Below are 144179 nucleotides of genomic sequence, written 5' to 3' on the forward strand. Positions count from 1 at the left end.
CCAACCATTTCGCCAAAGTATGCATGAAGAGGGGTCAGCACGCACGCCAGTTGAATGCTGTGGATGACCCGTCAACAGGGGAACAGGAGGACAGTGATGAAAGAGATGTGTACACAGCAGAGAGCTTGGGAGCTGTGAACACGCAAGGGAAAAAGTGGTTTGTCAATCTGCCACTGGGGTCCAGAGGTGCCAGCTCGACTCGGGAGCCACCTGCAATGTGATTAGCATGAAGGACAAGATGAGACTGGCGCCCAGAACGCCTCTTCAGAAGAGTCTCACCAGATTGAAGCTTGTGACAGACTTCCTGCCGTCCATGTGTGGGTTGTCGTGACGATGGACACAGGACACATCGTAGCAGGTCTGATTTGTGTTTATTATTTCAACAATCACTTTGTCCTCTTGCTTTTTTGTCGCGGCACTTTGCAGTGTGCGGGCGTTCCCTGCTTCTGGCCGCGGGGCACCTTGCGGTGTCCAGGGTTTGCGTCTGTGGCGGGGGCTCATCGTCTCTCGGGTCCTGGTTGTCGTGCTCGTGGTCGGTGTCGTCAGCTGGTTCTTTCTCCTCCTTCTCCCCCTCGTCGTGCCCCCTTTGCCTCTCTTATAATCTAGCCGCAGATGGAGAGATTGTGAGCCGGTCGGTGTGTGTTGTACGCACCTGATTGAAATTGCCGCTCTCGTGCTGCTCAGCGTGCGTCACGCCTCTCCTCGCCTCCCTCTTGGCCAAGGCTGTCCCTCTCAGCCCGCTGTCAGCCCGTCGGCTGCGTGTCTCCACAAGGCTGTACAACAGTGAATGGATGAACTCGCTGGGGTTGTACAGCACCCAGTGTGTCATTAGGGGCAGAACACACAAGCTGGACTTTGAGGTTGTGCATACAGGCCAAAGGCCCTTGCTTTCGGGGGAGACATGTGAGAGACTAGGCCTGATACGATTCACCATTCCTGAGGAGCTAAATAAAGTGGAACACTGCAGGATGGGAGACCTGACCAAAGAGCGTCTCATCAACACGTACCACGACGTGTTCACCAGCCCAGTCGAGTCCCTGCCTGGTGATGTTCACTTTGAGCTGGACAGCAGTGTGGCGCCTGTGCAGTGTGCCCCCAGGAATGTTCCAGTGGCCCTCAAGGCAGCTGTTAAAGCACAGCTCGATCAATACGAAAAGGATGGACATTTAACCACAGTCACACGGCACACAGACTGGATCAGCAATCTGGTCATAGTGAAAAAAACGGAAAAATTGAGACTATGCATTGACCCAAAGCCACTCAACCGAGCCCTGAAACGGTCCCACTACCTCATGCCCACTTTAGATGATGTGTTGTACAAGCTGCCAAAGGCGCGTATATTCACGCTGGTGGATGCGCGTGATGCATTCCTGCAGTGCCGACTGGATGAGGAGAGCAGCCTGATGACAACATTCTGGACACCATGGGGCAGAAAACGGTGGCTGAAGCTCCCCTTTGGTGTGTCAGTTGCTCCGGAACTGTACCAGAGAAAGCAAAATGAGCTCCTAGCTGGATTAACTGGGATTGAGCCCATAGCCGATGACATCCTCATAGTTGGCTGCGGGGATACGGACGAGGAGGCCAACCGCGACCATGACACAAACCTCATTTCCCTAATGGACAGATGCAGAGAAGTTAAGCTCAGGCTGAGCCTGAAAAAGTTGCAGTTCCGAGTGAAGGAGGTCCGCTTCCACGGCCACATACTGTCTGCCGAGGGCCTCAAGGCTGACCCTGAGAAGATCAGGGCGGTTCTGGACATGCCAAACCCCACAGACGCTAAAGGGGTCCAGCGGTGTGTTGGCTTTGTGAACTATCTTTCCAGATTCATGCCCCGCCTGTCAGAGGTATGTGAACCATTGAGGAGGCTGCTAGACAAAGACGTGGCGTGGCACTGGCTGCCAAAACATGATGCTGCCATGAAGGAAATGAAGACACTGGTCACAGCAGTACCGGTCTTGCGCTATTATGACGCCATCAAGCCAGTCACCATACAGAGCGACTCCAGTCAGACAGGCCTGGGCTGCTGTCTGCTACAGGAAGGGCAGCCTGTCACTTTTGCTTCCCGCGCCCTGACCCAGACGGAACAAAACTATGCACAGATAGAAAAGGAGTGCCTGAGCATCGTGTTCGCCTGTCAACGCTTCCACTACTACCTATATGGACGGGGTGATGTGACAGCAGAGACCGACCACCGGCCTTTAGTGTCCATCTTCAGTAAGCCCCTCCTCAGCGCGCCCAAGCGCCTACAGTGAAGTGAAGTGAATTATATTTATATAGCGCTTTTCTCTAGTGACTCAAAGCGCTTTACAGAGTGAAACCCAATATCTAAGTTACATTTAAACCAGTGTGGGTGGCACTGGGAGCAGGTGGGTAAAGTGTCTTGCCCAAGGACACAACGACAGTGACTAGGATGGCGGAAGCGGGAATCGAACCTGCAACCCTCAAGTTGCTGGCACGGCCACTCTACCAACCGAGCTATGCTCCTGACACTTCAGAATTACTGCCTTACGGTGGTGTACAAGCCAGGCCCTGAAATGTACATAAGTGACACGCTTAGTAGAGCCACCACCCCGCCACGGAAGACAGACACACTGTACCGACGAGAAATGGTCTGCAGCATGCAACAGGAGCAGTGTGACGCAGCGGCCATTCAGCAGGCAGACTACCTCAATGTCAGCAACCAACGCCTGGCACAGATCCGAGCACACACAGAGGAGGATGTGTGTCTCCAAACGCTCAAGGCAGTCGTACTGCGGGGATGGCCAGAACACAAAGAGGAAGCCCCCGTACTCATCAGGGACTACTGGGCCATCAGAGATGAAATAAGCGCACAGGATGGCGTGCTTTTCAGGAGCCAGCGCGTCATCATTCCGAAAGCCATATGTCCAGAAATGCTGAGGAGGATCCACTACAATCATGTGGGTGGTGAAGCATGTTACAGACATGCTCGCGATACATTGTACTGGCCCGGCATGCAAGGGGAAGTCAAAGACTATGTACAGCAGTGCTCTGTATGTAACGAGTATGCGCACGAACAACAAAAAGAGACCATGATGTCACACCCGCTCCCCACACGTCCATGGCAGCTGGTAAGCATGGATTTGTACAGCTACGCAGCACAGAACTTTTTGCTCGTGGTGGACCACTATTCCGACTTCTGGGAGATAGACCTGCTCCCTGACTTGTCGGCCGACACCACAATCCGGACGAATCAAGGCACAGTTTGCACGTTACGGCGTCCCGGACAGAGCCATTACGGATGGGGGAAGCTAGTTTGCCTGCAGTGAATTGCGGGCATTGGCAAGGGAGTGGAGCTTCGAACATGTCATGTTCTCACCGCGGCACTCAAAGGCTAATGGCAAAGCAGAGTCTGCAGTAAAGATTGTGAAAGGCTTGTGCAAAAAGGCGGACCGTGCCAAAGAGGACCCCTGGAAGGCCATTCTGCATTGGCGAAACACGCCCACTGAGGGCATACATTGCAGCCCAGCACAGCGTCTCATGTCACGAAGGTTGAGAACACTTCTTCCGGTGGCCGACCAGCTCCTTGCACCTCAGGTCATCACAGGGGTTTCCGAAAACCTGAGGGGGAAGCATCAGGCAGCGAAGTTAGTGTATGACAAATCGGCGAGGGATCTGCCGGAGCTGAACGTCGGCCAGCCTGTCAGAATGAAGCCACTCCCGGGAGACAGGACGGGCAGATGGAGGAGAGGGGTGTTCTATCTGGTCGACGTAGAGGGGACCACATATCGACGCAACAGAATTGATCTTAGACCGGCCGAGGCAATGCCTGAGCAACCGCTGGCTGGACCAGAATTGGCCCCAGAGCAGCCTGCGAGTGGCAGTGGCAACAGAGACAGTGCTGGCGGTGCTGGGGAGTCTCCAAGGTCTTCACCGGCCCCAAGGTCATCACCGTCTTCTACCCAGCCAAGATACACACCGCGCCGTGTGCTTCAGGGCCGGACTTTCTCCCGGAGTGGGAGGCTGATTAGGCCTTCTGACAGACTTGGACTGTGACACACACACACTCACACTCGAACACACATGCATACACACACCCACACACACACACTCTGACATGCACTCGAATAAACATACATGGACTGTTTGCACCTTAAAAATAAAAAATAAAAAATAAAAAGTGATGTTCTGATGGAGTGTGATTTGATGACAGGTGTGCTCTTATCCTGCTACTATGTAATGTTATGTTCTCTTTTGCTATATCTGATATTGGATGTTAAACCAGGTATCGCTATCTGAGGTTGAATATGGGGTTACTAGTATGTTGATGGTCTACAGTTGATTTACAGGCAGCATTGTTCCAGTGTGGATACTTTACTAAAGGAAGGGAGATGTTACAGGGTGATTGTATGGACATACGGCGCCACCCTGTGGCAGCCACGGTCCCGCACCTATAACATATCACTGCGTCACGTGTGTTTACCTGAGTTGTACTTCCTACATGCAGCCTGAATACACGGTACTGAGCCACAGCAGGACTCTTGTCGTCTTTATAATGCACCACACATTATAACAGACATTTGATGAAAATCATGTCTCAAATGTAGTATTTCACGAGTAAGCCGTGTAAGAAACGGGATAACGTCGAGTGAGTTGTATGTTGTGGAAAATGCTTACCTGTGTGTGGATTTCGGGGTGATTCGACTGTAAATGTCGCTTCAAGTTTGTTGTGTTTTCCCCTGTAATCCTTGCGCTGAATTTCTTACACTGCGTCTTGTTATCTTTGAAGTCAAATATAACATTTCCCCATATGTCCTCTCTCCTCTTCCTCCCCGGCGTTGACATGTTGTCTTCTGCAGCGCATTCCCGGGTCAGTCTCAAACGCAAACTACGTTTACGTAACTTCCTTACCATGTCGCTCTGATTGGTTCTCTTCCCAACTCCTCCCGCCTCTTCCTAACGAAATGAGTTCCGATTGGATCTTGTCTCTGGCAGACATTTTCGTCTCGTTTTATTCGTTGACGAATATGTCAATACCCCTCGTCATCGTCTTAGTCCACGTAAATTATTTTTTATTTAGTTGTTGTATTGTTTTAGTCGGAAAAAAAGGTCGTTGACGATAACTATGACGGAAATTTTTCTTCAACAAAATTAACACTGGTTGGGAATCCTTTTTTTTTTTTCTTTCTTTTTGTTTTTTCATGAAAAAGGGAGGTTTTTTGTGGTTGGTGCACTAATTGTAAGTGTATATTGTGTTTTTTATGTTGATTTAATAAAAATAAAAAAAAGAATAAAAACATTTCTGTGGCCTGGTACCAATCGGGCAACAGCCCGGTGGTTGGGGACCACTGCTTTACATGTTTAGTGTATAAGTAATAATTAAACAACTGTTTAATATATGAATATTAAAACGTTGTTTATTGTATGAATATTAAATACATGTTTAGCGTATAAATTATATATATATAGAGAAAGAGAGAGAGAGAGAGAGAGAGAGAGAACCAGACTTAATAAGAGGGAACGTGCGCCCTCCTGTGGACTTTTGCCGCAACTGCACACACAAAGAACTTCATTACTTCCAAGTGTGCCTTATTTAGTGTCCCAGACTTCCAATTCCTCCTTTACATGTTTAGTGTATAAGTATTAATTAAACAACTGTTTAATATAGGGTTCTCAAACTCAATTTACCTGGGGGCCACTGGATGCAGAAACTGGGTGAGGCTGGGCCGAAAGAAAAGATTTCTTAAAAAATCTAACATGCACTTTCCCGCCGTATTATTGGCAGCCGTGACTGCACTGCCTTTAACGTCCTCCACTACAGTGGTTCTCAACGTTTTTTCAGTGATGTACCCCCTGTGAACATGTTTTTAATTTAAGTACCCCCTAATCAGAGCAAAGCAGTTTTTGGTTGGAAAAAAAGAGATAAAAAAGTAGAATACAGCACTATGTCATCGGTTTCCGATTTATTAAAGGTCTACTGAAAGCCACTACTAGCCACCACGCAGTCTGATAGTTTATATATCAATGATGAAATATTAGCATTGCAACACATGCCAATATGGCCGGGTTAGTTTACTAAATTGCAATTTTAAATTTCCCGCGGAGTTTATTGTTGTAAAAGTCGCGTAATGATGACACGTATGATGACGCGTGTTTGTGACGTCTCGGGTTGTAGCGGACATATTAGCCCAGCACCACACACGGCTAAAAGTAGTCTCTTTTCATCGCATAATTACACAGTATTTTGGACATCTGTGTTGCTGAATCTTTTGCAATTTGTTCAATTAATAATGGAGACTATAAATAAGAATGCTGTTGGTGGAAAGCGGTGGATTGCAGCTGCCTTTAGCACCGAGACACAGCCGGTGTTTCTTTGTTTGTTGTGAAGCTTTAACACAGAGCGGTCAAGCGAACATGTTTCTCTACGTCAACCAGCAAGTTTTTGGATGGGAAAATTGTGATATTAAGTCGACTCTTACCGGATGCTTCAGTGGATTACGGGACCTCCTCCTGCAGCTCAAAAAGGCAGCTGTGATCTTGGCTCCTCCATCGGCTTCTCTGAGAGACACTGGCGTTCACCGCAGCCACCCAACTTTCACGTATGTCTTTACAAGCTCACTAAAACACTATTCAAACAATAAGCAGATAAGGGATCTTCCAGAATTTTCCTAGTAAATGTGTCTAATTACATCTGAAACGCCGCCTGGCGCCGTCGCCTTTTTTTTTTTTTTTTCTAGAATCTTTCATCCTCGCTCAAATTAATGGGGAAATCGTCGCTTTTTTGGTCCAAATAGCTCTATCCTGTACCCTGTTATTAAGGGGACTCCCGTGAAAATTGGCAACGTTGGGAAGTATGACGCTGTCAAGTTCCGTTCATATTAAACTCGCGGGCCGCATATACATTACATTTTCACATCCAAGTGCGGGCCGCAAAATAACGTCTCGCGGGCCGCAATTGGCCCGCGGGCCGCATGACATATATATATATATATATATATATATTGTAGCAGGTTTCGTATCATTGACTTCCGCACACTTCACTCAGTGGTTTTTACAACTTTTAATATTTACACAAATCAATTAGGCTTTGCAGCCCCTCTTGCAAGTCTCTTTTCGAGACCTTCTGTGTTCTGGCTTTTCAGCACACTCCCCTTTGTGTCGTCTGTCCTCCCGATCACGGTCTCCCGCGCTGCTAATAAAGGAACAGGTGATTAGATAACTCGTTCCAGCTGAGATTATCCACTTCGTCCAGCTCTTCCCGGGGGATCCCGAGGCGTTCCCAGGCCAGCCGGGAGACATAGTCTTCCCAACGTGTCCTGTGTCTTCCCCGTGGCCTCCTACCGGTTGGACGTGCCCTAAACACCTCCCTAGGAAGGCGTTCGGGTGGCATCCTGACCAGATGCCCAAACCACCTCATCTGGCTCCTCTCCATGTGGAGGTGCAGCGGCTTTACTTTGAGTTCCTCCCGGATGGCAGAGCTTCTCACCCTATCTCTAAGGGAGAGACCAGCCACACGGCAGAGGAAACTCATTTGGGCCGCTTGTACCCGTGATCTTATCCTTTTGGTCATGACCCAAAGCTCATGACCATAGGTGAGGATGGGAACGTAGATCGACCGGTAAATGAATATATGTATGTATATATATATATATATATATATATATATATATATATATATATTTTTTTTTTTTTTTTTTTTTAATATATATATATATATATAGAGAGAGAGAGAGAGAGACCAGACTTATCAAGAGGGAACGTGCGCCCTCCTGTGGACTTCTGCTGCAACTGCACACACAAAGAACTTCATTACTTCCAAGTGTGCCTTATTTAGTGTCCCAGACTTCCAATTCCTCCTTTACATGTTTAGTGTATAAGTATTAATTAAACAAATGTTTAATATATGAATATTAAAAACTTGTTTAGTGTACAAATATTAAATATATGTGTAGCGTATAAATTAAATATTCGAATTGAATTGAAATATTTATTTCAAACCAGCACAGTACAACTAAACACAGTTTTTTTGGAGTTTTTTTTTTACATTTTGGCAGAGATATTTATGCAAGGCTTGAAAAGGGGTTGGATGAAGCAGATGCTTATAATAGTCCAACCCCTCTCACTCATTCCACATTTAACATAAACAATATAATACAAGAACAATACTATATAAACAAAAACAAGATAAATTCCTGTACACTAACAATACTATGAGACACACACACACACACACACACACACACCTCTCTCCCATGGCTCTGTGCTGAGGGCATCACTTTCTTTCCTCCTCGTACTTCTTCAGTACTTCTTTTTGAAACAGTGTTTTAAATTGAATCATGCTAGAACACATTTTTAAGTTGTCCCCTAAGTTGTTCCACAGAGTGACTCCACACACTGAAATGCACATTGATTTGAAAGTGGTTCTACATTTAGGCAAATATAATTAGTTGTTTCCTCTTAAACTGTTACTATGGTGATCATCTCCATCATGGAATAGGTTCTGTATATTGGATGGTAGAGAGTTTTGGGATGCCCTAAACATCATTTGAGCAGTTTTAATGTTGATCACATGGTTCAGTTTAAGTCCATAAATAGTGGATTTGATTGATGTCTGTAGTGAACATTGGACACAATCCTGATGGCCTTTTTCTGCAGTGTGACTAAAGGTTGTAGATGTGATTTATAACAATTTCCCCAGACTCCAACACAATAGTTTAAATATGACATAATAAATGAATGAAACAATAACAGCAGAGCATTGGTGTTCAATAAATGACATGATCTCCTCATCATTCCAACACATTTAGCAACTTTTGCTTATATGAGGCTTCCATGAGATATTTTCATCTATTATTACTCCTAAGAAAGAATTTTGTTGAACATATTCTATTGGTGTATCATCAATAACAATCCTGATTGGTATATTACTTTTGCAATTGCTAAAGAGCATTATTTTGGTCTTCTTTAAATTCAGAGACAATTTGTTTGTATTAAAGCAAGTTTTTAGCTTCATCATCTCCTCAGTTACAGAAGTCAGAAGTTGCTTCACGTGGTCACCTGCACATGTAATTGTTGTATCGTCAGCAAAGAGGATGAACTCCAGCAGTGTTGATACTTGACATATTTTGTTGATATATATAATGAATAGTGTGGGTCCCAGTATGGACCCCTGGGGGACTCCACAGTTATGTTCATGAGTGTAGATTGATGTTGGTCCATCTGAACAATCTGCTGTCTCTCATTTAAGTAGCTCTCCAGCCATTTCCCTGCCAATCCCCTTATGTCGTAGTTTTCCAGTTTATTTACCAAAATCTGGTGGTCAATGGTATCGAAAGCCTTTTGCAGGTCAATAAAAATTCCTATAACAAATTTGTTCTTCTCCATGCCATTAGTAATGTACTCTATTAAGTCAATTAGAGCTAATGAAGTTGACCTATTTTGTCGCAACCCATATTGACAATCGGATAATAATTTGTGCTTTTCAATGAAGCCACAAAGTCTATTATCGAATAATTTTTCCAATATTCTTGATAACTGTGGCAGAAGGGAGACGTGCCGGTAATTTGTGAAGTGGTGTTTGTCTCCAGATTTGAAGATGGGGATGACTTTTCAGAGTTTCATTTGTGAAGGAAATGAAAAGATAAATTGCAGATGTGTGTGAATGGTTTGATGATTTCTTCTGCTACGTTCCAGACCGTCCTCATGTCGAGGTCATAGATGTCACGTACACGTGATGTTTTGTTCTTGTTTTTCTGAATAACCTCCAAGACTTCCTTTTCGACAGTCGGAGTAAGGAACATCGAATATGGATTTTTTTCAATAAATTCCATGGGCTGTTCATCATTAATTAGGATTTTTTTTGCCAGCTTAGGTCCAATATTAACAAAAAACATATTGAAGCCGTCAGCAATCATCTTCTTGTCACTTATGATTTGGTCGTTCTCAACAAAAAACTCGGGATAACAAGGACTGTTTGAACCATGCCCAATAATTGTATTTAATACCTTCCAAATTCCCTTTATATCATTTTTCTTTTGGATTAATAGTTTGCTGGTGTATTCTTTCCTGCTTCCTCTTAATATGCTAGTTAATTTATTTGTATGTGTTTTGTACTTGTGTTCAGTTTCTATGGTTTGATGCCTAAAAAAGTCCTACATAAATAATTTTTCTTTTTGCAAGCGTTCGCGATCCCTTTGGTTATCCATGGATTTTTTTTGGAGTTAGTTATAGTGCATTTTTTGATGGGGCAGTGTGTATCATAAAGTCAGAAAAAAATGTCATGAAATAAATTACAAGCTGCATTTATATCTGACGTTTGGAAAACAGAATCCAAGTTTTGTTTCGCTAAATCATTTTTAAGTGCTGGTAATGATCGTTCAGTTGTGGCTCTTTGATAATATTCACTATTTAAAGGTTTGGATGTTTTGCAGTTATTATTGTACACCATGAACACTGGTAAATGATGACTGAGGTCACTCACTAACAAGCCTCCAGTTACAGTCTGATCCACAATGTTACAGAATATGTTGTCAATAAGTGTGGTGCTGTGTGTTGGGATTCCTGTGGCTGGTGTAATCAGTGGGAATAAGCCCATGCAGAACATGCTGTCAATAAATTCTGCGCTGTGTTTGTGTTTATTAGGATTCAAAAGGTTGATATTTAAGTCACCGCATACTATATATTTTTTGTTCCTTTTAAATAATTTTTCCATCCATTCATTAAATATTTTCAAGTCGGATTCTGGTGTTCTATAAACGCAGCTTACAATAATGTGTTTCCTATTTGAAAATGATAATTCCACAGTGACGCATTCAAAGAGTTCCTCAACAGCTAAACACATATCATTTACAATACTACAGTTGATATTTTTGTCCACATACAGAGCCACACCTCCTCCTCTCTTACTTTTACGGTTGGTGCAAAACATTTCATACCCATTTAATTCAAACTCATTACATGTCTTCTCATTCATCCACGTCTCTGAAATACCTATAATATTAAATGGAGATTTGAATTGACTCAAGTAGTCCTGGATATCATCAAAATGAGAGTATAGACTCCTGCTATTAAAATGTACCAGAGATATGTTATCATCTTGCATAAATGTTTTATCAAATGTGACATCAGTATAATATAAACAATCATTGATGGTCTTTTGATGAGCATTGTCCATTTCGCTCATAAATCTTTGTGATTTGTATTTGAGAAATGGATTGATTCCAAATTTTGGTAGTTTATCAAATCTTCATTCTCCTCTATTTCAGAGGGGAATTCACTATCAGAACTATACATATCGAGTTATTTCAGGAACATGAAAAAAGGAAGAGGGTGTGTGATCAAGGTCAGATAAATGATTCCTTTGTTCATGAAACATGAACAAGAGAAGAGGGCATGTGGTCAAGGACTGTGGGCCACAGACACACAACACAAACATGCACACAACAACTGGACCATTCAAACAAACACATAAACAAAAACTCATCTACACACACAGAAACATACAATCACACATTGCAGGCAATAAAATAAACATGGAAAAACAAAAAAGCTCCCCCCAAGAGCTTCTAAATATCCGATCGCAAAAGTAAAAAAAACTAAAGAAGTAATATTAACAAATAAATTATATATATATATATATATATATATATATATATATATATATATATATATATATAACATATGTATGAGGCATAGTAAGTATCACATATTAAATATAGAACAACTTCAAAATGCAAAAATAGTTTCCTAACTAATTCCCCATTCATCACACCATTTTTGTCGTTAGGTTCGGATAACAAACAAACAAACAAAAAAACTCATATATCTTCCATGCCTGTTTCCAGCACAGAAGCACAACGACAAAAAAGTCTCACTGAAGAAAAATCTAACAAAAATGGTCTTGTTGGGAGCCTTTAGAGAGTTTGATAGTTGCTGGATAGATGAGAAAGGCTTCAAAGACAGCCTTTCAAGCGCTGTAAATCGTGGAGAGCAGGGTCGTCTCAGCTTGGCTGTCGCGTCACTGTAGTCACTGTAGTCACTTTAGTCACTGTAGTCACTGTAGTCACTGTAATCACTGTAGTCACTGTAATCACTGTAGTCACTGTAGTCACTGTAGTCACTGTAGTCACTGTAATCACTGTGGTCACTGTAGTCACTGTAATCACTGTGGTCACTGTAGTCACTGTAATCACTGTGGTCACTGTAGTCACTGTAATCACTGTAGTCACTGTAATCACTGTAGTCACTTTAGTCACTGTAGTCACTGTGGTCACTGTAGTCACTGTAATCACTGTGGTCACTGTAGTCACTGTAATCACTGTGGTCACTGTAGTCACTGTAATCACTGTGGTCACTGTAGTCACTGTAATCACTGTAGTCACTGTAATCACTGTAGTCACTGTAGTCACTGTAGTCACTGTAGTCACTTTAGTCACTGTAGTCACTGTAGTCACTGTAATCACTGTAGTCACTGTAATCACTGTAGTCACTGTAGTCACTGTAGTCACTGTAGTCACTTTAGTCACTGTAGTCACTGTGGTCACTGTAGTCACTGTAATCACTGTGGTCACTGTAGTCACTGTAATCACTGTGGTCACTGTAGTCACTGTAATCACTGTGGTCACTGTAGTCACTGTAATCACTGTAGTCACTGTAGTCACTGTAGTCACTGTAGTCACTATGGTCACTGTAGTCACTGTAGTCACTGTAATCACTGTAGTCACTGTAGTCACTGTAGTCACTATGGTCACTGTAGTCACTGTAGTCACTGTAGTCACTGTGGTCACTGTAGTCACTGTAGTCACTGTAGTCACTGTAGTCACTGTAGTCACTGTAATCACTGTAGTCACTGTAGTCACTGTAGTCACTGTAGTCACTGTAGTCACTGTAATCACTGTAGTCACTGTAGTCACTGTAGTCACTGTAGTCACTGTAGTCACTGTAATCACTGTGGTCACTGTAGTCACTGTAATCACTGTAGTCACTGTAGTCACTGTGGTCACTGTAGTCACTGTAGTCACTGTAGTCACTGTAGTCACTGTAGTCACTGTAATCACTGTAGTCACTGTAGTCACTGTAGTCACTGTAGTCACTGTAGTCACTGTAATCACTGTAGTCACTGTAGTCACTGTAGTCACTGTAGTCACTGTAGTCACTGTAATCACTGTGGTCACTGTAGTCACTGTAGTCACTGTGGTCACTGTAGTCACTGTAATCACTGTGGTCACTGTAGTCACTGTAATCACTGTGGTCACTGTAGTCACTGTAATCACTGTGGTCACTGTAGTCACTGTAATCACTGTAGTCACTGTAGTCACTGTAGTCACTGTAGTCACTGTAATCACTGTGGTCACTGTAGTCACTGTAATCACTGTAGTCACTGTAGTCACTGTAGTCACTATGGTCACTGTAGTCACTGTAGTCACTGTAGTCACTGTGGTCACTGTAGTCACTGTAGTCACTGTAGTCACTGTAGTCACTGTAGTCACTGTAATCACTGTAGTCACTGTAGTCACTGTAGTCACTGTAGTCACTGTAGTCACTGTAATCACTGTAGTCACTGTAGTCACTGTAGTCACTGTAGTCACTGTAGTCACTGTAATCACTGTGGTCACTGTAGTCACTGTAATCACTGTAGTCACTGTAGTCACTGTAGTCACTGTAGTCACTGTAGTCACTGTAGTCACTGTGGTCACTGTAGTCACTGTAATCACTGTAGTCACTGTAGTCACTGTAGTCACTGTAATCACTGTAATCACTGTAGTCACTGTAGTCGTTGTAGTCACTGTAATCACTGTAATCACTGTGGTCACTGTAGTCACTGTAGTCACTGTAGTCACTGTGGTCACTGTAGTCACTGTGGTCACTGTAATCACTGTAGTCACTGTAGTCACTGTAGTCACTGTAGTCACTGTAGTCACTGTAGTCGTTGTAGTCACTGTAATCACTGTAATCACTGTGGTCACTGTAGTCACTGTAGTCACTGTAGTCACTGTGGTCACTGTAGTCACTGTAGTCACTGTAATCACTGTAGTCACTGTAGTCACTGTAGTCACTGTAATCACTGTAGTCACTGTAGTCACTGTAATCACTGTAATCACTGTAGTCACTGTAGTCGTTGTAGTCACTGTAATCACTGTAATCACTGTGGTCACTGTAGTCACTGTAGTCACTGTAGTCACTGTGGTCACTGTAGTCACTGTAGTCACTGTAATCACTGTAGTCACTGTAGTCACTGTAGTCACTGTAATCACTGTAGTCACTGTAGTCACTGTAGTCACTGTAGTCACTGTAGTCACTGTAGTCACTGTGGTCACTGTGGTCACTGTAGTCACTGTAGTCACTGTAGTCACTGTAGTCACTGTGGTCACTGTAGTCACTGTAGTCACTGTAATCACTGTAGTCACTGTAGTCACTGTAGTCACTGTAGTCACTGTAATCACTGTAGTCACTGTAGTCACTGTAATCACTGTAATCACTGTAGTCACTGTAGTCGTTGTAGTCACTGTAATCACTGTAATCACTGTGGTCACTGTAGTCACTGTAGTCACTGTAGTCACTGTGGTCACTGTAGTCACTGTAGTCACTGTAGTCACTGTAGTCACTGTAGTCGCTGTAATCACTGTAGTCACTGTAGTCACTGTAGTCGCTGTAATCACTGTAGTCACTGTAGTCACTGTAGTCACTGTAGTCACTGTAGTCACTGTAGTCACTGTGGTCACTGTGGTCACTGTAGTCACTGTAGTCACTGTAGTCACTGTAGTCACTGTAGTCCGGGGCAAAGCCAACGGAGTTCCCTAGAGAGCTGAAGAGGATGTTTTTCTAGCCTGGTTGAGGATGCGGTCCTTATCCATGTACCGTAGACACCTGACAATCATGGTCCTGGGACGGGCAGATTGGAGCGGGGGGCCCTCATGAGCTCCGGAGGACGAGCAGCCAAGGCAGGGAACCACTTGGGGATGTTGGCGGGCAGGTAAGACAGCGTGTTATTTCCTTCTTCGCCTTCCTTCATGTCAATTATTCTAATGCTTCTGTCCTCCAGATCTGTCATTTTTTTCTCAATGTGTGTGAGCCTTCTGGTGAACTTGAGCATAGTGTCCTCATTGCTATGGACTGGTGTTTCAATAGAAGACACTTCATTGCGGACAGTTTCTATGTCGGCAGCGTGCTTGGATGAAGTATCTTGAATTGACCCAAGTTGATCCTCCAATCGCTGGAATCGCTTTTGGGATCTAACCTCAGCCTCATTGAAACATTTCCTGAGTAGAGTCTCAAGGTAGGCCTCAGTGACGACGGATGTTTGAGACGAGGACGATCCTGATTCCATTGTTGCCTTTTTCATTGAAATTTGTAGCATGTGTGCGAAAAATGAGGAAAGTGTTGTTCATAAAAGATAAAAAAAAAGTTATGGCAGAAATCCAAGTAGCTTAGAGTTTTTTTAGAGCATGCACAGGGGAGCTTCAGTTTTCAACTTGCTCTACTCCGCCATCTATTAAATATTCCAAATATCATTTTCTTCTTATTATTTCAAATATCAAATGAGTAAACATTTGAAAGCAATAAGTCAACAAACCTGTTTTGTGTAACACAACTTGATGTTTCGTGAAAACAGCGTCCAGTAGTTGATTGTTCTCCTCTTTTGTTCTAGAAAGTTCCGCCTGGTATTCTGCTATCGTTCTTTCTAACACTACAAATATTTCTTCAACGGCAGCAGTTAGTCGCTGATCCACCAACGCTCTCAACATTTGTAATGTAGACATTTTCACACAATCACAACACTTTACTCTCACACTTGATCTCTACTTAGCGATGTGTTGATAACTTCTGTGTCTTCTGTTAGCAGCTAACAAGCTAAGCTAACTAGCCAGCTAAGCTAACTAACAAGCAAAGACAGCACAAGACGCGGCACAGTGCTTCTAGCGCATCCAGACGACTTTATCCTCTACTAAAGAATCAAATATGTATTTTATAGGCCATAAATATTTCAAACGGGAGAACAAATAATAAGACTGACTTATTAGCGTCCTGCTCACGTCTTTCTGCGTCGATGTGCTTTCACGACAGTTAGCACACTTGACGTTACAAGGCAGGACTGCTCTGCTTCTTCTTCTTTTCTGCTTTAATAGCGCCACCTTCTGATATGGAGTGTGGACCGAGATGGAACCCTACTCTATATTATTTTATTGAAATACTTGTACCTCTTCTATATTTTCTCCATAGAGTTTTATTTGGAGCTTGTTTTGTACTTAACCTCTTCGTAAAATGTATGACTTTTGTCTTTCCAACAGAGAATCTTAAACCCCAAGCCGTCCCCCAGTCTTGAACATTATTTACCGCTTTTTGAATCTTCTTTTCTACATGATGTGTATTTCTACCTCTCTTCCACATCACTCCATCATCACAAACAATGCCACCTCCACTAACCCTTCCACTTCACTAAAAACTTCATTTATCATGATGGAAAATAGTAGTGGACTTATTATACTCCCTTGTGGGGTCCCATTTTCCACTTTGTATTCTCTGCTATATTCATTCTCTATTTTTACTAATAATGTTCTACTTGTTAAAAAGTCTTTTATCCATCTGTACATTCTTCCTCTAATCCCAATCTTATTTAGTTTCATCAGCAACCCCTGTTTCCACAACATATCATACGCTTTCTCTATGTCCAAAAATACCGCAATTATACTTTCTTTATTTATTTGTCCCTTTCTAATTTCCTCTTCCAGCTGCACTGCTGGGTCGTTCTGTTTCTTGCTTTCCCAAATACACTTTGGTAGTTTGTTATTATTTCTTTTGACTCTAAATAATATACAAGCATTAATCATTTTTTCCATTACTTTGCCCAAATTTGAGGTCAATGCTATCGGCCTATAATTTCCTGCCTCTTCCGGATCTTTCCCTGGCTTGCATATTGGAATTATTACAGCTGTTTTCCACTCAGCTGCTCATTTTCCTTCTTCATATTTCCTGTTATATCATTTCAAGACCACTTATTTGCCGATACTACCTAAGTTTTTGACCACCTGGCCTTTTCCTGGTGTCGTTTGTGTGTGTGTGTGTGTGTGTGTGTGTGTGTGTGTTGTATTTTCAAACTTTCTCAATATTGGAACCATTTAATTCAAAGAAAATGTCATATCCATATTGTATCCTTATATTCCATCATTTCCCCAATATTTAAACTAATTGTTTCTCTTCTTGTTTTTCTACATTTCTCAAATGATCATGACTGTGCACTTTAACAAAGGTTTTTGCTAAAAGTTCTGCTTTTTCTTTATTTTCTACCACAAACTGTGTTCCATCTTTCATCACATGATGTTTATGTTCTTTTCTGAGCCCTGACATTCTCTTGATCATTCCCCACACTTGGCTTAAAGGAGTAGTTCTATTTAGTGTTTCACAAAAAGTTCTCTAATAGTGTTTTTTTAATAACATACCTTACTCTAGCTCGGTGCCTTTTATACTGGATCATATCTTGGAAATGATGTGTTCTTCTTAATATTCTACAGTAAATGCTCTATTCCGTTCTTGTATTGCATCTGTGCACTCTTGTGTCCACCATCGTCCTTCTTCTCCCTATACTATTCCTTGGTATGCTCTGTTTGGCTGCTTCTATTATGCACTTTGTAATATCTGTATTAAGTTGCTCAATATCTTGATTTATATTCTCTTTATTTAATGTCATGTTTGAAATTTCCCTAAATTGTTCCCAGTCACCATTATATTGATCTTCTCAGTCTAATTTCTTGCCTGTTCTGTACAGTTTATTACATACGCTCCTCTCATTTGCTGTACTTCAGTTTCCTAATGACACAGCCCACATAAGCTGCTGTGTGATTCCCCCACAGTTACAACACTTCATCTGTTCATGACTTCCACATTGTCCATATTCCTGCTCCCCTCCACACCGTCCACATCTCATCTTGGCATGACACACACTACTATGTCCCCAGAGTGTTGGCACTTGAAACAACGTACTGGGGGTGGCACGTAAGTTCTAACCTAAAAGCTTAAAAACCCTATCATGATTCTTTCCGGGAGGACTTCCTGGACAAACTGCACTAGCACAGATTCACTCTCCGTCTTTGCCCTATTTCCAGATGCCATCAATGTCTTCATTATTGTGACAGTTCCCCCTTTTTATTTTCACATCTTCTAAATGTTCTCCTCTTGGGATTCCTGTCACCACTCCTCTGGCCCCCTTTCGTTCTCCCACTTCCATTATTTCCTTTAGTATCTTATTGCACAGCTTTTGCAATCGCATTGCTTTTGTTCTTTTACTCTCCATTTTTACATTTAATCAAACTACTTCCGTCCTTTAGCACTTTGGCCATCTCCACCTCTCCAATGTCCTTCTTTCATCTCTTAACCTGTGTCATCAAACTAATATCCTTCATGTCTTCATCTGACTTCAATGTATATATAATCTTGCAATTATCCACCATCATCTTTTTCCTCCTTTCTACTCTTTTAGTGCTTTACTTTCCTTCATGACCTCCTCTCCCCTTCTTTCCTCTCTCCCCTCTAGTCCTATCCATGTCCATACCTTCCTCATACATCAGCTCACTATCTCCTTCCATCTCTTTTTTACCAGCTACCAGAAATCCATAGCTGGATAATGGAGAGGTTTTGTGAAATTAAGAAAAAAAACTAAAATGAACTAAATCTCCTCTGTTCTGTACATCATTGTCCAAGTGACATTATATTGTCATCTTCCTCTTTATGCCATTTCCTCAAGGTGACAGAAAAACATGATACAACCTGCCTATCATGTGATTCTACCATGTTGGCAAAATACAAACACACAATATATTGACATATATAACACATAAAACATGGAATTAGAAGTGAACAGTACCCATCCCTACCAGCAAGTGTTGTTGTACTGGAAACTAATTTACAAACACAACTTCATCACACACAATACTCCACTATGGAATTGTTCTTATATTAAAATGAGAAACAAATCCATCTTTGAACAGCAATGGTTTGAAAAAGGCATTTGGTCACGGATGCACTTATTGACTGATAAAAATATGTTAACATTTGAAGATTTCATTAAGTACGACCTGCAAATAAAAAAATATTGCAACATTTAAAAAGGCTTTCATTCAAAATATTCTACTTACTGCATCTTTTTTAATTCTTTACTATTTCTTCTTATTATTATTATTTTCTCTGGAACAAAAACATACTCATAACTTAAAGTTTCCATTCTTTCCAAGACGGAATTGACCACTTAAAATATTTTGGATGTTGTTTTGCAATTAGATACAACATTTGTTGGTTCTGTGACTGGGAATCACAATAAACAGTTTATTTTAAGAATGTATGCAAAGTAAATCTCTGTGGGATGATGTACAATATTGGCTTTTGTCTGACACTCCAAACTTTGACTGATATTGATGTTGTTTTGAGGATGTTGAAAAAGAAAAAAAAACATTGAAAAAAACGTTGAAAACACAATACTGGATTTATTTGATATATCCACATATGTAAGTTTGTGAAAACAAAACCGTCCTTTCACAAAATAAAAATCAGCTATTTTCTCTCACTTGTATATTGCATAAAGGTCTGGGGACATACATATAAAACAATCACAACACAATCATCATAATACAGAGTAATAACGATAATGAATAAAATAGATTATAGAGACCCAACAAATGATTCAAAAAGACACACATTTTAAAATTGTATAAAAGACAACTGTTTAAATGATGTATGAAGTAAATAATAATATGCTTCCTGAAGTGGTCCAGAAGATGTTTCAGATGTGAACCAGTACATATGTATATCATATAAAGGTGACAATCTATGGGATTATTAACAATTACAAATACAAATATGTAATACTTCAATATTTCATATAAATAGGTCTAAAATTGTATGATGAATATACAGTATGTATATATATATATATATATATATGTGTGTGTGTGTGTGTGTATACATACACACATGTTTATTGCATGTAAAATATGTATTTTACTGTTTACTCTCACTTTTTTACTCAAATGGTTCTGTCCATTTTTTAATAAAAGTACACAAAGTTGGATATTAATGCATGTGCTTGACTGAAAAAAGCATTAATATCAATCAATCAATCAATGTTTACTTATATAGCCCTAAATCACTAGTGTCTCAAAGGGCTGCACAAACCACCACGACATCCTCGGTAGGCCCACATAAGGGCAAGGAAAACTCACACCCAGTGGGACATCGGTGACAATAATGACCCAGTGGGACGTCGGTGACAATGATGACTATGAGAACATGATACTGTGATACTGATGATACTGATGACTATGAGAACATATGAAAACATGATACTGTGAAAGATGGATCCAACACAGTCGCGAGAGTCCAGTCCAAAGCGGATCCAACACATATAATATAAATATAAAATATAAATATATAAATATAAAATATCAAATCTATAAATGTAGAAGCATATTAAACAGATTGTTAGACAAACAACAATGTCACACATGTTATATGTGCTGATGTTGTTAGAAAGTCAAAATGAAAGTCTGGACAGTTTATTTCAAATCCTGCAGTTTCATTTGCTGCTGCTGTTCTCACCAGCACACTTGTGTTTCTTACACTGGTACTTAGAAGACAATCTTTCACCACACACACTGCAACTCAACACTTTCTCTCCTGGGTGTCTTCTCATGTGTGCTACAAGGGTTGATCGTCACAAAAGCTTCTGTTGCAGATTGAACAGGAATGTGATTATTCACCAGTGTGTGTTCTCTTGTGTCTTATAAGGGTTGATCGTAAACAAAAGCTTCTGTTGCTGATTCAACAGGAATGTGATTTTTCACCAGTGTGTGTTCTCATGTGTACTCTCACATCTGTACTTTGTGTAAAACCTTTACCACAGGTTGAACAGGAAAAAGGTTTTTCTCCAGTGTGTGTTCTCTTGTGTCTTACAAGGTTTGATCGTTGAAAAAAGCTTCTGTTGCAGATTAAACAGGAATGTGACTTTTCACCAGTGTGTGTTCTCTTGTGTCTTACAAGCATTGACCGGTCACAAAAGCTTCTGTTGCAGATTGAACAGGAATGTGATTTTTCACCAGTGTGTGTTTTAATGTGTCTTTTCAAATGTTGACCTTGTGTAAAGCATTTACCACAGATTGAACAGGAGAAAGGTTTTTCACCAGTGTGTGTTTTCATGTGTTCTTTCAAACATTGACTGCTAGTAAAACCTTTACTACAGGTTGAACAGGAAAAAGGTTTTTCACCATTGTGTGTTCTCATGTGTATTTTCAAACCCTGACTTTTAACAAAACCTTTACCACAGATTGAACAGGTAAACAGGTTTTCTCCAGTGTGTGTTCTCATGTGTACTTTCAAACTCTGACCTACTGTAAAACCTTTACCACAGGTTGAACAGGAAAAAGGTTTTTCACCAGTGTGTGTTCTCATGTGTCTTTTCAAATTCTGACTTTGTGTAAAACCTTTACCACATAGTGAACAAGAAAAAGTTTTTTCTCCAGTGTGTGTTCTCATGTGTACTTTCACATTATGATTTTGTGTAAAACCTTTACCACAGGTTGAACAAATAAAAGTTTTTTCTCCAGTGTGTGTTCTCATGTGTCTTTTCAGACTACAATGGTATTTAAAGGTTTTGTGACAGTGAGAACATGCGAAGTGTGTGTTGTCAGTGTGACATGTCTTATCATCTTTAGAGTCTTCATCATCAGTGTCAGGAGAGTGTGACGTTGTGTCCTCACTATCTGATAGTGGAGCTAAGAGCTTGTCTGCTTGTGATCCTCCACAGTGGTCTCCATCAGCTTCTGTTGTCATGTGTTGTGTTGAGCTGCTGCTTGGAGGCTCCCCCCCTCCCCTCTCCTCACTTTCACCTTTCACCTCATCATCTTCACTCTTCACAGGGACACCAGTCACTGGGAACTCCTCCAACCATTTAGGCTGACTGATGCCCTCTTCCTCCTCTTCCTCTTTAATGTACGGCGGCTCTTGGTCCTCCTCTTCCTTTTTAAAGTAGGCGGTCTGTGGGTCATCCTCTTCCTTTTTAATGTGAGGGGTCAGCAGGTTCTCTTGCTCCTTAAAGTGAGGGGTCAGTAGGTCTTCCTCTTCATTTTTGATGTGTAAGATCAGTGGGTCCTCCGCTTGCCCTTTAATGTGAAGGGTCAGTTTAACATTATGGGTCTGTGGCGTCTCGTCTTCTTCTTTAATGTGGGGGGGCTGTGGTTCCTCTCCTCCCTCTTTGATGTGTTGGGACTGTGGTACCTCTTCTTCCTCGTGTATGTGGGGGGACTGTGGTTCCTCCTCCTGCTCACGAGGACGATGTGCTTCATTGAAGTCTGCGGGACAGGAGAAAACAAACATTTTTTAGAAAAGTCTAGCTTTGCTCAGTCACATGAGACATTGTCCTGCACCAACATATAATCTCACAATCTCATCAGTTTCCCCTCACAGCAGTCAGGGTACTTCCAGCTGACACATGAAGAAGACATTCAGGGGAAAGCCTTCCCAGGCCAACGTCCAATCCACCTTATTCATATAAAAACATCCTAAAAGTCATTCCTGCAATCCTTAATGGTAGACACCATACATAAAAGTGTGCTGTTGTCCCTCTGAATAAGTCATACACACACAGGAAATAATGTACCACATGGCAGCCTCCACGCAGTAGTACTAGTGATGAGCTCCCCCTGCTGGTGGACTATAATTACTCTCATTTTCACATTCATATTTAGAGACATGTCTGTTATAAAAGAAGCATGAACACAGTCAACATGTTGGCCAATAAAGATGACATCTGTTTTACTTTCATTTAGATAGTGTCACCACAGTTAAACTGGGAAGAAGTAATCAGATTACTGACTACACCTTCAAAAGATAACTTGTTTACGCCGGGTCAAACTCGTTTCGCTAAATATTATTTTTATTAGCGCATGTCTAGAATTTCCGCCGGGTCAAACTCGTCACGTCACGAGCGACACTTCACCTGTCATCATTTTCGAAATGGAGGATGCTGATTTCAATAATTTGAAATCGCATAAAGGGAAGAAGATTAAGAGCTATTCAGTAGGATTTAAGGTCCAAGCTATTGAATATGCTAAAAAGAACAGTAAGCAGCTATGTTTTATTAATATACCGTAGCTGCGCGTGTCAAATATGAGTCATTAAATGACTCCCGCCTCCTGGTGGTAGAGGGCGCTAGTGATCCTTCTTGCGACTACTCGGCTGCAGAAGAAGTGACAACAAGCAGCAAGAGTTTATTTTTTCCTCTCGCTTGCACTTTTAACATGGAGGATTACATATCTAAAATAAAACAGTTTTCTAAACTGGACTTTCAATAAAAGCAGGAGGTGATAAAGGAAGATCTCCATCGAGACAGAGAGACTTTGAACCTGAAGAAAGATAAGGAAGACTTCTATAAACAAGTTATCGATGCTTTTGATCAGAAGGAGCTGCGCATAGACTTTATTTATAAGTAAAGGTAAGACCATAGAAAAGTTTTTTTATTAAATGTGCTTTTCATGATGGTATATATGGTTTAATAATAATGATAATTAATAATAATAATAAGTAGATGAGGCAATTGTTCAAGGAATTGCGTGTGAATGCTCCAATGTTGGAATTGAACTGAAATGCTGAATGTAAGAATAGTTTGAATGTTGGAATGGTTTAAATGTTGAAGGGTTTGAATTTCAAGGAAAACCGGAATTTGGTTTGGAACTTGGGAAAGTGTGAGTTTGAATGTCCAGGATGAGTGGAATGTGTTGATGTTGGAATGGTTTGAATAGGTTGAAAAATGTGGGGATGGTGCCACTTGGACAAATGTCACTCCGGTGGGTGTACGCATGTGTGGAAGGTACGTAGACACAGAAAACTCCCCCACAAGCATGTTTGTGTGATGGATAGAAATATTTCAAGTCAATGTCCAGAGGTATTAAAACATTAGTCAATCAATCACACAAACTGTCAATGAACTTTGCAGTCATGGATACACTGTTGTGTTTATTTTCTCCGGCTGCGGCTCTCAAACTGCATACAAAAGGCCTTCTTTTGTTCGTTTGGTCCCAAAGCGTAAAAAAGCGCTGCCTCAATTCAGCTAAAATAAAGCCGGTCTGGGGGCCCAAACGTCTCCACTCCAACACGCATGAGCAGCTAACTTGGCTAACATTAGCAGGTCTGGTGATGCACCGCACGTGACCTACGGTGGCCTAGGATGGACAAACCAGACAATTCTCACAAGACCACAACTCTTCTTCTCTCAACTTCCCAAAGTAATAATCTAGTCAATAATCACTGAACTCAAAAAAGATAAGGCATATTATTTTAACAATGACTTTGTTCCAAGATGGCGCCACCCGTGGCTGACGTCTTTGCGTCGTCCTCCCGACAAAATATACATTTTTTATTTAATATACAAACCCCGTTTCCATATGAGTTGGGAAATTGTGTGAGATGTAAATATAAACGGAATACAATGATTTGCAAATCCTTTTCAACCCATATTCAGTTGAATATGCTACAAAGACAACATATTTGATGTTCAAACTGATAAACTTTTTTTTTTTGCAAATAATAATTAACTTAGAATTTCATGGCTGCAACACGTGCCAAAGTAGTTGGGAAAGGGCATGTTCACCACTGTGTTACATCACTTTTTCTTTTAACAACACTCAATAAACGTTTGGGAACTGAGGAAACTCATTGTTGAAGCTTTGAAAGTGGAATTCTTTCCCATTCTTGTTTTATGTAGAGCTTCAGTCGTTCAACAGTCCGGTGTCTTGTTGTCGTATTTTACGCTTCATAATGGTCACACATTTTCCATGGGAGACAGGTCTGGACTGCAGGCGGGCCAGGGAAGTACCCACACTCTTTTACTACGAAGCCACGCTGTTGTAACACGTGGTTTGGCATTGTTTTGCTGATATAAGCAGGGGCGTCAATGGTAATGTTTCTTGGAGGACAACATATGTTGCTACAAAACCTGTATGGACCTTTCAGCATTAATGGTGCCCTCACAGATGTGTAAGTTACCCATGCCTTGGGCACTAATACATCCCCATACCATCACACATGTGTAAGTTACCCATGCCTTGGGCACTAATACACCCCCATACCATCACACATGTGTAAGTTACCCATGCCTTGGGCACTAATACACCCCCATACCATCACAGATGTGTAAGTTACCCATGCCTTGGACACTAATACACCCCCATACCATCACAGATGTGTAAGTTACCCATGCCTTGGGCACTAATACACCCCCATACCATCACACATGTGTAAGTTACCCATGCCTTGGACACTAATACACCCCCATACCTTCACAGATGTGTAAGTTACCCATGCCTTGGGCACTAATACACCCCCATACCATCACACATGTGTAAGTTACCCATGCCTTGGACACTAATACACCCCCATACCAACACAGATGCTGGCTTTTCAACTTTGCGCCAATAACAATTCGGATGGTTATTTTCCTCTTTTTTCCGGAGGACACCACATCCACAGTTTCCAAATATAATTTGAAATGTGGACTCGTCAGACCACAGAACACTTTTCCACTTTGCATCAGTCCACCTTAAATGAGCTCGGGCCCAGCGACGCCGGCGGCATTCCTTGTTGTTATTGATAAATGGGTTTTGCTTTGCAAAGTAGAGTCAGTGGCCTAGTGGTTAGAGTGTCTGCCCTGAGATCGTTAGGTTGTGAGTTCAAACCCCGGCCGAGTCGTACCAAAGACTATAAAAAAAATGGGACCCATTGCCTCCCTGCTTGGCACTCAGCATCAAGGGTCGGAATTGGGGATTAATCACCATAAATGATTCCCGGGCGCAGCACCGCTGCTGCCCACTGCTCCCCACACTTCCTAGGGGGTGATCAAGGGGGTGGGTCAAATGCAGAGGACAAATTTCACCACATCTAGTGTGTGTGTGACAATCATTGGTACTTTAACTTTTTAACTTAACTTTAACTTGCACTTACAGATGTAGCAACTGACTGTAGTTACTGACAGTGGTTTTATGAAGTGTTCCTGAGCCCATGTGGTGATATCCTTTACACACTGATGTCGGTTTTTGATGCAGTACCGCCTGAGGGCTCAAAGGTCCATAATATCATCGCTTACGTGCAGTGATTTCTCCAGATTCTCTGAACCTTTTGATGATTTTACGGACCGTAGATGGTAAAACCCTAAATTTCTTGCAATAGCTCGTTGAGAAATGTTGTTCTAAAACTGTTCGACAATTTGCTTACAAATTGGTGACCCTCGCCCCATCCTTGTTTGTGAATTACTTAGCATGTCATGGAAGCTGCTTTTATACTCAATCATGGCACCCACCTGTTCCCAATTAGCCTGCACACCTGTGGGATGTTCCAAATAAGTGTTTGAAGAGCATTCCTCCACTTAATCAGTATTTATTTCCACCATTCCCAACTTCTTTGTCACGTGTTGCTGGCATCAAATTCTAAAGTTAATGATTATTTGCAAAAAAAAAAAAAGTTTATCAGTTTGAACATCTAATATGTTGTCTTTGTAGCATATTCAACTGAATATGGCTTGAAAAGGATTTGCAGATCATTGTATTCCGTTTATATTTACATCTAACACAATTTCCCAACTCATATGGAAACGGGGTTTGTAATTTGCATCCTAAATGTAAAGTTTTTGCATGCAACAGTGAGATATAACAGAGATGCACTTCTGGACATCGGAAAAGCTCACCACGAGCTCACTTCTAGTCTGACGGACTTCAACTTTCTGCAACGACGAGAGCCAGCTAACCACAAAACAACCACAACAAGACAGCGGGGCTACATGCTAGGCTAAAGGCTAGAGCTACACAACCACCACTACCTAGCCTGCTGCTAGCTAACGTGCGCTCACTCGACAACAAGCTGGATGAGCTGAGAACCAGGACTACATCCCAAAGTGAACTGAGAGAATGCTGTGCTCTTATTTACGCGGAAACCTGGCTTTCGGACAGCATCCCAGACTCTGCTATCCAGCTAACAACACACTCAGTTTACCGTGGAGACCGGACAAAGGCTTCAAGAAAGGCGGAGGCGGCGTCTGTGTTTACGTGAGTAACAGCTGGTGCTCGGACGTACAGGTGGTTGAAAGACACTGCTCGGACAACATTGAGTTGTTGATGGGGAAATGCAGACCTTTTTACCTGCCAAGGGAGTTCAGTGCAGTGTTTATACTGTCTGTTTACATCCCGCCACGGGCGGACTCCACTACAGCGCTAATGCTGATGCATGACGTCATCAGTAAACAAGAGACCCCACACCCTGATGCTGCGTTCATGAAAGCTGGGGATTTTAACCACCGCAACCTAAAGAGTGTCCTGTCCTCCCTAAATACCATTAATATGAGGACTCTCATACGAGGGAAAAAAACTCTCTGGACCAAGTATACTGCAATGGGAGTGGAGTCTACAAATGGTAAATTGGTAAATGGGTTGAACTTGTATAGCGCTTTTCTACCCCTTTTTAAGGAGCCCAAAGCGCTTTGACAGTATTTCCACATTCGCCCAATCACACACACATTCACACACTGATGGTGGGAGATGCCATGCAAGGCGCTCACCAGGACCCATCAGGAGCAAGGGTGAAGTGTCTTGCCCAAGGACACAACGGTGATGACTAGGATGATAGATGGTGGGGATTGAACCAGTAACCCTCAAATTACTGGAACCCTCAAATTACTGGCACAGCCACTCTACCAACTTCGCCACGCCGTACCCAGACCACACTTTGGACTATCTGATCACATCTCAGCTTTTCTATGTCCAGCGTACAGACAGCGCCTCAAGCAAGCCCCCCCAGTGAGTAAAACTGTTCAAGTTTGGAATGAAGACACTGAACTAGTGCTTCAGGACTGCTTTGGGAGTACAGACTGGGACATGTTCAAAACTGCTGCTCAGAGGGATGACGGTACTGTGGACATAGAGGCATATGCTTCCAGTGTAACTGGCTACATCAGCACATGTGTGCAAAACATTGTTCCCACAAAACAATACAAGATATACCCAAACCAAAAACCCTGGATTAATGTTCGGTCCAAGCTACATACCCGCTCCACTGCATTTGTCTCAGGCAACGCTGAGGACTAGAATGAGGCCAGATATGACCTGTGTAAATCCATCAGCGAGGCCAAGGGACAATACAGACAAAAGCTGGAGGAATTCCACTTCAACACAGATTCCCGCCGCATGTGGCGAGGCCTGCAACACATCACAGACGACAAGCAGGGGAGCAGGGGGGTCACAAACAGCCAACGCTCACTGCCAGATGAGCTGAATGAGTTCTATGCACGCTTCGAGGTCCTCAACACCAAATAACAGAGAGGGGTTCTGACCACGGAGCCCACGCAGGACCCACCGCTCACTGTGACAACAGCAGAGGTACGTACAGTTCTGAAGAAAACAAACCCACGGAAGACAGACGGCCCAGATAACACCTCTGGCCAGGCCCTCAGGGTGTGTTCATCAGAGCTGGCTGACGTACTTGCTGACATATACAACTTGTCACTAACACAAGCTGTTGTGCCCACCTGCTTCAAGACCACCACCATCGTGCCCCTGCCAAAGAAAAACACTGTGACCTGTCTGTTGCACTCACCCCAATAGTGATGAAGTGCTTCGAGAGGATAGTCATGTCACACATCAAGAAGACCATCCCAGACACACTGGACCCTCTACAGCAGGGGTCACCAACCTTTTTGAAACCAAGAGCTACTTCTTGGGTACTGATTAATGCGAAGGGCTACCAGTTTGATACACACTTAAACAAATTGCCACATATATATATATATATATAAAAATGGGTATTTCTGTCAGTCATTCCGTCGTAACTTTTTTTTCCTTTTACGGAAGGTTTTTTTGTAGAGAATAAATGATGAAAAACACTTAATTGAACGGTTTAAAAGAGGAGAAAACCCGAAAAAAATGAAAAATAAATTTTGAAACATATTTTATCTTCAATTTCGACTCTTTAAAATTAAAAAATGAAGAGAAAAACTAGCTAATTTGAATCTTTTGGAAAAAAGTGAAAAACTTATTTATGTAACATCATTAGTAATTTTTCCTGATTAATATTAATTTTAGAGTTTTGATGACATGTTTTGAATAGGTTAAAATTCAATCTGCATTTTGTTAGAATATATACCAAATTGGACCAAGCTATATTTCTAACAAAGACAAATCGTTATTTCTTCTAGATTATCCAGAACAAACATTTTAAAAGAAATTCAAAATAATTAGAAATAAGATTTAAAATTGATTCTACAGATTTTCTAGATTTGCCAGAATTTTTTTTTTGAACTTTAATCATAATAAGTTTGAAGAAATATTTCACAAATATTCTTCGTCGAAAAAACAGAGGCTAAAATGAAGAATTAAATTAAAATGTATTTATTATTCCTATTTTCTTTCTTTCTTTCTTTAGTTTATTTCGAACATGAATATTTACAACACAATACAATACAGACAATAAAAATTATTTACAATTTAAAAAAAAATACTTGAACATTTATTTAAATTGTCAGGAAAGAAGAGGAAGGAATTTAAAAGGTAAAAAGGTGAATGTGTTTAAAAATCCTAAAATCAATTTTAAAGTTGTATATTTTCTCTAAAATTGTCTTTCTGAAAGTTATAAGAAGCAAAAAAAAAAATGAATGTATTTAAACAAGTGAAGACCAAGTCTTTAAAATATTTTCTTGGATTTTTTCAATTCTATTTGAGTTTTGTCTCTCTTAGAATTAAAAAGGTCAAGCAAAGCGAGACCAGCTTGCTAGTAAATAAATACAATTTAAAAAATAGAGGCGGCTCACTGGTAAGTGCTGCTATTTGAGCTATTTTTAGAACAGGCCAGCGGGCGACTCATCTGGTCCTAACAGGCGACCTGGTGCCCGCGGTCACCGAGTTGGTGACCCCTGCTCTACAGTTTGCCTACCGGCAGAACCAGTCCACTGAGGATGCAGTCAACCCCGTCATCCACACCACCCTCACCCACGTAGAGGGCAAGGACACCTATGCCAGGCTATTATTCATCGACTACAGCTCTGCTTTTAACACGGTCATCCCACAAAAACTCACTGCTAAACTCCTCACTGTTGGTCTGACGCCAACTCTCTGTGACTGGGTCCTGAACTTTCTCACAAACCAGCCCCAGTCAATCAGAATCGGCAACCAGACATCAGGCACAAAGGTTCTAAGCATTGGGACCCCCCAAGGCTGCGTGCTGAGCCCCCTATTGTACACCCTCTTTAAATTCCTCGGGACGCACATCAGCGAGGACCTCACCTGGGATCACAACACCCAACAAATAATAAAGAAAGCCCAGCAGCGACTGTACTTCCTAAGAAAGCTGAGAAAATTTGGCATGCCACCCAAAATTCTCAGCGACTTCTATAAAAGTACGGTTGAGAGTGTCCTTACCAGCTCAATCACGGTCTGGTATGGAAACTGCACTGCTAAGGACAGGAAGGCACTCCAGTGAGTGATTAAAACTGCTCAGTACATATCAGGAGCAGCCTTCCCCTCACTACAGGACATGTAGTCTACCAGGGCCACCAGGAGAGCACACAACATCATCAAGGACAGTACACAGTCTCTTCAGCCTCCTACCATCAGGCAGACCATACAGGAGCCTGAAATCCAGGACTACCAGACTGACAAACAGTTTCTTCCCACAGGCCATCAGGCTTGTGAATGCTAACTTGTGAATGCTAGCTCCCTCCAACTCCCCGTTATTACTTTTGTCTTTTTGAACAAAAGACAGCTACCTTGACCACAACTGTGAACCATCACTGTAGACACGTTTCACCTTTGATCACTAAAGACACTTTAACTGCTGCTGTGACCCAAGGTCACCTCCATATTTATACTGTTGACTGTCAATCAGAATGTGCAATAATGTTATGTTACTTACTGTGCCTTGTATATACATTTTTATTTTTAGCTAAGTACCGTGTGACTTGTTGAAGGGTGGACTAGCAAAGTAAGATTTTCATTGTACGGCAAACTGTGTGTTTAACTGTGCATATGACAATAAACAATCTTGAATCAAAAAGTGATTTGACGTAATATTTTGATATTTACACATTGCATATTTACACACACGCATTTTACTAGAATACCCTTATGAGCATTACATATATCAATATCACGTACCTACTGTACTGTTTACTTGTTGAAATACCATTTTTAGAGCAAATATCTGCCCAAATGGCCACTTTGTTGCTGCCAAAAATGTATTTTAAGTAATATTTTGATATTGACACATCTCATCTCTGCATATTTTACTAGAATACTCTTATGGACATTACATATATATATATAAATCAAGTACCTACTGTACTGTATACTTGTAGAAATACCCTTTACAAAGCTAAAATATACCAAAACAACCACTCTGCTGCTGCCAAAATTTGATTTCAATTAATATTTTGATACTGACAAATCTCATCTCTGCTTAGTTTACTAAAATACCCTTATGAGCATTACATATATCAAAATCAAGTACCTACTGTAATGTTTACTTGTTGAAATACCATTTTTAGAGCAAATATCTACCCAAATGACCACTTTGTTGCTGCCAAAAATGTATTTTAAGTAATAGTTTGATATTGATACATCTCATCTCTGCATATTTTACTAAATACTCTTATGGGCATGACATATATATAAATCAAGTACCTACTGTACTGTATACTTGTAGGAATACCCTTTACAAAGCTAAAATATACCAAAACAACCACTTTACTGCTGCCAAAAATTGATTTCAAGTAATATTTTGATAATTACACATCTCATCTCGGCATATTGTACTGGAATACCCTTATGGGCATTACACATGTATAAACCTAGTACCTACTGTACTGTTTACTTGTTGAAATACCCTTTTTAGAGCTAAAAACTACCCATTTTTCTACTTTACTGCAACCAATAATTGATTCCAGATAGTATTAACAATAATAACAAAATTGTCAGAATAATTATATATAAGTTATAAAACAACTTTTTGTTGCATTGAATTCAGGTCCCCTGCGACGAGACCAAAGCTGTCTTTCATCTTATCAAACAAAAGGCTTGTAAAACTCCACTGTCTGCGATGGGATGCAACATGGAGGTGTCGGTTTCTTTGATCTTTTGACAGCCACAGGAAGACCTTTTCTTGACCCGAGATCTACAAAGCGGAGAGGGAGCAGACCTGACGCAGCATCAGGCACCTTTTCTTTTAGCTGTTTATGATCGAGTGCGACAGCCGTTTACGACCCCCCTCCCTTTAGAAACATCTGCAGCTATTTAATCAGAAAAGGCCCAAATGAAAGAGGACGTGTGGAACTGCCTCGTCAGAGCGTGGTGGGAAACTGTACGAAGTTGCAGCCCAGACGTTTCTCCTCATGAGCTAAATTGAATCCTGTCTGTGTTTGATTACTTTGCTCCTTGTCTTGTTTAATAGATGTCATCGGCAAAAATGTCAAAGCATATCTCTGAAACACAATATTATACATTCTGAAAACGATAGCAAGAATATACCTACAAATTTCAGAAAATGTCACGAGCAAACACTTTGTTTAAACGGTTTTTACTGCCTTTTGAGCCCTTTGAGACAATTGTGATTTAGGGCTAGATAAACATTGATTGATTGATTGATACAGTACAAAAATTCTAAATAACTGAAGAAACATCACTGATAAACATTGGAAAACTGTCACTGAACGTCTTAGTGTGATGTCATTCTGTGACAGACAAATGGTACACAGTTTCCACATGGTGAGGACATTGATGGTCAGACTCACTGTCTTACGGATTACCTCAACTTCTGACCTGCCCTGCTAAGACTGTCCGGTGCCACCCTAATGACAAACCCTGGGTAACACAGGAGGTTCAAGCTGTGCTCAACAAGAAGAAAGCTGCCTTCAGGAGTGGAGACAGGGAGGCAATGAGAGCAGCACAGCGGGAGGTGAGAGGACACGTGAGGAAGACTAAGGACAGCTACAGGAAGAAGCTGGAGCAGAACAACATGAGGGAGGTCTGGGAAGGTGTGAAAACCATCACAGGCTACAAGACAAAGACCAGAGCAGTAGGGGGGACAATAGAGAGGGCCAATGAGATTGAGAACTTCTTCAACCGGTTCAACCAGAACCGGTTGAAGTGGGGGGTGTCCTCCCCACCCCCCACCACAGCCACCCCCTCTTCTTCTCCCCCCCAGCCATGGTTGCAACCCCCTATTCCTCCTCCTCCTCCACCAGACATTAGTCATCTTTGTGGACCAGGTCAGAGGTCAACTGAGGAAGCTGCATCCTAGAAACTATGGTGCGCACCGGAATCTATCTGGTGTGCACTATGTAATATTTAAGTACAGTCTTTTATTTTCTAATCAATTCATTTTTTACCATGAATTGATTAACGTGGACCCCGACTTAAACAAGTTGAAAAACGTATTGGGGTGTTACCATTTAGTGATCAATTGTACGGAATATGTTCTTAACTGTGCAATCTACTAATAAAAGCATCAATCAATCAACCAATCAATTCCTACATGCAAACACAGTGTTACTGTTCAAACTGTGTGTAATGCAACAGTATTTAAAATGATTAAATATACTTGTTAAATAATGTGTCTTCCTTGTTTTTTTATGAATAATTAAGGCCTACTATGCTACTGTATTTTAATGCTGTTCATGATGGTGGTACTTGGAAATTCAAGTATTTTCTGAGGTGGTACTTGGTGAAAAAAGTTTGACAACTACTGACGTAGTGACATTGTAAACTACATTGGCAGACACCATTTTGTTATACCCAAACGACGTCTGCTCATACATCGCGCTTCCAACAAAATCCCGTCACCCCCCGAGTAAAAAGGTTCCACAACTGTTCACGTTATACCATCTCATCTTATTGTCCATCATGTGAATGTTTGAAGTGGAACTAAATGTGATCTCTGAAAGGGGTACACATTATTACCAAAGCAGGGCCCCCATCCACATATACAATACTAGTACATATCTGATGAAAAAAAACATTATTTTTGTTTTTTTAATTATAAGTGTGCCAAATCACCTCTATTTGAACATTATCTAATGCAGGGGTGTCCAAAGTGCGGCCCGCAGCTAATCGTTTACCGACCCGCCAGATATTCTGCAAAAATTGCAAAATTGATAGAATTGCAAAAATTAAAAAAAAAACATCTAAAAAAAGTGGAATGAGGTGAAATCTAATGAGAAAAAGTGGCAATGTTGACACAAAGCTGCCATGCAGGCAGTTTTTTCCCCCTTTTGTCTTTATTTTCTTTTTTTTCCATTGCTCAAAAAAAAAGGACAAAAAAAATCTATGTTATAATGAATTATTACTTAAAAATTATCCTTTTAAAATGTTTTATGTGGAAAAAATATTGCATATGTTTTGTGGTTGCCATATAAAAACATCAAAGTTTTGACAAAAGAGCATAAAATAAACAAAATAATAGTTCAAACTTAAAATCAATAGATATATCGGAAGTTGATCTTGAAATTTAAGTGTTTAAAGTAAAAAAAATTATAATAAAAATGCATCATTTTATTAATGGGGTTCGAATCTCAATTATATTTAGTAGGATTTTATTTAACTTTTCACTGTGATTACTCAAAAATATTAAATAATTAAAATCAAAGGTGTCCTGCATTATTGATCTTTGAGAGGTTTAATTGCTAAATAAAGGAACTCTCCTGAAGGAATCAATAAAGTACTATACATCTATCGAAATACTGCATAGTTCAGTTTTACTATAAAAAACTAAGTTGTCTTTGACAGAAAAGACATAAAACCTTATTTGTTTTACTTTATATCAACCTCAAGTTGATATAGAGATTTACTGTAAGCATCAAATAAAAAAGAATAATAATTTTACTTATTTGTAACATTTTACTGACTGAAGCCCTCTATGCTCCCCAGGAGCCCTAAGGATAAAAAAAAAAATCCATATATTTTGTTATGATTTGAAAATGAAAAATATCAAAATGGTCCCCGCATGTTAACATTTTTCAGTGTTCGGCCCTCTGCGGAAAAAGTTTGGACACCCCTGATCTAATGGAAATGACTGCTGCAAACACGTCATGTTCATGATGAAATATAAAGTTAGTAAAGATGTGAGAGTAAGAAGTAAACAAACCTGTTCTGTGTAAAACAACTTGAGCTTTCTTGAAAACAGCCTCCAATAGTTGACGTAGTCTCGTGTTCTCTTCTTTAGTCCGAGAAAGTTCCTCTTTGTACTCTGCTATCGTTCTTTCACACATTTTCACACAACAAAGTTCCTCCTCATACTTTTCTATCGTTCTTTCGCACATTTTCACACAATCACAACACTTTACACTCACACTTGATCTTAACTAAGCGATGTGTTGATCAAATCGGCGTCTCTTTGTTAGCGGCTAACGAGCTAAGCTAACTAGCATGCTAAGCTAATTGGCGCGCTCAAACAACAAACAAACTAAGCGGGCCTAATAATCTCCAAAGTAGAGTGAGACGAGTGGAGTTGATGCTGACACGGAGGATGAATAAAGTGTAGTTAGTAGATGTGCCGAGGCTTAGAAGCGTGTGTGGAGTAAAGGAGGACTTTGCTGCAACCCGCATGTCCTCCACGCAACGCATGCGTCCTTAGGGGCGGGGCCAAAGAGTAATAGTTGTGATGCTTTGAGCTAGTAGGTTATAAGGACCACACTACCCAGCATGCAACAGTAGTGAGGAGCATGCGCGGTAGCCCCGTGAAGTGGTGTTGTATGTCGCCATGCAGACAGCTAGAATGTGGTTATGAGCACGCTGTGTGAGTCAACGTTGAACACACCACGTCTGCATTTATTACAATTAGACAGACAGCACAATAAGTGCATTAAAAACAGTACTAGTTAAAGGCCTACTAAAATGACATTTTCTTATTTAAACAGGGATAGCAGTTCCATCCTATGTGTCATACTTGATCATTTCGCGATATTGCCATATTTTTGCTGAAAGGATTTAGTATAGAACATCGACGATAAAGTTCACAACTTTTGGTCACTAATAAAAAAGCATTGCCTTTACCAGAAGTAGCAGACGATGTGCGCGTGATGTCACGGGTTGTAGGGCTCCTCACATCTGAACATTGTTTATAATCATAGCCTCCAGCAGCAAGAGCTATTCAGACCAAGAAAGCGACAATTTTCCCATTAATTTGAGCGAGGATGAAAGATTCGTGGATAAGGAATGTTAGAGTGAAGCACCAAAAAAACAAAAAAAAGTGACAGCTCCGGGCGACGGCAGTGGCAGCGTTTCAGATGTAATTAGACACATTTACTAGGATAATTCTGGAAAATCCCTTATCTGCCTAAAGTGTTAATAGTATTTTAGTGAGATTCTAAAGTCATACCTGAAAGTTGGATGGCTGTGGTGAACGCCAGTGTCTCTGAGAGAAGCCGAGGAGCCAAGATCCCAGCTGCCTTTTTGACAGCTACAGGAGGCGGTCCCATAATCCACTGAAGTATCCGGTAAGAGCTGACTTAATATCACAATTTTCCCATCCAAAAACTTGCTGGTTGACGTAAAGAAACATGTTCGCTTGACAGCTCTGTGTTAAAGCTTCACAACAAACAAAGAAACACCGGCTGTGTTTTGGTGCTAAAGGCAGCTGCAATCCACCGCTTTCCACCAACAGCATTCTTATTTATAGTCTCCATTATTACTTGTATAATTGCAAAAGATTCAGCAACACAGACGTCCAAAATACTGTGTAATTATGCGATGAAAAGAGATGACTTTTAGCCGTGTGTGGTGCTGGGCTAATATGTTCGCTACAACCCAAGGCATCACAAACACGCGTCATCATTCACGTCATCATTCCGCGACTTTTACAACAAGAAACTCCGCGGAAGATTTAAAATTGTAATTTAGTAAACTAAACCGTCTGTATTGGCATGTGTTGCAATGTTAATATTTCATCATTGATATGTAAACTATCAGACTGCGTGGTCGGTAGTAGTGGCTTTCAGTAGGCCTTTAATTATTTTCAAACATACATGATTTAAAGTAAAATACGGTTTATATATTTAAAATATCATTTGTTGCCATGTTTTGTGTGGGCACCATGAAAACATACATTTTGAATGGTTTGTTCACGACTTGCCCATCACTATGACTCGTTGGCCCCGCCCCTAAGTGACGCATGCGTGGAGGATATGTTCTTCGCAGCAAAGTCCTCCTTTACTCCACACACGCTTCTAAGCCTCGGCACATCTACTAACTACACTTTATTCATCCTCCATGTCAGCATCAACTCCACTCGTCTCACTCAACTTTGGACATTATTAGAAACATCAAGTTGTGTTACACAGAACATGTTTGTTCACTTCTTACTCTCACATCTTTACTAACTTTATATTTTATCATTAACATGAAAATGATGTGTTAAAATAATTTGATCAGTATGTGTACTCAGACACATGATTGTTATTGTGTTATTAATGTGATAATCAGACAGCAGTCATTTCCTCCATTCATCACTCGTCTTCCGTGGGGTCGCGGGGACAGCAGCCTAAGCAGAGAAGCCCAGACTTCCCTCTCCCCAGCCATTTCGTCCAGCTCTTCCCATTCATCACATTTGCTATGAGGAACTTTATTATTAATATATTCTTTTCTTGTTACTTGGGGCGGTATAGCTCAGTTGGTAGAGTGACCGTGCCAGCAACTTGAGGGTAACAGGTTCGATCCCAGCTTCTGCCAACCTAGTCACTGCCATTTTGTCCTTGGGCAAGACACTTTACCCACCTGCTCCCAGTGCCACCCACATTGTTTTAAATGTAACTTAGATATTGGGTTTCACTATGTAAAGCGCTTTGAGTCAGTAGAGAAAAGCGCTATATAAATATAATTCCCTTCACTTCACATGATATCTTGTTATTCTATTTTCTAATTTCAAGGGGAACTGCACTTTTTGGAATCATTCACAGTCCCTATGTAAGTTAAAGTTAAGTTCCCAACGGTAGTCACACACTAGGTGTGGTGAAATGATCCTCATCCCCAAGTTCACCCCCTGGGAGGTGAGGGCAGCGGAGGCCGCACTCGGGAATCATTTGGTGATTTAACCCCCAACCCTTGATGCTGAGTGCCAAGCAAGGAGGCAATGGGTCCTGTTTTTATAGTCTTTGGTATGACTCGGCCAGGATTTGAACTCACGACTCTCCAGTCTGAGGGCAGACACTCTAACCCAAGGGAATAGGTTTGATTTTGAGATTGGTGGGGACACAAAAGTGCTCCAAGGCAGCACTCTGAAAGTTTACTTTTTTTTTTTACATTAGCAATCATAATTTCACATCATGCAGATGTTAAAGGGTAAAGCAACTAAAATGAAAGCAAGGGAGACAACTTGGAAGAGTTCTCATCTTTCCTCTTTAGTGTAGGGCTGTAGTGCAAGTGTGCATCATACTGTCAATCAACATAGCCTACTGTCCATCAACAAGTGTGCATCATACTGTCAATCAACATAGCCTACTGTCCATCAACAACATCAGAAATACATTCATGCAATACAACATTGTAAATGAACATAAATTACTGTAATAATCTTTTCCCCAACTTGTGTTTAAATCACTCACAATTTTTCCCTTCAACTACTTCTTTCTATTGCTGCTTTTGTACTATAAATATGTTTGTCACTAATACTCCAATACAAGCAGATTAGTGTCCACTGGTTGTTCCTATTGGAAAGAGCCAAACACATGCCTCCGCCGCTCTGTAACAGAAATGAACTGCTGGCCAAAAATATGTTGATGCATGACAGATACATTAAGGACTATGACCATAGAGCTTGATGGTACAGTTACTGCCTGAGCAAAAAGGCTTTTACTAAATATGAATATTAGTTCATATTAATGAATTATAGACCAGACGCCTTGTGTAAGCCTTCAGACCTTAGCATTAATAAGGTGGTTTGATTAGCTCGTCCAGGTTTTATTAAGATGTTTAAACCCGGCATGGCTCGGTTGGTGGGGTGGCCGTGCCAGCGGCTTGGGAGTTGCGGGTTCGGTTCCTGCTTGTGCCACCCTGGTTGCTGCCGTTGTGTCCTTGGACGGGACACTTTGCCCACCTGCTCCGAGTGCCACCCACACTGGTTTGAATGTGGCTTGGATGTTGGGTGCCGCTATGTCAGAGCGCTTTGAGTCACTTGAGAAAAGCGCTATATAAATATAATAATTCACTACATTTTAGCATTGTAAAATCACATGATCATCTAGTGAGGTTTTATTGTATTTCCACCACTTTGGTATTTTCAAACCGTTGCTCACTTCTACACAAATACATGAAACTAAAAAATAATTTCCAAAATAAAACGGAAAGGTGAAATCCGGCGATCTGATTGGCTGTTAACCGTGGTTTAAATATTCTAAAGCCTTATCACGGTAGGCTATCACTACGCCTCAGGCACGCATGACTGCTATGAATGGAAGTTGTTGTCATGTATCCATGACAACGGACTGTTGCAGTCCATAGTAAAAGACAGCTGATGTTTTTACGATGTTAAAAAACGGACTAAAGTAGTTGAATTCACACGTTTAAGGTTAACTTTTACCTACGGGGAGGGTCAACAATGGTAGAGGGGACTGAGCATTGACTTTCACCTGAAAAAAGCGGAGGAAAAGACGAGATGCAGAGCTAATTTGGAGCTAACGTCTGGATAGGAGGGACTATTTTATTCCAGTCAGGCTATTTTATTGGATAATCTGTATTTCTGGTTGAATAAAACTACATTAAATTGATTGAGTATTCCTATTTTATAATGCCTTTATTGGTAACCGTTTTATAAAAGCAATATATCACTCCAGTCCATGGTATATGCTCATTATAGCACTCTGAGGGGCGTGACTGGAGTGATATATTGTTTAATTATTCAATATTGTTGAGCCTCTATACACCCTTGAAGTAACTTACAGTTTGACTCCTAAAGAAGTCTCTTATATCCAGTTTTCTTTTCATTGACATCCCTTGAAACCTACAGCACGCACGCACGCAAACAGACACAAACACAATGTAAATCACACCACTGATATTAAAATCCATCTAGCTAACGTGTGCAGGAACAACAAATGCTGAACATGTTGACAACTTACACTTACTTACAACTTACACTTACTTACAACTTACACTTACTTACAAGTTAGAACTTACAACTTACACCGAGTTGCACTTGTCACGCCAAATTTTTCCCCCCTACAAAAACCTTCCCCCCCCATTTACTTCCGGGGTCATGATTATACAGACGTTTTGTTAACGCTATATTATAAAAATATAACGCTATATTATAAAAATACAGACGTTTTGTTAACATTATATTATAAAAAATACAAATAAAAAAAAATAAAAAAATTTACAAACACAAACTTTGGGATGACGGATTTAATTCCGGGTTTACATTTCCTCATGTTTCCTCTTACGTCATCCCATAGCTTGTGTTTGTAAATTGTTTTTTTTAATTTGTTCAATTTTTTTATTATACAGCGTTAAAAAAAGTCTGTGTTTTTATAATACAGCGTTATATTTTTATAATATAGCATTAACAAAACGTCTGTATTAATCATGACCACGGAAGTAAAGGGAGGGGGGAAGGTTGTTGGCGTGACACACTGCCTCTCGTCCGCTCGCTAGCAACTAGCATGTAGGCTAGCTTTTACAAGCAGGAGTGACAGCAGGGACAGCCAATCACACGTAAGTTAGCCTGAAAGTGGCAACCAATCAGGGAGCGATATTTAGGTTAAGGCGGGACTTCTAGCAGAGACCGACATTTAACCCTTTCTGTGCCATAATCATTGACTAAACATTACTGGCAGCGCTTGTATTGATAGTGACTACACAGTAGCGGCTGGATATTTGTAGGGACGTGTCCCTAGCATCCCTCCCCAATTCTACGCCCTTGGACCTGAGTAGATTCATTCTATATTTGATTGCTTCAGATCAAGTATTATCAGTGTATTTTCTGGAGGGATGTAGTTGATGAGAGAAGTGGCAGCCAAGTATTGCTTTTGAATGGAGAATGGCTTCTGAATGGAATGGTGTGGAGGCCAAAGATTGACAGGCCGAGTAGCCAGTGAGAAGGTATATTTTGGAGCTGACAAATTGTAAACAGAGGTCACAACACTGGAAGTATATTAGCCCAGGGGGCGTGGCTAAAGGATAGTTCTAGAATGTGATAGAATGTGCAGTGTGTGTGAGGAAAGGTTCTCTTCTAAGAAGCAGCTGGACAAACAAAGTGTGCTGCTGAGAACCTGCAGGACTGGAAATCAACTCTTTCACTTCAATCTTTATTCAGCCTTGAATAAAAATGATCCTCTTGGATCACATTTTTCAGGGCCTTACTCGGCACCAAAACTCTCCAAATCTTGCAAGCAAAAAATGATTTAGTTTAGGAGCCCCGAAGCCAAACATCAAATATTAACTCTTGAAAATGTGAATGATTGTGCCCCTCGCCCCAGATTCACGTATCGCCGGGAAAATCACCAGCGGCGTCTATCGTGACAGGAGGAACGTAAAAGTCTCAAGAAGCCATATTTGAGAGCCAAAAGAAAGTCAGCTATTTTGGTTTCCATCAGCCATGTTGAAGTCAAAAAGGGGTGGTACTTGAACAAACTCCTCCTCGGGACTTTGACCAAACTTTGACCTGATGGCTCGCCACACAACTTTACACATTTATAACTCGGCTCCACAAACTGAGATTGCATTCAGAGTTGGTACAAATGATGATGATGACACCCTGTTGTGCAGAATGGGTCAGTACCTGTTGGTACCCATTGGTGGTGGGCGGAGCCTGGCAGTCAAAACTGCCCCTCGCCATCAACCATCAAGTTGTCTTTACTTCTCTTTAGATGATGGGATCTCCTTGCAAACTGATATGAGGCCTTTAGGTCGGGGTCTGATCATGACTAGTCATTGATATCGACACCAACATCGCCCCCTTGTGGTGCAACATTTTAACAGTCATAACTTCCTTCCACATTCTCCAATCTTCCTGATTTGTTTTATGGTGGGTGAAGATCATTGTTATTCTACATCCTGTACGCAAATACAAAATTACCTTTTTCATACTCGGCACATTTTTTAACAGAGTCTTGTTAATATGCTCAATAAGGTTCTATTCAAATGTAATACAAGTAATACGTAAGACTTTATTTGAACACTTACGGAGATAAGTTTCCAGGTGAAAAAGATGCCACCTCACTAAAAACATTAATTGTTTATCAATTTATTTTCAATGAATTAATTTAGATCCAGAACACACATTGTTATATAGCCTATTATATTATAATCATGACTATAATTGAATGTAAGTTTGTGTAAAATAGTTCCACACAACAAAGTGTGAATACATGTTGTAATGTGTGGGGTTGAGTTATAATTGATATAATACAATTAGGTATGGCAAATGCATTTTGTTTACTTGCCAACTATTCAAATTATATTTAATATACATATTGATATGTCATGTAATAAGACTTCAACATTACTTATGTTATTATAAGAGTTTATTTGCTAACGAGTTCTACTTGTATTTATTTTTTTTTTTTTATTGAACAATTAAACATACATAAACAATTTTAAGGTACTTTAGATGCAATATGACAAAAAAATGTTTCAATATTTTACTCAGCAATATAATAAACATTACTTTAAATCCAATCCTTCTACTAACAAAACCTGTTAAAGAAAGTAAAAGTAAATATGAGAGACTATAACAATAACATTGAATAAAAAAATACACAAATAAATAAACTTGTACATGAACGTACTCATTTAAAACCACTTAAATTATTTCAGTAAATAGAGAGACTTTTGTTTATGACAGCAAATGTTTCACACTTTACAAAAATTGAAATTAATTCATGACACGATTCACGCATGCGCGAATCTACGTCACTTCCTGGACTTGAAATTTGTTTTATGACGGACCTCGTGACATCACATTCTGTGATATTTGAATGTTTTTTTTAATGTTTTGTACAAAATAGATTAAGAGTAAAACAGAACAACAATAAAAACACGTGGAAGGGTAAATTTAAATAAATCAGGCAGTAATATCGCTACAATTTCTAGCACTTTCACTCTTGTCGTTGCAATGAATGTCGCACGGGGGCGCAACTGAACCCCAACATTAAAGCTTTGTTTGATATACTTTCAATTTATTTTTGAAAAACAAGACACTCGTTTGTATCATATTGTTATTCAAATAAATATTACAGGTTATAAAAGCATGGTAACAGTGACAGCAGGCAATATCTTATATAGAGCTACCTCTTCGTCCGCTCGGCTGTGACGTCATTCCCAGCTTCCGGGGTAAACGGAAAGCAGCAGAACAGGAGGAAGGAGTGTGCAGGACGCTAATAAGTCAGCCTTATTTGTTATCCAGTTTATAATATTTACGGCGTATAAAATACATATGTGATTCTTTATTTAAGGATAAAGTGGTCTCGATGCGCTAGAAGCACTGTGCCGCTTCTCGTGCTATCTTTGCTTGTTAGTTAGCTTAGCTGGCTAGTTAGCTTAGCTTGTTAGCTGCTAACAAAGAGACGAGGACGTTATCAACACATCGCTAAGTAGAGATCAAGTGTGAGAGTAAAGTGTTGTGATTGTGTGAAAATGTGCCAAAGAATGATAGCAAAGTATGAGGAGGAACTTTGTCCAACAAAAGAGGAGAAGGAGCGACAACATCAACTACTGGACGCTGTTTTCAAGAAACATCAAGTTGTGTTACACAGAACAGGTTTGTTGACTTCTTACTCTCACATCTTTACTAACTTTATATTTCATTATTAACACTTTTCTGCAATATATTGTGTATAAGAAGTTGTGTTGTCTTGTGAGGATGATGCATTCCGTCTGCTACTTGCAACGTGGTCTTGCAACCACGTGGTTGTCTGTGTTCTGTGGAATGTAACTACTAAAGATGAGTTACATATCCCAGTCCATTTGTACAATAAACTGTCAGTGGTGGAACAAGTCAGAGCCGGGCCGGGCCCCATGACATGGCCCCTAAACCCAAATAATAAAGCTAATTCTACCATCATTTGACAACATACACATGCCTTTCTGGCATGTGTATCTTTAACCAGGTTTTAAAACGTTTGCCAGCCATTTTTGCTGAAATTGTAATTTTCCCGACATGCATTTATTTTCTCACTTTCACCACAGCATCAACCCGTTCACAGGATGTAGAAAACATATCAAAGGGGATCAGATTTTTTCTTTTAACTGTGCATATCGTTTACAAACCTTATGAGTGACAACAACATGTTTTGTTTTTTATTTTTTATGCATTCTAAGTTTTAAAGAAATGTCAGCAAAATCTTAACTATCCTAGATTTATCAATTGAGTCAATGGGAGCGCCTCGATTCCGCTCACTAAGCCCCCTAAATAAGAATTAGTTGATCAATTTTATATACCCAGAAGTCATTTTTTAATCGCTATCTCTTTAAAACATGCTGTAAAAATGCATATCCTGTGGAAATATGCCTTATAATAGCCACAAACTGGAGGATACATTTTAATTAGGATACCATTTAAATAAATAATGTAAAGGTTGTATGGAAATTTCCAGTGTGTACCCCACCTTCTGCCCACCTGTGAGTCCAAAAGGGAAAACAAAAGGGAAAAGGGGAAGAAAAATGGATGGATGGATGGGAAAAAAGCACATCATCGACAGGCCTCAAATTTTTCTTTTTTAAAGGGGAACATTATCAGCAGACCTATGTAAGCGTCAATATATACTTTGATGTTGCAGAAAAAAGACCATATATTTTTTTAACCGATTTCCGAACTCGAAAGGGGTGAATTTTGGCAAATTAAACGCCTTTCAGTTTATCGCTTTAGGAGCGATGACGTCATAATGGGACGTCACCTAGGTAACAAAGCCGCCATTTTCATTTTCTCAAACACATTACAAACACAGCGTCTCCGCTCTGTTATTTTCCGTTTTTCGACTATTTTCTGGAACCTTGGAGACATCATGCCTTGTCGGTGTGTTGTCGGAGGGTGTAACAACACTAACAGGGAGGGATTCAAGATGCGAAAGTGGCAAGAAATCTGCCGCCAGACCCCCATTGAATGTGCCGGAGTGTCTGCACATTTTACCAGCGGTGCTAAGACAGACATGGCACAGAGATGTATGGATAACCTGCAGATGCATTTGCAACGATAAAGTCAACAAAATCACAATGGTGAGTTTTGTTGATGTTGTTGACTTATGTGCTAATCAGACATATTTGGTCGCATTGTGACTGCCAGCTAATTGATGCTACCATGCTATTTAGGCTAGCTGTATGTACATTTGAAACTATATTTACATCTAGCGTTTCCCTCCACCCACATTTAATGCCAAACAAACACTTACCAATCAACAGATTTAAGTTGATCCATTGTCACAAGATGCGAAACTTCCGATCGTTGGTCTGCACATTTTACCGGCTGTGCTAAGGCAAACATGGCCGAATAGCGTCAATAGTTATTCGCTCAATAGCTTCGGTTTCTTATTCAATTTCGTTTTCGCTATCTGCCTCCATACTCCAACCATCCGTTTCAATACATGCGTAATCTGTGGAATCGCTTAAACCGCTGAAATCCGAGTCTGAATCTGAGCTAATGTCGCTATATCTTGCTGTGGTTTTCGGCATTGTTTGTTTACATTGGCAGCACTGGATGACGTCGCAGGAAAATGGACAGTGGCTTCGAAGATAGCGAAAATAAGGCACTTTAAAGCTTTTTTTAGGGATATTCCGGGACGGGTAACATTTTGAAAAAAACTTCAAAAAATAAAAAAAGCCACTGGGAACTGATTTTTATTGGTTTTAACCCTTTTGAAATTGTGATAATGTTCCCCTTTAATTGTTCTGTTGTGTTTATGTTGTGTTACGATGCGGATGTTCTCCCGAAATGTGTTTGTCATTCTTGGTTTGTGTGGGTTCACAATCTGGCACATATTTGTAACAGTCTTAAAGTTTTTCTTACGGCCACCCTTGGTGTGACGTGTGTAGCTGTTGATCAAATATATCTTGCAATAACACACGTACATATTTCATGGCCAGATGCAACATACAACTAGGCTTGCACGCTGTCAGTTCATGATGTAGGGGGCGCTAAAGGCAGCACCCTTATGGCACTCCCTGAATATTTTTGATCCGGTACAAAACTACAGGTGCTTTGAGAGAACTGGTGCCCTGAAATTCAGGGGTCTCCGGGAAAATTGGGGACGTTGGCAAGTATGACGCTGTCAAGCGCCGTTCATATTAAACTTGCGGGCCGCATAATAACGTCTCGCGGGCCGCAATTGGCCCGCGGGCCGCATGTTTGAGACCATTCATTTAAACCATTCCAACATTCAAACTATTCTTACATTCACACTACATTCTGTCAGCATTTCAGTTCAATTTTAGCATTGGAGCATTCACACACAATTCCTTGAACAATTGTGTCATCTACTTATTATTATTATTGTTATTATTATTATTATTATTATTATTAAATGTAGCTTACCATATTGCTGAAAATGTTAACTTCCCCTTGGGGGTTAATAAAGTACCGTATTTCCTTGAATTGCCGCCGGGGTGATAATTAATGTAAAACCTCTTCTCACTCCGGCATTTACCAAAGGCATGCGGTAAAGGCAAGCATGCGCTAATTATTTTAAAACCTCTTCTCACTCCGGCACTTACCAAAGGCATGCGGTAAATTTAGTCCTGCGCTTAAAAATTTGAGTGTGATGTAAGGATACCATCATGAAAAGCACATTTAATAAAAAAAATGTATTATGGTCTTACCTTTACTTATAAAGGAAGTCCATGCACAGCTCCTTCTGATCAAAAGCATCGATAACTTGTTTAAAGAAGTCTTCCTTATCTTTTTTCAGTTTTAAAAGTCTCTCTGTCTCGATGGAGATCTTCCTTTATTACCTCCTTCTTCGATTGAGAGTCCGGTTTAGAAAATTGTTTTATTTTAGATATATGTAATCCTCCATGTTAAAAGTGCAAGCGAGAGGAAAAAATAAACACACATTGCTCACTCATGCTGCTTGTTGTCACTTCTTCTGCAGCTCAGTAGTCGCAAGAAGGATCACAAGCGCCCTCTAACACAATGACTCATATTTGACACACACACCTATGGTATATTAATAAAACATAGCTGCTTACTATTTTTTTTAGCATATTCAATAGCTTGGACCTTAAATCCTACTGAATAGCTCTTAATCTTCTTCCCTTTATGCAATTTCAAATTATTGAAATCAGTCTCTTCCATTTTGAAAATGATGACAGGTGAAGTGTCACTCGTGACGTGACGAGTTTGACCCGGCAGAAATTCTAGGCATATGCTAATTACTTGGCGAAACAACTTTGACCCGGCGTTAATCCTGAGCCGGCGGTAATTCTAAGAACGCGCTAATTAGTTTGCAAAACGAGTTTGACCCGGCAGTAATTCTAGGCAGGTGCATACTATATACCCGGCGGCAATTCGAGGAAATACGGTCTGTCTGATTCTGATTTTGATAATGTGTGGACTGCATGAATGATGCCTTCTCAGTTCTCACTGTAACGCTATTTGAGTGTCTAGAAACGCTCTAAATTAATATAATCCAATATTACTATTATTAATAAGGTAAATAAGTTATCTTTTGAAGGTGTAGTCAGTAATCTGATTACTTCTTCCCAGTTTAACTGTGGTGACACTATCTAAATGAAAGTAAAACAGATGTCATCTTTCTTGGCCAACATGTTGACTGTGCTCATGCTTCTTTTATAACAGACATGTCTCTAAAGATGAATGTGAAAATCATTGTAGTTATTGTCCACCAGCAGGGGGAGCTCATCACTAGTACTACTGCGTGGAGGCTGGCATGTGGTACATTATTTCCTGTGTGTGTATGACTTATTCAGAGGGAGAACAGCACACTTTCACATATGGCGTCTACCATTAAGATTTGCAGGAATGACTTTTAGGATGTTTTTATATGAATAAGGTGGATTGAACGTTGGCCTGGAAAGGCATTCCGCTGAAGGTATTTTTATGTGTCAGCTGGAAGTACCCTGACTGTTGTGAGGGGAAACTGATGAGATTGTGAGATCATATGTTGGTGCAAGACAATGTCTCATGTGACTGAGCAAAGCTGGACTTTTATCAAGAATGTTTTGTTTTCTCTTGTCCCGCAGACATCGATGAAGAACATCTTCCTTATGAGCAGGAGGAGGATCCACAGTACCCCCACATACACGAGGAAGAAGAGGTACCACATTCCCAACACATCAAAGAGGCAGGAGAGGAGCCAAAGCCCCCCTACATTAAAGAGGAAGACGAGACGCCACAGACCCATAATGTTAAACTGACCCTTCACATTGAAGGGCAAGCGGAGGACCCACTGATCTTACACATCAAAAAGGAAGAGGAGGACCTACTGATCTTACACATCAAAAAAGAAGAGGAGGACCCACTGACACCTCACTTTAAGGAGCAAAAGAACCCACTGACCCCTCACATTAAAAAGAAAGAGGAGGACCCACTGACCCCCTGCTTTAAAGAGGAAGAGGAGGAAGAGGGCATCAGTCAGCCTAAATGGTTGGAGGAGTTCCCAGTGACTGGTGTCCCTGTGAAGAGTGAAGATGATGAGGTGAAAGGTGAAAGTGAGGAGAGGGGAGGGGGGGAGCCTCCAAGCAGCAGCTCAACACAACACATGACAACAGAAGCTGATGGAGACCACTGTGGAGGATCACAAGCAGACAAGCTCTTAGCTCCACTATCAGATAGTGAGGACACAACGTCACACTCTCCTGACACTGATGATGAAGACTCTAAAGATGATAAGACATGTCACACTGACAACACTCACTTCACATCTTCTCACTCTCACAAAACTTTTAAATACCAAAGTCGTCTGAAAAGACACATGAGAACACACACTGGAGAAAAACCTTTTTCTTGTTCACTCTGTGGTAAAGGTTTTGCACAAAGTCACCATTTGAAAAGACACATGAAAACACACACTGGTGAAAAAACTTTTTCCTGTTCAATATGTGGTAAAGGTTTTACACAAAGTCAGGATGTGAAAAGACACAAGAGAACACACACTGGTGAAAAACCTTTTTCCTGTTCAACCTGTGGTAAAGGTTTTACACAAAGTCAGAGTTTGAAAGTACACAAGAGAACACACACCGGTGAAAAACCTTTTCCCTGTTCTACCTGTGGTAAAGGTTTTACACAAAGTCAACATTTGAAAGTACACATGAGAAGACACGCTAGTGAAAAACCTTTTTCTTGTTCAATCTGTGGTAAAGGTTTTACACAAAGTCAGGATTTGAAAGTACACATGAGAACACACACTGGTGAAAAATCTTTTTCTTGTTCAATCTGTGGTAAAGGTTTTACACAAAGTCAACATTTGAAAAGACACACTAGAACACACACTGGTGAAAAATCACATTCCTGTTGAATCAGCAACAGAAGCTTTTGTTGACGATCAACCCTTGTAGCACACATGAGAAGACACCCTGGAGAGAAAGTGTTGAGTTGCAGTGTGTGTGGTGAAAGATTGTCTTCTAAGTACCAGTGTAAGAAACACAAGTGTGCTAGTGAGAACAGCAGCAGCAAATGAAACTGCAGGATTTGAAATAAACTGTCCAGACTTTCATTTTGACTTTCTAACAACATCAGCACATATAACATGTGTGACATTGTTGTTTGTCTAACAATCTGGTTAATATGCTTCTGCATTTATAGATTAAGATAGTTTGAAATATGAAAGTATTACATATTTGTATTTGTAATTGTTAATAATCCCATAGATCTGGCCTGGCCAACCCGCGGCTCGCGAGCCTCATGCGGCTCTTTAACTAGTTTCATGCGGCTCTTCAGGAGCTGTCACATGACATGCGTCAAAAATGCTTGGCTGGCGCTGTCATTCACTCCCCCTACAGCTAGATGGCACACTGACCATTAAGCCTGTTTGAGTGACGTCAAACGAGAAAAGAGACAGATATACAACACTGGTTGCAAACATGCACAAAAGGTTTGTGACCCGGTTCTGTGATCTACAACTGAAAAGACCACAGATTACGATCCTCGTCGACCCATTTAATTCGGAGACAGACTGTTTGAAAGCCCTGCTCGTCACAGATGAGGCTGCGGCTGAGTTGGAGATGATCGACCTTTGTGAGGAGGATCAACTGAAAGCTGTTTTAAGGGAAGGGACCATTGAGTTCTGGAAAAGTGTGCCAATTGAAAAATACCCCAACATCAAACGAGCTGCGCTTAAGATACTGTCCATGTTTGGGTCAGCGTACGTCTGCGAGTCTGTGTTTTCTACCCTGAAACATGTGAAATCAAAGCATTGATCTGTTCTGACTTACACTCATTTGAAAGAATTGCTTAGAGTGGCAACAACAGAATACAAGCCAGATTTGAAGAGGATTGTTCAAGATAAGGAATGCCAGAAGTCTCACTAAGCAGCATAGTAAGAGAAAGATGTTATTGAAAATTATTCTATTATTGTTTATGGACTTGCTTGAACTGAGAGTTTGTGTGTGTGAGACAGTGCAAACAATGTTAACTGTTGAAAATTACTGATATCATGTTGGTGTGGTTATTTTCATTAGATCTGGCTGAGCAGAGGTCTGTGTATGCTTGCATACATTATTAAAAGATGATTTTCATGTGTACCCATGTGTATGATGTGGCTCTTAGCAGTAACACAGAAAAAAAAGTGGCTCTTAGTCTCTGACTAGTTGGCCACCCCTGCCATAGATTATCACCTTTATATGATATACATATGTACTGGTTCACATCTGAAACATCTTCTGGACCACTTCAGGAAGCATATTATTATTTACTTTATACATCATTTCAACAGTTGTCTTTTATACAATTTTAAAATGTCTGACCTTATGAATCATTTGTTGGGTCTCTTTAATTATCGTTATTACTCTGTATTATGATGATTGTGTTGTGATTATTTTATATGTATGTCCCCAGATCTTTACGTAATCTAAACGTGAGAGAAAAAGGCAGATTATTTTTGTGAAGGGATGGTTTTGTTTTTACAAACTTACATTTGTCGATATATTAAATAAATCCAGTATTGTGTTTGAAACATTTTTTTTATGTTTTTTTTTTTCTTTTTTAACATGCCCACAACAACATCAATATCAGTCAAAGTTTGGAGTGTCAGACAAAAGCCAATATTGTACATCATCCCACAGAGATTTACTTTGCATACATTCTTAAAATAAACTGTTTATTGTGTTTCCCAATCACAGATCGAACACGTGTTGTCTTCAATTGCAAAACAACATCCAAAATATGACTTTAAGTGGTCAATTCCGACTTTTTTTCTTTCATTAACTCTTTTGCCTTAGAAAGAATGGAAACTTTTAAGTTATGAGTATTTTTCTTGTTCCAGGTTGTACTTCATGAAATAATCAAATAATAAAAATGTTATCAGTCAATAAGTGCATCAGTGACCAAATGCCTTTTTCAAACCATTGCTGTTCAGAGATGGATTTGTTTCTCATTTTAATATAAGAACAATTCCATAGTGGAGTATTGTGTGTGATGAAGTTGTGTTTGTAAATTAGTTTCCAGTACAACAACACTTGCTGGTAGGGATGGGTACTGTTCACATTTCAACTGATTCGGAACAAATTCCACTACCTCCAAATCAATACCAGTCCTCAACAGTACGACTTTTTGGTACTTTTGTGTCTGTTAATAATATTGATTGTTTGTGATAAATTTGTATTGCAAAATTAAAAAATAAGATTATTATTGATAACTGCAGTCCTTTCGTTACCCTTTGTTTTTTTTTAGTTGTCATATCATCATTTACATGTAGCTTTATTTACAGTTGCAAGTCCAGTACGCTAGATGGCTGTAGTGTAAATTCATAATGTTTTTTGTTGCGCCCAAAAAAGTGTTAATACTGAATATATTGGATTTATTATGCACCAGCGGTCTGATTCTAACATTCATCTTAGTTATAGTTTTTATTACCTCATTTGGTGGGTGTTAACGTCATGAGAAATTGCTAATGCTAATCAGTAGCATGTCAATAGCAAAGCCAATGTATATTAGCATCAATGTACCATGACTTCTATAGCGTTTTTTGAGTCCATTTCTGTGTTGGCATTGACAATTGCAACATTTATCTCAAGGTAGTTTGACTCAGACTGCTCTCAGTGCTGCTGGAGTGATGGCCAAATGCCAAACAGAGGTCAAATGAGTTCCAAGTTAGATATTCAACAGACATTCAACATCCAGCCAGGCTGACTGTTTGAAAACTCATGCCACGTCTGTCAGTCCCTGCTGACAAGTGCTTTACTTTAAGGGACCGTCAATAAAGTACTTGTCATTGGCTCACTAAGAACATTTCAATTGTCAGTAGCTTCAGTCATGTGACCGAGAACCTCAAACCTACTTTCATATTGTTTGTTCATCACTGCTGTAGTCGGCTCATGCCTTGAATTGTCCAGTTTTAAGGGATACGCAGTAGAAAATGGATGGATGGAAGCATGTTTAGTGACAGAGTGGAAACTGTCAAACCTCAAGCCCGCCAAGTGCTTGAACCCAAGGCAGTTTTGGGAGAAAAGTTTACTGGTCAGATGAGACTTTGCCTCACCTCCAATCAGGAGTGAAAAGGCTGATCTTTGTACACAAGCAGCTTTTCCAACAAGACAACAATATTAAACACACATAAAAACTGTTTTCAAAGGGTTTCAGGCAGGTTTCTGGAATGTCCGTTCCAGAGACTGGACCTTAACCCTGCTAAACATTTGAGAACATTGCTTTGAACTGGCTCTGTGTCAAGAAAGCAACACATGTCAATCAAATCTACCAGTATTTCCAAGAACGGGGTCAAATATGTAAGCAAAATGTTGCCAGAAGCATCTTGCTTCATTTTTATTTATTGTTACGTGTTGTGAAGAAACCCTGAAGTGCTCTGTTATAAGAACATCAGACTTTCATTCTGACTTCCAGGATTCAAGTCCATAACTTTTATGGACAGAATTTCGAGGCGCAGTCAAGGCGTTAAGGGGATCGGGTTTGGTGACTGCAGGATTAGGTTCCTGCTTTTTGCAGATGATGTGGTCCTGATGGCTTCATCTGGCCAGGATCTTCAGTTCTCACTGGATCGGTTCGCAGCCGAATGTGAAGCGACTGGGATGAGACTCAGCACCTCCAAGTGTGAGTCCATGGTTCTTGCCCGGAAAAGGGTGGAGTGCCATCTGCGGGTTGGGGAGGAGACCCTGCCTCAAGTGGAGGAGTTCAAGTACCTCGGAGTCTTGTTCACGAGTGAGGGAAGAGTGGATGGTGAGATCGACAGGCGGATCGTAATGCGGACGCTGTATCGATGAAGAAGGAGCTGAGCCGAAAGGTAAACCTCTCAATTTACCGGTCGATCTACATTCCCATCCTCACCTATGGTCATGAGCTTTGGGTCATGACCGAAAGGACAAGATCACGGGTACAAGCGGCACAAATGAGTTTCCTCCGCCTGGGTGGTGGGTCTCTCCCTTAGAGATAGGGTGAGAAGCTCTGTCATCCGGGGGGACCTCAAAGTAAAGCCGCTGCTCGTCCACATGGAGAGGAGCCAGATGAGGTGGTTCGGGCATCTGGTCAGGATTTAGGGCACGTCCAACCGGTAGGAGGCCACGGGGAAGACCCAGGACACGTTGGGAAGACTATGTCTCCCGGCTGGCCTGGGAACGCCTTGGGTTCCCCCGGGAAGAGCTGGACAAAGTGACTGGGGAGAGGGAAGTCTGGGTTTCCCTGCTTAGGCTGCTGCCCCCACGACCTGACCTCGGTTAAGTGGAAGAAGATGGGTGGATGGATTGATGGATGGATTAAGTAATGAACTTAAAAATTGTACTGATATGATCCAGTTTAAGATGTTGTTCAGATTAATAGTGCTTATAAAGTACAAAGAAGAGGAATTATGAGAAAAACTTCAACCTTATTGAAAATAAGATATTCTTCATCTCAGTATGCTAATAATGACTGAATTAATGAATTACATATTACAAAACCGTTGTATTACTCATTCACGGATGTCATTTCACTATTTGACTACAAAAAAGGTCAGTAAATGAATGTATATATTTGTAAACGCTCTGAAGTGGGAAAGGTGTAGGATTAAATAAGCTTTGCTTCTTCCTACTCCTTTTCGGACATGATGTAATGTGAAATGGTATTAAAGTGTCTGATGTATTATGTTGTAAGTATGTTCATGTTCGGAATAAACACAAGAAAGAAATAAAAGAAAGAAAGTTTTGATCGATTGACTGAGTTTATAATGCAATTTTACCAAGTGATAAAGTAACAGCACAAAGCACACATCAGTCATATTAAATGATGCATCAAGGACAATACTGTAATGACATCAAATAGATATTTTTAATTTCACCAGAGTACCTGGTTGGTTTCACATCTTGTTCAACCACTTACCAGAGGGAAAAAGATACCTCTTTTTTCAAAAATCATCAAAAAAGTACAGGAAGGGTATGGTGCCATGACACGGAGTCACACCAGGGTTGCTGCAGCCACAACACAGAGTACTAACCACTATACCATCACAGCTGTAACAAACCATCCTGAATGATAATGTGTTTGCTTCCCTGTTCATGTTCATAGACAGAATAGTCACATCTAGTTTGAATGCTAGTGACCAAGCCCCAACAATTTTTACTCTAACAAGAGGAAGGCGTGCTCAGGTAAGATTTGTTTTGTTTCACCTTTTTCCTCACCCACTTTATTCTAAATGAATGTCCCGAGTATACCAACAGATACAACTTCCAGTTATCTATTCACAATGATAACAAGACAAAAAAAATGCATGTTCCAGTTAGTAGATATTTATTTTAAATGCAAAAAAACACTCTCAAAGAAACAGCACTGAATTTTGTTTCAGTCCAATTAACAAAAAAAAAACGAGCTAGTCAGGATTTGAACCTAGAATCTTCTGATCCGTAGTCAGACATGTTATCCATTGCACCACTAGCTCCGTGCCCTGTAGTTTCGTACAAGTTGTATATTGTAAACATCTTAGGCCAAAGGAACACACAGTTTACATGAGGCTTACTACCAAAACAGGGCTTTACTGACTGCTTATGTTGGACTTTAAAATCTAGTGACCTTCTATTTGTTGCAGCCTGGGCCTTCACCAGCTCTACCTGTTGCAGCTAACCTCCACTAAAAAATAAAACAAAATGCTTCTGGCAATATTTTGGGGAGCATCCAAGTTAAATCCAGCTCAGAGTTGGCAACTTTGGGAGAGGAGCTTCTTTTTTGGTCAAAACCTTCTTTGTTGATGACGATGTAAAACTGGCCTATCTGTCAAAAATGAGCTTTGGGTTCAAGCACTTGGGGAGCTTGAACTTTGACAGTTCCCAGCTTGTCACTGAACATGCTGACTAATTCACTTTCACCTGAGATTGCCAATATGGATGTTATCTCAGATGTTGGACATATCAGCACATCAAAGATCCTGGGTAGCTCAGTCGGCAGAGCATCAGACTTTTAATCTGAGGGTCCAGGGTTCAAGTCCCTATTCAAGTGGCTGATGCTGACCTCCATACATTTCTCAAAAAATGTCCCTTTGCCCCCCTGCAGCAGTCTTTCGAATCTGTATTTAATTTAAACAGTTTTCAACAATGATTGTTTTTCCTCTATTTCATTTGAAAAACTGTAATTCAACAAGTGGATGTGAGGGATGGGAGAGCGTTAGTGTGATCATTTGAAGGTTTAACCACAATACCTTAAACACAAATAGTTAGACAGTGTATCTGTATGAAAAAGTTGTGGTTAATATTTTGCTGTAGGTGTGTTAGATGCACCTTCACCTCACACTGAGCTCAGCTTTATTACTCTCAGTTTCAAGTTATACAGTCCAAGACAAACCCTTAAGGCAACAAATTTGTGTTTGAAACAGCCCGATGTAAGGCTCAGTTAAAGACCGTTAAACCACGTAACGGTTGTCCAAATTAAAAAGAGAGGAAAGGTGTGTCACTACTGATACTAGGATTCCACCAGCAAGGCTGGCAGGCCAGGGAGACCATTTCAGTATTGTAAGAGCCACAGAAGGATTATTAGTAAGAAGACTTGATTCAGAAACTCAGCAAGTTGTGCAGAATCCCAGGATTGAACCAGGGACCTTCAGATCTTCAGTCTGACGCTCTCCCAACTGAGCTATTTCAGCTATACAACATCTTCTCGGGTTTATACATTCAAATGTAACCAAGGTCTGCCCTATTGGTGACTTTTGAGGGGTGGAAGGAGGTCTTTCCAAGGGGTCTCAAAGCCTAGTATTGGTCAGCAGAACAGGTACTTGAATCCCGGAAGCTCAAAAAGAATGTCTTACGCTCCATGACTGAGCATGTCAGGCTCTCTAAAAAATGTACCAAAATGCTTCTGAAGAATGTTTTACTACCGATAATGTTATGATTACTGCAAACATTTGGCAGATTTTTCAGAAATGTTCAAAAGTTCTTAGCAGGTTAATAATTAATTCTTCAAGTGAAGATGAACCATGCTTAGAAGAAAGGTAGTTTAAACGGTATAAGAACAGATACAACTACCAGTTATACATTCGCAATAATAAAGAGAAAAAAAACACATGTTTCAGTTAATAGATTTAAACAAAAAAAAAAAAAAAGCAAAATAACTTCCCCCTAAAATTGTACAGAATACTGTTTCAGTTGAGTTAACAAACAACAGCACGCTGGCCAGGAGTTGAACCTAGAATCTTCTAGTCCGTAGTGAGACACATAATCCATTGCATCACTATCCCTACAGAAAGAAACATCTTACTGTAGGACAGGTTGTGTTTCGTAAATATCTTACGCCAAAACAACACACAGTTTACATCCTCAGGATGTAAGACATTATTTGGATTCTTATTTGAACCACGTCACACAGAAATGTAATGTATGAATGAGTGAGAATGAGGGAGGGATGTTTTGGGTTGGTGCACTAATTGTAAGTGTATCTTGTGTTGTTTATCTTGATTTAATCATTTTAAAGAAAAGAGTGATCCTTCGAGCCGGATTTGAACCAGCGACCTAAGGATTCCAGCATGAGCAACTACAGTCCTCCGCTCTACCAACTGAGCTATCGAAGGTTAGTATCACCACATACTTACTCTGATGTTTGAGTCACTTTAGTATCAAAGTTGACTTAGTTGACCTAAGTTGACTTAGTTGACCTAAATCACAAGTGTCTCAAAGGGCTGCACAAGCCCCAACAACCTCTTTGGCTCAGATCCCAAATCAGGGCAAGAAAAAACTCAACCCAATGGGATGACAATGAGAAACCTTGGAGGGGACCGCAGATGTAATTAAAAATATACCAAAATGAGGCCACGTCATTGAAGAATGTTTTACTACCATGAATGTTAGGAATATTGCATACAATTAAACTTCATGTAACCTGCCTGAAACCCTTTGAAACCATCCTGTTTAAATACCCTGTTGTGTACCTTGTTCAGCCATGTTGCTGTTAATTGGACTTTAACAAAAGTAGCTGACTATTTGTCTCAACTGACTATTAAACTTGTGTCCCCAAGGCATTAGGCTCCAACTTCGGGAGAGTAGCTTCTTTTTTGGTCAAAACCTTCTTACTTGATGAGGATGTAAAAGTGTCTTAATTGTCAATAATGAGGTTTGTGTTCAAGCAATTGGTGAGTTGAGCTTTGACAGTTCCCAGCTTGTCACTGAACGTCCTAACTAATTCATGTCCACCTGAGGTTGCCAATATGGCTGTTCTCTTAGATGTTGGGCAAATCAGGTTTGAAGAGGGACTGGGTAGCTCAGACAGCAGAGCATCACACTTTTAATCTGAGGGTCCAGGGTTCAAGTCCTTGTTCCAGCATCTGATGCTAGCCTCTTTACATTTCTGCAAAAACTTCACTTAGCAGTCCTGTAACCTGTATTTAGTGTGAGTAGTTTTCAAAAGCAGCCAACAAGAGGCCTTACAACCACTTTAGCTCAGGTGGCAGAGCATTAAACTGATCATCTGAAGGTTAAGACGCAAAGTGTTGAAGTGAAGTTGTTAGACAGTGTATGAAAGTTGTGCTTCATCTCTTGCTGTAAGTGTGTTGGATGCACCCTCACGTCACACTGAGCCCCGCTTTACTACTCTCACTTTCAACTCATACATGTTTGTTTACTTTGGACTGTAAGTGTGTTGGATGCACCCTCACGTCACACTGAGCCCAGCTTTACTACTCTCACTTTCAACTCATACATGTTTGTTTACTTTGGACTGTAAGTGTGTTGGATGCACCCTCACGTCACACTGAGCCCCGCTTTACTACTCTCACTTTCAACTCATACATGTTTGTTTACTTTGGACTGTAAGTGTGTTGGATGCACCCTCACGTCACACTGAGCCCCGCTTTACTACTCTCACTTTCAACTCATACATGTTTGTTTACTTTGGACTGTAAGTGTGTTGGATGCACCCTCACGTCACACTGAGCCCCGCTTTACTACTCTCACTTTCAACTCATACATGTTTGTTTACTTTGGACTGTAAGTGTGTTGGATGCACCCTCACGTCACACTGAGCCCCGCTTTACTACTCTCACTTTCAACTCATACATGTTTGTTTACTTTGGACTGTAAGATTGTTGGATGCACCCTCAGGTCACACTGAGCCCCGCTTTACTACTCTCACTTTCAACTCATACATGTTTGTTTACTTTGGACTGTAAGTGTGTTTGATGCACCCTCACGTCACACTGAGCCCAGCTTTACTACTCTCACTTTCAACTCATACATGTTTGTTTACTTTGGACTGTAAGTGTGTTGGATGCACCCTCACGTCACACTGAGCCCAGCTTTACTACTCTCACTTTCAACTCATACATGTTTGTTTACTTTGGACTGTAAGTGTGTTGGATGCACCCTCACGTCACACTGAGCCCAGCTTTACTACTCTCACTTTCAACTCATACATGTTTGTTTACTTTGGACTGTAAGTGTGTTGGATGCACCCTCACGTCACACTGAGCCCCGCTTTACTACTCTCACTTTCAACTCATACATGTTTGTTTACTTTGGACTGTAAGATTGTTGGATGCACCCTCACGTCACACTGAGCCCAGCTTTACTACTCTCACTTTCAACTCATACATGTTTGTTTACTTTGGACTGTAAGTGTGTTGGATGCACCCTCACGTCACACTGAGCCCCGCTTTACTACTCTCACTTTCAACTCATACATGTTTGTTTACTTTGGACTGTAAGATTGTTGGATGCACCCTCACGTCACACTGAGCCCCGCTTTACTACTCTCACTTTCAACTCATACATGTTTGTTTACTTTGGACTGTAAGTGTGTTTGATGCACCCTCACGTCACACTGAGCCCAGCTTTACTACTCTCACTTTCAACTCATACATGTTTGTTTACTTTGGACTGTAAGTGTGTTGGATGCACCCTCACGTCACACTGAGCCCAGCTTTACTACTCTCACTTTCAACTCATACATGTTTGTTTACTTTGGACTGTAAGTGTGTTGGATGCACCCTCACGTCACACTGAGCCCCGCTTTACTACTCTCACTTTCAACTCATACATGTTTGTTTACTTTGGACTGTAAGTGTGTTGGATGCACCCTCACGTCACACTGAGCCCAGCTTTACTACTCTCACTTTCAACTCATACATGTTTGTTTACTTTGGACTGTAAGTGTGTTGGATGCACCCTCACGTCACACTGAGCCCCGCTTTACTACTCTCACTTTCAACGCATACATGTTTGTTTACTTTGGACTGTAAGTGTGTTGGATGCACCCTCACGTCACACTGAGCCCAGCTTTACTACTCTCACTTTCAACTCATACATGTTTGTTTACTTTGGACTGTAAGTGTGTTGGATGCACCCTCACGTCACACTGAGCCCAGCTTTACTACTCTCACTTTCAACGCATACATGTTTGTTTACTTTGGACTGTAAGTGTGTTGGATGCACCCTCACGTCACACTGAGCCCAGCTTTACTTCTCTCACTTTCAACTCATACATGTTTGTTTACTTTGAACTGTAAGTGTGTTGGATGCACCCTCACGTCACACTGAGCCCCGCTTTACTACTCTCACTTTCAACTCATACATGTTTGTTTACTTTGGACTGTAAGTGTGTTGGATGCACCCTCACGTCACACTGAGCCCAGCTTTACTACTCTCACTTTCAACTCATACATGTTTGTTTACTTTGGACTGTAAGTGTGTTGGATGCACCCTCACGTCACACTGAGCCCAGCTTTACTACTCTCACTTTCAACTCATACATGTTTGTTTACTTTGGACTGTAAGTGTGTTGGATGCACCCTCACGTCACACTGAGCCCAGCTTTACTACTCTCACTTTCAACTCATACATGTTTGTTTACTTTGGACTGTAAGTGTGTTGGATGCACCCTCACGTCACACTGAGCCCCGCTTTACTACTCTCACTTTCAACTCATACATGTTTGTTTACTTTGGACTGTAAGTGTGTTGGATGCACCCTCACGTCACACTGAGCCCAGCTTTACTACTCTCACTTTCAACTCATACATGTTTGTTTACTTTGGACTGTAAGTGTGTTGGATGCACCCTCACGTCACACTGAGCCCCGCTTTACTACTCTCACTTTCAACGCATACATGTTTGTTTACTTTGGACTGTAAGTGTGTTGGATGCACCCTCACGTCACACTGAGCCCAGCTTTACTACTCTCACTTTCAACTCATACATGTTTGTTTACTTTGGACTGTAAGTGTGTTGGATGCACCCTCACGTCACACTGAGCCCAGCTTTACTACTCTCACTTTCAACTCATACATGTTTGTTTACTTTGGACTGTAAGTGTGTTGGATGCACCCTCACGTCACACTGAGCCCAGCTTTACTACTCTCACTTTCAACTCATACATGTTTGTTTACTTTGGACTGTAAGTGTGTTGGATGCACCCTCACGTCACACTGAGCCCCGCTTTACTACTCTCACTTTCAACTCATACATGTTTGTTTACTTTGGACTGTAAGATTGTTGGATGCACCCTCAGGTCACACTGAGCCCCGCTTTACTACTCTCACTTTCAACTCATACATGTTTGTTTACTTTGGACTGTAAGTGTGTTTGATGCACCCTCACGTCACACTGAGCCCAGCTTTACTACTCTCACTTTCAACTCATACATGTTTGTTTACTTTGGACTGTAAGTGTGTTGGATGCACCCTCACGTCACACTGAGCCCAGCTTTACTACTCTCACTTTCAACTCATACATGTTTGTTTACTTTGGACTGTAAGTGTGTTGGATGCACCCTCACGTCACACTGAGCCCCGCTTTACTACTCTCACTTTCAACTCATACATGTTTGTTTACTTTGGACTGTAAGTGTGTTGGATGCACCCTCACGTCACACTGAGCCCAGCTTTACTACTCTCACTTTCAACTCATACATGTTTGTTTACTTTGGACTGTAAGTGTGTTGGATGCACCCTCACGTCACACTGAGCCCCGCTTTACTACTCTCACTTTCAACGCATACATGTTTGTTTACTTTGGACTGTAAGTGTGTTGGATGCACCCTCACGTCACACTGAGCCCCGCTTTACTACTCTCACTTTCAACGCATACATGTTTGTTTACTTTGGACTGTAAGTGTGTTGGATGCACCCTCACGTCACACTGAGCCCAGCTTTACTTCTCTCACTTTCAACTCATACATGTTTGTTTACTTTGAACTGTAAGTGTGTTGGATGCACCCTCACGTCACACTGAGCCCAGCTTTACTACTCTCACTTTCAACTCATACATGTTTGTTTACTTTGGACTGTAAGTGTGTTGGATGCACCCTCACGTCACACTGAGCCCGCTTTACTACTCTCACTTTCAACTCATACATGTTTGTTTACTTTGGACTGTAAGTGTGTTGGATGCACCCTCACATCACACTGAGCCCCGCTTTACTACTCTCACTTTCAACTCATACATGTTTGTTTATTTTGGACTGTAAGTGTGTTGGATGCACCCTCACGTCACACTGAGCCCCGCTTTACTACTCTCACTTTCAACTCATACATGTTTGTTTATTTTGGACTGTAAGTGTGTTGGATGCACCCTCACGTCACACTGAGCCCAGCTTTACTACTCTCACTTTCAACTCATACATGTTTGTTTACTTTGGACTGTAAGTGTGTTGGATGCACCCTCACGTCACACTGAGCCCCGCTTTACTACTCTCACTTTCAACTCATACATGTTTGTTTACTTTGGACTGTAAGTGTGTTGGATGCACCCTCACATCACACTGAGCCCCGCTTTACTACTCTCACTTTCAACTCATACATGTTTGTTTATTTTGGACTGTAAGTGTGTTGGATGCACCCTCACGTCACACTGAGCCCCGCTTTACTACTCTCACTTTCAACTCATACATGTTTGTTTACTTTGGACTGTAAGTGTGTTGGATGCACCCTCACGTCACACTGAGCCCAGCTTTACTACTCTCACTTTCAACTCATACATGTTTGTTTACTTTGGACTGTAAGTGTGTTGGATGCACCCTCACGTCACACTGAGCCCAGCTTTACTACTCTCACTTTCAACTCATACATGTTTGTTTACTTTGGACTGTAAGTGTGTTGGATGCACCCTCACGTCACACTGAGCCCCGCTTTACTACTCTCACTTTCAACTCATACATGTTTGTTTACTTTGGACTGCAAGTGTGTTGGATGCACCCTCACGTCACACTGAGCCCCGCTTTACTACTCTCACTTTCAACTCATACATGTTTGTTTACTTTGGACTGTAAGTGTGTTGGATGCACCCTCACGTCACACTGAGCCCCGCTTTACTACTCTTACTTTCAACTCATACATGTTTGTTTACTTTGGACTGCAAGTGTGTTGGATGCACCCTCACGTCACACTGAGCCCCGCTTTACTACTCTCACTTTCAACTCATACATGTTTGTTTACTTTGGACTGTAAGTGTGTTGGATGCACTCTCACGTCACACTGAGCCCAGCTTTACTACTCTCACTTTCAACTCATACATGTTTGTTTACTTTGGACTGTAAGTGTGTTGGATGCACCCTCACGTCACACTGAGCCCCGCTTTACTACTCTCACTTTCAACTCATACATGTTTGTTTACTTTGGACTGTAAGTGTGTTGGATGCACCCTCACGTCACACTGAGCCCAGCTTTACTACTCTCACTTTCAACTCATACATGTTTGTTTACTTTGGACTGTAAGTGTGTTGGATGCACCCTCACGTCACACTGAGCCCCGCTTTACTACTCTCACTTTCAACTCATACATGTTTGTTTACTTTGGACTGTAAGATTGTTGGATGCACCCTCAGGTCACACTGAGCCCCGCTTTACTACTCTCACTTTCAACTCATACATGTTTGTTTACTTTGGACTGTAAGTGTGTTGGATGCACCCTCACGTCACACTGAGCCCCGCTTTACTACTCTCACTTTCAACTCATACATGTTTGTTTACTTTGGACTGTAAGTGTGTTGGATGCACCCTCACGTCACACTGAGCCCCGCTTTACTACTCTCACTTTCAACTCATACATGTTTGTTTACTTTGGACTGTAAGTGTGTTGGATGCACCCTCACGTCACACTGAGCCCCGCTTTACTACTCTCACTTTCAACTCATACATGTTTGTTTACTTTGGACTGCAAGTGTGTTGGATGCACCCTCAGGTCACACTGAGCCCCGCTTTACTACTCTCACTTTCAACTCATACATGTTTGTTTACTTTGGACTGTAAGTGTGTTGGATGCACTCTCACGTCACACTGAGCCCAGCTTTACTACTCTCACTTTCAACTCATACATGTTTGTTTACTTTGGACTGTAAGTGTGTTGGATGCACCCTCACGTCACACTGAGCCCCGCTTACTACTCTCACTTTCAACTCATACATGTTTGTTTACTTTGGACTGTAAGTGTGTTGGATGCACCCTCACGTCACACTGAGCCCAGCTTTACTACTCTCACTTTCAACTCATACATGTTTGTTTACTTTGGACTGTAAGTGTGTTTGATGCACCCTCACGTCACACTGAGCCCAGCTTTACTACTCTCACTTTCAACTCATACATGTTTGTTTACTTTGGACTGTAAGTGTGTTGGATGCACCCTCACGTCACACTGAGCCCCGCTTTACTAATCTCACTTTCAACTCATACATGTTTGTTTACTTTGGACTGTAAGTGTGTTGGATGCACCCTCACGTCACACTGAGCCCCGCTTTACTACTCTCACTTTCAACTCATACATGTTTGTTTACTTTGGACTGTAAGATTGTTGGATGCACCCTCAGGTCACACTGAGCCCCGCTTTACTACTCTCACTTTCAACTCATACATGTTTGTTTACTTTGGACTGTAAGTGTGTTTGATGCACCCTCACGTCACACTGAGCCCAGCTTTACTACTCTCACTTTCAACTCATACATGTTTGTTTACTTTGGACTGTAAGTGTGTTGGATGCACCCTCACGTCACACTGAGCCCCGCTTTACTACTCTCACTTTCAACTCATACATGTTTGTTTACTTTGGACTGTAAGTGTGTTGGATGCACCCTCACGTCACACTGAGCCCCGCTTTACTACTCTCACTTTCAACTCATACATGTTTGTTTACTTTGGACTGTAAGTGTGTTGGATGCACCCTCACGTCACACTGAGCCCCGCTTTACTACTCTCACTTTCAACGCATACATGTTTGTTTACTTTGGACTGTAAGTGTGTTGGATGCACCCTCACGTCACACTGAGCCCAGCTTTACTTCTCTCACTTTCAACTCATACATGTTTGTTTACTTTGAACTGTAAGTGTGTTGGATGCACCTCACGTCACACTGAGCCCAGCTTTACTACTCTCACTTTCAACTCATACATGTTTGTTTACTTTGGACTGTAAGTGTGTTGGATGCACCCTCACGTCACACTGAGCCCCGCTTTACTACTCTCACTTTCAACTCATACATGTTTGTTTACTTTGGACTGTAAGTGTGTTGGATGCACCCTCACGTCACACTGAGCCCCGCTTTACTACTCTCACTTTCAACTCATACATGTTTGTTTACTTTGGACTGTAAGTGTGTTGGATGCACCCTCACGTCACACTGAGCCCCGCTTTACTACTCTCACTTTCAACTCATACATGTTTGTTTACTTTGGACTGTAAGTGTGTTGGATGCACCCTCACGTCACACTGAGCCCCGCTTTACTACTCTCACTTTCAACTCATACATGTTTGTTTACTTTGGACTGCAAGTGTGTTGGATGCACCCTCAGGTCACACTGAGCCCCGCTTTACTACTCTCACTTTCAACTCATACATGTTTGTTTACTTTGGACTGTAAGTGTGTTGGATGCACTCTCACGTCACACTGAGCCCAGCTTTACTACTCTCACTTTCAACTCATACATGTTTGTTTACTTTGGACTGTAAGTGTGTTGGATGCACCCTCACGTCACACTGAGCCCGCTTTACTACTCTCACTTTCAACTCATACATGTTTGTTTACTTTGGACTGTAAGTGTGTTGGATGCACCCTCACGTCACACTGAGCCCCGCTTTACTACTCTCACTTTCAACTCATACATGTTTGTTTACTTTGGACTGTAAGTGTGATGGATGCACCCTCACGTCACACTGAGCCCAGCTTTACTACTCTCACTTTCAACTCATACATGTTTGTTTACTTTGGACTGTAAGTGTGATGGATGCACCCTCACGTCACACTGAGCCCCGCTTTACTACTCTCACTTTCAACTCATACATGTATGTTTACTTTTGACTGTAAGTGTGTTGGATGCACCCTCACGTCACACTGAGCCCAGCTTTACTACTCTCACTTTCAACTCATACATGTTTGTTTACTTTGGACTGTAAGTGTGATGGATGCACCCTCACGTCACACTGAGCCCCGCTTTACTACTCTCACTTTCAACTCATACATGTATGTTTACTTTTGACTGTAAGTGTGTTGGATGCACCCTCACGTCACACTGAGCCCAGCTTTACTACTCTCACTTTCAACTCATACATGTTTGTTTACTTTGGACTGTAAGTGTGATGGATGCACCCTCACGTCACACTGAGCCCCGCTTTACTACTCTCACTTTCAACTCATACATGTTTGTTTACTTTGGACTGTAAGTGTGTTGGATGCACCCTCACGTCACACTGAGCCCAGCTTTACTACTCTCACTTTCAACTCATACATGTTTGTTTACTTTGGACTGTAAGTGTGTTGGATGCACCCTCACGTCACACTGAGCCCCGCTTTACTACTCTCACTTTCAACTCATACATGTTTGTTTACTTTGGACTGTAAGTGTGTTGGATGCACCCTCACGTCACACTGAGCCCCGCTTTACTACTCTCACTTTCAACTCATACATGTTTGTTTACTTTGGACTGTAAGTGTGTTGGATGCACCCTCACGTCACACTGAGCCCCGCTTTACTACTCTCACTTTCAACTCATACATGTTTGTTTACTTTGGACTGTAAGTGTGTTGGATGCACCCTCACGTCACACTGAGCCCCGCTTTACTACTCTCACTTTCAACTCATACATGTTTGTTTACTTTGGACTGTAAGTGTGTTGGATGCACCCTCACGTCACACTGAGCCCAGCTTTACTACTCTCACTTTCAACTCATACATGTGTGTTTACTTTGGACTGTAAGTGTGTTGGATGCACCCTCACGTCACACTGAGCCCAGCTTTACTACTCTCACTTTCAACTCATACATGTTTGTTTACTTTGGACTGTAAGTGTGTTGGATGCACCCTCACGTCACACTGAGCCCCGCTTTACTACTCTCACTTTCAACGCATACATGTTTGTTTACTTTGGACTGTAAGTGTGTTGGATGCACCCTCACGTCACACTGAGCCCCGCTTTACTACTCTCACTTTCAACGCATACATGTTTGTTTACTTTGGACTGTAAGTGTGTTGGATGCACCCTCACGTCACACTGAGCCCAGCTTTACTTCTCTCACTTTCAACTCATACATGTTTGTTTACTTTGGACTGTAAGTGTGATGGATGCACCCTCACGTCACACTGAGCCCCGCTTTACTACTCTCACTTTCAACTCATACATGTTTGTTTACTTTGGACTGTAAGTGTGTTGGATGCACCCTCACGTCACACTGAGCCCAGCTTTACTACTCTCACTTTCAACTCATACATGTTTGTTTACTTTGGACTGTAAGTGTGATGGATGCACCCTCACGTCACACTGAGCCCCGCTTTACTACTCTCACTTTCAACTCATACATGTTTGTTTACTTTGGACTGTAAGTGTGTTGGATGCACCCTCACGTCACACTGAGCCCAGCTTTACTACTCTCACTTTCAACTCATACATGTTTGTTTACTTTGGACTGTAAGTGTGTTGGATGCACCCTCACGTCACACTGAGCCCCGCTTTACTACTCTCACTTTCAACTCATACATGTTTGTTTACTTTGGACTGTAAGTGTGTTGGATGCACCCTCACGTCACACTGAGCCCCGCTTTACTACTCTCACTTTCAACTCATACATGTTTGTTTACTTTGGACTGTAAGTGTGTTGGATGCACCCTCACGTCACACTGAGCCCCGCTTTACTACTCTCACTTTCAACTCATACATGTTTGTTTACTTTGGACTGTAAGTGTGTTGGATGCACCCTCACGTCACACTGAGCCCCGCTTTACTACTCTCACTTTCAACTCATACATGTTTGTTTACTTTGGACTGTAAGTGTGTTGGATGCACCCTCACGTCACACTGAGCCCAGCTTTACTACTCTCACTTTCAACTCATACATGTTTGTTTACTTTGGACTGTAAGTGTGTTGGATGCACCCTCACGTCACACTGAGCCCAGCTTTACTACTCTCACTTTCAACTCATACATGTTTGTTTACTTTGGACTGTAAGTGTGTTGGATGCACCCTCACGTCACACTGAGCCCCGCTTTACTACTCTCACTTTCAACGCATACATGTTTGTTTACTTTGGACTGTAAGTGTGTTGGATGCACCCTCACGTCACACTGAGCCCCGCTTTACTACTCTCACTTTCAACGCATACATGTTTGTTTACTTTGGACTGTAAGTGTGTTGGATGCACCCTCACGTCACACTGAGCCCAGCTTTACTTCTCTCACTTTCAACTCATACATGTTTGTTTACTTTGAACTGTAAGTGTGTTGGATGCACCCTCACGTCACACTGAGCCCAGCTTTACTACTCTCACTTTCAACTCATACATGTTTGTTTACTTTGGACTGTAAGTGTGTTGGATGCACCCTCACGTCACACTGAGCCCAGCTTTACTACTCTCACTTTCAACTCATACATGTTTGTTTACTTTGGACTGTAAGTGTGTTGGATGCACCCTCACGTCACACTGAGCCCCGCTTTACTACTCTCACTTTCAACTCATACATGTTTGTTTACTTTGGACTGTAAGTGTGTTGGATGCACCCTCACGTCACACTGAGCCCCGCTTTACTACTCTCACTTTCAACGCATACATGTTTGTTTACTTTGGACTGTAAGTGTGTTGGATGCACCCTCACGTCACACTGAGCCCAGCTTTACTACTCTCACTTTCAACTCATACATGTTTGTTTACTTTGGACTGTAAGTGTGTTGGATGCACCCTCACGTCACACTGAGCCCCGCTTTACTACTCTCACTTTCAACTCATACATGTTTGTTTACTTTGGACTGTAAGTGTGTTGGATGCACCCTCACGTCACACTGAGCCCAGCTTTACTACTCTCACTTTCAACTCATACATGTTTGTTTACTTTGGACTGTAAGTGTGTTGGATGCACCCTCACGTCACACTGAGCCCCGCTTTACTACTCTCACTTTCAACGCATACATGTTTGTTTACTTTGGACTGTAAGTGTGTTGGATGCACCCTCACGTCACACTGAGCCCCGCTTTACTACTCTCACTTTCAACTCATACATGTTTGTTTACTTTGGACTGTAAGTGTGTTGGATGCACCCTCACGTCACACTGAGCCCCGCTTTACTACTCTCACTTTCAACTCATACATGTTTGTTTACTTTGGACTGTAAGTGTGTTGGATGCACCCTCACGTCACACTGAGCCCAGCTTTACTACTCTCACTTTCAACTCATACATGTTTGTTTACTTTGGACTGTAAGTGTGTTGGATGCACCCTCACGTCACACTGAGCCCCGCTTTACTACTCTCACTTTCAACTCATACATGTTTGTTTACTTTGGACTGTAAGTGTGTTGGATGCACCCTCACGTCACACTGAGCCCAGCTTTACTTCTCTCACTTTCAACTCATACATGTTTGTTTACTTTGAACTGTAAGTGTGTTGGATGCACCCTCACGTCACACTGAGCCCAGCTTTACTACTCTCACTTTCAACTCATACATGTTTGTTTACTTTGGACTGTAAGTGTGTTGGATGCACCCTCACGTCACACTGAGCCCAGCTTTACTACTCTCACTTTCAACTCATACATGTTTGTTTACTTTGGACTGTAAGTGTGTTGGATGCACCCTCACGTCACACTGAGCCCCGCTTTACTACTCTCACTTTCAACTCATACATGTTTGTTTACTTTGGACTGTAAGTGTGTTGGATGCACCCTCACGTCACACTGAGCCCCGCTTTACTACTCTCACTTTCAACTCATACATGTTTGTTTACTTTGGACCGGCTTTGAGATTGATAGCAAGGTTTGCAGTATCACCAACAGTGACCCACGTGCCATCAAGGCACTTCAGTGCTAGCAGTGGCGTAAACGTCCAAAGAGTTGGAGAGGCTGAGAAAAAGAGCACCTTGCTCATTGCAGAAAGGTCCTGTCAAGCAGCTTGTCACATTTAACAATCTGATGTTGAGGTTATTTGCTCAGTTTACGGCCAGACTACACTGAGCATGCCGGATCTGGTCAGCTCTGAGAATGTAAGCCCGGTCAGGCCTGCTTAGTATTTGGATGGGAGAGTGAGCGGGAACACCATGTGCTTTACGCCTTTGGCAATGCACCCTTTTGCTTTTCTTACAACGCTTACAGGAACTTGCCATACTTGTCAATACAGCTACATATTGCTCGTCCAAACAAAACCTTGCTCTTCTGACAGAAAAACATGATACAACCTGCCTATCATGTGATTCTACCATGTTGGCAAAATACAAACACACAATATATTGACATATATAACACATAAAACATGGAATTAGAAGTGAACAGTACCCATCCCTACCAGCAAGTGTTGTTGTACTGGAAACTAATTTACAAACACAACTTCATCACACACAATACTCCACTATGGAATTGTTCTTATTTTAAAATGAGAAACAAATCCATCTTTGTACAGCAATGGTTTGAAAAAGGCATTTGGTCGCTGATGCACTTATTGAATGATAAAACTATTTTATTACTTGAATGTTTCATTAAGTACGACCTGCAAACAGACACAATATTTTAAACAATTATAAAGGCTTTTGTTCAAAATATTGTAATTCCTGTAAATCTTTTTTTTTTTACTTCTTTACTATTTCTTCTTTACTGTATTTTCTCTGGAACAAAAAAAAATAGAAAATACCCATAATTTGAAAGTTTCCATTCTTCCAAACGCCAAAGGGTTAATTTAAGAAAAAAAGCCCCGGATTGATAACTTTAAATAATTTTTAAGATGTTGTTTTGCAATTGAAGACAACACTTGTTCATTCTGTGATAGGGAAACAAAATAAACACTATATTTTATGAATGAAATGAATGAATGAAATCCCTGTGAGACGATGTACAATATCGGCTTTTCCCTGACATTCCAAACTTTGATTGATATTAATATTGTTTTGGGGATGTTGAAAAAGAAAAAAAAAAAAAAAAGTCTAAAACACAATAAGGGATCTTTCTGTGTGGAGTTTGCATGTTCTCCCCGTGACTGCGTGGGTTCCCTCCGGGTACTCCGGCTTCCTCCCACCTCCAAAGACATGCACCTGGGGATAGGCCCCTCCCACCCCCAAAGACATGCTCCTGGGGATAGGTTGATTGGCAACACTAAATGGTCCCTAATGTGTGAATGTGAGTGTGAATGTTGTCTGTCTATCTGTGTTGCGATGAGGTGGCGACTTATCCAGGTTGTACACTGCCTTCCGCCTGATTGTAGCTGAGATAGGCACCAGCGCCCCCCGTGACCCCAAAGGGAAAAGTGGTAGAAAATGGATGGATGGATGTTTTTAATTCACAAATGTATGTTTGAAAAACAAAACCATCCTTCCACAAACAATTCAGACATTTTCTCTCACTTTTTATTGCATAGAGGTCTGGGGACATACTTTTAAAATAATCACAACACAATTATCATAATACAAAAGAGAGTAATAAAGATAATAATAAAATGGATTACAGATTCCCAACAAATGATTCATAAAATCACACATTTTAAAATTGTATATAAGACAACTGTTTAAATGATGTATAAAGTAAATAATAATATGCTTCCTGAAGTGGTCCAGAAGATGTTTCAGATGTGAACCAGTACATATGTATATCATATAAAGGTGATAATCTATGGGATTATTAACAATTAGAAGTACAAATAAGTAATAATTTTATAATTCAAACTATGTAATCTATAAATGTAAAGATCATATTAAACAGATTGTTAGACAAACAACAATGTCACACGTTATATGTGCTGATGTTGTTAGAAAGTCAAAATGAAAGTCTGGACAGTTTATTTCAAATCCTGCAGTTTCATTTGCTGCTGCTGTTCTCACCAGCACACTTGTGTTTCTTACACTGGTACTTAGAAGACAATCTTTCACCACACACACTGCAACTCAACACTTTCTCTCCTGGGTGTCTTCTCATGTGTGCTTCAAGGGTTGATTGTCGACAAAAGATTCTGTTGCAGATTGAACAGGAATGCGATTTTTTTCCCAGTGTGTGTTCTCATGTGTCTTTTCACATCTGTACTTCTTGTAAAACCTTTACCACAGATTGAACAGGAAAAAGCTTTTTCACCAGTGTGTGTTCTCATGTGTCTTTTCACATCTGTACTTCTTGTAAAACCTTTACCACAGATTGAACAGGAAAAAGCTTTTTCACCAGTGTGTGTTCTCATGTGTCTTTTCACATCCTGACTTTGGGCAAAACCTTTACCACAGGTTGAACAGAAAAAAGGCTTTTCACCAGTGTGTGTTCTCATGTGTACTTTCAATTTCTGACTTTCTGTAAAACCTTTACCACAGGTTGAACATGAAAAAGGTTTTTCACCAGCGTGTGTTCTCATGTGTACTTTCAAATGTTGACTTTCTGTAAAACCTTTACCACATATTGAACAGGTAAAAAGGTTTTCTCCAGTGTATGTTTTCATGTGTCTTTTCAAATTCTGACTTTGTGCATAACCTTTACTACAGATTGAACAAGAGAAAGGTTTTTCTCCAGTGTGTGTTCTCATGTGTCTTTTCAGACGACAATGGTATTTAAAGGTTTTGTGACAGTGAGAAGATGTGAAGTGAGTGTTGTCAGTGTGACATGTCTTATCATCTTTAGAGTCTTCATCATCAGTGTCAGGAGAGTGTGACGTTGTGTCCTCACTATCTGATAGTGGAGCTAAGAGCTTGTCTGCTTGTGATCCTCCACAGTGGTCTCCATCAGCTTCTGTTGTCATGTGTTGTGTTGAGCTGCTGCTTGGAGGCTCCCCCCCTCCCCTCTCCTCACTTTCACCTTTCACCTCATCATCTTCACTCTTCACAGGGACACCAGTCACTGGGAACTCCTCCAACCATTTAGGCTGACTGATGCCCTCTTCCTCCTCTTCCTCTTTAATGTGCGGCGGCTCTTGGTCCTCCTCTTCCTCTTTAAAGTAGGGTGTCAGTGGGTCCTCCTCTTCCTTTTTAATGTGAGGGGTCAGCAGGTTCTCTTGCTCCTTAAAGTGAGGGGTCAGTGGGTCCTCCTCTTCATTTTTGATGTGTAAGATCAGTGGGTCCTCCGCTTGCCCTTTAATGTGAAGGGTCAGTTTAACATTATGGGTCTGTGGCGTCTCGCCTTCCTCTTTAATGTGGGGGGGATGTGGCTCCTCTCCTCCCTCTTTGCTGTGCTGGGAATGTGGTACCTCTTTTTTCTCGCGTATGTTGGGGGACTGTGGTTCCTTCTCCTGCTCATGGGGTAGAGGTTCTTCTTCAACGTCTGCGGGACAGGAGAAAACAAACACTCTTTAGAAAAGTCCAGCTTTGCTCAAATCAAACCAAATCAACTTTACTTATACAGCACATTTAATATTTACCACAAAGTGCTGTACAATAGGCAGGTTAAAAGATAACACAAGGGAAACTAGCAAACACACCACAACACAAACAAAGCCCGATAGATAATAAATAAAACATAGAAACAGGTTCACAGCAGGTGCATAATGGGCTGCCATAGCAAAATGGAGATCACAGAATGTTAAAGGCCATGGAATAAAAGTTTGTTTTTAAGAGTGATTTAAAAACAGGAAGAGAGGAGGCCTGTCTAACACTCAAAGTTAAGTTGTTCCAGAGCTTGCGAGTAGCAGCGGCGAAAGCTCTGTCACCGCTTAGCTTCAGCCTTGTGTAAGAGACCGTCAACAGCAGCTGACGTTACTGTTCAGCAAGGCCGAAGGAGGTCGGAGATGTATGTTGGAGCGATGTTGTTTAGACATTTGAAAACAAATAGTAGTTCTACTAATTGATTCGGTAGAGCCCAGGGAGCCAGTGAAGGGACGCTAGTATGGGGGTGATGTGCTCACGCCTGTGGGTCTGTGTTAGCAGACGAGCAGCAGAGTTCTGCACGAGCTGCAGGCAGGCGAGGGAGGCCTGGCTAATGCCTACATACAGGGCGTTGCAGTCGTCAAGACGAGTCGAGATAAATCCCTACGTACAGTAGTTATAAGTGCCGAGGGGAGGGAGAGCGACTTGGACTAAACAACATAAAATCACAGGGCCAACACTGATAAACAGACAACATTCACACTCACATTCACACACTAGGGCCAATTTAGTGTTGCCAATCAACCTATCCCCAGGTACATTTCTTTGGAAGTAGGAGGAAGCCGGAGTACCCGGAGGGAACCCACACATTCACGGGGAGGACATGCACACTCCACACAGAAAGATCCCGAGCCCGGGATTGAACCCTGACTACTCAGGGCCTTCATATTGTGAGGCAGACGCACTAACCCCTCTTCCATCCTGTAAACTCTGCTGGTACTATTCCAGAAGAGAGGCTACTATTGATAATGTTAAGGACGCTTGATCCAATAGTAGCAAGTACCTCCTTAAACACGCGAGGTGGGAGGGCATCTGCAGGAGAACCAGAGGGCTTCATATGACTAACCGTGTCCTTTAGAAAGGAAAAGGACACCGGCTAAAACTGATGGAAAACAGAAGAAAAGTGCAGAGGAATAGAAAGGTCCTAGGAAAGCTGAGATAAACTGGCTCTAGGTGACACAATTTAGTCAGTGAAAAAGTGGACAGAATTTTCACAGAATTCTGAAGAAGCATCAAAACCAACAGATTTGGGAGCATCAATGACAATGCTAATGGTCTTGAACAGAACTCTGGGGTTGTTACAGTTAGAAGCTATAATCTCAGATAGATATTTATTCATCTTTGCTGGAGGACAACATGCTCTCTTTAAAAATGGCAAAAGACACATGCAGCCTGTCTTTTTTCCATTGTTCTCTCTGCTCTCCTACATTCGCGCCTGGCCGCACGAGTGATGTCATTCAACCAGGGCTCAGGTGTGGGTTTGGCGCGGCGGAACTTGAAAGGAGGGATAGTATCCAGTGTTTGTAAACAAATAGAGTTGAACCCAGAAACCAACTCTTCAGTATTCAGACACACAGAGGCTGCAGAATTATCATCACAAAGATTCTAAAAAATGGAAGAGAAAACAGAGCAGGAGACCAAGAATTAAACATGCGAGAGCGTTGAGGCGGAGCGCACAATGTAACGGACACTGAGTGGGAATATCAAACAGGATCGGCATATGATCAGAGAACACAGCGTCGCAAACCATACGAGAGCACTAAATGGAGTTTATGCCTGCGTTCATGTGTGGAACCACACACAGACTGTACAAAGTTAAATGAGTCAGGAAGCTCCTGGAAAGCGACTCGTCTGGGCTTAAGTGTGAATATTAAAATCACCAGCAATAAGGACAAGATTATATTTAGGCAGGATTTCAGCCCAAATTTCAGAAAAGTCAGTTATAAAGTCTTTGTGGTACTTGGGTGGTCGATGGACGACGGCACACAGGACGACATCAGAAAGACCCAGTTCAAACATGCACAGTTCCAAGCTTGAAAAGGAGGATTGCAGGCGTATCAGACGGCATTTAAATTCATTTTTAAAAACCACTGCTAATCCTCCTCCTTTTCGACCAGACGACCGCGGAGAATAAACGTAGGAACACTCTGGAAGCAGAAGTTCATTAAGAGGGGCGGACTCACCGGCTCTCAGCCATGTTTCCGTCACACAGAATTGGTCAAGTCTGCGGGAAGTTCAGGATAATCGTTTTGTTTGTCAAAGATTTTGCGTTCACAAGACTGAACCTGGCAGGGGCCACCACGTCCAAGGCCGCAGCTATTCCAGGTGGGGCCCGACAGACAGCCCGCAGGTGGCGGGAATCCACCCCGCGCCTCCGGGGGCGGGGACAGCAGGAGCAACGGCGGCAAGTCTCATCCTCCAAACCAACGATATAGGAACAAGCCAGGAACCAATGGGATCCAGCGAGCATGGGTGCAGGAGGAGACCGGATACCGCACCATTCCTCCTTCGGGAAGCCATGGGAAGCCGGGCCAGGAGTGCCCTAAATTTCACCAGCTGGCCGCCACGTTTACTATGGCGCCGGAGACACTGCCGCTGGGGGAGAGGAACCAGGGGGCGGGAAAGGAAGGCAGGAATCCATGCAGGTGAAAAAGCTGACTTGGACCCCAGCAATTACACAGTCGATGCTTGTCCTGGACTGTGGTGCCGGGGAACCACACAGTGATGGAGGAGGTGAGGATGGACTCGATGATGGCTGAATAAAACTGCACCAGCATCTTGGTCGGCACCTTAAGTTACCTCAGCTGCCGCAGGAAGTACATCCTTTGTTGGGCCTTCTTCGTCATACACAAGCAGTGAGCTGACAGAGACGAAAATAGACGCAAACAACACAAAAACGAACAGAGCTGACAGCGAGACACAGCAGGCCAAAGCACATACTAGCGCCATCTTTGAAATACCTAAAACTCATTATTATATCAACGATCAGAGACAGAAACTCTTCATTTAACATAATGTCCTTGTTTGATGCTTCAAAACAGCTCAATTAACACATAAAAAGGAAAAGTGAAATAACAGACGGACAGGGCTTTGCTGTTTGTAACACACACACACACACACACAGCAAAATGCGCTAATGTTAAAAGCTAATTAGCCTTCACCTCAAGCCAGGACTGCGAGCGAGCTGAGCTGCTGTTTGTTTCTAGAACGTCAAAGGGCTCATAGTGATGTTACTAGTACAAACCTTGTTTCCATATGAGTTGGGAAATTGTGTTAGATGTAAATATAAACGGAATACAATGATTTGCAAATCCTTTTCAACCCATACTCAATTGAATGCACTACAAAGACAAGATATTTGATGTTCAAAGTCATAAACTTTATTTTTTTTACAAATAATAATTAACTTACAATACCATGGCTGCAACACGTGACAAAGTAGTTGGGAAAGGGCATGTTCACCACTGTGTTACATCACCTTTTCTTTTAACAACACTCAATAAACATTTGGGAACTGAGGAAACAAATTTTTGAAGCTTTGAAAGTGGATCATTTTTTACCATTCTTGTTTTATGGAGAGCTTCAGTCGTTCAACAGTCCGGGGTCTCCACTGTCGTATTTTACGCTTCATAATGCGCCACACATTTTCCATGGGAGACAGGTCTGGACTAGGAAAGTACCCGCACTCTTTTTTTACGAAGCCACACTGTTGTAACACTTGTCTTGCTGAAATAACCAGGAGCGTCCTTGATAACGTTGTTTGGATGACAACATATGGTGCTCCAAAACCTGTATGGACCTTTCAGCATTAATGGTGCCTTCACAGATGTGTAAGTTACCTATGCCTTGGGCACTAATACACACCCATACTATCACAGATGCTGGCTTTTCAACTTTGCGTCTACAACAATCCGAATGGTTATTTTCCTCTTTGCTCTGGAGGACACCACGTCCTCTGTTTCCAAATATAATTTGAAATGTAGTTACTGACAGTGGTTTTATGAAGTATTCCTGAGCCCATGTGGTGATATCCTTTACACACTGATGTCGCTTTTTGATGCAGTAACGCCTGAGGGGTCAAAAGTCCGTAATATCATCGCTTACGTGCAGTGATTTCTCCAGATTCTCTAAACTTTTTGATGATTTTACGGACCGTAGATGGCAAAATCCCTAAATTCCTTGCAATAGGTCGTTGAGAAATGTTGTTCTAAAACTGTTCGACAATATGCATACAAATTGGTGACCCTCAGCCCATTGTTGTTTGTGAATTACTTAGCATTTCATGGAAGCTGCTTTTATACCCAACCATGGCACCCACCTGTGGGATGTTCCACATAAGTGTTTGATGAGCATTCCTCAACTTTATCAGTATTTATTGCCACCGTTCCCAACTTCTTTGCTTCTTTGTCACATGTTGCTGGCATCAAATTCTAAAGTTAATGATTTGCGGAAAAAAAAAAAAAAAAAAGGTTTATCAGTTTGAACATCAAATATGTTGTGTTTGTAGCATATTCAACTGAATATGGCTTGAAAATGATTTGCAAATCATTGTATTCCGTTTATATTTACATCTAACACAATTTCCCAACTCATATGGAAACGGGGTTTGTAGTTGACTGGGAGGTGTTTACTATAATTTGGGGGGAGTCCGCTGGCTGATGCTTACCTGCTAAACACCTACCTGCTCATGACGACGGTGGAGCACTGACTCCTTGCACTGTGAATACACACTGCTGATTGGCTGTTACTGCTCTGTCTGTAACCAATCAGATGGTTGTGTGGGTGGGACAATGCTGGGTGCTGTATAGAGTACTGATGGAAACAGGCAGAACGAAGCGGCGCAGCTTGTTAAGACTTTAGATTAATATGTTCGTGTGGAAACTCGTTCGTTACACATCCGAACCGAACCGAAACCCCCATACCGAAACGGTTCAATACAAATACACGTATACACAAATACATCCCCAATCTTCACTACTAAACCTTTGAAATGTGCTGACATATGTGCTGCTAAAGGTAAATAAACAGTAGCCATATTGAATGTTTGCCTTCACTTGACCACGTGAGGTAAGGAGGACGGCCTCTAGGTCACATGGTTACACCCCAGCAATTACACTGTTGATGATTGATGAGCATTCATTTTTAAATGGTGGTGTTAAAAAGCAAATATATCTCCATCTTTAGTGATAAATGTGTCCCCCGGATGAACATGTGTCACAAACATTGTATTAGATGATATGTGGATGTTGTGCTTACTTGGACTGTGATGAAGCTGTGAGGACTCAGGTGGTTTGTCTTCATGCTCTTCAGTCTTCACAGAGACAACAGTCAGTGGAAACTTGCTGACATCAGCCTCCTCCTGCCCTACAGGACACTCTCCCCCCTCTTCTTCTTTGAAATAAGAGGGCTGTGGCTCATCTTTGTCCCCTTTAAAATGTGAGGGCTGTGGATACTCTAAAGTGAAACTGTCCCCCTGCAGATGAGGGAGACATTCTTCTTGGTGTCCAATCAGCTGATGGATGTCTACAGGACACAAACAAATCACATTTTAACTCCTACATGCTATGAAATAATGTGCTGTGGCTATTGAAAATGTTATTAATCAAGTGTTCCACTGGGAACGTTTTCGATTAATCGAGAAACTGGATAAAACATAGTGTTGCTTGGTTAAAGACAAATTTAAGCAACTATAAGACACTTCACTTAATAATGAACGGTCAATTAGTCTGAGATGGTATGAGATCAAGATGTCATCTTTAGATCAGGCTTTGTGTTTTTGACAATCACAGCCACGTTAAAAAGTTAAAGTACCAATGATTGTCACACACACACTAGGTGTGGGGAGATTATTCTCTGCATTTGGCCCATTACCCTTGATCAACCCTTGGGAGGTGAAGTGAGCAGTGAGCAGCAGCGGTGGCCGCGCCCAGGAATCTGTTTTATGGGGATTTAACCCCCAATTCCAAACCCAATTCCAACCCTTGATGCTGAGTGCCAAGCAGGAAAGTAATGGGTCCAATTTTTATAGTCTTTGGTATGACTCAGTTGGGGTTTGAAATCACAACCTACCCATCTCAGGGCAGACACTCTAACCACTAGAACACTGAGTAGGTGGATGTAGTAAGTGTTGTAGTAGGTTAATGGCTGCACCAATATGAAGGAACTAATAGCTTTGACACACATATATAACTTGTCAAACCTGCCAGCTAGCAGGCTAGGTTAACAGAGTCAGTCACCATGGTAACTGACTCTGACTTTGTCTTACCTTTCTTATTTTTGGAGGTAAAACTCTCGAGCTTTACATACTCAGGACTTTGCACTTAACCTGCTCTCTGGAATATTCCCCCGGTGACTGTGTGAGTTTTGTGTGAACATGTTGATACACATTGTTACAAACATCAACCTCTCATAAATATTGTGTGTCTGGCACTGTCTCGTTTTTATGAACAATGTAAAACAATCAGTGCATCATCCTCACATGACAATTCATCTTCCTACAGACATCTTATTGAAGAATAGTGTTAATAATGAAATATAAAGTTAGTAAAGATGTGAGAGTAAGAAGTAAACAAACCTGTTCTGTGTAACACAACTTGATGTTTTTCATGTTGTCGCTCCTTCTCCTCTTTTGTTGGACAAAGTTCCTCCTCGTACTCTGCTATGGTTCTTTGGCACATTTTCACACAATCACAACACTTTACACTCACATTTGATCTCTACTTAACAAGCTAAGCTAACTAGCAGGCTAAGCTAGCTCGAGAAGCATCAAAGTGCGCTCAGACTAATATAACCGGATGCAAACAGTTATTAACGATGTTTACTCTATTTACAAGAGTCTAATAAAGTACATATATGTGTACATGGAGGCACAGATTAAGAACATTGAATTGTGACGACTGCAATAATGTCTTCACCGTCAGACGCCATCTTGCTTTGTCCTCGCCGTGTTTGGTTCGCGCGCAGTGTTGTCAGATCTCGCGAGAGAAACAAGTAACCAGCTCTTTTCCAAATCTCGCGAGAGGAATAAGTACAACCAGCTTTCCACCCCCGGTTTACTTCTTGTGAAAATAAAAGTAAACTTGTCCATTTCAAATCAACCAAAAAAAAAAAAAAAAAAAAAACTATTTTCATAAAAATATTTAAATATTTGAAAATGTTTTGAAACAACAGTAGCATCAGGAAAGAAAAACAAGAAACAAAATAGATATTACACTCATGGTATTCTTTTTGTCTTTGATGGTAATCGTTTTTATAATGTATTTTAGAATGTGGGAGGTTTTCATGTCCTTTTAAAATTTCCTTTGTCGTTATTTATATTATATCTATCTATATACCTATATATATATATATATATATATATATATATGTATATATATATATATATATATATATATATATATATATATATATATTAGGACTGGGCAACAATTTAAAATTTTAATCAAAGTTAATCGCACTATTTCTCCGATTAATCGCGATTAACTGCATTGTATACGCAAAGCCCAATAATGAATTCAAAAGTAGTGTGTAGTGCACCTTTATTGGAATATTCTCTCACATGAAGAAAAGGGCCAAAACATTTGTTGTGCAAACACAATTTAAATCAGTCCTTGTTAAACAGTAGCAGTTAAATAGCATATTTTATGAAAATCAACTCAAAAATTTTAAATACAAACATTTAAGCTTATTGCCACTGCCAGGGTATTAAAGTTATCCTGTTTGTTATGGAAAATAAATATAATCTACATACAAATCTCTGAGCCACAATCATAACATCTGAACAGGCAATTTCTGAGGTAACAGCAGAAACATTTTTTTTTATCAGGGTCTTATGTTTAAAAAAACTATATTATAGGTAGTGGGCTCTTTTAGGGAATGTTTGATCAAATTATCCGTAGTAGCAATATTAATAATGTTGTGTTTATTCTGCGTAGTGCACTTAAAATAATTAAGACCATATCTAGGAATTGATATGATGGGAATTTTCCGATTGTTTGCTTGGTGCTTTGATAAACTGAACGCATCATATACATGGTACTATATTGTGATGTTATGAGCCAGGGAAAAAAAGAACTACCCTACCCAGCATGCAACAGGAGTGACGAGCATGCGCGGTAGCCCGGTATAGGTTGTGTCACCATGACGGCATCTTGTATGTTGTGATATGCAGACTCTGAAAGCAAACGTTAAGAACTCAGCCAACACTCCTGGTCTGCATTATTCATAAATAGACAGACAACACATATACTCCGCTGCTTCACAGGCCGCTGGATGTAGCCGGCAAAGTATTCCCATGCTAGCTAGCCGGTCTAGCAAGCACGCGTCATTCAGTCCAAAACGGCCCGATCTATCCACATTCAGAATTGTCTGGCGGTCGTAAGTGATCCCGGAGTGACCACGCTGTAAGCCAGCCATGAAATTTGCAGAATTGTCCGGTATTTTTGCCAAATGTTCCATCTTTACCAAGAGCCCATCGACGCCGAAGTACATCCGGGAGTTGCCATCTTGTTAAGAAAAGGCGTTAACAAAATAAAAGCATGTAAACAACATACGCAAATGTGAGATAAAATAATTGTCGGTGTTAATAGATTGATGAGTTAACGCATAATTAACCCATTAATTTGCCCACCCCTAATATATATATATATATATATATATATATATATATATATATATATATATATATATATATATATATATATATAGTTTTTTTATACAAATAGTTGGCAGCAGAGGCTCCATGTATTACCTGAAGAAACATTTGACTTCTGACCTTTCCACATTATTTCTCTCATCTTTACAGCTGAAGTTCAGCTCACTGAGGATGTAAGCTCTGTTTTTTGTATTTTAATTATCTTTAATTATTCATAAACAGGCTAAAAACAAACCATTATTATGACTACTTCCTCATTTGTTTCACTCTCTACTAATTAAAACTATTCCAGCATGAAAACATTCAGGATGTTAATTCAAACAATATTACACATCCCCAAACGTACCATTTTATTATTGTATTAATATCATACGATATTACATTGAATATTCACATGTTAATGAAAATGTTTATTTCCACTCAGGGATTAATAAAGTATTTCTGATTCTGATTCTGATAATTACATCACTCTCATAAAGCCTTCAAAGCTGAATATGTTTTTACCATAGCTCAGCTTCACAATGTTGGAATATTGACTGCGGATATTGATATTCTTCTATTGTTTACAATATTACACTTTACTCTCTTTCTTTGCTCAAATGAACAGGATGAAAGTGTCTTTAATTGTCACTACTATCTATATATAATTATGTATATAATAATCTTCCATTCTTCACCTTCATTACCGCTTGATTTAACTCTCATCTTATTTTATCCAGAGAGAACTTGACCGTAAAAAGATGGCTTAACATCAATAAACTGTCACTAAACTTCAATAATCCAATCAATCCACTTTATTTATATAGCACATTTAAACAACAATAACGTTTCCAAAGTGCTGCACAGCCATGTTAAAAACAATATTATGCTCCACCAATGACTGAATAAAACAAAAATAAATACAAATAAAACCAATAAAAACAATACAAAAACAAATATGATTAAAAACTATTTTAAAGGGTAAAATCAATTTAAACAGTAAAATAAAAATCAAAGTGTATAAAAAACACAGAGGACAACAGAGGACAGAGGACCACACAACTCACGTAGTGTTAAAAGCCAAAGAATAAAAGTGGGTGTTAAGACGAGACTTAAAACACTCCACTGTGGAAGCAGTTTGAACATGGAGGGGCAGAGTGTTCCAGAGTTTAGGGCCGACCACAGAGAGGGCCCTGTCTCCCCTGGTCTTAAGTCTGGTCTTGGGCACCACGAGCTGGAACTGGCTCTCGGACCTCAGAGCGCGCGCAGGAATGTAAATTTGGATGAAGTCCGAGATATATTGAGGTGCCAGTCCATGTAAAGATTTAAAAACAAACAGCAATGTTTTAAAATCAATTCTAAAATGAACAGGGAGCCAGTGCAAACTCTGAAGAATTGGGGTTATATGCTGGCGTTTCCTGGCCCCTGTTAAAAGTCCTGCTGCCGCGTTCTGGACTAACTGCAACCGGGAGAGAGCTTTTTGGCTAATGCCAGCATAAAGTGCATTGCAGTAGTCCAGGCCACTTCAAATAAAAGCATGCACCACTTCTTCAAAAAGGTTAAAAAATAAAAACGGTTTAACCTTTACTAAAAGACGAAGGTGATAAAAACACGATTTTAAAACGCACTTGACTTGTTTGTCTAGTTTAAAATTGCTGTCTATAGTGACGCCAAGGCTGGTGACTTTGGGACGCACATCATTTTGCAATGGTCCCAGGTCAGTGAGGGCCGGACCAAAAACTAAAATTTCCGTTTTTCCCTCATTCATTATTAAAAAATTCTGGGCTAACCAAGCCTTGACGTCACATAGACAGTTAAGAAGGGGTGTCAGGGGGCCGTGGCCTTTTGAAATCGGCATATAAATTTGGCAGTCTTCTGCATAAAAGTGATAAAACACTCCATGTTTCTTAAAGATATCTCCAAGAGGGAGGAGATAAAGAGCGAACAGGATGGGGCCTAAAATAGATCCTTGGGGGACACCACAGTAAAGCGGGGCAGAAGAGGAGGTGGCGTCCCCCAGCCTGACAGAGAAGGACCTCTCAGACAGGTAAGATCTGAATCACTGTAACGCAGTCCCCCTGACACCCACACAGTCTCTCAGGCGCTCTAAAAGAATTGTGTGGTGGACTGTGTCAAAGGCAGCTGTAAGATCTAAAAGCACTAAAATGGCAGAGCTGCCAGAATCAGACATTAAAAGCAAGTCATTAAAAACCTTTAAAAGTGCAGATTCAGTACTGTGCAAAGCTTTGTATCCAGACTGAAATGGATCTAAAGTGCTATTTTCATCTAAAAAAGGCTGCAGTTGTGCCAGAACACATTTCTACAAAATCTTTGACACAAAAGGTAATTTAGAAATGGGCCGATAATTTGACAAACTTGTCGAATCAAGACCTGGTTTTTTAATCAAAGGCTCAACAACAGCTCTTTCACAAAAGGAGGGGACACAGCCAGAAATCAAGCTGCTGTTGATGATGTTCCTAACAGACACATCAATAGTGTCCCAGATTTCTTTGAAAAAGCGAGGGGGGACTGGGTCTGTGGAACATAACGAGGGTTTTAGCTTGCCGACTATTCCTGTAAGTTCAGGCATGGACACAGGCTCAAAGTGACAGAACACAGTCGAGCACTGAGTGGCCACATTAAAACTTAATGGAAAACGAGAAAGATTTGCCAGAATAGAAGCAACCTTATCATTATATCCAAAATAGTTTCTCTCGTTTTGATGAAATAACATTAGAAGGATTGTTACAACGTGTAAATGGAATAAAACAAACAACATGTTTACTTGACCCACTTCCTGGGAAACTTATCAAGGAGCTTTTTGTATTATTAGGTCCATCAGTGCTAAATATTATAAACTTATCACTTTCCTCGGGCACTGTTCCCGTTGCATTCAAAAAAGCGGTTATTCATCCTCTCCTTAAAAGACCTAACCTCGATCCTGACCTCATGGTAAACTACCGACCGGTGTCTCACCTTCCCTTTATTTTGAAAATCCTCGAAAAAAATTGTTGCAGAGCAGCTAAATGAGCACCTAGCGTTTAACAATCTATGTGAAACCTTTCAATCCGGTTTCAGGGCAAATCACTCGACTGAGACAGCCCTCGCAAAATTGACTAATGATCTATTGCTAACGATGGATTCTGATGCGTCATCTATGTTGCTGCTCCTCGATCTTAGCGCTGCTTTCGATACCGTCGATCATAATATTTTATTAGAGCGTATCAAAATACGAATTGGTATGTCAGACTCAGCCCTGTCATGGTTTAACTCTTATCTTACTGATAGGATGCAGTGCGTCTCCTATAACAGTGTGACCTCGGACTACGTTAAGGTAACGTGTGGAGTTCCCCAGGGTTCGGTCCTTGGCCCTGCACTCTTCAGCATCTACATGCTGCCGCTAGGTGACATCATACGTAAATACGGTGTTAGCTTTCACTGTTATGCTGATGACACCCAACTCTACATGCCCCTAAAGCTGACCAACACGCCGGACTGTAGTCAGCTGGAGGCGTGTCTTAATGAAATTAAACAATGGATGTCCGCTAACTTTTTGCAACTCAACGCCAAAAAAACGGAAATGCTGATTATCGGTCCTGCTAGACACCGACCTCTATTTAATAATACAACTCTAACATTTGACAACCAAACAATTAAACATGGCGACACGGTAAAGAATCTGGGTATTATCTTCGACCCAACTCTCTCCTTTGAGGCACACATTAAAAGCGTTACTAAAACGGCCTTCTTTCATCTCCGCAATATCGCTAAAATTCGCTCCATTCTGTCCACTAAAGACGCTGAGATCATTATCCATGCGTTTGTTACGTCTCGCCTCGACTACTGTAACGTATTATTTTCGGGTCTCCCCATGTCTAGCATTAAAAGATTACAGTTGGTACAAAATGCGGCTGCTAGACTTTTGACAAGAACAAGAAAGTTTGATCATATTACGCCTGTACTGTATATACCTTTATATACATATATACATACATATATACCTATACTGTATATACCTTTATATACATATATACATACATATATACCTATACTGGCTCACCTGCACTGGCTTCCTGTGCACTTAAGATGTGACTTTAAGGTTTTACTACTTACGTATAAAATACTACACGGTCTAGCTCCATCCTATCTTGCCGATTGTATTGTACCATATGTCCCGGCAAGAAATCTGCGTTCAAAGGACTCCGGCTTATTAGTGATTCCTAGAGCTCAAAAAAAGTCTGCGGGCTATAGAGCGTTTTCCGTTCGGGCTCCAGTACTCTGGAATGCCCTCCCGGTAACAGTTCGAGATGCTACCTCAGTAGAAGCATTTAAGTCTCATCTTAAAACTCATCTGTATACTCTAGCCTTTAAATAGACCTCCTTTTTAGACCAGTTGATCTGCCGCTTCTTTTCTTTCTCCTATGTCCCCCCCTCCCTTGTGGAGAGGGTCCGGTCCGATGACCATGGATGAAGTACTGACTGTCCAGAGTCGAGACCCAGGATGGACCGCTCGTCGGGACCCAGGATGGACCGCTCGCCTGTATCGGTTGGGGACATCTCTACGCTGCTGATCCACTTGAGATGGTTTCCTGCGGACGGGACTCTCGCTGCTGTCTTGGAGCCACTATGGATTGAACTTTCACAGTATCATGTTAGACCCGCTAGACATCCATTGCTTTCGGTCCCCTAGAGGGGGGGGGTTGCCCACATCTGAGGTCCTCTCCAAGGTTTCTCATAGTCAGCATTGTCACTGGCGTCCCACTGGATGTGAATTCTCCCTGCCCACTGGGTGTGAGTTTTCCTTGCCCTTTTGTGGGTTCTTCCGAGGATGTTGTAGTCGTAATGATTTGTGCAGTCCTTTGAGACATTTGTGATTTGGGGCTATATAAATAAACATTGATTGATTGATTAAAAAAGGAGAGACATTTTTCACAAGTTTCACTTGTCATCTCCAGTGAAGTGGCTGGATTCGGTTTAAGAACATTACTGATGTTATTAAAAAGAACACATGGCTTACTGATGCTACTTAAAATTAAGTCTGACAAATATTTTGTTTTCTCAGCTTTAACCACACTTTGATAATTTCAACAGTTTTCTTTTAAAATTTGATAGGAGACTTCCAATTGATCCCCTTTCCACTTGTTTCCACTTAAAACTAAATATACCATATTTGGAGATTGTAAAAATGTAAAACACAAATTATGATGGATAATATTGAAATGAAAGGAATAAAGGTCATCACATTTTTAGGAGTTAATATAGATGATGAAGTAAGCTGGACACTACATGTAAGTCATATAAAGAAAACATAAAAAAATGGAGTGAAATACGAAATAGAATAAAATACATACTTATGAATATTAACTATAATTATTGTACCCAACTTTAGTTGAGTCATACATTGTTTATTGCATAAAGGTCTGGGGACATACATATAAAACAATCACACAACAATATTCATATTACACAAGAAAGTAAAAAGGACAATTAATAGAATGGATTATAGAGACCCAACAAATAATTCATAAAGTCACACATTTTAAAAGTAAATGATCTTGTATAAAAAAACAATTGTTCAAATGATAGATAGATAGATAGATAGATAGATAGAGAGAGAGATAGATAGATAGATAGATAGATAGATAGATAGATAGATAGATAGATAGATAGATAGATAAATAGATAGATAGATAGATAGATAGATAGATAGATAGATAGATAGATAGATAGATGGATAGATAGATAGATAGATATATAGATAGATAGATAGATAGATAGATAGATAGATAGTACTTTATTGATTCCTTCAGGAAAATTAAAAATTCCAGCAGCAGTGTACAGAGTTGAGATCAATTTAAAAAAAAAAAAAAAGTAAAAAGTAAATAATGGGGGTTTAAAAGGAAACAAAATAGAGAAATATTACAAAAAGAATAAAAACAATGGGAATAAAAATATAACAGTAAAATAAGAATATAACAAGACAAAGTAGGCAGTATGTTGTGGGACATGCGCATTCTGCGTCTCTCTCCGCTGCGAGTCCAACCAGAGGACCCGCCGACAGCGCACTCCAGACACGCCCCCGCATTCATCAAGCGGACCGCGCCCACTCTCCGCCGCAGCCGGCTGCAGGACACACCTGTGACTGACGATGAGCAGCATAAAAGACCAGTGGACACAGGGATCCGTGCGGGAACTTAGTTCCAAATGCGTACCGTAAGCAATCACCCTGCTTTATGCAAACCTGCTCTCCCTGTGCCCTGTACCTCTACGTGTTCTCAGTGTCTTCTCCCGTGTCCCCACAGAATCCTCCGTCGCCCGCAAGGTGAGCTGTGCGTCTCACTCTTTTCCCTGGATCTCCCTCTGGATTCTGACTGCCTCCTTTGTACCTCGACTCCTCGCTCGTTTGACCTGAACCCTCTGCCTGCCCCACGGACTTCCGCGTTCTCTTTTGTCAACACTTGGGTAAAACACACTTCAGTTAAGTAACACACTTAGACTAACACCATACACTCTAGAGTTTTTGCCACGCTCCATTTACTTAGTATGTTTTCTGTTGATTGATTATTACATATATACATTTGTTAATATAGATATATATATATATATATATATATATATATATATATATATATATATATATTAATAAATCTTTGGACATACTGCCACCTGGTGTCCGTTTGCCGTCACCTCCCTTTTAGTCAAACATAACACAGTAGTGACCATGTTATGAAAACGTATTGCACTGTTAATGTTAATGTTGACTAATGATCTATTGCTAACGATGGACTCTGATGCGTCATCTATGTTGCTGCTCCTCGATCTTAGCGCTGCTTTCAATACCGTCGATCATAATATTTTATTAGAGCGTATCAAAATACGAATTGGTATGTCAGACTCAGCCCTGTCATGGTTTAACTCTTATCTTACTGATAGGATGCAGTGTGTCTCCCATAACAATGTGACCTCGGACTACGTTAAGGTAACGTGTGGAGTTCCCCAGGGTTCGGTCCTTGGCCCTGCACTCTTCAGCATCTACATGCTGCCGCTAGGTGACATCATACGCAAATACGGTGTTAGCTTTCACTGTTATGCTGATGACACCCAACTCTACATGCCCCTAAAGCTGACCAACATGCCGGACTGTAGTCAGCTGGAGGCGTGTCTTAATGAAATTAAACAATGGATGTCCGCTAACTTTTTGCAACTTAATGCCAAAAAAACGGAAATGCTGATTATCGGTCCTGCTAGACACCGACCTCTATTTAATAATACAACTTTAACATTTGACAACCAAATAATAAAACAAGGTGACTCTGTAAAAAATCTGGGTATTATCTTCGACCCAACTCTCTCCTTTGAGTCACACATTAAAAGCGTTACTAAAACGGCCTTCTTTCATCTCCGTAATATCGCTAAAATTCGCTCCATTTTGTCCACTAAAGACGCCGAGATCATTATCCATGCGTTTGTTACGTCTCGTCTCGATTACTGTAACGTATTATTTTCGGGTCTCCCCATGTCTAGCATTAAAAGATTACAGTTGGTACAAAATGCGGCTGCTAGACTTTTGACAAGAACAAGAAAGTTTGATCATATTACGCCTGTACTGGCTCACCTGCACTGGCTTCCTGTGCACTTAAGATGTGACTTTAAGGTTTTACTACTTACGTATAAAATACTACACGGTCTAGCTCCAGCCTATCTTGCCGATTGTATTGTACCGTATGTCCCGGCAAGAAATCTGCGTTCAAAAGACTCCGGCTTATTAGTGATTCCTAGAGCTCAAAAAAAGTCTGCGGGCTATAGAGCGTTTTCCGTTCGGGCTCCAGTACTCTGGAATGCCCTCCCGGTAACAGTTCGAGATGCTACCTCAGTAGAAGCATTTAAGTCTCATCTTAAAACTCATTTGTATACTCTAGCCTTTAAATAGACCTCCTTTTTAGACCAGTTGATCTGCCGCTTCTTTTCTTTCTCCTATGTCCCCCCCTCCCTTGTGGAGGGGGTCCGGTCCGATGACCATGGATGAAGTACTGACTGTCCAGAGTCGAGACCCAGGATGGACCGCTCGTCGGGACCCAGGATGGACCGCTCGCCTGTATCGGTTGGGGACATCTCTACGCTGCTGATCCGCTTGAGATGGTTTCCTGTGGACGGGACTCTCGCTGCTGTCTTGGAGCCACTATGGATTGAACTTTCACAGTATCATGTTAGACCCGCTAGACATCCATTGCTTTCGGTCCCCTAGAGGGGGGGGGTTGCCCACATCTGAGGTCCTCTCCAAGGTTTCTCATAGTCAGCATTGTCGCTGGCGTCCCACTGAATGTGAATTCTCCCTGCCCACTGGGTGTGAGTTTTCCTTGCCCTTTTGTGGGTTCTTCCGAGGATGTTGTAGTCGTAATGATTTGTGCAGTCCTTTGAGACATTTGTGATTTGGGGCTATATAAATAAACATTGATTGATTGAATGTTTTGCATCCCCTGTCATCCTAGTACCCCCGCCCCCCGCCCCAGAGAGGAGTTGTACAGTCTAATGGCGTGTGGGACAAAGGAGTTTTTGAGTGTATTAGTCCTGCACTTGGGATGAAGCAGTCTAGCACTGAACAGGCTCCTCTGGCTGCTGATAATGCTATGCAGAGGGTGACTGGCATCATCCAGGATGCTCACCAGTTTGTCAACAGTCCTCTTCTCTGCCACCGTCACCAGTGAGTCCAGTTTCATTCCGATTGTAGAACCGGCCCGCCTGATCAGTTTCTCAAGTCTGGAGCTGTCCTTCTTAGATGTACTGCCCCCCCAGCACACTACCATGTAGAACACAACACTGGCAACCACAGACTGGTAGTACATCCACAGGAGTTTTCTACAAATGTTGAAGGAGTGCAGTCTCCTGAGGAAGTACAGCCTGCTCTGTCCTTTCTTGTACTGGTGGTCCGTGTTAACAGTCCAGTCCAGCTTATTGTCCACCCAAACCCCGAAGTACTTGAATGAGTCCACAGTCTGTACCTCAACTCCCTCGATCACAATAGGTTGTGACCGTGGACTCGACCTCCCAAAGTCAATGACCAGCTCCTTGGTCTTTGACGGATTGAACTGCAAGACGTTCGTGTGGCACCTGACAACAATGTCCCTCACCAGGTTCCGAAACTCCTCCTCTCTGCCGTCCCTGATGCACCCGACGATGGCTGTGTCATCCGCGTACTTCTAGATGTGACACAGCTCTGAGTTGTAGCAGAAGTCAGCGGTGTACAGGGTGAAGAGAAGAGGGGCCAGCACCGTTCCCAGCACCAATGATGTATAAAGTAAATAATAATATCCTTCCAGAAGTGGTCCAGAAGATGTTTCAGATGTGAACCAGTAAATATGAACTAAGAGGGATTTATGTGTACTCAAAAGCAAAGGTATGAACACATGTAAAACAAATATGTACATCATATAAAAGAGTTCATCTATGGAATCATCTACAATTAGAAAAAAAAATGCAACTCTTCATTATTACAAAAAACATATGAAACACTATTATGAATAAGTATAAAAGTAAATTATGGATATCTGCACTTAAAATGTTTACTGTAACATATTTTATATACTATTTATTCTCACCTTTTCAGTCAAAAATCTGTTCATTTCAAAGTACACAAATGTGTATATTAACTCATGTGCTTGACTGAAATAAAAGCACTAATTTGAAGTGTCTAATCTATAAATGTTAGAAACATATTAACATTATTGTACACACACAACAATGATGTCACACATGTTATATGTGCTGATGTTGTTAGAAAGTCAAAATGAAAGTCTGGACAGTTTATTTCAAATCCTGCAGTTTCATTTGCTGCTGCTGTTCTCACCAGCACACTTGTGTTTCTTACACTGGTACTTAGAAGACAATCTTTCACCACACACACTGCAACTCAACACTTTCTCTCCTGGGTGTCTTCTCATGTGTACTGTGAAAGATTGTCGGTGACGAAAGCTTTTGTTGCAGTTTGAACAGGAGTATGGTTTTCCACCAGAGTGTGTTCTCACGTGTGTTTTTAAAAGGGGCCTTAGAGTAAAATCTTTACCGCAGATTGAACCCGAAAAAGGTTTTTCACCAGTGTGTGTTCTCATGTGTGCTTTTAAGGTTTGATTTGTTACAAAACTTTTACCACATTCTGAGCAGGAAAAAGTTTTTTCTCTAGTGTGTATTCTCATGTGTACTTTTAACCTTTGATTTATTACAAAACTTTTGCCACATTCTGAGCAGGAAAAAGGTTTTTCACCAGTATGTATTCTCATGTGTGTTTTCAAATTGTGCCAATGCGTAAAATCTTTACTGCAGATTGAACATGAAAAAGGTTTTTCTCCAGTGTGTGTTCTCATGTGTCTTTTCAAATTTTGTCTTTTAGTAAAATCTTTACTACAGATAAAACATGAAAAGGTTTTTCTCCAGTGTGTGTTCTCATGTGTCTTTTCAGACTACAATGGTATTTAAAAGTTTTGTGACAGAGAGAAGATGTGAAGTGAGTGTTGTCAGTGTGACATGTCTTATCATCTTTAGAGTCTTCATCATCAGTGTCAGGAGAGTGTGACGTTGTGTCCTCACTATCTGATAGTGGAGCTAAGAGCTTGTCTGCTTGTGATCCTCCACAGTGGTCTCCATCAGCTTCTGTTGTCATGTGTTGTGTTGAGCTGCTGCTTGGAGGCTCCCCCCCTCCCCTCTCCTCACTTTCACCTTTCACCTCATCATCTTCACTCTTCACAGGGACACCAGTCACTGGCATCTTGGTGACATCAACCTCCTCCAGTCCTTCAAGATGCTCTCTCTGCTGACTGATGCTGTGCTCTTCCTCTTCCTCTTGAATGTGAGGGGTCAGTGGATCCACCTCTTCCTCTTTAAATCGGGGTGTCAGTGGGTCCTCCTCTTCCTTTTTAAAATGGGGCATCAGTAGGTATTTCTCTTCCTTCTTAATGGTGGAGGGCTGTGGCTCCTCCGTCCGCATCCTGAAGCTCCACTTCTGTTGCTGAGGGTGAAGATGTTCTTCACAGATGTCTGCAAGACAAACACACACCATGTCTGCTCAGTCACACAATGCATTCAGTACTTTTACATGCACTTAGTAAAAACAAGTTATCGTATGAAGTGTCTTGAAATCTCAGTGACGCACAAACACGCTGCTCTTTACAACATTATTTACAGGAATAGAAAAACAAACCAGGACGACAGGACTTTCTACTATGGATAGACGATATGGTTTAAAATGTATTTTGCGATACATTATTTCATATAGAATTAGTAATAAAACCATTTTAAAACAGGCTACATGTCAGGTTCAAACACTGATGACATCAATTAAACAAGACAAGATGCAAAGAATCAAACAGAGACATAATTCAATTTGGATTCAATTGAGGAGAAACTTGTCGACCTCTAACTTTTTACAGTGTCACCCACGCTCTGGCGAAAGATTGTACTCCCCCTTCTTTATTTTACTTTCTTCGACCACATGACCACAGCTACTTCGAGAGGGAAGTGTGTCGTAAACAGCGTTGCCTTTGGTTACGGAACAGTTCAAAAGAAAAGGTCGTAAATGAGTTCAAAAAGAGGTTCGTAAAACAGTTCAAAAAGAGGTTCGTAAAACAGTTGAAAAAGGAGGTTCAAAAAGAGGTCCCCTGGAGGGGACACTGGTTCTGCTTCCTCTTTGCTTTTGTAGTACTTGGGTCAAACAATATCTTTATGTTTGATTATAATACATGAAAGAAAACAGGAACACCATCATCTTACTTTCCCCAACACAGTGGAGTTTTACGAGCCTTACTCTTGGTAGGTTTCAAAGACAGCTTTTGCTTCTCACCAGTCACTCAATGCAACACAAAGTTTTTGTGATAACTTAGAAACAATTATTCTAACACTACACAGGCTCCTAATTTAGTTGCTGAAATATGCAGTCAAATATTACATAATTTCCAGTATTATTGTGTCAAATAAATAAACCAGATATTAATAGTAAATAAACAAGTACATTAATAATAATCGTTTCGACAAAATAATACAATTAGAAAAGACACAATATGATACTGCATATGTCAACTGCCAAATTAGGAGCTTTTGTAACCCGCTTTGAATTTTTTCTATCATCAAACATATACCAAATGATGTATCGTGACATATATTGTTATTAAGATATAGATTTGAGGTCATAGCACTCATACCAAACTTTGGTTTGCCGAGTCATTTTGTTTGGCCCACCAAATATATTTATATTTTTATAATCTTCAGATGTGTGTGTATTAAGGGTGTAACGGTACGTGTATTTGTATTGAACCGTTTCGGTACGGGGGTTCTGGTTCGGAGGTGTATCGAACAAGTTTCCACACGGACATATTAAGTAGCGCACCACACGTTGTGTCAACAATGCACACTGAGGCACAACACACAGCATGCTAACAACGACCGGGCTACTACAAAGTGTAAAAGCCAGAGCTGGAAGACCTTCCTGCCTCGTTAAGATCTCCCGTTTGGGAACACTTCGGCTTTGCAGTGCGATACAACAATGGGTAACATGGCTTCAACGAAGAGAAAGACGAACAAACACAGCTCCCACTGCATTCAAGCAGCTTCTACTCGGCAACTCAGGCAGGGCTAAAGCAATAACAAATGCTGTTGGTGTTTTTACAGCAGCAGATTTAAGACCATATTGCATTAAAAACTAGATTTTGACCCACTTCTGTGGTGGAAGAACAATGAGCCCACATATCTTCTTACTGCCAAGTTAGCCAGGCACTACCTTGCCATACCTGCTACCTCTGTGTCCAGCGAAAGGGTATTTTTCACAGCTGGGGACATTGTAACTGCAAGCAGGTCTGCTCTTTCTGCAGACAATGTGGATAAACTGATTTTTCTGGCAGAAAACATGAAAATTGATTGAAAGTCATCAGGGTTAAAGGCTGGAGGGTGGGAAAAAGAAAAGTTAATATGAGGCTGAGTTGACTTGAAATTGTTTAATGCTGCACTTTTTGTATGTAGAAGAAAAGTTTTGTCATTTTATTTAATCCGAGCAACAACTTGAAGCAGTTTAATGTTGCACTTTATTTGTGAGAATGTTGCACTTTATATGTAGAAAGGTGTCATGACGCGGAGTCGAACCCGCGTTACCTCAGCGGCTGGAGCTGCGTGTGCCTCTGCTGACAGTGAGCCAAGAGGCACCTCTGCTGACAGCGCACCAAGAAGCGCCCTCGCTCGTGCTGAGGGCACCACGCCCACGCAGCAACGAGCCTACACGCTATCAATAATCAACACACCTGGGCTTGATGAGAGGGAGCAGCATAAAGACCAGCAGACCCGAGGACCCTTTGCCAGAACGTCGCTAACCTTCCAGTAAGCATCACGTCTGACATTCCCTGTTTTCCCAGTGAATTTCTTGCCCTTGTTTTGCTCTATCTCTCTGTTTTCCCCTGGTTTATGTCCTTTTGTATTTCCTCAGTGACTACGCTATCCTTCCTTATTTGTGCCTTGTCACTCAACTCGCATCCGGATTCCTGACTGCTCTCCTCGATCCACGACCTCCCTGCTCGGACCCAGACCACGCTGCCCTGCTCTTGCCCATGACCTCTTGCATGTCCACGACCTGCCTCTTCGCCTTGCCCTCTTGGATTACGACGAAAGATACAACCAACATTTACAGACAACAACCCTTGGTAACATTTACATATTTAATATTACACATAGTGAAGTGAAGTGAATTATATTTATATAGCGCTTTTCTCTAGTGACTCAAAGCGCTTAACATAGTGAAACCCAATATTTAAGTTACAGTTAAACCAGTGTGGGTGGCACTGGGAGCAGGTGGGTACTCATTCACTTTGAGTAGCATACACACGCCACGCATTCATCAAAGGTTTTAAATAAACCTTGTAAACTGCAGTCCTGCCCTGGTTGTTGCCTCCTTCCCTTCTCTGGTACACAACAAAAGGTTTGGTTAAGAAACCAATTCTGAGCCTTATCTTATTTAGTTTTTATTGTGTGTGTATATATATATATATATATATATATATATATATCTGCCTAGAGTCGGGACCCAGGGTGGTCTGTGCATCGGTTGGGGGCATCTCTGCGTTGCTGACCTGTCCCTGCTCGGGATGGTCTCCGGCTGGCCCCACTATGGATTGGACTCTCACTATTATGTTAGAAACTGGCTGGCCTGGGAACGCTTTGGGATCCCCCGGGAAGAGCTGTACGAAGCGGCTGGGGAAAAGAAAGGCTGGGCCTCTCTTCTTAGGCTGCTGCCCCCGCAATCCGACCTCAGATAAGCAGAAGAAGATGGACGGATGGTTGGATGGGTGGAAGGATGTGTAACACAACTTGATGTTTCTTGAAAACAGCGTCCAGTAGTTGATGTCGTCGCTCCTTCTCCTCTTTTGTTGGACAAAGTTCCTCCTCGTACTCTGCTATCATTTTTTTTTCTAACATCACACATTTTTCTTCAACAGCAGCATTTAGTCGCTGATTCAGCAACACTCACATCATTTGTAATGTAGACATGTTCACACAATAAAAACACTTTACACTTACATTGGATCTCTGCTTTGATGTGTCGATCACTTCTGCCTCTCTTTGTTAGCAGCTAACAAGCTAAGCTAACCAGCAGGCTAGGCTAGCACGTCAAAGTGCACTCAGACTAATGTATCCGCATACAAACAATTAATAACGACGTTTACTCTGTTAAACGACACACATGTGCACATGTACGTTGTAATTAAGACCTGTAACCATAATAACCAAAACAACGTCTTGTTTTGTTCTACCTCCTGTGTGACGTCATCGAGGTGTTCTCAACCGCAGAACAAATGTTGGCCAAATACGTGTTTCACTGGGACAATAGTGAGTGGTGCACACTTCCTTCAAACACGTGTTTCACTGGGACAATAGTGAGTGGTGCACACTTCCTTCAAACACGTGTTTCACTGGGACAATAGTAGGTGCTCCAGAGTCGCTCTCGAGACCAGGCGGAACTACCAAACATTTGGAGTGAATTTGGCGGCGGCGAGAGTATCTAAATCTGTTTTGGCGGTTGAGCATAAGCTGTTTTGTGACTGGATCGAGATGGAAGGGGATAGTGACGGGATGTATGAGGATAGTATGGAAATGGATAGGACTAGAGGGGAGAGAGGAAAGAAGGGGAGAGGAGGGAGTGAAGGAAAGGCGAGTACTAAAAGAGTGCATGAAGACGATGAAGAGGTTGATAAGAGGAAAAGGGTTATGATGGATGAATATAAGATAATTTATACATTTAAATCAAACCAAGATATGAATGACATTAGTTTGATGACACTGGTTAAGGGATTAAAGAAGGACATTGGAGAGGTGGAGATAGCGAAGGTGCTCAGGGACGGACGGCTGTTGATTAAATGCAAAAATGGAGAGCAAAAGAACAAAGCAATGCGATTGCAAAAACTGTGCAACAAAATAATAAAGGAAAAAATCGAAGTGGGAGAACGGAAGGGGGCAAGAGGAGTCGTGACAGGAATCCCAAGAGGAGAAAATTTAGATGATCTGAAAAGAGAAATAAAAGGAGGAACTGTCACTACGATGAAAAGATTGATGGCATTTAGGAACGGTGAAAAGACTGAGAGCGAATCCGTGCTAGTGCAATTTGCAGAGGAGGTCCTACCAGAGAGAATCATGATTGGGTATTTAAGCTTCTATGTTAGAGCTTACGTGCCACCCCCAGTACGTTGTTTCAAGTGCCAACGCTATGGGCACATAGTAGTGTGTGTCATGCCAAGATGAGATGTGGACGGTGTGGAGGGGAGCATGAATATGGACAATGTGGAGAAAATGAACAGGTCAAGTGTTGTAATTGTGGCGGGAATCACACAGCAGCGTATGGGGGCTGCATCATAAGAAAACAGGCAACAGAAGTACAGCAAATCAGAGTTGAACGAAATATTACTTATGCAGAGGCAGTTAAAATAAGAAATCAAGAAAGTGCAGAACAGGACAGAAGTGAAAATAGTTCAAGAAATAAAAAACAAGAGGCAGCAAATACAGGAATTTCCATGGATAAACTAGTTGTATTCCTGGCTTATGTAATAAATTGTACAGAACAGGCTAGAAACAAGACTGAGAAAATCAAAATAATTGTCAAAGCAGCAGCAAAGTTTTTAAATTTAAAAGAACTATCCTGGGAACAGGTGCAAGGTGAGCTACAGAGAGGAGACGAGACCGAGTCATGTGACCACAATCCAACGCCATGTTCATTGTTCAGTGGAATGCCAGAAGTCTGATAGCAAACGGACAGGAATTAAAGGGATATATTAATAATATGAAAAATAAACCACATATAATATGTATTCAAGAAACATGGCTGAAGCCAAAATTAAACTTTATAATAAAAGGATATATAACGATACGTAAAGATAGGAATGATGGGCAAGGAGGAGGATGTGCCATATTTATTAAGGAAGATATGCATTATTCAATATTAAAAGTAAAACAAGAACTAGAGATAGTAGGAGTAGAAGTATGGAATAATAAAGAAAGATACAAAGTACTAAACTTCTATAATCCATGCAAGAAATTAGAAATTCACCAACTAGAAACAATAATGGAGCACTGGAGTGGCAATATTATTTGGTGTGGTGACTTTAATGCACATAGCACAATGTGGGGTGAAAGGGATGACTGGAATGGGGATACATTGGAAGCACTTTTGGAGGAAAAAGAAGTGGTGTGTGTGAATGATGGGTCGGGAACAAGGTTAGATGTCGTCACGGGTAAAGAAACAGCAATAGATTTAACACTAGTGTCACAAGGGTTAGCAGGAAAGGTGGAGTGGGAAGTAAATAAATACAGCACAATGGGAAGTGATCACTATCCAATCGTCATTCACATAAACATAAATCATAGGACAGAAAGCACTAGGATAGAAGGAAGATGGAAGTATAATCATGGTGACTGGGAGAAATTTAGGGAAATTACCGACATAACTTTAAAGGAAGTAGATATAAATCAAGATATTGAACAATTAAATACAGATATTACAAAGTGCATAATAGAAGCAGCCGAACAGAGCATACCAAGGAATAGTATAGGGAGAAGAAGGAAGATAGTGCCGTGGTGGACACAAGAGTGCACAGATGCAATACAAGAACGGAATAGAGCATTTAGAATATTGAGAAGAACACATAATTTCCAAGACATGATCCAATATAAAAGGCATCAAGCTAGAGTAAGGTATGTTATTAAAAAAACAAGAAAACACCATTGGAGAACTTTTTGTGAAACACTAAATAGAACTACTCCTTTAAGCCAAGTGTGGGGAATGATCAAGAGAATGTCAGGGGTCAGAAGTCAACATAAAAATCATGTGATGAAAGATGGAATGCGGAGTGTGGTAGGAAATAAAGAAAAAGCAGAACTTTTAGCAAAAACCTTTGTTAAAGTGCACAGTAATGATAATTTGAAAAATGTAGAAAAACAAAAGAGAGAAGAAACAATTAGTGTAAATATTGAGGAAATGAAGGAAGACAACGATAATAGTTTTATCAACACTATGGATATGACATTTTCTTTGGATGAAATGGTTCGAATTTTAAAAAAAGTTAAAAATACGACGGCAGGGAAAGACCTGGTGAGTTATCAAATGATCAAAAATTTAGGTAGCATCGGCAAAGAAGTGGTCTTGAAATTATATAATAGGATATATGAAGAAGGAAAATGAGCAGCTGAGTGGAAAACAGCTGTAATAATTCCAATATGCAAGCCAGGGAAAGATCCGGAAGAGGCAGGAAATTATAGGCCGATTGCATTGACCTCACATTTGGGCAAAGTAATGGAAAAAATGATTAATGAAAGATTAATATATTATTTAGAGTCAAAAGAAATTATAAAAAACTACCAAAGTGGTTTTCGCAAAGCAAGAAGCACAAATGACCCAGCAGTGCAGCTGGAAGAGGAAATTAGAAAGGGACAAATAAATAAAGAAAGTATAATTGCGGTATTTTTTGACATAGAGAAAGCGTATGATATGTTGTGGAAACAGGGGTTGCTGATGAAACTAAATAGGATTGGGATTAGAGGAAGAATGTACAGATGGATAAAAGACTTTTTAACAAGTAGAACATTATTAGTAAAGATAGAAAATGAATATAGTAGAGAATACAAAGTGGAAAATGGGACCCCACAAGGGAGTATAATAAGTCCAGTACTATTTTCCATCATGATAAATGAAGTTTTTAGTGAAGTGGAAGGGTTAGTGGAGGTGGCATTGTTTGTGATGATGGAGTGATGTGGAAGAGAGGTAGAAATACAAATTATATAGAAAAGAAGATTCAAAAAGCGGTAAATAATGTTCAAGACTGGGGGACGGCTTGGGGTTTAAGATTCTCTGTTGGAAAGACAAAAGTCATACATTTTACGAAGAGGAAAATACAAAACAAGCTCCAAATAAAACTCTATGGAGAAAACATAGAAGAGGTACAAGTTTTTAAATATTTAGGAATATGGTTTGATAAAAATATTAACTGGTCAACCCACATCAGCAAGATAATGGAGAAAAGTAAAAAGGTGTTAAATATAATGAGGGCTTTGAGGGGTAAAGATTGGGGGGCTGATAGGTTAACATTGAAAACAATATATATCACTTTAATTCGGTCTGTTATCGACTACGGATGCATTATTTATCGATCTGCTTCAAAAACTCTACTTGAGAAAATAGTCGCAGGCGTTAAGATTATGTTGTGGAACTACTAAATCTACTCCAGTGGCAGCATTACAAGTAGAAATGAATGAAAAACCTTTGGACATGAGGAGAGATCAACTCTCAGCAGTTTATTGGGCAAACTTAAAAGGATCCAAGCAAGGACATCCAACCCGTCAAGTGCTAATAAATTGCCAAGAAAAAGGGAAGAAAAAAATGAATAGTTTTGGGTGGATAATAGGAGATATATGTAAAAAAACACAAATTGACAATATTAAAGTGAGCCCTACAGTACCAATTCCTGCAATACCACCGTGGATGTATGACAACCCAAAGGTAGACATGCAGTTACTGAAGAATAGACATTTAAATAGTTACCAAATAGAACAACGGATTGAGGAAATGTTTTTTGATAATATTATGATATACACAGATGCATCAAAAACTATAAATAGTAAAGTAGGAGCTGCTGCAGTTATCCCACAGAGAAATATAGTGTTGAATAAAAGAATTAGTGATAAACTATCTGTTTTTACGGGGGAATTGGTAGCAATTTATATGGCAGTTAACTGGATAGAGGAAAACAAAGCTAGGAAAGTAGTCGTGTGCTCGGACTCCAGCAGTGCATTGACGAGCATAAAAAACATAACATCAGAAACAAGACTAGATATAGTTTATGAAATAGTTCAGGCAATCTACAGGATAAATAAAGCGAGAGGTGTGGTAACATTTCTCTGGGTTCCTGCTCATGTAGGAGTTGAGGGAAATGAGTTAGCTGATAGATACGCAAAACAAGCAACCACTAAAACAGAAGTAAACATGGAGATTAAGCACAGTAAAGAAGAAGTGAAGAGCATCATTAAGATAGAACACAATAAAAAGTGGCAGGATAATTGGAATAAGGAAACAAAAGGTAGAGAGTTTTACAAAGTCCAGAGGAAAGTAGGTGTAATGAGAGGAGGGGGTAGAAATAGGAAGGAAGAAGACATTATGACTAGAATGAGATTAGGGCATACATATCTAAATAGTTCACTAAAATTGATAGGCAAACATACTACAGGGCTGTGTGATTTTTGCCACCAGATAGAAAATGTTGACCATGTTTTAATACAATGTAGGAAATATAATAGAGAAAGAGAAATACTGGAAAATAAGTTAGCAAAAGAAAATATTAGGTTAGAAGTGGGAGATATATTAGGATTGCATTCAGAAAACATAGGATATAAAGCAATATACACATATTTAAAAAACACTGGGTTAAGTAAAAGAATATAGAGTAGGGATCCACCTCGGTCCACACTCCATTACAGTAGGTGGCGGTAATGCACACCAGAAGGTTGCTTGCCAACCGCCATAAAAACAAAAGAAGAAGAAGAAGAAGAAGACAATAGTGAGTGGTGCACACTTCCTTCGCCCGGCCACAGAAGACAAAAAAGAGTTGCTGGTGTAACAATAGGAAGAATATATTCCACTCCTCTCTTGTACACGCGGCTTATGAGGTAATATACATGATATATTTTCATATTATTTATCTTATTTACCTCATATGTTGTTCGAAGCTAACGTGCTAGCTTTAACCCGCTAGCAGGCCTTTGTAGCAAATGCGAGCGTTTTTTTGGAGGAGTGTATTTTATATGTTCTCTATGAGAATTATATTGACTTATTTAATACTTTAACTGTTTTTTTGTTGTATATTACAGTCACGCTTAACATCATTAAATATTTGTTACTAGAAAGAAACGAACGTCTCGTAATGTAAGTCTGGAATAAGTCACATGGTATAATAATAATAATAATAATAATACATTTTATTTGGTATAGCGCTTTTCAGTGTACTCAAAGATGCTTTACAGGATGAACAAAATAATTATATTATTGTTATTGTGATGACAGTGTAATATAATGTATTATTGCAGTGGTCTGCTTTATGTTGGTGTCAACTTTATTAGCAATAAATACAAATGATGTTTGCACGCACTTCTATTACCTTGATAACATCCATCCATCCATCCATTTTCCAACCGCTTGTCCCTATTTGAGGTTGCGAGGGGGGACAGGGGGTGTTGGAGCCTATCTCAGCTGCATTTGGTGGACATATCATGGAAATTAAATCAGCTGGTGTTTGTTATTACGAAAACACTATTTGCACAATTGTAAGCGATTAATGCTTATTCAGTCAGACTAAAATAAATATTTAATTAAATAAATGTTAAATATGAAAAATGGCTTTAATATACTGGACACAAATTGAATATGCATCAATATTTTGTTTGTAATCAAATCATGAGGTACCCAAATATTCTTATATATATATATATATATATATATTAGGGCTGGGCAACGATTAAAAATTGTAATCGAAGTTAATCGCACTATTTCTCCGATTAATCGCGATTAACTGCATTGTATACACAAAGCCCAATAATGAATTCAAAAGTAGTGTGTAGTGCACCTTTATTGGAATATTCTCTCACATGAACAAAAGCGCCAAAACATTTGTTGTGCAAACAATTTAAATCAGTCCTTGTTAAACAGTAGCAGTTAAATAGCATATTTGATGAAAATCAACTCCAAAAATGTAAATACAAACATTTAAGCTAATTGCCACTGCCAGGGTATTAAAGTTATCCTGTTTGTTATGGAAAATAAATATAATCTACATACAAATCTCTGAGCCACAATCATAACATCTGAACAGGCAATTTCTGAGGTAACAGCAGAAACATTTTTCTAAAAACTATATTACAGGTAGTGGGCTGTTTTAGGGAATGTTTGATCAAATTATCTGTTCTAGCAATATTAATAATGTTGTGTTTATTCTGCGTAGTGCACTTAAAATAATTATGACCATAGGACGGCGTGGCGCAGTGGCAGAGTGGCCGTGCGCAACCCGAGGGTCACTGGTTCAAATCCCACCTAGAACCAACCTCGTCACGTCCGTTGTGTCCTGAGCAAGGCACTTCACCCTTGCTCCTGATGGTTGCTGGTTGGCGCCTTGCATGGCAGCTCCCTCCATCAGTGTGTGAATGTGTGTGTGAATTGGTAAATGTGGAAGTAGTGTCAAAGCTCTTTGAGTACCTTGAAGGTAGAAAAGCGCTATACAAGTACAACCCATTTATTTATTTATTTATCATTTATCTAGGAATTGATATGATGGGAATTTTCCGATTGTTTGCTTGGTGCTTTAATAAACTGAACGCATCATATACATGGTACTATATTGTGATGTTATGAGCCAGGGAAAAAAAGAACTACCCTACCCAGCATGCAACAGGAGTGACGAGCATGCGCGGTAGCCCGGTATAGGTTGTGTGTCGCCATGACGGCATCTTGTATGTTGTGATATGCAGACTCTGAAAGCAAACGTTAAGAACTCAGCCAACACTCCTGGTCTGCATTATTCATAAATAGACAGACAACACATATACTCCGCTGCTTCACAGGCCGCTGGATGTAGCCGGCAAAGTATTCCCATGCTAGCTAGCCGGTCTAGCAAGCACGCCTCATTCAGTCCAAAACAGCCCGATCTATCCACATTCAGAATTGTCTGGCGGTCGTAAGTGATCCCGGAGTGACCACGCTGTAAGCCAGCCAGGAAATTTGCAGAATTGTCCGGTATTTTTGCCAAATGTTCCATCTTTACCAAGAGCCCATCGACGCCGAAGTACATCCGGGAGTTGCCATCTTGTTAAGAAAAGGCGTTAACAAAATAAAAGCATGTAAACAACATACGCAAATGTGCGATCAAATAATTGTCGGCATTAATAGAGTGATGAATTAACTCGTAATTAACGCATTAATTTGCCCACTCCTAATATATATATATATATATATATATATATATATATATATATATATATATATATATATATATATATATATATATATATATATATATATATATATATTCTCACGCCAGCACATTTCTTGGCATGGTGTGAGTGAGGTTCAAGCAACATACTATCACACGGCCACACTCGCTGGCACTTGTTACACGTGCTTCGCTGCACTTCTGTTTCTTGTCTGTTGGGCTAAAAATGTTGCTTTTGCAGAAGGAAAAACAAGGAGAGGATATTGTGCGTAAAAGTAAAGCCAACCGACCACAGCTCTGTAGTCCTGGTCACCGTTGACGTGAGGTGGGACTATTTTGGAGGTGCACGTCAAGGTTGGCTGGTAGGTTGGTAGTGGGAGGAGCCAGTTGGCGTCACTTGATGCTGCAGCACAATGAAACTTTTATACGTGCAGACTGACTTCATGCAGTCATGACGGTATTAAAATCCCAGCAGGAGGTTTTCTTTAAGTTGTTATTTTTATCAATAATTAATGTAAATGCAGAAAATTGGATCAATGACACAATTCATAATAATCAATAACTGATGATTATTCCATGTGTAGAAGAACATCACCACAGAGTGGTGTCAGTCCACTTGGAAAATATTATATTTGATAGACTAAACAACATTTGACACATCTGAGCTGAAGTTTGTTTGTGTTGTCTTGCGGACGTCCAACAGATGAACGCTCGTCAAGAAGAACGTCCCCTTCAGCAGCAGGAGGATCCACAGCCCCCCCACATTAAAGAGGAAGAGGAGGAAGTGTGGATGAGTCAGGAGGGAGAGTGTCCTGTAGGGCAGGAGGAGGCTGATGTCAGCAAGTTTCCACTGACTGTTGTCTCTGTGAAGACTGAAGAGCATGAAGACAAACCACCTGAGTCCTCACAGCTTCATCACAGTCCAAGTAAGCACAACATCCACATATCATCTAATACAATGTTTGTGACACATGTTCATCCGGGAGACACATTTATCACTAAAGATGGAGATATATTTGCTTTTTAACACCACCATTTAAAAATGAATGTTCATCAATCATCAACAGTGTAATTGCTGGGGTGTAACCATGTGACCTAGAGGCCGTCCTCCTTACCTCACCTGGTCAAATGAAGGCAAACGTTCAATATGGCTTCTGTTTATTTACCTTTAGCAGCACATATGTCAGCATATTTCAAAGGTTTAGTGGTGTAGATAAGAGCTGTATACCAAGTACCATTTTTTTTTTTTTAGTACTGGTTCCTAAAGGTCTACTGAAAGCCACTACTAGCGACCACGCAGTCTGATAGTTTATATATCAATGATGAAATATTAACATTGCAACACATGCCAATACGGCCTTTTTAGTTTACTAAATTGCAATTTTAAATTTCCCGGGAGTTTCGTCTTAAAAACGTTGTGTTACGATGACGTCTACGCAAGACGTCACGGGTTTATAGGAAGTATGAGCGCTGCACACACACACAGCTAAAAGTCGTCTGCTTTAACGGCATAATTACACAGTATTTTGGAGATCTGTGTTGCTGAATCTTTTGCAATTTGTTCAATTAATATTGGAGAAGTCACAGTAGAAAGATGGAGTTGGGAAGCTTTACCCTTTAGCCACACAAACACACGGTGATTCCTTGTTTAAAATTCCCGGAGGTGAAACTTTCCTATGGATCAGAGCGCGGTCAAGAGAACATGAATCACGACAGAATGTCAACCAGCAGGTTTCGGTGAGATAATTGTGGTTAAAACGTCGCTTCTTACCGGAGAAAAGCTGAGCTTGTGCCATCCATAAAGCTGCCGTCAATTCCTCTGAGACAATGGCGTCAACACACCCGTGGACACACACCTCCGACTATCAGGTACTATTTAACTCACTAAAACAATAGCAACACAATAGAAAGATAAGGGATTTCCCAGAATTATCCTAGTAAATGTGTCTAAAAACATCAGAATCCGTCCCAATGCAATCGCGTTTTTTTTTTTCTAGTCCATCGCTATCAATATCTTCAACCACAAATCTTTCATCCTCACTCAAATTAAAGGGGAAATTGTCGTTTTCTCCTGTCCGAATAGCACTTTTTGTTGGAGGCTCCCATTAAAATCAATGTGAATATGTGAGGAGCCCCCACACTTGTGACGTCATTGTCTGCGACTTCCGGTAGAGGCAGGGCTTTTCTGTAAGCACCGAAAGTTGCAAACTTTATAGTGGATGTTCTCTACTAAATCCTTTCAGCAAAAATATGGCAATATCGCGAAATGATCAAGTATGACACATAGAATGGACCTGCTATCCCCGTTTAAATAAGAACATCTCATTTCAGTAGGCCTTTAATTATGTGGTCCATGAAGACCGTGAAGATTCTGGACTAACGACACAACTATTTGTATTTTTAATTCCAGCTGACTGAGGTAACTATGACACGTTGTCACATTGAGTTCAGCTGCCGCTGCTACACATTACAATCAGCTTTAAATGATGACAAATAAGGAAGCAACAAACGTTTGATGTGTGTGTTATTGAGAAGAAGATGACATAACTGCATTTCACCTTGCACTGCACACATAGTTGACTTCTTTAAGACTTCAACCTCTTCTGCAAATAGGAATGCTATTTAAAATGCCTCTTTTCCACTTTTTTATTTCCACAAATTACATGTAGTACCGAAAAGAGTACCGATAAATACTGGTATCGATAAGGAATATTGATTAGGGTATCATATCCATAAATCTATAAATTTACATCCCTACTGAAGATACAAGCCAGATATTGGTCTCAAGATGGCGGCGCCCTGCTCGGCTGCGGCTGCAGAGGCTCTTGGTAGTAATAGAACATTTTGGCAAATCTACCAGTAATTTCTGTGAATTTCATGGCTGGCTTCCAGCGTGGACACTCCGTAGTAACGTACGACCGCCAGACAATTTTGGATGTGGATGGATCGGGCAGTATTAGACCGAAAGATGCGTATACGTTGGACCTCCTCGCTATCCTGGGAATACTACGCCGGCTACATCCAGCGGCCTGTGAGGCAGCGGAGCCTAGTACCAGAGGGGACCGCAGACAGAGGAGACATAAGCGGTGGGATCAGAAACAGAAACGGAGATGCCGAGCGGGGCTAACAACAAAGCTAAAGGCTAATCCTCACAGAACGCCGCTTCCTTCCATCCTGCTCTCAAATGTCCGCTCACTGGAGAACAAACTGGACTACCTGAAGCTGGATTCATATGCAATACACTGCTGCTGGAATTGTAATTTTCCTGAAGGAACTCTCCTGAAGGAATCAATAAAGTACTATATATTTATCTATCTAGATGAGAGACTGCTGCGCCATATTTCTCACAGAAACGTGGCTGAAACCATTCGTCCCGGGCGAGGCAGTTAGCATCGAGGAGCTAACTATGTTTCGGTCGGATAGGAGCAGCACTCTCACTGGTAAATCCCGAGGCGGTGGTGTTTGTATATACATCAATAACAACTGGTGCAACAACGGGAAGAACGTCTCATGTCACTGCTCTCCCGATGTAGAAATATTAACTATAAAATGCAGGCCATTTTATTTACCTCGGGAATTCAGTGCTATGATCTTCACAACAGTGTACATTCCCCCCAGTGCTCACACAAAGAAGCTTTGAATGCTTTGTGCTGCTCCATCAATGAACTGCAAACTACACATCCAGAGGAAGTTTTCATCGTTGCAGGGGATTTTAATCAAGCTTACATGAAAACAGTTTTCCCTCATTTCCATCAATATGTGAATTTTGCAACCAGGGATGGAAGCAAGCTGGACTTGGTTTATAGTAATATTAAACAGGCGTATAAAGCTGCACCACGCCCCCACCTGGGCTCCTCAGACCATCTATATGTGATGCTAATTCCTGCATACAAGCCCCTGCTGATCAGAAAGCAAGCTACAGTGAAGCAGGTGAGGACCTGGCCAGAGGGAGCAATGGAAGCATTACAAGACTGCTTCGGAACCACAGACTGGGACATGTTCAAGGCAGCCGTCACCGATAATCATAACACATGTGTGGAGGAGTATGCAAAGTCTGTGTCCGCATACATTCAGAAGTGCATGGAGGATGTCAGTGTGATCAGATTAGGGGCGGCATGGCGTAGTGGGTAGAGCGGCCGTGCCAGAAACCGGGGGGTTGCAGGTTTGCTTCCCACCTATTAACATCCAAATCGCTGCCGTTGTGTCCTTGGGCAGGACACTTCACCCTTGCCCGTGGTGCCGCTCACACTGGTGAATGAATGATGAATGAATGATTGGTGGTGGTAGGAGGGGCCGTAGGCGCAAATTGGCAGCCACGCTTCCGTTGGTCTACCCCAGGGCAGCTACAGATGTAGCTTACCACCACCAGGTGTGAATGAATGATGGCTTCCCACTTCTCTGTGAGCGCTTTGAGTATCTAACAATAGAAAAGCGCGATATAAATCGAATCCATTATTATTATTATTATTATTATTATCAAGAACATCCCCACATGGGCCAACGAGAAACTCTGGATGGATGAACAGTGAGGTACTGCGTGCAATGCTGAAGGCTCGGAACAAGGCGTTTAAGTCTAGCGACATGGTAGCAGTAAAAACAGCCAGAGCTAACCTGAACCGTGCCATTAAGGTTGCAAAGGTGCTCACAGTCAGAAAGTGCAGGACTTCTTCCAGAACCCCACGAACACTCGACAAATGTGGCAGGGCATACAGGTCATCACGGACTATAAAGCTGCCCCCCGTCCCTGTGACAACAGTATCAGCTTCCTAAATGACCTAAACAACTACTTTGAAAGGTTTGAGGCACTTAACACCCCTCCGGCGAGAACATCCATCACTCCGGCGAGAAAAAACACCCCTCACTCTGATGAGCAGCTGCTCAACTTGGACACAGCGGATGTCCTGAATACCCTGAGGAAAGTGAACCCCCGCACCTGATGACATTCCGGGCCAGGTGCTTCAGGGATGTGCAGACCAGCTGGCGGGGGTTCTCACAGACATCTTCAACATCTCGCAGGGAGGTGGTGAAACATCTGGTTGACTGGTGCAGAACCAACAACCTGGTCCTGAACGTCGACAAGACCAAGGAGATCATCGTTGACTTCAGGAAGCACCGGTCCAGCCACACTTCACTCTTCATCAACGGCACAGCGGTGGAGATGGTAAGCAGCACCAAGTTCCTGGGGGTGCAGATTACTGACAATATAACCTTGTCCCTACACACCGGAGATCTTGTAAAAAGAGCTCAGCAGCGCATGCACTTTTTGCGTCGGATGTAAAGAGCACAGCTCCCTCCCCCCATTCTCACCACATTCTACAGAGGAACTATAGAGAGCCTGCTGACCAACAGCATCTCTGTCTGGACTGGAGCCTGCAATGGCTCAGACTGGAAGTCTCTCCAGAGAGTGGTGAGGACGACGGAAAAGATTATCAGGTACCTGAGGCAGAGCAACAGTCCCAGAGCATGATTGACCCCCCACCATGCTTAACAGTAGGAATGGTGTTCTTCTCTTTGTAAGCTTAATTTTTTTCTCCTCCAGACATAACGTTGATTCATAGGCCCAAAGAGTTCCAGTTTTGTCTCATCACTCCATAGAACAGTTTCCTAAAACATTTGGGGTTTGTCCAGATGATTTTTTGGCATACTGGAGTCTATTTTTCTTGTGCCTGGTAGTCAGAAGTGGGGTGCGCCTGGGAGTTTTGGCATGGAGGCCTTCATCTCGTAGTGCGCGCCTTATTGTCTGGGACGAAACCTGCGTTCCCCCCTCTGCAATGTCCTGTTGTAGTTCCTCAGTTGTTACCCGGGGGTTTTTCATCACTGTACGCACACAGCATCCTCTTTCTACCACGCCCAGGTAGGGTTCCCACTGTGCCTTTAGCTTTAAACTTGCGAATTATGCTCCCAACTGTGTCTCTTGGAATGTGTAATGTCTTTGCTATTTTCTTATATCCATATCCTTTCTTATGAAGAGAAATGACCTCCTCTCTTGACTTCTTTGACCACTCCCTGGACTTCACCATGTTGCAAATACACCATTGACCATCTACAAGAAGCTGAGCGTCAGTCTTTTTCAATCACTTTAATTGTTGCTCGTTATGGTTCTAATCACATCTACAGGTGTGTTCAACACCTGATTGAAAAGACCTTATTCAAATTCTGTTCTTAAGAGTTATGATCTGCAAGGGGTTGAATAATTTTGTCAATGAGATATTAAGAAAAATGTCCTTTTTTGGTATTTTGTAAAATACAGTGTTACGATTTGAGTTGCATTCATCTATTTGAAACATCTTTATTTGATATGACTATAAACAAAATACGGAATAAATGTCCAACTTTCTAAAACACCAAAATTGTGTGGCGGTTTAATAATTTGGATCACAACTGTATATCTGCACCTTATTGTTTTTTTTATCCTGCACTACCAAGAGATAATTCAACAAAATTGCGTTCTTATTTGTACTGTAAAGTTCAACTTTGAATGACAATAAAAAGGAAGTCTAAGTCTAAATATCTTATAAAAAAATAAAATCATTTTTTTATTTGGATTTAGTTACTTCTCCGCTGTCCAGCAATGTCTCAACACCTTTGAGAGATGATTTAATCTAGTTCATTTCTACTAATTAGCTATGTTTTGTTGATATCAAACATCAGAATCAGACATACTTTAATAATCCCTGAGGGGAAATAAACATTTTCAGCACAATCCCATTCAAGGTCAGACAAACATTCCAGGGAGACAGAACAGGATCGCTGACGGGTCTGCCAACTTGCGGCGCCCCTTGCAAAAAAGGTGAGATACATACAGGTAAACAAGTGGGGGCAATGTGAGAAAAAATTCAAAATCGGTCTCAGCCTGGGCCCCTGGAGAGGGGGTCCAGACTGAGGCCAAGGGAAAAAAACAACTTATAGCCCTAGCATACATCCCTCTTTCATGTGTAAGAGGGAAACATCAAAGAAGACAAAGGACATTAAAAGAGCAGAGCTGATGCAACCAGACACTTCTACATACAGCTATGAATAAAAAGTAAAAGAAACAAATACACTGTGGTGGCTTTTGCGGTGTCCCACGCCATCGTCTGCTGGGGTGGAGGGAGGATGGCCAGAGACGGGAGCAGACCCAACAAAGCAACCAAGAGAGCCGACTCCACTCTCGGCCGCCGACCAAACGGATTCTGGTGTGGCAGAGACCCAGCAGCTGGTCTCCATGGCCAAAACGCTCCAAGGAGGCAGATCCAGAAGTTCACAAAAAAGCTTCGCAGAAGTCACGAAAGTGCCACCCCTTGTCACACAGTCCCAAAGGGTCCCCAACCAAAAGGCAAAAAAAAAAATATATATATATATATGTGTATATATATATATATATATGTAAATGTATATATATATATATATATATATGTATATATATATAAACACATGAAAAGAAGATGGAAACACAAAAGGATGACACAAGAGCACAGAGCTCCTGCCAACAGCAGCCACTACAGGGTCGCCATCTTGGGGGGGGAATTGCAGCATACAAGCTACAACAACACAGAAATCGTAAAAGTTTCCTAAAGGAAAATGTTCATATTTAAATAAGTAGAGTAAATAAATCATAAACAGGATTTTACAGTTTAAATGCAAATGTTGATGCTCCTCTTAGACACTGTTCTTTGTTCTCTTTCGGGTGTACAAGCAGCTGTCTTGTTTGTATGTAAGTGTTTTACTGCTGTGTTTATTTTTTTCATGAGTTTTTGTATTGCTTCCCTGATGTACCGTATGGTTTTGACATCTTGAAAGTCAACGTGGGGACTGATAAAATCCTCAGAGACATTATCAGAATATATGCAGGACAAAGTGTCATGTGACTGGGTAAATCTGGACTTTTCTAAAGCATTTGTTCGTCTAACTTGTGTATTGAAGAACATTTCCCTGAGCAGCAAGAGCGGACCTCAAGGATGGAGCAGAATCAGTCACAACCCCTTGTATTAAAAAGGAAATGGAGGTTCTGCAGTACCCCAAGATTAAAGAGGAAGAGGATTCAAAGCAACCCCACATTAATGGGAAGGAGGAGCCAGATAGCTCTCACATTAAGGAGACAAATGAATCACAGCCCTCCCTTACCTTACAGAGAAAGAGGAGTCACAGCTCTACTCACAATAAAGAGGAAGAGTAGGACTCACTGACTTTTTGCTGCGTCAACACAGAAAAAGGTTAAGTGAAATAACTTAGATGTTAACTATCGGTCAATAATGCTTGTCTTTCTCTCAGACAGACAGGGCTTTACTGTCCGTAACACACACACACACACGCACGCACACATCGCACACATCGCAAAATGAGCTAACGTTACGCTAAAAGCTAATCAGCCTTCACCTCAAGGACTGTGAGCGAGCTGAGCTACCGCCTATACCTCCAGATCGTCAACGGGCTCATAGTGATGTTACAAGTAGTTGACTGGGAGGTGTTTATTATGATATGGGGATCGTCCGCTGCATTATGCTCACCTGCTGAACACCTTTCTGCTAACATGCACCGTCTCTCCTCTCTGCCTGCCTCTGCCGTGAGCCCTGATTCCATGCACTCTGAATACGCACTGCTGATTGGCTCTTACCGCTTTGCCTGTAACCAATCAGATGGTTGTGTGGGTGGGACAATGCTGGGGGCTGCAGAGACATAGTGACAGAGGCAGAGGCAGTACGAAGCGTACCAGCTTGTTAAGACTTTAGTTTAGCACAAAATGATAATATCAATACGTTTAATGAAGTCAAATACAAATAAGGCAACCAGAGAAGTATCCTACACTTCTCTTTTGTAAAGTAAATGTGAACATGCGATATGGGCATCTACATCGACTATATGATTTGCCTGAGAAGCCGGACAGGACAAAAAAACAAAAAATGTTTTGGTTTTTTTAAGACTTTAGTTTAGGCGGTGGGTAATGTGTTGATGTTGTTAAGGTGGCCTGGCAGTATAGCTCGGTTGGTAGAGCGGCCATGCCAGCAACTTGAGGGTTCCAGGTTCAATCCCAGCTTCTGCCATCTGAGCCATTGTGTCCTTGGGCAAGACACTTTACCCACCTGCTCCCAGTGCCACCCACATTGGTTTAAATGTACACTTCCACGTGATGTAGAACAGTAGTACCACATTTTAAACATACACACACATCTAAAGAATATAAAAATAAATATATTTGGTGGGCCAAACAAAATGACTCGGCGAAACAATGTTTGGTATGGGCCATATGACCTCAAATCTATATCTTAATAACAATATATGTCACGATATATCATTTGGTATATGATTGCTAATAAAATAATTTCAAAATGGGTTACAAAAGCTCCTAATTTGGCAGCTGACATATGCAGTAACATATTGTGTCATTTCTAATTGTATTAATTTGGCGAAACAATTATTATTAATGTACTTGTTTATTTACTGTTAATATCTGGTTGCTTTATTTGAGAAAATAATACTGGAAATGATGAAATATTTTACTGCATATTTCATCAACTAAATTAGGAGCCTGTGTAGCCTGTTTTAAAACGGTTCTATTAATAATTCTATAAGAAATAATATATGACAGAATCAATTTTAAACCATCAACCGTCTATCCATTGTAGAAAGTCCTGTTGTGCTGGTTTGTTTTTCCTTCCTGTGAATAATGTTGTAAAGAGCAGCCTGTTTGTGCGTCACTGAGATTTCAAGACAGTTCATACGATAACTTGTTTTTCCTAAGTGCATGTAAAAGTACTGAATGCATTGTGTGACTGAGCACAGATGGATGTTTCTAAAACGTGTTTGTCTTCTTGTGGCCTGCAGACGTCTGTGAAGAACATCTTCTCCCTGAGCAACAGAAGTGGAGCTTCAGGATGGAGCCACAGCCCTCCCACATTAAAAAGGAAAAGAAACACCCACTGATCCCCCATTTTAAAGCGGAAGAGGATGACCCACTGACCACTCACATCAAAGAGGAAGAGGAGGACTCATTGACCCCCAATTTTGAAAAGGAAGAGGAGAAGCCACTAATAACCCATTTTAAAGAGGAAGAGGAGGACCTACTGACCCCTTACTTTAAAGGGGAAGAGGAGGACTCATTGACCCCCAATTTTAAAAAGGAAGAGGAGAAGCCACTAATAACCCATTTTAAAGAGGAAGAGGAGGACCTACTGACCCCTCACTTTAAAGAGGAAGAGGAGGACCAAGAGCCGCCGCACATTAAAGAGGAAGAGGAGGAAGAGGGCATCAGTCAGCCTAAATGGTTGGAGGAGTTCCCAGTGACTGGTGTCCCTGTGAAGAGTGAAGATGATGAGGTGAAAGGTGAAAGTGAGGAGAGGGGAGGGGGGGAGCCTCCAAGCAGCAGCTCAACACAACACATGACAACAGAAGCTGATGGAGACCACTGTGGAGGATCACAAGCAGACAAGCTCTTAGCTCCACTATCAGATAGTGAGGACACAACGTCACACTCTCCTGACACTGATGATGAAGACTCTAAAGATGATAAGACATGTCACACTGACAACACTCGCTTCACATGTTCTCACTGTCACAAAACTTTTAAATACCATTGTCGTCTAAAATCACACATGAGAACACACACTGGAGAAAAACCTTTCTCTTGTTCAATCTGTGGTAAAGGTTTTAGACAAAGTATCAATTTGAAAGTACACATGAGAACACACACTTGTGAAAAACGTTTTTCCTGTTCAACCTGTGGTAAAGGTTTTACACAAAGTCAGAGTTTGAAAATACATATTAGAACACACACTAGAGAAAAACCTTTTTCTTGTTCACTCTGTAGTAAAGGTTTTACACAAAGTATCAATTTGAAGGTACACATGAGAACACACACCAGTGAAAAACCTTTTTCCTGTTCAATCTGTGGTAAAGGTTTTAGAGAAAGTCAACATGTGAAAAGACACATGAGAACACACACTGGTGAAAAACCTTTTTCATGTTCAAACTGCGGTAAACATTTTACTCAGAGGCCAGATTTAAAAGTACACATAAGAACACACACTGGAGAAAAACCTTTTTCATGTTCTATCTGTGGTAAAGGTTTTACAAGAAGTCAACATTTGAAAGTACACATGAGAACACACACTGGAGAAAAACCTTTTTCATGTTCAATCTGCGGTAAAGATTTTACTCGAAGGGAAAATTTCAAAAAGCACATGAGAATACACACTGGAGAAAAACCTTTTCCTGTTCAATCTGCAGTAAATATTTTGCGCAACGACACTATTTGAAAGAACACGTGAGAACACACACTGGAGAAAAACCTTTTACATGTTCAGTATGTTGTAAAAGTTTTTTACAAAGTCAGCATTTGAAAAGACACACGAGAAGACACCCAGGAGAGAAAGTGTTGAGTTGCAGTGTGTGTGGTGAAAGATTGTCTTCTAAGTACCAGTGTAAGAAACACAAGTGTGCTGGTGAGAACAGCAGCAGCAAATGAAACTGCAGGATTTGAAATAAACTGTCCAGACTTTAACTTTGACCTTCTAAAAACATCAGCACATAGTTTCTAAGATTTATAGATGAGGTATTTTAGATTATTGCCTTTTTTCAGTCAAGTACTACACATGACAAGTGTTTTTTAAAGTTGTTCATGATTTATCCCCCTTTTTTAGAATTCCTCAAACATTATCAATTTCAGAAAACATGGGAACGTTTGGAATGTTTGGGAAAAGTTAATTATGTACATCATCCCACAGAGCTTTACTGTACATCCATCCATTTGTTCTACCACTTGTCTCTTTCATTTTATATGTATAGCATTTAATCACATACTTGTCCGCCAAAAGGTGTTGCGTTTTGGAGGAACTCCTTCTGTCAGAGTGCTGTTCACACTTCTTTTACTGCGGAAATCTACTCACAAAAACAATCCAAACAGTAGGAAACAAAAAATGATGGTGCGAAAAAGAGAAGACTAAATGTGCATTTTGGAAAAAATAACAAAAGCTACTTCTATACACAAATAAAGTCAACTTGGTTTGGAGTTACAAGACGTGCACACTACAAAACAACACCAAGATGGATGGCACTGGGAATGGCCAAGGTAGCAAAATACTCAAAGCATGGAATCAACTGGCGTGGAGTAGAATCGCCGAGTGCCATCCAGCTGTCAAGGTGCTGCTTAAGTAGCACCAGGGTCAATTGGAAGCAGCTGTGCACGTCCCACAACTCCGCCCACAAAGGCAACACAGGAACTCTAGGAGGAAGGAGAAATGTAAGAACAAGGTCAACTGCACCAAAAGACGAAAACTGACTGTTGGAGCCAAATTTCCTTATTTGCTTATATTGTTTTTATTTTGTTTTCTCTGATTGATAGCTGGCTTCAGTTCATGCTGAATGTCCCTTTCTGCAGATTGCTCCGCCCACTTCCTGTTGAGAACCAGGAAGTGTTGACAGGGATGGGACTGTTGCTATGGTGCGGTTGCCATGGTAGCCTCCTTTAATTGTGTTCAGCTGGGAACACTGGGGGGTGATTGCATGGAGGACAAACAGTTTTGGAGCGTGTGGTGTGGTGTGTGGTCAGGTCTCACTGCTGTGACAATGTGCCATTCAAGCCAAGGTCAGCATACATAATGTTCTAGAACCTACTTTTCATTTCATTTTGATAGCTTGGAATAAAGGGATTGTCATATCCAAACACATTTCTACAGTACTGGACATTCAATCATCAAACTGGTCAACACAGTATCAGTATCAGTATCAGTATCAGCCCAAAGATAAGTGCTGTACAATGAGAATAAAATGCCTCGTAGCCGATTATACAAATGTGATCAATTCATCTTGATATTGTCCTGCCACAGTGAATAGGTTTCCCTTTTTAAAGGGCAAATTCCTCCCAGGGTCTTTTGTCCTAATGACTGTCTGGATAAAGTGAGGAGAATATAATTAAGGAAAACAATGTATTTTACTAATAAACTAGATTAAGTAACCCATTTTTACAGTTAGCTAAATTGGACAGAACACCTGCATCATCTTCTCAACAACACCCACATTCTTACAAACAACATATTTAAGAATGGTGGTGTTAAATACAAAGTGCATTCAGATACAAACAATTATTTTTGATGTTTACTCTATTAAAGGACATATATGTGCACATGTATGCACTGATTAAAAATACAGAACAATAATGCCCACGTTTAGACTTTCTCCATCCAACGCCATCTTGCTTTCTCCTCTTTTCTATTTCCAGCAGACTAGTAGAACATCTTAGGTGTATTGCTGCCCTCCACAGTCTATTAACAAAATGTCTTCCTTCTGTCCTATGGCCCACACTACAGACTTGGACACAAACAGGAGAGAAAGTAAAAAGCAGCTTTAAGGAGGTCAAAACAAAATGTATGCATTCTTTCCAACGGCCGCTGGGTGGCAGCAGAGGCTCCATGTATCACCTGAAGAAACATTTTGACTTCTGACCTTTCCACATTATTTCTCTCATCTTTACTGCTGGAGTTCAGCTCACTGAGGATGTAAGCTACATTTTGGTATCTTAATTATCTTTAATTATTCATAAACAGGCTTAAAACAAACCATTATTATCATTACTGCCTCATTTCCCCCCACTGTCTACTAATTAAAACTATTCTAGCACAAAAACATTCAGGATGTTCATACAAAAAATATTACACATCCCCCAAACGTAACAATTTATTATGGTATTCATATCATCTTACATTTAATATACACATGGTCATAACAGTGCTGACAATTCAAATTCCCTGTGGGGATTAATAAAGTATTTCTGATTCTGATCATTACATCACTCTCATAAAGCCTTTAATGCTGAATATGTTTTTTACGATAGCTCAGCTTCACCATGTTGGAATATTGACTGCTGATATTAACATTCTTCTATTGTTTAGAATATTACAGTCTACTCTTTTTCTTTGCTCAAATGAACAGGATGGAAGTGTCTTTAATTGTCACTACTGAGTGTAATTATGTATATAATAATCTTCATTACCGCTTGATTTAACTCTCATTTTATTTTATCCATAGAGAACTTAACCATAAAAAGATGTCTGCACATCAATAAACCGTCACTAAACTTCAATAAAACTAAATACATCATATTTGAAGATTGTAAAAATGTAAACCACAAATTATGATGGATAATATTGAAATTAAAGGAATTAAGGTAATCGCATTTTTAGGAGTTAATATAGATGATGAAGTAAACTGGACACTACATGTAAGTCATATAAAGAAAACAATAAAACAATGGAGTGCAATACTAAAGAGAATAAAATACGTACAAATATTAACTAGAATTATTGTAGCCAACTTCAGTTGAAACATACATTGTTTATTGCATAAAAGTCTGGGGACATACATATAAAACAATCACACAACAATATTCATATTCAAGAGAGTAATAAAGACAACTAATAGAATGGATTCTAGAGACCCAACAAATTATTCAAAAAATCACACATTATAAAAGTAAAAGATCTTGTATAAAAGACAACTGTTCAAATGATGTATAAAGTAAATAATAATATGCTTCCAGAAGTGGTCCAGAAGATGTTTCAGATGTGAACCAGTAAATATGAACTAAGAGGGATTTATGTGTACTCAAAAGCAAAGGTATGAACACATGTAAAACAAATATGTACATCATATAAAAGGAATTCATCTATGGAATCATCTACAATTAGAAAATAAAATATGTAACACGTCATTTTTCAAAAAACATATAAAACACTATTATGAATAAGTATAGAGGTAAATTATGGATATTTACACATACAATGTTTATTGTATGTAACATAATTGTATGTACTGTTTATTCTCACCTTTTCAGTCAAATTGTTGTGTTCATTTTAAAGTACACAAATGTGTGTATTAACTCATGTACTTGACTGTAATAAACACACTAATCTGAAGTGTCTAATCTATAAATGTTAGAATCATATTAACCAGATTGTTAGACAAACAACAATGTCACACATGTTATATGTGCTGATGTTGTTAGAAAGTCAAAATGAAAGTCTGGACAGTTTATTTCAAATCCTGCAGTTTCATTTGCTGCTGCTGTTCTCACCAGCACACTTGTGTTTCTTACACTGGTACTTAGAAGACAATCTTTCACCACACACACTGCAACTCAACACTTTCTCTCCTGGGTGTCTTCTCATATGCACTGTAAGAGTGTTTAGGTGACCAAAGCTTTTATCGCAGCTTGAACAGGAGTATGGTTTTTCCCCAGAGTGCTATATCATGTGTAATTTTAATTGTCGTCCTTCTATATAACTTTTACAACATACTGAACATATGAAAGGTTTTTCACCAGCGTGTGTTCTCATTTTTACTTTTAAACTTTGTCTTATGACAAAACTTTTACCACATTATGAGAAGGAACAAGGTTTTTCTCCAGTGTGTATTCTCATGTGTGTTTTTAAATGTTGCCTTCGAATAGATTTTTTACCAAAGATTGAACATGAAAAAGGTTTTTCTCCAGTGTGTAGTGTCATGTGTGCTTTGAAATGCTTCTTTTGAGTACAATCTTTACCGCAGATTGAACATGAAAAAGGTTTTTCTCCAGTGTGTGTTCTCAAATGTACTTTTAAACCTTGATTTATTACAAAACTTTTACCACATTCTGAGCAGGAAATTTTATTTTCTCCAGTGGTAATCTCATATGTACTTTCAAAGATTGCCTTTGAGTAAAATTTTTAACACAAATTGAACATGAAAAAGGTTTTTTCTCCAGTGTGTATTGTCATGTGTGTTTTAAAATGTTGCCTTCGAGTAAAATTTTTACCACAGATTGAACATGAAAAACGTTTTACTCCAGTGTGTGTTCTCATATGTACTTTTAAACTTTGATTTAGTACGATACTTTTACCACAGTCTGAGCAGGAAACATTTTTTTTCTCCATTGTGTAATCTCATATGTACTTTCAAAGATTGCCTTTGAGTAAAATTTTTGACACAAATTGAACATGAAAAAGGTTTTTCTCCAGTGTGTATTGTCATGTGTGTTTTAAAATTTTGCCTTCGAGTAAAATTTTTACCACAGATTGAACATGAAAAAGGTTTTTCTCCAGTGTGTGTTCTCATGTGTGTTTTCAAATTATGGCTTTGAGTATAATTTTTACCACAGGTTGAACAGGAAAAAGGTTTTTCACCAGTGTGTGTTTTAATGTGTCTTTTCAAATGTTGACTTTCTCTAAAACCTTTACCACAGATTGAACAAGAGAAAGGTTTTTCTCCAGTGTGTATTGTCATGTGTGTTTTAAAATGTTGCCTTCGAGTAAAATTTTTACCACAGATTGAACATGAAAAACGTTTTACTCCAGTGTGTGTTCTCATATGTACTTTTAAACTTTGATTTAGTACGATACTTTTACCACAGTCTGAGCAGGAAACATTTTTTTTCTCCATTGTGTAATCTCATATGTACTTTCAAAGATTGCCTTTGAGTAAAATTTTTGACACAAATTGAACATGAAAAAGGTTTTTTCTCCAGTGTGTATTGTCATGTGTGTTTTAAAATTTTGCCTTCGAGTAAAATTTTTACCACAGATTGAACATGAAAAAGGTTTTTCTCCAGTGTCTATTCTCATGTGTGTTTTCAAATTATGGCTTTGAGTATAATTTTTACCACATTCTGAGCAGGAACAATGTTTTCCTCCAGTGTGTGTACTCATGTGTGATTTTAAATAGTACCTTTGAATAAAAACTTTCCCACAGATTGAACATAAAAAAGGTCTTTCTCCAGTGTGTGTTCTCATGTGTACTTTCAAATGTTGACTTCGTGTAAAACCTTTACCACATTCTGAGCAAGAAAAAGGTTTTTCTCCAGTGTGTGTTCTCATGTGTGATTTCAGACTACGACGGTATTTAAAAGTTTTGTGAGAGTGAGAAGATGTGAAGTGAGTGTTGTCAGTGTGACATGTCTTATCATCTTTAGAGTCTTCATCATCAGTGTCAGGAGAGTGTGACGTTGTGTCCTCACTATCTGATAGTGGAGCTAAGAGCTTGTCTGCTTGTGATCCTCCACAGTGGTCTCCATCAGCTTCTGTTGTCATGTGTTGTGTTGAGCTGCTGCTTGGAGGCTCCCCCCCTCCCCTCTCCTCACTTTCACCTTTCACCTCATCATCTTCACTCTTCACAGGGACACCAGTCACTGGGAACTCCTCCAACCATTTAGGCTGACTGATGCCCTCTTCCTCCTCTTCCTCTTTAATGTAAGGGGTCACTGGGTCCTCCTCTTCCTCCTTAGAGTGAGGAGTCAGTGGATCCACCACTTCCTTTTTAAAATGGGGTGTCAGTGGGTCCTCCTCTTCCTTTTTAAAATGGGGTATCAGTGGGTATTCCTCTTCCTTCTTAATGTGGGAGGGCTGTGGCTCCTCTGTCCGCATCCTGAAGCTTCACTTCTGTTGCTCAGGGTGAAGATGTTCTTCACAGACATCTGCAAGACAAACACAACATCTCTGCTCAGTCACACAATGCATTCAGTACTTTTACATGCACTTAGGAAAAACAAGTTATCGTATGAACTGTCTTGAAATCTCAGTGACGCACAAACACGCTGCTCTTTACAACATTATTCACAGGAAAAGAAACAAAAACCAGGACAGGACTTTTTACTATGGATGACCGATATGGTTTAAAATTGATTTTGCGATACAGTATTTCATTTAGAATTACTGATAGAACCATTTTAAAACAGGCTACACAGGCTCCTAATTTAGTTGCTGAAATATGCAGTAAAATATTACATTTCCAGTATTATTTTCTCAAATAAAGTAACCAGATATTAACAGTAAATAAACAAGTACATTAATAATAACTGTTTTGACAAAATAATACTATTAGAAACGAACAATATGTTACTGCATATGTCAGTTGCCAAATTAGGAGCTTGTGTACCTATTTTGAAATTATTCTATTCTCAATCATATATCAAATTATATATTGTGACATATTGTTATTAGGATATATATTTGAGGTCATATCGCCCATACCAAACATTGGTTCGTCGAGTCATTTTGTTTGGCCCACCAAATATATTTAATTTTAATATTCTTCAGATGTGTGTGTATGTTTAAAATGTGGGACTACTGTTCTACATCTCGTGGAAGTGTCATGTCATGGGGATGGTGTGTTTTCAACTAAGGGTGTGACGATACGGTCAGCTCACCAAAGGATACTCGATATTGGCTTTAGGAGAACGAGACAATATTTTGGTGGTTAACATGATTCTTACACGTGTGTACTTCATGGGTATATGAATGTACTTTTAGGGACGGCGTGGCGCAGTGGGAGAGTGGCCGTGCGCAACCCGAGGGTCACTGGTTCAAATCCCACCTAGAACCAACCTCGTCACGTCCGTTGTGTCCTGAGCAAGACACTTCACCCTTGCTCCTGATGGGTGCTGGTTGGCGCCTTGCATGGCAGCTCCCTCCATCAGTGTGTGAATGTGTGTGTGAATGGGTAAATGTGGAAGTAGAGTCAAAGCGCTTTGAGTACCTTGAAGGTAGAAAAGCGCTATACAAGTACAACCCATTTATTCATTTATTTATTTACTTTCCCTTGTGTGCTTAGTTTGACTGTAACTTCATAGTGGATAATATCTATAAACAACCTCAATTGTTTTACATATTTAATTTGAAGAACTGTTTACTTATCTGACAAATTCAAAGGAAACTGCACTTTTTAAAAATGTCACCTATCATTCACAATCCTTATGTAAGACATTTGTTTCAAACTTTTATGAATTTGAATTATTAAATAATCATGAGCAAAAAATCAGCTAACATTGGAGTCAATGGGAGCTCCTCTATTAGACCCACAAAGTCCTCCAAATAACCATCCCAAAAAATTGCCAACAATACTCATTTTACATTTTGTGACCTGAATATTAACAAAGTATTAATGATATTGTTATTATAAGCGCTAATATTAAGGACCTACTTTTAGCGGCGCATTGATCACAGAAGTAACTAGCTTATGCTGCTATATTGACATACTGAACTGTTTTCTCACCTCTAAGATGATGAAAGCTAATTCTACAAACCCTGTCTCCATATGAGTTGGGAAATTGTGTTAGATGTAAATATAAACAGAATACAATGATTTGCAAATTATTTTCAAGCCATATTCAGTTGAATATGCTACAAAGACAACATATTTGATGTTCAAACTGATAAACATTTTTTTTTTGCAAATAATCATTAACTTTAGAATTTGATGCAAGCAACACGTAACAAAGAAGTTGGGAAAGGTGGTAATGGATACTGATAAAGTTGAGGAATGCTCATCAAACACTTATGTGGAACATCCCACAGGTGTGCAGGCTAATTGGGAACAGGTGGGTGCCATGATTGGCTATAAAAGCAGCTTCCATGACATGCTAAGTAATTCACAAACAAGGATGGGGTGAGGGTCACCAATTTGTAAGGAAATTGTTGAACAGTTTCAGAACAACATTTCTCAACGAGCTATTGAAAGGAATTTAGGGATTTTACCATCTACGGTCCGTAAAATCGTCAAAGGGTTCAGAGAATCTGGAGACATCACTGAACGTAAGCGATGATATTACGGACCTTTGATCCCTCAGGTGGTACTGCATCAAAAACTGACGTCAGTGTGTAAAGGATATCACCACACGGGCTCAGGAACACTTCATAAAACCACTGTCAGTAACTACAGTTGGTCGCTACATCGGTATGTGCAAGTTAAAACTCTACTATGCAAAGCGAAAACCATTTATCAACAACACACAGGAACGCCGCCGGTTTCTCTGGGCCCGAGCTCATCTAAGATGGATTGATGCAAAGTGGAAAAGTGTTCTGTGGTCTGACGAGTCCACATTTCAAATTATATTTGGAAACTGTGGACATGGTGTCCTCCGGAACAAATAGGAAAATAACCATCCGGATTGTTCTAGGCGCAGAGTTCAAAAGCCAGCATGTGTGATGGTATGAGGGTGTATTAGTGCCCAAGGCATGGGTAACTTACACATCTGTGATGGTATGAGGGTGTATTAGTGCCCAAGGCATGGGTAACTTACACATCTGTGAAGGCACCATTAATGCTGAATGGTCCATTCAGGTTTTGGAGCAACATATGTTGTCAACCAAGCAACGTTAACATGGACGTCTCTGCTTATTTCAGCAAAACAATGCCAAGCCATGTGTTACAACAGCGTGGCTTCGTAGTAAAAGAGTGCGGGTACTTTCCTGGCCCGCCCGCAGTCCAGACATGTCTCCCATCAAAAATGTGTGGCACATTATGAAGCGTAAAATACGACAAGACTGTTGAACAACTGAAGCTGTACATCAAGCAATAATGGTAAAAAATTCCACTTTCAAAGCTTCAACAATTAGTTTCCTCAGTTCCCAAACGTTTATTGAGTGTTGTTCTGCCCTCACTATATGTGTTGAGGTTATACAGCTTGGCAGACAGCAAACAACCAATCCAGGACGTTCTAATAAAGTTACAAAGCAGATGAATCCATTTAGGTGTCATGGTCCACGTCTTGGACCATGTCATTGTTCTGTTTTGTTATCACAGCCTGTTTTGTATTTGACGTCTTTAGTTTCGGGTGGTACTTCCTGGTTTGTTTCGGTTGCCTAGTTACGCATTTAGTGTCACCTGTTTGTTGTTTTTGATCACGTGCAGCTGCCTCTGATTATTTCTGCCCCTATATATGCCTGTCTTTGTTTGCCTTTTGTTCTCGGAGTTTAGTTTGCTACACACAACAGATGACGTCACATTTCCCGATTGTGGTAAAAGACTTTTTGTTATACGATTAGCTTCCATGCTATATTGTTTGCTTGTCCGTAGTTTATATACTAGCGCTTTTTGTTCGTTCTAGCTTCCACGTTAGTTCTGTTTGTTTTGTTTTCAGTGCCTTGAGCAAGTGTTTTTTGTTCAAAAATTGTTTTTGTAGTGTATAATAAATCATTATCCTTACCCTCACGCTGTGTTCCATCCTCCACTGCACCCACGAGAGAATAACTTTTCACCACGATACCAGCAAGACGTCACAGTAAAGTCCGAGCTAATGAAGCTTCTCTCGCAGCGGAAGTCGAAGAATTCGACAGGATAACGTGGAGGTTAGCCCAAGCGATGCAGGCTGGGACATTCCGCGGCGCGCCGTATGTGATGATCTTGGGGCTTGGAGGTCTCCAAGTCCCGCTTGACTCCACTGGGTCCGGCAACGCCCCGTCTCACCCCACCCCCTCGCATGCGTCGGCAGAGGCGGAAGCCGCGGCGAAGGGCATCGCCTAGCGACAGAGACACGCTAACTCCACCATCACCCCTTCACGGACACAGCCACTTTCAACTTGTCCAGGACTCACCATACACGCCTGGTAATCCTTTTTGTTTTTCTACTATTGACTCCTCCGGCTGGTCTGGTAGTCACGGGTACTGCACCCGTGACGTCAGCCCTCTTACGTCCCCAGAACATAGTGGGGATTAAGAATTTTTTTTAGAGCAGGCACTCCCTCAGTCGTCCACAGGGGACATAAATGACAATCTTACACTCCTTAAAGACATTTGTTTTCAATCACAGTATACGTCTTTATTTTCTGAATTTGATTGATTGATACTTTTATTAGTAGATTGCACAGTTCAGTACATATTCCGTACAATTGACCACTAAATGGTAACACCCCAATAAGTTTTTCAACTTGTTTAAGTCGGGGTCCACGTTAATCAATTCATGGTACAAATATATACTATCAGCATAATACAGTCATCACACAGGTTAATCATCATAGTATATACATTGAATTATTTACATTATTTACAATCTGGGGGTGGGATGCGGATTTTTGGTTGATATCAGTACTTCAGTCATCAACAATTGCATCAACAGAGAAATGTGGACATTGAAACAGTGTAGGTCTTACAGTAGGATATGTACAGCTACCAGAGAACATAGTGAGTTCAGATAGCATAAGAACAAGTATATACATTAGAAGTACATTTGATTATTTACATTAGGTTATTTATAATCCGGGGAGATGGGATGTAAATGGAGGAGGGTATTAGTAAAGGGTTGAAGTTGCCTGGAGGTGTTGTTTTAGAGCGGTTTTGAAGGAGGATAGAGATGCATTTACTTTTATACCTGTTGGGAGTGCATTCCACATTTATGTGGCATAGAAGGATAATGAATTAAGACCTTTGTTAGATCGGAATCTGGGTTTAACGTGGTTTGGGGAGCTCCCCCTGGTGTTGTGGTTATGGCGGTCAGGAAGTAGTTGGACATGTACTTCGGTATCAGGGAGGTGTAGCGGATTTTATAGACTAGGCTCAGTGCAAGTTGTTTTACTCTGTCCTCCACCCTGAGCCAGCCCACTTTGGAGAAGTGGGTTGGAGTGAGGTGTGATCTGGCGTGGAGGTCTAAAAGTAACCGGACTAGCTTATTCTGGGATGTTTGGAGTCTAGATTTAAGGGTTTTGGAGGTGCTAAGGTACCAGGAGGAGCAAGCGTAATCGAAAAAAGGTTAAATGAGAGTTCCCGCTAGAATATTCAAGGTGCTTTTGTTGACCAGAGAGGAGATTCTGTAGAGGAATCTCGTTCTTTGGTTGACCTTTTTGATTACCTTGGTTGCCATTTTATCGCAGGAAAGATTAGCTTCTAGAATGGAACGTAGGTAGGTGATCTCATCTTTCCAGGTGATAACAATGTCACCCACTTTTATAGTGAAATCAATGACTTTCTTAAAGGGGAACATTATCACAATTTAAAAAGGGTTAAAACCACTAAAAATCAGTTCCCAGTGGCTTATTTTATTTTTCGAAGTTTTTTTCAGAATTTTACCCGTCCCGGAATATACCTAAAAAAAAGCTTTAACGTGATTGATTTTCGTTATGTGCGAAGCCACTGTTCATTTTCCTGTGACGTCAGATAGCGATGCCAATACAAACATGGCGGTTACCATAGCAAGATATAGCGACATTAGCCCGGATTCAGCCTCGGATTTCAGCGGCTTTAGCGATTAAACAGATTATGCATGTATTAAAATGGATGGTAGGAGTATGGAGGCAGATAGCGTAAATGAAATTGAAGAAGAAACTGCAGCTATTGAGCGAATAGCTATTGACGCTATTCGGCCATGTCTGCGTTAGCATCGCCGGTAAAATGTGCGGACCAAACGATCAGGACTTTCGCATCTTGTGACACTGGAGCAACTTAAATCCGTCGATTGGTAAGTGTTTGTTTTGCATTAAATGTGGGTGGAAGGAAACGCTGGATGTAAATATGGTTTCAAATGTACATACAGCTAGCCTAAATAGCATGTTAGCATATGTTTGATTAGCACATAAGTCAACAACATCAACAAAACTCACCTTTGTGATTTTGTTGACTTTATCGTTGGGAATGCATCTGCTTTGAGTGTTGCATGATATCCACACATTCTTGCCATCTCTGTCGTAGCATCGCCGGTAAAAACCAAACGAGGGACTTTCGCATTTCTTGACACTGGAGCAACTTAAATCCGTCGATTGGGATGTGTTTTTTTGACATTAAATGTGGGTGGAGGGAAAGGCTGGATGTAAATATAGCTACAAATGAGGCGTAATGCTGCAATATGTATACACAGCTAGCCTAAATAGCATGTTAGCATCGATTAGCATGCCGTGCTAATCGATGCACATTCTACATAAATCAACTAGAATCATTCCCTGATCGTGTTGTTACACCCTCCGACAACACACCGACGAGGCATGATGTCTCCAAGGTACCGGAAAACAGTCGAAAAAACGGAAAATAACAGAGCTGATTTGACTTGTGTTTGTAATGTGGTGGAGAAAAATGCTGTTCTCTACCTAGGTGACGTCACGTTCTGACGTCATCACTCCGAGAGCGATAAACAGAGAGGCGTTTAATTCGCCAAAATTCACCCATTTAGAGTTCGGAAATCGGTTAAAAAAATATATGGTCTTTTTTCTGCAACATCAAGGTATATATTGACGCTTACATAGGTCTGGTGATAATGTTCCCCTTTAAGGTTGATATGGGACCCATATAGGATGGATTCCGTTTTACCTAAGTGTATGGATAGCTTGTTGTCAGAGAGCCAGGTGCAAATATTAAGTAGTTCAGCACTGAGGATTTGTTCCACCTGTGACTTGTCCTTGCCGGATACCAGCAGGGCCGAGTCATCCACAAACAGGAGGAATTCACAGTGGCATGCTGATGGCATGTCATTTACGTATATTAGGAACAGTAAAGGTCCTAGTATACTGCCTTGGGGGACTCCACAGCTTACTGAGAGGGGAGGGGCACCTCTACCACCTGTTTCTTCCCCTCCAAGTAAGATTGCATCCAGCTTGATGAGGTTTCATCGAATCCGATTGCTCTGAGCTTATCCAACAGTATAGCGTGGTTAACGGTGTCAAAGGCCTTCTGAATGTCCAGCATGACCATGCCGCAGTATTTGCCCGCGTCCACCTCATGTTTGATGTGCTCGCTCAGATAGAGAAGGCATGTGTCAGTGGAGTGCTTAGTTCTGAAGCCGGATTGGAATTTGTACATTAGTTTATTAGTAGCAAGGTATCCATCAGCCTGTTCATAAACTATTTTTTCCATTACTTTCAAAATGGAACTGAGCATAGAAACAGGTCGGTAGTTACCAGGTTCTAATTTGCTTCCTTTTTTTATAAAGGGGGGTTACTCTTGCTATCTTGAAATCCTTGGGTAACTGGCCTTGTTTGATTGAGAAGTTTATTATATGTGTGATTATTGGGGCAATGGTGGTGGCAGAGTCCCCTCTGAAACCCCTCCACCTGTGACTTTTCCTCCCACCCTGTCTACCTCTTTCAGTTCCTACCCCCACTCACCCCTAGAGGTAGTTTTAGACCGTAGAGAGAGCGTCTGGCATCCGCTTGTGGAAGGGGGGGCTCGTGCTGGAGGTAGCACAGCGGCGTTCAGCCGAGTCTCTTCTCCTAGTTTGTATGGTTGACAGGTATTCTTGTTTACATCGCTTCCAGAATCTATCAGAGAGAGATTGGACTTTCCGCCATTGTTGTGAGTGGATGTCTTTCACGTTGAAGTCTCCTGGCGGTGCAGATATGACGTCTCTCTTCAGTGTCAGCAAGGTTGCAGGTGTTAGTATTGCTGGCATCTCTGGGTCAGTTGAAACTGGAATGAGAGGTCTTGCGTTTATAATTGCCATGACCTCAGCCATGAGAGTGGTGAGCACCTCATGAGAAAGGTGAGAGCCTCCCTCCTTAAGGAGCAATGCATCCAGGATACGGCGCGTGATGCCAATTAGTCTTTCCCACACTCCTCCAATGTGGGAAGAGTTTGGCGGATTGAAGATCCAAGTGCACACTTAGTCGTGCAGGTAAGTTTTCAACTCTTTTTCCAACGACTCTTCCTCTTTTTCCGACCACTTGTCCCTCGCCGTCACCTTCTCTTCCTCGCCATGCTTCTCGTCGTCTGTGCTGGAGTCCATGACGATGGCCTTGGACTTGCTCCCCGCTCTGGACTTCTTGGGGCTGGACGAGGAGCGTCCTGCTTGGGCGTCGCTCTTCTTGCCCTTGGCGGCGGACTTGGCGGCCGACACTTTTTTCTTGGCCCTCTTCTTTTTCTTGGCGGGAAGCTGTTTGCCGCTGTTCTGTCTCTGAGGATCTCATCAGTCCCCACGTTGACTTTCAAGATGTCAAAACCATACGGTACATCAGCGAAGCAATACAAAAACTCATGAAAAAAATAAACACAGCTGTAAAACACTTACATACAAACAAGACAGCTGCTTGTACACCCGAAAGAGAACAAAGAACAGTGTCTAAGAGGAGCATCAACATTTGCATTTAAACTGTAAAATCCTGTTTATGATTTATTTACTCTACTTATTTAAATATGAACATTTTCCTTTAGGAAACTTTTATGATTTGTGTGTTGTTGTAGCTTGTATGCTGCAATTTTTTTTTTTCCCCCCAAGATGGCGACCCTGTAGTGGCTGCTGTTGGCAGGAGCTCTGTGCTCTTGTGTCATCCTTTGTGTTTCCCTCTTCTTTTCATGTTTATATATATATATATACATATATATATATATATATGTGTATTATTATATTTATTTTTTTTGCCTTTTGGTCCGGACCTTTTGGGACTGTGTGACAAGGGGTGGCACTTTCGTGACTTCTGCGGTGCTTTTTTGTGAACTTCTGGATCTGCCTCCCGAGAGCCTTTTGGCCATGGAGACCAGCTGCTGGGTTTCTGCCACACCAGAGTCCGTTTGGAGAGACTGGAGGAGATGCAGATGAAGAGACAGGACTGCGGAGCTAGCACTGAGCGCCGGGACGGAAAAGCTTCACAGTGTCTTGGCTGAATGAGCAGGTATCGGACACCTCGGTCTCTTTGGACATATCCTCACTCATCCGTGCGGACTGGACACTGGCCGAGACTTGGTCGGCGGCCAAGAGTGGAGTCGGCTCTCTTGGTTGCTTTGTTGGGTCTGCTCCCGTCTCTGGCCAAGCTCCCTTCACCCCAGCAGACGATGGCGTGGGACACCGCAAAAGCCACCACATTGTATATGTTTCTTTTACTTTTTATTCATAGCTGTATGTAGAAGTGGCTGGTTGCATCAGCTCTGCTCTTTTAATGTCCTTTGTCCTCTTTGATGTTTCCCTCTTACACACATGAAAGAGGAATGTGTGCTATGGCAATGAGTTGTTTTTTTCCCTTGGCCTCAGTCTGGACCCCCTCTCCAGGGGCCCAGGCTTGGACCAATTTTTTTTTTTTCTCTCATTGCCCCCACTTGTTTACCTGTATGTATCTCACCTTTTTTGCAAGGGGCGCCGCAAGTTGGCAGACCCGTCAGCGATCCTGTTCTGTCTCCCTAGAATGTTTGTCTGACCTTGAATGGGATTCTGCTGAACATTTTAATTTCCCCTCGGGGGTTAATAAAATGTGTCTGATTCTGATGTTTAACATCAACAAAACATAGCTAATTGGTAAAAATAAACTACATTAATTCATCTCTCAACGGTGTTGAGACATTGCTGGACACCGGAGTAGTAACTAAATCCAAATAAAAAATGATTTTATTTTTTTAAGATATCTGGCTTGTATTTTCAGTAGGGATGTAAATTTATAGATTCATGGATATGATACCCTAATCAATATTCCTTATCGATACCAGTATTTATCAGTACTCTTGTCGGTACTACATGTCATTTGTGGAAATAAAAACCTGGAAAAAAGGCATTTTAAATAGCATTTCTATTAGCACAAGAGTTTGAACACCTCCAACATGATGTTCTGTAACATTTTAAAGCAGGGAAGTCTTTTATCAGCAGCTGTTTATTTGAAGTCTTAAATAGATAGATAGATAGTACTTCATTGATTCCTTCAGGAGAGTTCCTTCAGGAAAATTTAAAGAAGTCAACTATGTGTGCAGTGCAAGGTGAAATGCAGTTATGTCATCTTCTTCTCAATAACACACACATCAAACTTTGGTTGCTTCCTTATTTGTCATCATTCAAAGCTGATTGTAATGTGTAGCAGCGGCAGCTGAACTCAGTGTGAAAATGTATCATAGTTATGTCAGTCAGCTGGAATTAAAAATACAAATAGTTGTGCCGTTAGTCCAGAATCTTCACGGTCCTCATGGACAACATAATTAGGAACCAGTACTAAAAAAATGGTACTTGGTATATATCTCTTATCTTCACACTAAACCTTTGAAATATGCTGACATATGTGCTGTTAAAGGTAAATAAACAGTAGCCATATTGAATGTTTGCCTTCATTTGACCACGTGAGGTTAGAAGGACGGCCTCTAGGTCACATGGTTACACCCCAGCAATTACACTGTTGATGATTGATGAGCATTCATTTTTAAATGGTGGTGTTAAAAAGCAAACATATCTTCATCTTTAGTGATAAATGTGTCCCCCGGATGAACATGTGTCACAAACATTGTATTAGATGATATGTGGATGTTGTGCTTACTTGGACTGTGATGAAGCTGTGAGGACTCAGGTGGTTTGTCTTCATGCTCTTCAGTCTTCACAGAAACAACAGTCAGTGGAAACTTGCTGACATCAGCCTCCTCCTGCCCTACAGGACACTCTCCCCCCTCTTCCTCTTTGAAATAAGAGGGCTGTGGAACCTCCTTGTCCCCTTTAAAATGTGTGGGCTGTGGATACTTTACAGTGAAACTGTCCCCCTGCAGATGAGGGAGACATTCTTCTTGGTGTCCAATCAGCTGATGGATGTCTACAAGACACAAACAAAACGCATTTTAACTCCTACATGCTGAATATTAAATTGTACATGAAATATAGGGCTGTGGCTATTGAAAATTTTATTAATCAAGTGTTCCACTGGAAATGTTTCCGATTAGTTGAGTAACTGAATAAAACAGTGTTGCTTGGTTAAAGACAAATTTAAGCGACTATAAAACATTTCACTTAATAATGAACAGTCAATTGGTTTGAGATGGTATGAGATCAAAATGTTATCTTTAGAGCAGGCTTAGTTTTTTTGCCAATCACAGCCACGTTAAAAAGTCAAAGTACCAATGATTGTCAGACACACACTAGGTGTGGGGAGATTATTCTCTGCATTTGGCCCATCACCCTTGATCACACCCTGGGAGGTGAGGGGAGCAGTGAGCAGCAGCGGTGGCCACGCCCGGGAATAACTTTTATGGTGATTAAACCCCAATTACAACCCTTGATGCTGAGTGCAAGGCAGAGAAGTAATGGGTCCCATTTTTATAGTATTTGGTATGACTGGGTTGGGGTTTGAACTCACAACCTACCGATCTCAGGGAGGGTGCACCGACATGAAGGAAATAACAGGCCAGTATGCTTTGACACACATATATAACTTGTCAAACCTGCCAGCTAGCAGGCTAGGTTTACAGCGTCAGTCACCATGGTAACTGACTCTGACTTTGTCTTACCTCTCTTATTTTTGGAGGTAAAACTCTCGAGCTTTACATACTCAGGACTTTGCACTTAACCTGCTCTCTGGAATATTCCCCCGGTGACTGTGTGAGTTTTGTGTAAACTTGTTGATACACATTGTTACAAACATCAAACTCTCATAAATATTGTGTGTCTGACACTGTCTCGTTTTTATGAAGAACATAAAACAATTCACGGTGGCAGAGGGGTTAGTGCGTCTGCCTCACAATACCAAGTTCCTGCAGTCCTGGGTTCAAATCCAGGCTTGGGATCTTTCTGTGTGGAGTTTGCATGTTCTCCCCGTGAATGCGTGGGTTCCCTCCGGGTACTCCGGCTTCCTCCCACTTCCAAAAACATGCACCTGGAGATAGGTTGATTGGCAACACTAAATTGGCCCTAGTGTGTGAATGTGAGTGTTAATGTTGTTCGTCTATCTGTGTTGGCTCTGCGATGAGGTGGCGACTTGTCCAGGGTGTACCCCGCCTTCCGCCCGATTGTAGCTGAGATAGGCGCCTGCGCCCCCCGCGACCCCAAAAGGGAATAAGCGGTAGAAAATGGATGGATGGATGGATAAAACAATTAGTGCATCATCCTCACATAACAATTAATCTTCCTACAGACAATCTATTTAGGAATAGTGTTAATAATGAAATATAAAGTTAGTAAAGATGTGAGAGTAAGAAGTAAACAAACCTGTTCTGTGTAACACAACTTGATGTTTTTCATGTTGTCGCTCCTTCTCCTCTTTTGTTGGACAAAGTTCCTCCTCGTACTCTGCTGTCGTTCTTTGGCACATTTTCACACAATCACAACACTTTACACTCAGACTTGATCTTTACTTAGTGATGTGTTTTGATCACTTCCGCCTCTCTTTGTTAGCAGCTAACAAGCTAAGCTAACTAGCAGGCTAAGCTAGCTCGAGAAGCATCAAAGTGCGCTCAGACTAATACAACCGGATGCAAACAGTTATTAACGATGTTTACTCTATTTACTAGAGTCTAATAAAGGACATATATGTGTACATGGAGGCACAGATTAAGAACACTGAACTGTGACGACTGCAATAACGTCTTCACCGTCAGACGCCATCTTGCTTTATCCTCGCCGTGTTTGGTTCGCGCGCAGTGTTGTCAGATCTCGCGAGAGAAATAAGTAAGCAGCTATTTTCCAAATCTCGCGAGAGAAATAAGTAAAACCAGCTTTCCGCCACCGGTAAAAATATTTTATTATATACTATTTACTTATTATGAAAATAAAAGTACAATTGTCCATTTCAAATTTTCATAGTAAAGACATAAAACTTATTTCCGTAAAAAAATGTCAATATTTAAAAATATATTCAAACAAAAGTAGCATAAGGAATGACAAAAAAGAAACAAAATTAATATTACATTAATGATATTATTTTTGTTTTTGATGTTAATCGTTTTTATAATGTAATTTAGAATGTGGGAGGTTTTCATGTTCTTTTCAAATTTCCTTTGAATAGAATAGAATAGAGTTTTATTGTCATTATTGCAGTGAACAGGTTCAAAGAACAACAAAATTGGAGCAGATCCCCAAAGGTGCATGTACAATATGGTAATATAAATAGTACAAAAAAAAGGTAGATAGAAATAAGAGATGTATCTATATATGTATATATATCCACACAGATGCATACATGCATGCATATGAATATATATACACACATGCATATAACATTATTGCTTATTACAGTCCGAAAAAATTGAAAGAAATTAAAAACATGACACATGAGGACATGAAGGACATATTGTGCTACTATGGCTCTTGGGTAAAAGCTGATTTTTAGTGAATTTGTACCAGCTTTTAGCACCCTATACCGCCTGCCCGAGGGTGGCATTATATATATTATATCCATCTATCGATCGATTGATAGATAGATAGATAGATAGATCTATCTCTCTTTCCATTTTCTACCGCTTATTCCCTTTTGGGGTTGCGGGGGGTGGGGCTGGGAGGGGGGGTGCTGGTGCCTATCTCAGCTACAATTGGGCGGAAGGCGGCGTACACCCTGGACAAGTCCCCACCTTATCGCAGGACCAACACAGATAGACAGACAACATTCACACTCACACTCACACACACACTAGGGCCAATTTAGTGTTGCCAATCAACCTATCCCCAGGTGCATGTCTTTGGAGGTGGGAGGGGCCTATCCCCAGGTGCATGTCTTCTGAAGTGGGCGGAAGCCGGAGTACCTGGAGGGAACCCACACATTCACGGGGAGAACATGCAAACTCCACACAGAAAAATCCCGAGCCCGGGATTGAACCCTGACTACTCAGGACTTTCGTATTGTGACACAGACGCACTAACCCCTCTTCCACCATGCTGCCAGATATAGATGTATAGATATAATATATGTCATGCCAATTGAAATTTAAAGAGGACATGAAAACCTCCCACATTCTAAAATACATTATGAAAACAAATGATCATCAAAAACAAAAATAATATCATAAGTGTAATATTTATTTTGTTTCTTTTTTTCTTTCCTTATGCTACTGTTGTTTCAATACATTGTTAAATATTTGAATATTTTTACGAAAATAAGTTGTATGTCTTTGTTTTGAAAATTTAAAATGGAAAATGTAGATCATTTGGTGAAATGACTGTTTTGTTGTTGTTTGTGGTTACCCGTAGGAAGAACTGTGCCGAGCTGCATGAATAAGTTGGCTTTAATTAAGACTTCAGCAGGACAGTAATTGTACATACGCACTGCATGAGAGGGTGGTAGTAACTGACTCCTCGATGTGCACACCCGGGTGGTGTGTTCGAGAATTACAACATGAAAACAGCTGCAAGAAACAAAATCACTACAAAAAATGCTGCAAGTCAAAGCCACAGAGTCAGTCCAAGTTTACCACAAACAAGTGCTATGGACAGTCTGTGCATGATGTGACAGTGGATCAACACAGCCAAAGTGAAAATGACACATTCTACGTGGATGGCTTGGAAACAGAAAATTGCATTGACTCTGTAAATCCACAACAAAGAGACCAAGATGAAGGATATGTCACAGTGTGCATAAACGACATGCCAACCGAAATGAAAGTGGATACAGGTGCTAAATGCAATGTAATGTCACTGAAGACTTTCAATAGAGTAAACAGCGACGTGAAACTCGCCAAACAACACAGAAGCACAAATTTGGTGGCTTACGGAGGAGCCAAAATCGAGACACAAGGTGAAGCTACGCCGACATGCTTTTTAAAGGGACAGCGCCACTTACTGCCATTTTTCACAGTGGATAGAATGTGACATCACTGTTGGGCTTCCGTGCATGCCTGCGTACGGGGCTAGTCGAGTTGAGTCCCGATGTGCACCATGTCACCACAGAGAACACTGGAGAGTTCAGCGCACGGATCCTCACACAATACCAAGATATTTTCAGTGAAGAGCTCGGAGAACTACCAGTTGTTTACACAATGACAGTGGACCCCAATGTGCCGCCAGTTGTTAGGCCGGCCCACCGCATCCCAGTAGCGATGCAAGACTGTGTGAAAGCTGAACTTAAATCCATGGAAAGCATAGACGTTATTACTTCAGTCACCGAACCAACAGCTTGGGTGTCATCCATGGTCGCTGAGCACAAGAAAGTCAAATCAGAAATCAGATTGTGCATCAACCCCAAAGATTTAAAGGCCTACTGAAATGAGATTTTCTTATTTAAACGGGGACAGCAGGGCCATTCTATGTGTCATACTTGATCATTTCGCGATATTGCCATATATTTGCTGAAAGGATTTAGTAGTGATCATCCAGGATAAATTTCGCAACTTTCGGTGCTAAGAGAAATGCCAGAAGTCGCAGACGATGACGTCACATGTTTGATGTCTCCTCACATATTCGCATTGTTTTTAATGGGAGCCTCCAACAAAAAGTGCTATTCGGACCGAGAAAACGACAATTTTTCCATTAATTTGAGCGAGGATGAAAGATTCGTGTTTGGGGATATTGATAGCGACGGACTAGAAAAAAATAATTTAAAAAAAGTTTTAAAAAAAAAACGTGATTGCATTGGGACGGATTCCGAAGTTTTTTGACATATTTACTAGGCTAATTCAAGGAAATCCCTTATCTTTCTATTGTGTTGCCAGTGTTTTAGTGAGTTAAATAGTACCTGATAGTCGGAAGTGTGTCTCCACGACTGTCTTGACGCGCAGTGTCTCAGGGGAGTCGACGGCATCTATGGATGGCACAAGCTCAGCTTTTCTCCGGTAAGAACTGACTTTTTAACCACAATTTTCTCACCGAAACCTGCTGGTTGACGTGTGGTCGGGATCCATGTTCTCTTGACCGCGCTCTGATCCATAGGAAAGTTTCACCTCCAGGAATTTTAAACAAGGAATCACTGTGTGTTTGTGTGGCTAAAGGCTAAAGCTTCCCAACTCCATCTTTCTACTGTGACTTCTCCAATATTAATTGAACAAATTGCAAAAAATTCAGCAACACAGATTTTCACAAAAACTGTATGGTTATGCTGTTAAAGCAGACGACTTTTAGCTGTGTGTGTGTGCAGCGCTCATACTTCCTAAAAACCTGTGACGTCTTGCGTACACGTCATCATTACACGAGGTTTCGAAGACGAAACTCCCGGGAAATTTAAAATTGCAATTTATTAAACTAAAAAGGCCGTATTGGCATGTGTTGCAATGTTAATATTTCATCATTGATATATAAACTATCAGACTGCGTGGTGGGTAGTAGTGGCTTTCAGTAGGCCTTTAAATGAAGCACTAAAACGGCCCCACCACCCCATGAGAAGTTGGAGGAGGTAGCAGCACAAATGTTTTCAGTGCTAGATGCAAAAAATTCATTCTGGCAGATCCGCCTGGACAAGAAGTCCTCAATGAAGACAACATTCAGTACTCCTTTTGGACGTTACAGATTCCTTCGCATTAACTCAGCAAGCGAAGTATTCCAGCGCACAATGGATCAGTTTTTTGCTGGATATCCATGCTCAGTCATTGTCGATGACATCATCATCGGAGGCCGTGATGTGGCGGAGCATGACGCCAACCTAAAAAAGGTGCTAGAACGTGTGAAGGAAATAAACCTCAACCCGCAGAAATGCAAATTTCGACTTGACCAAGTATGCTACGTTGGTCATATCTTCACAAGTAAAGGTTTGAAAGCTGACCCCTCCAAAACTGCTGCTATCACAGACATGCCATTTCCCACAGATGTCACTTCACTTCACCGTTTCCTGGGAATGGTTAACTATCTTGGCAAGCACATTCCAAACCTCAGTGACATCGCAACGCCACTGAGGAAGCTGACTCACAAAGAGACCGCATGGTGCTGGTTCCAGCAACAACAAGATGCTTTCGACCGCCTGAAAGCATGTCTCTCCTTTCCACCAGTATTGGCCTACTAAGATGTCAAAGAGCCAGTCACGCTGACCTGTGAGGCGTCATGCTTTGGACTAGGAGCTGCCTCATGTAAAATGGAAGGCCAGTAGCCTTTGCATCCCGCGCCCTTACAGAAACAGAAAGTCAATACCCTCAAATTGAGAAGGAGCTACTAGCTGTTGTGTTTGCATGCACCAAGTTCAAAGACTATGTGTATGGCAAGGCCACCACAGTAGAAACTGACCACCAACCGTTGGGGACTATCTTGAAGAAACCAATTCACAATGCCCCGGCCCGTCTTCAGCGGATGCTGCTACGCTTGCAAAGCTATGACATAAGCCTAATCTACAAAAAAGGAAAGCACATGTACTTGGCTGACACTCTTTCAAGAGCCCCTAGTGCAACAGACAGTGAGAGCCCATCTGATAGTGGTTCTTTCGACATCATGTCTGTGAGCTACATTTCTACAGCCCGCCTGGAAGAGCTCAAGAAGCACATGGAGGAGGTTGAAGTAATGCACACTCAGTACAGTTATCCAGCATGGATGGCTTGCCAGAAAGACTCAGCTGCAGCCTGCCATTGAAGTTTTCTTCCCCTCCAGAGACGAACTCACTGTGGAAGATGGAATTGTCATGAAAGGGCAGAAAGCAGTCATTCCAATGTCACTACCAAAAGAGTACATTAATATTGTACACAAAGGTCACCCAGGCATTGAAGCGACCAAACGCAGAGCAAGAGGTATCATCTTTTGGCCATCAATGTCACGAGACATCACTAAAGAACTACTTTTTTGCACAGTGTGCAGCAGCACAAAACCACATCAGCAGAAAGAACCACTTCATCTTCATCCAGTTCCAGACCTTCCGTGGTCACAGTTGCTACAAACATTTTTGAATGGCGTGGACAACACTACCAGGTGATAGTTGATTCCTATTCTGGATTGTTTGAAATTGACCTTCTACAAAACATCACAGCAATAGCTGTAATTTCCAAAATGAAAAGACATTTTTCATTGCACGGTACACCACACACACTGCTATCTGACAATGCAAGACAGTACAAGTGTGAGCAATTCAGGAAATTTGCTGAGGAGCGGAACTTCATCCACAACACCAGCAGCCTAGAGTTTTCCCGGTCGAATGGACTTGTAGAAAGAGCTGTCAGGAGTGACAAGCAACTGATGGAGAAATCCCACCGGGACAAAACTGATGTCTTCCTAAACCTCCTTAACCTCAGAAACATTCCCCGAGATGCAGACCTTGGTTCCCCTGCCGAACATTTAATATCAAGACAAACGTGTGCAGCTATCCCAGTGTGTACCAGACTACTACAGCCAACAGAAAAAGACTCAACACAAGTACACGCTCAACTAGTCGACGAGAGAACTACAGTGAAATGTCACTACGACAAGTCAAGTCGCCCACTGACTCCCTTGGCAGAAGGGCAAGTGATCCGTATGCAGACTCCTGCTGGACATGACCGACTTGGAATAGTGGAAAAGTCGTGCAAAGAGCCACGTTCCTACATCATCCAGTCCGATGGGAGAAGATACAGGAGGAATCGTCGCCACATCGTCCCGGTTCAAGAACAACCACCAACACCGTTCCAGAACGGCGAAGCAGACTCTCAGGATGGTAGACATACCATGGTGGACTTGGTCCCTCCCACACCACTGAGAGAAAAGACAGTGATTAGGCAAACGGAAAGTAAATCACCAATTCGACCCAGATTCACTACGCGGACTGACACAGCTTACAAAACACATGCAGGTCGAGTTTGCAGACCCAATCCAAAGTATGTGCAGTAAGAAAAGAAAAATGCACGTGTGATTTATTTTGAGATAGTATTTTTCTAGCTGTTCTATAATTTGTTTAGATATTCCATAGAGATGGTGAATTGTTTGTATTCACCCTACACAGTTAAGAGATTTGATCTCAGTTACATATCAATCAATCAATCAATGTTTACTTATATAGCCCTAAATCACTAGTGTCTCAAAGGGCTGCACAAACCACAACACAAACCCCTACGACATCCTCGGTAGGCCCACATAAGGGCAAGGAAAACTCACACCCAGTGGGACGTCGGTGACAATGATGACTATGAGAACCTTGGAGAGGAGGAAAGCAATGGATGTCGAGCGGGTCTAACATGATACTGTGAAAGTTCAATCCATAATGGATCCAACACAGCCGTGAGAGTCCTGTCCAGAGCGGATCCAACACAGCAGCAAGAGTCCCGTTCACAGCAGGAAACCATCCCAAGCGGAGGCGGATCAGCAGCGCAGGGATGTCCCAAGCCGAAACACAGGCGGGCGGTCCATCCTGGGTCCCGACTCTGGATGAGCGGTTCATCCTGGGTCTGGAGAGCCAGTACGTCATCCATGGCCACCGGATCGGACCGGACCCCCTCCACAAGGGAGAGTGGGACATAGGAGAAAAAGAAAATAAACGGCGGATCAACTGGTCTAAAAAGGGAGTCTTTAAAGGCTAGAGTATACAAATGAGTTTTAAGGTGAGACTTAAATGCTTCTACTGAGGTGGCATCTCAAACTGTTACCGGGAGGGCATTCCAGAGTACTGGAGCCCGAAATGAAAACGCTCTATAGCCCGCAGACTTTTTTTGGGCTTTGGGAATCACTAATAAGCCGGAGTCTTTCTAACGCAGATTTCTTGCCGGGACATATGGTACAATACAATCGGCAAGATAGGATGGAGCTAAACCGTGTAGTATTTTATACGTAAGTAGTAAAACCTTAAAGTCACATCTTAAGTGCACAGGAAGCCAGTGCAGGTGAGCCAGTATAGGTATATATGTATGTATATATGTATATAAAGGTATATACAGTACAGGCGTAATGTGATCAAACTTTCTTGTTCTTGTCAAAAGTCTAGCAGCCGCATTTTGTACCAACTGTAATCTTTTAATGCTAGACATGGGGAGACCCGAAAATAATACGTTACAGTAGTCGAGGCGAGACGTAACAAACGCATGGATAATGATCTCAGCGTCTTTAGTGGACAGAATGGAGTGAATTTTAGCGATATTACGGACATGAAAGAAGGCCGTTTTAGTAACGCTTTTAATGTGTGGCTCAAAGGAGAGAGTTGGGTCGAAGATAACACCCAGATTCTTTACAGAGTCGCCTTGTTTAATTGTTTGGTTGTCAAATGTTAAAGTTGTATTATTAAAAAGAGGTCGGTGTCTAGCAGGACCGATAATCTGCATTTCCGTTTTTTTGGCGTTGAGTTGCAAAAAGTTAGCAGACATCCATTGTTTAATTTCATTAAGACACGCCTCCAGCTGACTACAATCCGGCGTGTTGGTCAGTTTTAGGGGCATGTGGATATTCATTTCACTTATCTTCTTTTGTTTTTTTTAAGGACGCTGAACTAAAAGGGAAGGATGTAGATGATTTGGTAAAATGACTGTTTTTTTGTTGTAATTCTAGAACACACCACCAGGGTGTGCACATCGAGGAGTCAGATACTACCACCCTCTCATGCAGTGCGTACTAGAGATGCGCGGATAGGCAATTATATCACCCGCAACCACATCACTAAAGTCGTCATCCACCCGCAATCCACCCGAACCAACATTTCATCAAAGCCACACCCACCCGCCCGTTGTTATATATCTAATATAGACGATGCAAGACATTAGTGAGGTTAGAAAGTCTAACTCCCTCCAAATAGCACAGACACAATGGCTATCTTGAACTGATTTATTAAAAGGCTTACTTTCCCTTCAAATTCACCGTGAAAACTGTAATAAATAAAGCAGGTTACAAACGTAAAAATAATAACATGCACAGCATGTGGATCAAACATTTTACTAAGTAAAAAACCAACAATTGACAAATACCTCGTTGGCCACACCCGGAAGTAGCTTCCTTACATCCGTCGACAGACCAAACGAGACACTTCAAAATAAAAGTATGCCCACATACCGTTTCAAAGAGTGCTGCTCGTTTTTCATATGTGGGTAACAACATTTAATTATTTATAAATGGTTGATTTCTATAGGCTAGTAAGGTAAAGTGTTGTAGCTGACAAGTTTGGGCTACGTTGCTTCTGCAGCCTTCATCAGAGGTGTCACGTGATGTTAGCGTGACGTTGTCTGTGAGTTGTCAGGTACAACACTTTACCTACTAGCCTATATAAACCAACCATTTATAAATACACGTCAGTAGGCTAAATGAACCTCTTCAACATAACATTTAACTATGTATAATGTAGCGGCTGGCTACGAGGTGTTAAACAATGACTTTGGCTGGGGGGCGGGACTCCCGGGAGAGATAGAGAAGTGACGTTATCGACAGGAAGTGAGAGTTCGCGTTGTCCAGGGAAAAGCGTTAGAGACATGAGAGCTGTTGTGTGGTTGTATTACATCTTGTGCAATAAAGACAAGACAAACGAAGAAGTTTTTTGAGCCTACATTCCTGGGATTATTACAATATATATTTCCAAATTGGTTCAATCGCCACCCGCCCGAATCTATTTAAAATCTACTTTTTCGTCATGTCACCCGCCCGACCCGCGGTTTATCCGCGGACTCCGCGGTTGTGACCGCAAACCGCGCATCTCTAGTGCGTACGTACAATTGCTGTCCTGCTGAAGACTTAATTAAAGCCAACTTATTCATGCAGCTCAACATAGTTCTTCCTACGGGTAACCACAAACAACAACACATGGCAACAAAAGTGGGTGACATTGTTATCACCAGGAAAGATGAGATCACCTACCTAGGTTCCATTCTAGAGGCTAATCATTCCTGTGATAAAATGGCAACCAAGGTAATCAAAAAGGTCAACCAAAGAACGAGATTCCTCTACAGAATGTCCTCTCTGGTCAACAAAAGCACCTTGAAGATTCTAGCGGGAACTCTCATTTAACCTTTTTTGATTACGCTTGCACCTCCTGGTACCCCAGCACCTCCAAAACTCTCAAATCTAGACTCCGGACATCCCAGAACAAGCTAGTCCGGTCACTTTTAGACCTCCACCCCAGATCACACCTCACTCCAACCCACTTCTCCAAAGTGGGCTGGCTCAGGGTGGAGGCCAGAGTAAAACAACTTGCACTGAGCCTAGTCTATAAAATCCGCGACACCTCCCTGATACCGAAGTACATGTCCAACTACTTCCTGACCGCCATAACCACAACACCAGGGGGAGCTCCACAAACCACGTTAAACCCAGATTCCGATCTAACAAAGGTCTTAACTCATTCTCTTTCTATGCCACATCAGTGTGGAATGCACTCCCAACAGGTGTAAAAGTAAGTGTATCTCTATATTCCTTCAAAAGCGCTCTAAAACAACACCTCCAGGCAACTTCAACCCTTTACTAATACCCTCCTCCATTCACATCCCATCTCCCCGGATTATAAATAACCTAATGTAAATAATCAAATGTTCTTCTAATGTATATACTTGTTCTTATGCTATCTGAACTCACTATGTTCTCTGCTGGCTGTACATATCCTACTGTAA

General features: G+C 41.0%; 4 protein-coding genes, 2 non-coding genes and 1 pseudogene across 9 annotated transcripts; 2 read left to right on the forward strand and 5 right to left on the reverse strand.

Annotated features, from left to right (window-relative positions):
* Window positions 1-19410: 19410 nt before the first annotated feature.
* On the reverse strand, window positions 19411-35600 carry LOC133546909 (gastrula zinc finger protein XlCGF57.1-like). The gene is made up of 2 exons (XM_061892758.1): window positions 35110-35600; window positions 19411-22289 (listed from the first exon to the last, which is right to left on the reverse strand). Exons 1-2 carry the CDS (start codon window positions 35282-35284, stop codon window positions 20764-20766), a joined length of 1701 nt encoding a protein of 566 aa, XP_061748742.1. The 5' UTR covers window positions 35285-35600; the 3' UTR covers window positions 19411-20763.
* Window positions 35601-43234: 7634 nt separating this feature from the next.
* LOC133546914 (oocyte zinc finger protein XlCOF8.4-like) lies at window positions 43235-51083 on the forward strand. Of its 2 annotated transcripts, XM_061892768.1 has the most exons (3): window positions 43253-43340; window positions 43604-43716; window positions 48150-51083. In XM_061892768.1, the coding sequence occupies exons 2-3, from the start codon at window positions 43605-43607 to the stop codon at window positions 49421-49423; spliced, it is 1386 nt and encodes a 461-aa protein (XP_061748752.1). In that variant the 5' UTR covers window positions 43253-43340; window position 43604; the 3' UTR covers window positions 49424-51083. The 2 variants fall into 2 exon arrangements, with proteins under 2 accessions (XP_061748751.1, XP_061748752.1); XM_061892767.1 differs by having other exon boundaries at window positions 43235-43716.
* A 5023-nt stretch (window positions 51084-56106) lies between these two features.
* trnaf-gaa (transfer RNA phenylalanine (anticodon GAA)) lies at window positions 56107-56179 on the reverse strand. Its single transcript has one exon. It is a non-coding gene; the product is annotated as a tRNA-Phe (tRNA).
* Window positions 56180-57013: 834 nt separating this feature from the next.
* trnay-gua (transfer RNA tyrosine (anticodon GUA)) lies at window positions 57014-57100 on the reverse strand. The gene is given in 2 exon segments: window positions 57014-57049; window positions 57064-57100. It is a non-coding gene; the product is annotated as a tRNA-Tyr (tRNA).
* Window positions 57101-71296: 14196 nt separating this feature from the next.
* On the reverse strand, window positions 71297-78823 carry LOC133546918 (gastrula zinc finger protein XlCGF17.1-like; annotated as a pseudogene).
* Window positions 78824-102006: 23183 nt separating this feature from the next.
* Window positions 102007-115793, forward strand: LOC133546910 (zinc finger protein 239-like). 2 transcript variants are annotated; one of them, XM_061892759.1, is made up of 3 exons: window positions 102007-102111; window positions 105127-105349; window positions 114225-115793. In XM_061892759.1, exons 2-3 carry the CDS (start codon window positions 105127-105129, stop codon window positions 115652-115654), a joined length of 1653 nt encoding a protein of 550 aa, XP_061748743.1. In that variant the 5' UTR covers window positions 102007-102111; the 3' UTR covers window positions 115655-115793. The 2 variants fall into 2 exon arrangements, with proteins under 2 accessions (XP_061748743.1, XP_061748744.1); XM_061892760.1 differs by lacking the exon at window positions 114225-115793 and adding an exon at window positions 110393-110686.
* A 2914-nt stretch (window positions 115794-118707) lies between these two features.
* Window positions 118708-132580, reverse strand: LOC133546919 (oocyte zinc finger protein XlCOF8.4-like). 2 transcript variants are annotated; one of them, XR_009805285.1, is made up of 3 exons: window positions 132347-132580; window positions 119356-121839; window positions 118708-119303 (listed from the first exon to the last, which is right to left on the reverse strand). XR_009805285.1 is itself a non-coding variant. In XM_061892772.1 (2 exons), exon 2 carries the CDS (start codon window positions 121787-121789, stop codon window positions 120758-120760), a length of 1032 nt encoding a protein of 343 aa, XP_061748756.1. In that variant the 5' UTR covers window positions 121790-121839; window positions 132347-132580; the 3' UTR covers window positions 118708-120757. The 2 variants fall into 2 exon arrangements, 1 of the variants encoding a protein (XP_061748756.1); XM_061892772.1 differs by having other exon boundaries at window positions 118708-121839.
* Window positions 132581-144179: the final 11599 nt, after the last annotated feature.

The sequence above is a fragment of the Nerophis ophidion genome, unplaced genomic scaffold (assembly GCF_033978795.1).
Source record: "Nerophis ophidion isolate RoL-2023_Sa unplaced genomic scaffold, RoL_Noph_v1.0 HiC_scaffold_48, whole genome shotgun sequence".
NCBI classification, from domain to species: Eukaryota; Metazoa; Chordata; class Actinopteri; order Syngnathiformes; family Syngnathidae; genus Nerophis; species Nerophis ophidion.

Bases quoted from the DNA above. Each gene is read 5' to 3' on its own strand.
- LOC133546910 (XM_061892759.1), top strand. From the start codon at position 105,127: ATGAACGCTCGTCAAGAAGAACGTCCCCTTCAGCAGCAGGAGGATCCA. The intron at 105,350-114,224 runs GTAAGCACAACA...TGTGGCCTGCAG, and splicing joins ACAGCTTCATCACAGTCCAA to ACGTCTGTGAAGAACATCTT.
- LOC133546909 (XM_061892758.1), bottom strand. From the start codon at position 35,284: ATGTGCGAAAGAACGATAGAAAAGTATGAGGAGGAACTTTGTTGTGTG. The intron at 22,290-35,109 runs GTTTGTTTACTT...CCTGTCCCGCAG, and splicing joins AGTTGTTTTACACAGAACAG to ACTTCAATGAAGCACATCGT.
- LOC133546919 (XM_061892772.1), bottom strand. From the start codon at position 121,789: ATGCGGACAGAGGAGCCACAGCCCTCCCACATTAAGAAGGAAGAGGAA.
- LOC133546914 (XM_061892767.1), top strand. From the start codon at position 43,593: ATGTGCCAAAGAATGATAGCAAAGTATGAGGAGGAACTTTGTCCAACA. The intron at 43,717-48,149 runs GTTTGTTGACTT...CTTGTCCCGCAG, and splicing joins AGTTGTGTTACACAGAACAG to ACATCGATGAAGAACATCTT.